Raw genomic sequence first — 121,896 nt, 5'->3', positions numbered from 1 at the left:
AAGGCCTTGGATTCAAAAAGATGTCAGATTATAAGCCATCTGAAGACCCAATTCGGAAAAAATGTGTGTAGCTAATGTTTATATTGTGGTCTCTCTTAAGACACATTGGCACTGTAGACTTCGATCAGTGCATTTGAAAATTCTGGAGTAGGTTACATATAGATTTTACATTTTTATTGTTTAATTTGTGCCCACATAAATAGATATTTCATCATGTAAGATTCCTGTTATTCTGGAAAAACCTATTGTTTTGATCTTGAATTATTTTCTGATTTGGAATTATCCTTTCAAAAAACTCTTAAGATGTCTAGGGCTAAAAAGCACTTCATGAGATGCTAAAGATGACCCACAGGTTGAAAATGTTACCCTATCCTGTTATTTAAATGTGAACATTTATTGTACATTCAGTGAGTTATAGTGTTAATAGTGTTGTGCTACTCAGCAGGTGTAAAAATTAATAAATATTTTTTTTAATAAACATCTTCCTTGTTAGTGTGTGTGAAGCTGCAAGAGTACTGAGATCGTTAATTTTTTTTTTTTTTTTTTTTTTTAATATTACAACAGCGCTTTGACTCTTTGGTTCACTCTGGTCTGGTCAGAAACCCAACGTAAGGTCCCCTGCCCTTTTCCTTGGTGGTTTCCAATTCAAGGATGTCCCAACCTGCTAACAGGAGCTGAGGGCAGGCGTGCACCGAGCGGGGGAGCGGAGATTGGGCCTTATTTGGAACCACCATTTTTCAACAAGGGAGGAACTTTAGTTTGGCCCGCCAGCTTCTCTGACTTATTTCCGTCCAGTTGAGAGAATGAGGATACTCTCTGCCCGACCTGTGGGAGTAGCGGTGAAACAGGTAGTCTGAAGCCGTTCTAAATAAAACCCGGAAAGGAGAAAGGGACCTAGATTCTTAACAAGAGGAACGTTAACGAGTTTCATTTAAAATGTATTGCTTCTATGTGTGTACTTCCCGGACGTCGAGGGCCCGGGGACGGGAGGGAGAAATGGGGACACGCCGGGCGCAGAGGCTCGGGCCCGCGTTCTCCTCACTGAAACTTGAAAAACCGCGGTTTCCCAAACTGTAGAATGGGAGCTAACAGTGCATGGCGCATACAGCTGTAGTACAAAGACAGTGGATACAAAGTGCTTAGCACAGGGTATGCTCTCTGCAGACTAGCTAATAAACTGCATTCACTTACTCCTGGGCTCTGGAGCCTCAATTCTTGGCCAGGCAAAGACTACTGACACCGTCTCCGCCTTGCGGAAGTTCCTAAACCAGGTGAGACCAACAAGCCAAGTGAACACGGCGTCCCAAGATCCAGCAGTGCAGGTTCCCGCCGCCCCAGGCCCCGCCCCCGAAGCCCCGCCCCGAAGCCCCGCCCCGAAGCCCCGCCCCGAAGCCCGCCCCCAGCACGCCCCGCGCAGCCCCGCCCCGCGCAGCCCCGCCCCGAAGCCCCGCCCCGCGCAGCCCCGCCCCGCGCAGCCCCGCCCCGCGCAGCCCCCCTCCCCGCCCTCCCCCGCGCAGCCCCCCCCCTCCCCGCCCCCCCCCCCCCCCCCGCGCAGCTCCGCCCCCGGCACGCTCCGGGCCCTGTCCTGCGCAGCCCCGCCCCCGGCACGCTCCAGGCTCCGCCCCGCGCAGCCCCGCCTCTTCCGCCGCCCTTAGGCTGGAGCGTGCACGCACCGAGACGCCTTGCGGGAGCGAGCGCGTGCCGGAGCCGGCGGGCCGAGGATAGCAGCTGGTTGGGAGACTCAGGCCAGTGGCTCAGGTTGGGGCGGCGAAAGGGTTAAAGTGTTGCCACAGAGTGGAGGGAGGGAGCGGCTGGGTCTCCGAGGGTCGTTGCTTCTCTGCGCATGGGGCAGGGGAGCGGGTGTCTTCGGAGCCGGGCAGCCCGGGTGGGTGGGGGTTAGGGTTAGGCAAGATGTGGGGGCGGGGCGTGGCGCCCCGGTGCAGTTTAGAGGGGCGGGAGCTGGGCCGTGGGCTTGGGCGAGGTTGACTGGGGAGGGGTTTGCAGCCGAGGTGACGGATTTGGAGCCAGCGGTTGCTCCGGAAGGAGCCAAGGGTTTAGCTTCTGCATTGGGAAGGGTCCAGGAGGGAGCGTTAGCCCAGGTGCAGAAGAAAGGCCTTCGGGAGAGGTCTTACTTGTCTAGGAAAGACGTCCAGGACGCCACAGACTTAGAAATCCTTGGCTTCCGGGGTTGCAAGCCTCTGGCAGCTGCTTGCTTTTTGTATTTTGAGATCCTTATTCAGAATAGTAGCAGGGCAAAGGTTGCCACTCGAATAGATTAAATTTAGCTACACATCCACCGTAATTGAAGAAACTTGTGAGCGAGTTGTGACATAGAGGTGATCCTCCTAAGAGTCAGGTAGAACACTGGCTCTGCAGCTGTTAACCTGTTCTATGTCAATCCTGTTAAGAGGACTTTATTCTAAGCTTCGGGTTGCTTCTACATATCTTCTTTTCCTATTTTAAAGTTTTGTTGAACGCATATGCCCTGTGCTTTCTCACCCGCTTCAGTTATTTAGGTGCCAAGAATGTTCAGGATGTTGTAATTCACCGTATGCTGAAAGGTGTTGGGGCACAGTTGCTTGGGGACGTCGCAGCTGCTTTGTCTGACACTAATCTTTCTGTAGTATCTTTACATAGATCTGAAATCTCTTCAAGATAACTTGAAATAATTTGTGGGAAGGTACTTATTTTAGTAGTAGTATTATAGGTCTGCTCTTTATCATGTGAGAGTTTTGGAATAAGTTGTTTATTACTACATTATATGACTATGTTAAGTCGTGTGAACTGTCATCCATCTGGAAATTATTCATTGCAGGATTCCAGGATTGGGAATAACAGTAGAGAGGACCTGGTCCAACTACCCTTCATTTTATAGATAAGGAAATTGATACCTGGTGAGGTAAGATTTACCTGAGGTTGCTAAGGTTAGGCTAGAAGGTTGATGTTTGGACTGTTAGCCCATTTGGTAGGAATAGGAGAGAGAGAATGGACTTAGCAGATGTTTGTAGAGTGAGTTGAGTTCAGTCTCCGTGTGGTCCTGTTAGCTTTGTTCACTCCTGTGGCCTTACCGTTACACCTCATTCCAGCCGTCAGCCTTGTGAGATGCTCTCTGAAAATGTTCTAGTATGTACTTCTCTAAAGGTGGCCAGCAGTGTTCAGTTATTACAGGAAGGAGAAAAATAGCATTACATTTCCATATTTATTAATGTCAGATGGACCAGCAAAAGGCAGATTGGCTGCTGACTTTACTGGCTGTCGTGGTCAGGTGCTTGGAGCCTCTGGAGTTTGTGTGGACTAATAAAGTCGTATTAAGATGCTCCCTTTCCATAATTTGAGTTGAGAGTTTATATAGGAGGTATTGTGTGTATAGTGTTGAGAATATGAGCTTGCAATGGGCAGACCTGAGTTTCAGTCCTCCCTCTGGGGTTGGGCAAGTTGCTCATCTACTTTGATCCTCCGTTTTAATATCTGTAGAATAGATATAATAACCCCATCTTGCACAGTTATAAGAGTTAAATGAGGTATATGAAAGGCCTGGCACTTGATAGGCCCCCATTAAATAACTTATTGCTACTCTCTGAGCTTTACTGGCCTGTGTGGATTTTCACTGAATTTTTTTTTGTCTGTGTGAAAGAACAACAAAGAATTGCTAAAGAAAAAAAAAAGTCAATTGTTAAAGAAATTATGTTGGAGAGATTATTGGCCTGAGAAGTCTAAATTATGGACTCTGATCTGTTTGTCATTTAATCTGGGTCTCATTTCGCTTGTGTATAATGAAGGTATAAGAAATTCTACAAATTTGAGAGTTACTGTAGAAGCATTCTGAGTAATAAGAAATCTACTAGATAAGATTTGAAAATTCAAATGGGATGCAGTGGTTGGAAGGGAAGGAGAAGAGCTGTTTAGCTGTAGTAAGGATGTAAGGATAAGGTAGAAAAATGGATTTGAGACAATATTTTCTGGGCCAGAATATTTTGTGAAGGAGTATTAGTGTCAATCAGATCCCTGCGATTTCTGCCTTCTTGAGGTATGACTGCATATATTTGTCTAGATTACCTGTGGAATATAAGCAATGGATTCCTTGGACCATATGCTGACGGATCCCCTGGAACTGGGTCCATGTGGAGATGGCCATGGCACACGTATTATGGAGGACTGCCTCCTGGGGGGCACCAGGGTTAGTCTGCCCGAGGACCTTCTGGAGGATGTAAGTAGTAATCTCATCACCATCGTTTCCTTTCTCTCAGGTTCCCCATAGCCACTATTCTAAACCTTTTGCACAGTGTGCAAGTTTTCAGTCTTTTGTGTTCCCTTCTGTTTCATTTTCTACATTGCAGCCAGAGTGATCGCTGTCTTTTTTTTTTTTTATAACTGTGAAGTCTGTTTAATGTTCTGATTAAGGAAGAAATTATAAGTGACATTCTGCATGTTTAATAACATGTCAAAATAACTTGATAATATGATAGAAACCCTGTTTTGAACAAGTTTAAACAATTAACAAGTTTTATATTTTAAGAGCAGAATTATGTATGTGTTTATGTTAAAATAGTTACCTCTCTTGTGAATCATGAAGCAAAACCCAAATGCATTGTCTGTCCATGAGGTAACCCTCTAGTCTATTAATAGGACAGGCTCTGGGATAAGATATCAGTGTGCTTACGACCACTTTCACAGGCAGGCGGGGTAATCAGCATCATCATTAAGGTGGCCACCATTTATTAAGTGCTTATTATGTGCAAGGCACAGGTATCCTTAGACATGTATTTATCATGTTTGTTTTGTCATATTTCAAACATCTAGACAGGTGTAGAATATCATATAGCAAACATCTGTGTATGATCTGCTTTTAGGAGGTAATCTCAGTTAGTTATATTTGGTTTACATTTTTCTTTCATATTATGCCACGCGTTGTAGGTAAAGGCACCAGTTTGCCCTTATCTTATTCCCTCTCCCACCTGAAGTAACAATACTGAAGTTGGTTTACAGTCAGGTGCTACGTGACAACATGTCGCTCAGCTATGGGCTGCATAGACGATGGTGGTCCCGTAAGATTATAATGGAGCTGGAAAATTCCTATTGCCTAGTGACGTCATGACCACATAACGCAGTGCATTCCCGTGTTTGTGGTGATGCTGGTGTAAACACACCTACTGTGCTGCCAGTCATAGGTGAGGCCGGCTCCAGTGTGTGATTGCCCCTGCACACCTTCCAGTGGGACAGGCTGTGGAGGGGAAGACAGAGATACTGATGATCCTGATGCTGTGTAGGCCCAGGCTAGGGTGTGTGTGTCTTAGTTTTTAACAAAAAAGTTTAAGAAGTCAAAAAACCCCAAACTTTTAAAAATAGAAAAAAGCTTATACAGTAAGGATATAAAGAAAGAAGATATTTTCGTACAGCCGTGCGGTGTGTTTATGTTTTAAGCTAAGTGTTATTACAAAAGTCAAAAAGCTGAAAAATTAAAAAGTTTATAAAGTAAAAAAATTACGGTAAGGTACGGTTTACTTATTATTAAAGAAAGAAAAATATTTTTTACAAATTTATTGTCGCCTAAATACACGGTGTTTATAAAGTCTACAGTAGTGTAATGTCCTAGGCCTTCACATTCTCTCACCACTCACTCGCTGACTCACCCAGAGCCGCTTTCACTCCTGCGAGTTCCATTCACGGTGAGTTCCATGTACAAGTGTACCATTTTTTATCTTTTATGCTGTATTTTTTCTGTATCTCTGTTTAGATACGTTTAGATACACAAATACCGTTGTGTTACAGTCAGCCTAAAGCATTCAGTACAGTACATGCTGTACGGGTTTGCAGCCTAAGAGCAATAAGGTATACAGTACAGCCTAGGTGTGTAGTAGGCTATACCATCTAGGTTTGTGTAAGTGCCCTCTGCGATGTTCGCGAAACAATGAAATTGCCTGACATTTCTCAGGATGTATTCCTGTTGTTAAGTGACGCATGACTTTATAGCCTTCCTATCCATGTTTTCTTTGCATACCCTTTCAAGTAAATCTCTGTATGTCAGCAGACGCTTGTTTATTGAGTAGCTACTTTATGCCAGACACTGAGATGTTAGGAATAAAGTGGTGTGCAAGAACAGGTTTTGCAGGGGAAAATCTTGGACGGTGAGCCTGAGGTGCTTTGGTACATGCATGCAGAGATGCTTAATAGGTGGCTGGATTTCTGGGTTGTCTCCTGCGTAAACCCTTTAGTTGGCTCTCCATTGTCCTTAGGATAAAGTCACAAGTTCTTAACATGTTTAGGTTTCTTGCTCCTCTCTCTACTGTCTACTGCTTCCTCTCTCCTTCCCTGTCCTTGTGCTAGCCAAACATTGCCTGCACATTTTTTTTAATTAAAAAAAGTGAAATGTATCACATATAAGAACAGTATATAAAATGCATATATATGCAATTTAAGCAGTAATAAAACACCCATGTGGCCACCACTTAGGTTAAGAAATGGATTGCTACGAATACCACTCACTCCCCTCCCCGCCATGTACCCCTCCCCATCTCATCCCTCTCCATTCCCCCCACAGGTAACTGCTGTCCTTTTCTTTTTTTAATTTTTCTTTTGTTTTTATGATTTTGCTCTGTGGATTTTTAACCCTCCTACCTCAACATCTTTTTTGCTTTCCTTATCCCCTTATGTCTTAAATGTCCCTTTCTCTGATAGGCATTCTCTGAAACCTTACGTCTGGGATGTGGGCTTCTCCTTTGTGCTTATACGTAAACTTCTTCAGTTGCTTGTTTCGTTGTCCCCCTCTGGATAATTTCTATACCAGTCTAGCTTAGTACCTAGCGTAGAGAAGCTGTCCAGTTTGCAGTTGTTGAGTTGAAATGAGCTCTGTCCTGCTGCTTCTCACTCTCACAGCTTCTCTCCTCTCGTGTTAACTTTCTTCTGCCACTTATTTTAAGCTGAATTCAGATGTCCACCATAATGTCCTTTGTGGGCAGAAACAGTTTCCAAATGCGATCCTCTCTCCTGAGATCGTTTTCCTCTAGACGGTTATTTACTGTCGGGTGTAAGATAGTGGTTTGTATATAGTCTTCACTCGTCTTGAAAATTGAGTAAAGATCAGTGAAATTTTAGGTTTGTTTAAAAAACTTAGAATTGGATGATAGTGGTGGTTGCACAACAATGTGAATGTACTTAATGCCACTGAACTGTACACTTAAAAATGGGTAAAGTGGTAAATTTTATGTTATGGATATTTTACCACTCACACACAAAAAACTTAAAAACTTATTTTCTCTTGTTTGCTCTTCTCCTGCTTTTCCTAATTCTCCTAGCCCGAGATATTCTTTGATGTAGTCAGCCTCTCCACATGGCGGGAAGTATTGAGTGACTCTCAGCGTGAACACCTCCAGCGGTTTCTGCCTCACTTTCCTGAAGACAGTATTGAGCAGCAAAGTCAGCTCATCCTGGCGCTGTTCAGTGGGGAGAACTTCCGCTTCGGGAACCCTCTTCACATCGCCCAGAAGCTTTTCCGAGGTGCGTGGCTCAGCGTTCTCTTTCTGAGAGCACTGAAGGGTGGCAACACATTTATGTGAATACTTTCTTTGTTTTATTCTACTTATTTTCATGTACAGATACTGACTCAGCAGAGAGTGGTTTTATGCAACATTTTGCTGCCTAGACCATTCTTTTTTTTAATAATTTTTTTTTTGCTGAGGAAAATTTGCCCTAAGCTAACATATGTGCCAGTCTTCCTCTACTTTGCGTGTGGGTCTCTGCCACAGCATGGCTGATGAGTGGTGTAGGTCTGCACCTGAGATATGAACCTGTGAACCCAGGCTGCTCAAGCAGAGTGTGTGGAACTTTACCCACAGGGCTGGCCCTTTAAATTTTTTGACTTACATAGAAAATATATAAATCATAAGTGTATTGCTCAGTAATTTATTATAATGTGAACTTAACCGTGTAACTGCCATCTAGATCAAGAAATAAAATGTTACTAGCATCCTTTATGAGTAATCTTTAAAAATTTTAGAACAGCTTGCCATTTGCTTTATCACATGTATGTATGTGTGTATGTATATGTGTGTCATATACATACATACACAGAAAAATATACACAAAAAATACACACAGACTCTTTTCTCAGAAAACATGACACTTCACTGCCAAGCATTTCACCATGTATGTATCTCTTAATAAAAATTTTCTCCCACATAATCACATCCAAGAAATTTTACATTGAGCAAATAATATAAAATATCCCATATTCAGATTTTCTCAATTGTTCCCAAAATGTCCTTTGTAGTTATCTTTGAAATCCAGGATCCTTCAAGGTTCACGCATTGTGTTTGGATCTCATGTTTCTTAGCTCCTTGCATCTAGGCCTCTCTGCCTTTTGGTTATTTTTTTTAAAGATTGGTACCTGAGCTAACATCTGTTGCCAGTCTTCTTTTTTTTCTTCTTCTTATTCTCCTCCCCAAAGCCCCCCAGTATGTAGTTGTATATTCTAGTTGTTGGTCCTTCTGATTGTGCTGTCTGGGACGCTGTCTCAGCATGGCCTGATGAGTGGTGTCATGTCCGCGCCCAGGATCCAAACCAGTGAAACCTCGGGCCGCTGAAGCGGAGCGCGCTAACTTAACCGCCTGGCCATGGGGCTGGCCCTGGCTCTCTGCCATTTTTTTCCACTTTGTCTTTCAAAACACTGACATTTTTGAACAGCCCAGGACACTTGAATTGTAAAATGTCCTGCTTTCTGGGGAATTCTCTTGTTTCCTCATGGTTAGATTTGGGTTAAACATTTTTACCAAGAATACTATCTGGGAAATGTTCTCTCTTTCTTTCTTGTTTTTTTTTTGAGGAAGATTAGCCCTGAGCTAACATTTGCTGCCAGTCCTCCTCTTTTTGCTGAGGAAGACTGGCCCTGAGCTAACATCTGTGCCCATCTTCCTCTACTTTATATGTGGGACGCCTGCCACAGCATGGCTTGCCAGGCAAGTGCCATGTCCGCACCTGGGATCCGAACCGGCGAATCCCAGGCTGCCAAAGTGGAACGTGCAAACTTAACCGCTGCGCCACCAGGCCAGCCCCAAAATGTTCTTTCTTTACCACCGTCACCTCAGGAGGCGCGTGGTAATGCCGTGTTTGATCACATGGTTGAGTGGTGTCTGCCAGGCCTCTTGATTGCAAGGGTACCTTTCTTCCTTCATAATGAAGAAGCAATCTGTGGAATCATACTTGGGAACCGTTGATTATCTTATTTCCCAAAAGCCTTTGTTTTACTCAGTGGTTTTAGCATCCATTGATGATCCTTGCCTGAACCTGTCATTACATTTGGGATTGTAAAATGGTTTGGGGCCACTCGTAAGTCACAGCTCCCTCTCTGTCCTATGAGAGGAGCAGAGGAAGCCTCTTCCCCTCGCCTTCTGAGGTGACTTTGCTTTGGCGGGAGGCCCTGAAAGGACAGCGCATCTCCTTCAGTTTTGTTAAACTGGACAGCTTGACAGCTGCAGAAAACTGGAGAGAACAGGCTTATAATTTCAAACATTGTCTTAAGGATTTAAAATTAGCATTCTCTCCTTTGGTGGATTATTAGTTTAAAGAGAAATTCCCCTTTGTGGTTGGCAAAGGTTTATGTCACTGAAGCTGGGGACCTCAGATGGAGTAAACTGGTAGAGTATGGTTGGTTTTAGAGGGGTTGTGTCAGGGATCTTATATAATGTTAGCACTGTCTGCTGTGCTGTGTTTCCCCCCAAAGCAATGTGATAGTCTGGTAAGAATACAAAGACTGTCAAGGCAGGAATTTCTGCATTTTTCACTCCGACCAGTGTCATATTTCAGTTCTAGGTGCTGAAGTCATTGCATTACCATGACTGTTGTCATCAGTCTTGACTCAGCTAAAATTGCTTTTCCGTATTCTTTTCCCTTTGGTTATCTTTCCTGGTTCTGTTTGAAATAGTCACCTTTTCCTTAAGTTTCGAATGCTTATCAAACTCCCTTGCCTCCTATTTCATAAAGGAAAGGGTCATCCATCATAAACTGCCAACTTCCCACTTCTGGCCTTCACCCCAGCTTACTGGATTCATTTACCTTCTGACCTACTTTACTTGTCTCAGGGGAAGAAGGGTTTTTTCCCTCCTGTTTAAGATTAGCCTCTGGTCTCGATCCTTTTCATCCTTCACCTCCGCTGGGACCTTGTTTCTCAGTTGACCGTCCTCTCTGTCCTGTGTATGCACTCCACTTGACTCTTTGTCAGTCTGTGGATGTGTTCAGGGATCTCATACTAAGAAAAGGCTTGAACCATCTGCCCCCTTTACTGTCCTCTGTCATTTTCCTGTATCTCCAGACTTCTTGAAAGGTGTCCATGGCTGTCTCTTTCAGTCATTCCACCCTGTTCACTGGGGCTATTCCCTTATTACCTCACGAGACTGCTCTCGCTAATGCCACTAGTGACTTTTTTTTCCCCTTCAATTTTATTTTAAATTTCAAACCTACAGAAAAGTTACTAGAATTTGTCATGGATGCCCATATACTCTTCACCAGGGTCACCAGCTATTAACATTTTGCCACATTTGCTCTCTCATCACTACTGTATTTATTATTACTATTATTATCCTTCTTTTTGATGAACCATTTGAGGTTATTGCAGGCAGAGCAAATTTTTCAGCGTTAATCTCTGAACAACAAGAACATTCTCTTACGTAACTACAAATGATCAAATACAGAAATATAGAAAAACAGAAGTTTTCTGTATTTAAATATAAAATGTAACATTGACACAGTGCTGTCTAATTTAAAGTCGATATTCTATCTCACCAGTCTTTTCCTGCTTCATGTCTCTTCACTGAGCATGTAATGTCCAAACCAGCAGGTGCTTTTTAGTTCTCTTCTTGACCCGTCTGCAGCGTGTCATGCCGTGACCACCTCCTCTTCCGGGAGCGTTTCCCCCTTGCCTCAGGGCCTCTTCCCTGTCCTGGCTGTCCTCCTGTCCCTGACACCCGCCCCCCCCGCCCCATTTCCTTTGTAACCCCTCTTGCACTCATTGCTCCCGTCCCGTGCCTGTCCTGTAGGTTCCACTCTTCCCTCTGCACTTATCTGCTTTCCCTCACCGTCTCTTTGCTGATGACTGTTGCCTGGGCTGCTGCAGCGGCAGCCTCCACATGCTACTGGAATGAGCGTCTTAAAACTTCACTTTTCAGAATGTTTACCAGTTGCCTTCACTTGGAATAAAATTCATTGCCTACAAGGCTCTCTGTGACCTGGCCCGTGCCCACTTACCACCTTCTCCTAGTACCGTTCTCTCCTGTTTCATTGCTGTCGAGCCCAGTGCTGGCCAACAGAAAGAGTACATGAACCACACGTTCAATTTTAAATTTTGCAGTAGCCGTATTAAGAATAGTAAAAGCAGTTAAATTACTTTTAATAATATATTTTAATTTATTAATAATTAATAACTTTAATATTTTCTTTAATTCGGTATACCCAAAATATTATTTTGACAGAGGTGTAGTAACAGTAATGGCTGTTAAAAAGTGGGGAAACTAAAGACAGAAGGAACATAACCTCAAAGGAGTACAGAGGCAGAGAAGCCGACTGTTAGTCCGGTTTCTGTGTATCAAACAACATCAGTGGCGTTAAACTCTTGGCTCATTTCTTGAAGGTCAAATTTCCTCTTTTCCTACAATAGGTGGTGTAACATCATGGTTAAAAGCTTGGACTCTGGAGCTGGACTCCAGACCTGATTTCCTCTTTTATTAGCTATGTGACCTTGGGCAAGTTAGTTAACTTCTCTGTGCCTCAGTGTCTTCATCTGAACAGAGAGGATTTAGTAGTACCTTCTTTATGGGGTTGTTGTGAAGATTAAATGAGTTAATATATGCAAGGATAGTGGCAGTTACATGTCAGGTACTGTTTTAAGTGTTTGCTGTTATTAGGGTGGTTGGGAAAAAAAGAGATACCCCTTGTACTTGGACCCTTATTTCAGCTTTCTGAGGTTAGCTTCTTGCTCTTCCCCTCTCGGTTCTCATCATAGCCTGCCTGCTCAGATCTAATATGGAGAAACAGACCTCTCCTAGACTGCTGCTCTCAGGCAGTGATACCAGTTGCTCCTGTCTGGTGACCTAGGGACCATGCTCAGTTGAGCTCTCCGTTGTTCCTCTTCTTGCCCCAGTAGCTGGATTGTCAGCAGGTCTCATCTTTCTCACCCAAAATATGTCTCGGGTCTCTCTACTTCCATTCATTTAACCTCTATTTACTAATCAGCTAATATGTGCCAGACGTTCGTCGAGGTTCTGGAGATGTGGTGGTGGTCTTACAGTCTCTCTTTCTTGCTCATTTTTTTTTTAAAGATTGGCACCTGAGCTAACAACTGTTGCCAATCTTTTTTTTTTTTTCTGCTTTTTCTCCCCGAATCCCCCCTGTACATAGTTGTATATTCTAGTTGTAGGTCCTTCTAGTTGTGGCATGTGGGATGCCACCTCAATGTGGCCTGATGAACGGTGCCACGTCCATGCCCAGGATCCAAACCAGTGAAACTCCGAGGGCTGCCGGAGTGGAGCGCCCGAACTTAACCATTCGGCCACGGGGCCGGCCCCTCTCTCTCGTTTTTTTTTTAATAGCATGATCCTGTTCCTTTTTTTTTTTAATTGAAGTATAGTTGACATATAATATTGTATTAGTTTCAGGTGTACAATATAGTGATTTGACGTTTATTTACATTCCAAGATGATCATCCTGATAAGACCTGTAACTGTCTGTCATCACGCAAAGTTGTTATAATACTGTGGACTGTGTTGCCTGTGCTGTGCATTACATCCCCGTGACTTATTTTTTGACTGGGAGTTTGTACCTCTTAATCCCCTTCACTTGTTTTGCCCTTCCACCCCCACTCCCCTTCCCTCTGGGAACCATTCATTTGTTCTTTGTATCTATGAGTCCATTTCTGTTTTGTTTTATTTGTTTTGTTTTTTAGATTCTACGTATAAGTGCAGTCTTACAGCATTTGTCTTTCTCTGTCTGACTTACTTCACTTAGCATAATACTCTCTATATCCATTCATGTTGTCACAAATGGGAGTACTTCATTCTTTTTTATGGCTGAGTAATATTCCATATCTTGGCTGCTGAAAATGGGGGTGCATATATCTTTTTGAATTAGTGTTTTCATTTTTTTTGGGTAAATACCCAGAAGTGAAATTACTGGATCATGTGATAGTTCTATTTTTAATTTTTTGAGGAACTTCCATAGTGTTTTCCACAGTGGTTGTGCCAATTTATACTCCTACCAACTGTGCACGAGAGTTCCCTTTTCTCCACATTCTTGCCAATACTTGTGATTTCTTGTCTTTTTGATAATAGGCATTCTGACAGTTGTGAAGTGAAATCTCATTTGGGTTTTGCATTTCCCTGATGGGTAGTGATGTTGAGAATCTTTTCATATACCTGTTGGCTATCTGTATGTCTTCTTTGGAAAAATGTGTGTTTAGAGCCTCTGCCCATTTTTAAATCAGATTATTTGTTTTTTTGATGCATGAGTTTTTTATATATTTTGGATATTAACCCTTTATTGGAGATATTGTTTGCAAATATATTTTGCCATTCTGTTAGATTGTCTTTTTGTTGATGGTTTCCTTCACTGTGCAAAAGCTTTTTAGTTTTATATAGTTCCATTTGTTTATTTTTGCTTTTGTTCCCTTTGCCTAAGGAGACGTATCCAAAAAAATAATGCTAAAACTGATGTCAGAGAGTTTACTGCCTATCTTTTCTTCTAGGAGTTTATAATTTCAGGTCTTACATTTAAGTGTTTAATCCATTTTGAGTTTATTTTTGTATATGGTGTAAGACAGTGGTCCAGTTTCATTCTTTTGCATGTATCTGTCCAGTTTTCCCAACACGATTTATAGACGAGACCATCTTTTCCCCATTGTGTATTCTTGCCTCCTTTGTTGTAGATTAATTCACCACGTACGTGTGAGTTTATTTCTGGGCTCTCTGTTCTATCCCATTGACTCACGTGTCTGTTTCTGTGCCAGCAACGTGCTGTTTTGATTACTTAGTTTTGTAGTCCAGTTTGAAATCAGGGAGTGTCACACTTCCAACTTTATTCTTCTGTCTCAAGATTCCTTTGGGCTATTCAGGGTCTTTTGTGGTTCCACGCAAATTTTAGGATTATTTGTTTTCTGTGAAAAATGCCATTAATATTATAATAGGGATTGCATTGAATCTGTAGGTTGCTTTGGTTAGTATGGACATTTTAACAGTATTAATTCTCGCAGTCCGTGAGCACAGTGTATCTTTTCGTTTATTTGTGTCGTCTTCAGTTTCTCTCGTCAGTGTCATGCAGGTGTCAGTACAGATCTTTCACCTCCTTGGTTAAATTTATTCCCAGGTCTTTTATTCTTTTTGCTGTAATTGTGAAAGGGATTGTTTTCTTAATTTCTTTTTCTGATAGTTGGTTTTAGTGTATAGAAACACAAGTGATTTCTGTATATTTATTTTGTATCCTGCAACTTCACTGAATTCATTTATTCTGATAGTTTTTTGGTGGAGATTTTAGGGTTTTCTGTATATAGCATCATGTCATCTGCAAATTGTGACAGTTTTACTCCTTCCTTTCCAACTGGATGCCTTTTATTTCTTTTTGTTTTCTGATTGCTGTAGCTAGAACTTCCAACACCCATTGAATAAGAGTGGCTAGAGTGGGAGTGGGCATCCTGATCTTAGAGGAAAAGCTTTCAGCGTTTCACCATTGAGTGTGGTGTTAGCTGTGGGTGTGTGATAAAAACCCTCAATAAAGTGGGTATGGAGGGACTATACCTCAATATAATAAGGGCCATGTATGATCTTACATTCTCATAGGGAAAAGCAGATGATAAACAACCAGGTATTTGTTGGTATTAAGTGTTACAAAAAACAAGGAAGGGTAATGGGACTAGAGAGTCTCTTAGATGTGGTAGTTGGGCAAGGCTTCTCTGATGAGGGGCCGTTGAACAGACACTAAATGAAGTAGGAAGAGCAAGCCATGAAATACTGGGTCCTAGCAAGCAAGCGTTGCAGGCAGAGGGAACTTTAAGTACAAAGGCCTCGAGAAAGGAGGGTGCGAGCCCTGCTTAGGAAACAGCATGGAGGCCAGTGGGGCTGGAGTAGAGTGAGCAGAAGGGAGACTGGCAGAAGATGAGGCCAGAGGTAGCATGGGACAGATCATGTGGGGCCTTGCAGGCTGTCTTTAGGGCCTCAGCTTTTTTTCTGAGTGTGGAGGAAGCCGTTGGATGGGGCCACTGTAGGAGTTTTCCTTGTTTCTCTCTTGTTCCTAGCCATGTCACTCTCCTGCGGACTGGGCCGCTGTAGGAGTTTTCCTTCTTTCTCTCTTGCTCCTAGCCATGTCGCTCTCCTGCTTTAAACCCTTCGAATTATTTCCGTTGCACTTAGGAGAAAATCCAAACTCTGTGCCATGACCTACACGTTTCTGCACGGTTTGATCTCCGCCTGCCTTCCCAGGTCGTGTCATGCCACTCATCAGCTACACCGCACTGCGCTTTAGTCATACGAATGTTTCTTCAAGTTTTGGAACATGCCAAGTTCTTTCTTGCTCAGGGATTATCTTGGTACATGTTGTTCCTTCTTCCTTTTCTGTATTTTTACTTCTTATTTTCTAAATTCCCATTTACTTTATTTTCCTCCCAGTTTTTCATTTTTAAAATTTAAAAACATACAGAAAAGTTGAAAAATAATACAATGACCATCCGTATAACTTTCCCCTCTGTTTATCACCTATAGAACAACTGCGGCAGTTGCCTCATTTCACGTATCATGCTTTAGAGATCTGTTTCCTGATTTAACTCTCCTTAGTCTTTACAGTTGTTTCGAGTTAATTTCCTTATAGTACTTTGGAGAGTTGAGTATTGTTTGTTTACCTGTTCATTTTCTGTCTTTCCCACTGGACTGTGGGCTCCACATAGACATAGGTTATCCCTCGCCCCTGTATTCCAGGTTAGTACAGAGTTCACCATGTTTGAAGCATGCATGAAATCTTTGTTGACTGATGTACACTTGGTTGTACCTCTGTTCTTTTAAGACGGACACTTTAACCCTGAGGTGGTCAAGTATCGGCAGCTCTGCTTCAAGTCCCAGTACAAGCGATACCTCAGCTCTCAGCAGCAGTATTTCCATCGGCTGCTGAAGCAGATTCTGGCTTCCCGGAGTGTAAGTAATGCTGGGAACTGGATGTGAAACATGAACTCACAGATTTCCTGACTTCAGGAAGTGGTTCAGGTACAAAATAGAAAAGATACCACTAAGGAAAAAATGCTACCAATTAAACCATGACAAGATTGAGCTATATCATCCTTTCTTATGATCCATTTTAAGATATTCTCTGATTTCAGAGATGTTAAAACATAAAAAAAAGATAACCTCTTTAAAATTGATTTAGCTTCAGCATTTACTCAGCATTTACTCAAATAGATAAAGAGCTTTCAGATCCATCCTGAGTTCTTAAGGAGAACTGGGTTCCTCTGGAGTTGATGTGTGAGAGCGCACAAGGCCTCCTGATGGATCTGTAGCGCACCAGACTTCATGGCTCCTGGGCCTGGACTAGCCTGGTAGCTCTTTGAGGCAAAGTTGTTCTGGCTCTAAGGGATCCTTTAAGCTTTGGTGTGGAAAAATTTGGGTGTCAAGTATAGTAACTATTCACTCTCAGTGGAGTGGTTCAACACTCAGATTCAGGATTTTTCACCAGGTAGCAATCAGTAGTGCCCCTTTTTATGTGGACATATGTGCGTCTTTCTCTGTGATCTGGAGGGAGGGAATCGAGCTTTTTAAACAATGAAGAGAAGAAAACATAGACTTGGAGAATGTACTAGAAGCCGCTTTGGATGGTGATGTGTACGCCCATCTGATCCCTTCCCAGGACCTGCTGGAGATGGCCCGCCGCAGTGGCCCGGCCCTTCCCTTCCGGCAGAAGCGCCCTTCCCCGTCCCGCACCCCTGAGGAGCGGGAGTGGCGGACGCAGCAGCGCTACTTGAAAGTCTTGAGGGAGGTGAAGGAGGAGTGTGGTGACACAGCCCTGTCATCTGATGAAGAGGGTGAGTGTCTTTGGGCACTTGGGTGGCTGCGGTGTTTACACCAGCGGCTTGTTGTTCATTTGGAGCCAGTGGTAGCCATTTATCTCACAGCAAAGAAGCCATCCCAGTTGTCTGTTGGGGGGTGGATGGTGGGACTCAGAACCCCTTGGTCCTCGGGCACTGAGATATTCCTGTTAGGTTACCCTGGGTTTAAGCGGCATTTGAGTTTAGGGGAGACGATTCCCTGTGCGACAGGGCTCTCCATAGTAGGCCTGTCTGGTCCTATTGTGCCACTTGAGAGAACTGCTTTTCCCCCTACAGGAGAGTAGTAGTGACTATTGGCCTGCTGCAGTGTGACCCCATCACTCTGTTGAAGTCTCTCTTCCTGGAAGAGCTGTTTAAATGACCTAAGTGTGCTCCAGTTCGTCTGGGGAAGGGTCAGAAAGGAATGGTGGAACCCTGGCCTCCATGTTGTTGGCTTAGCCTTGTTGAACCCAAATGGCCACTTACCCAATCTCCCCTATTGGAGTCCACAGCCACGTTGGATTTACAAGAAAAATTTTCTTTTGAAGATCTCAACTCATGGCTTCCGAGCTCTCCAGCGCGTTCTCCTAGCCCTGCGGTGCCCCTGAGGGTGGTGCCCACACTTTCAACCACGGATATGAAAACCGCAGGTGAGGGCTGAGCTGATGCTGTCGACGTTCTGGGAAATCAGGGTGTAGGCCTGAGACCTCCTTAGAGGGAGGTGGGTACTAGATTCCTACCTGCCAGGAAAACAAGGCAGTGTTCCTGAGAATTAGGAGATTTGGAGAAGTTTTTGTACGATTCCACTTATTTACAAGTAGGTAGGCCTTCCTTCGTTCCTTTGTTTTGAAAACTTTCCTTAGGAACTGATCAGCTGATATTTTGCGCTAAAGAAAGTAGAATCTTAAAACAAAATAGCAGTACTAAGGGACAGTTCAGTAATAGAACAAAAGAGGTAACCAGAGCCATAGCAATTTCTTAGGATGTCCATGAAATTAGAGAAAGAGTTTTAATTGAAACAGGAGTCAAGGAAGTATGTTAAGATCCTTTAGTGTGTTTCAGGAGCAGCTGAGTAACTGAGGTCATTGCTATTGACCAATGTATAGAAAAGCTGAAAGTTGATACTGTGACTCTTTCAAGATTGTTGGTGCTTGTAGTATACAGGAGTCAGAAGGGAAACTCAGAGAAATATCTTACTTTCAAATATCGCAAGTGATCAGAAAGATTTTAAATTTGAGCATCATGTTAGTGAATGACCTAGTCCATGTGGTTTGGTTCATTTTCTCTCAGATAAAATAGAACTGGGGGAAAGTGACCTGAAGATTATGTTAAAGAAGCACCATGAGAAGCGGAAACATCAACCAGTAAGATTGGCGGGTGGTGTGTGATCATTAGCAGTTTTCAGTCTATCGTCTCTGGATTGGCTACTGTAAGGAGGATGCAGATAATGACTACCTTATTTATGCTGCTTTTCCCATCATTTTTTGGGGGCAGGAGTGACCAAAGAGGCTAGTTAACATCAAAGATCTGGGAAGAAGACAAATGCTTTGACTTTGTAAGGCGTGCTTAACATAGTGTCTGATTAATCTTTACAACAAGGCTGGTATATGATTCATTATATCCACTTACCACTGTTCACAGAGGTTAAGGAGCTTGTCTTCGGCCCTACAGCTAGTAAGTGGCAGGACCAAGAGTCAGATCCTGTGCTCGTCCCACTTTTTACTGTTTCTGTTACACCACTCCACTGAAGCAAGGTAATGCTGGTGCAGCCAAGCCAGAGAGCACAGTGGGGGAAGAAAAGGCAGTCCATCTAAGGCACAGTAGTGAGATGAGAAGAGTCCCACACTGGAAGTCAGAACTGGGGTCCAGCTCTGTCTTTTCCACTTTACCATGGTTTTGGGCAAATCCCTTAACATCTGTGAACCCCATTTTCACACTGTAAAATAGCATGATATTTAACAAGACTGTTTGAAGAGCACATGAGATAAGGAATGCAAGAGCTTTATAAACTTTAAATGCCATACAGTAGAAAGGTGGGAACTGAGTTCTCCTGTGTCCCGAAAGAGACATTAGTTTTTTAGAAGAGCAGTAGTTTTTATCTCTGTATATGTTTAATTCACCATGATTTCCGCAAATGCACCTAACATCTAGTTGTGTCTGTTAGGTTAGTTGGCAAAATCAGGAGGAGTTTTGGCTCCTTTTTTGGGGCCTCCATAACAGATCTCTGAATATCACACTTAGGATCACCCGGACCTTTTGACAGGGGACCTGACTCTCAATGACATCATGACTCGAGTAAATGCTGGCAGGAAGGGCTCTCTAGCAGGTAAATGCCATCCTTTTTAGGTAGCCATTGTTTGACCATGGTGTTAAATTACATGAGCCAGTCTACATGTTGCAAAAATAAACGAAACCACAGCTTTGTTCTTGCTGAAAACATTTGTTTTGTTGTGTCTTATGGATTTATAGGTGGAAATGAGCATAAAATCAGTACAACAGATCATTGGCTCTTTAATAAGTTAAAATTAACCTGTAAATCACTCATTGGGTTTGGTAAAAAAACAACCAAACAAAATGTCCGATTACTGAGATCTTTCTTTTACTGGTGGGCCTTGGGAAAATAATATGCAGATAAGACCCCTCACTTCCTGGTGGAGAAAATGCATTTCTATGACTTGTCTTGCTTTTCCTTCCCAGCTCTATATGACTTGGCTGTCCTTAAAAAAAAGGTTAAGGAAAAAGAGGAAAAGAAGAAGAAGAAAATAAAAATGATCAAGTCAGAGGAGGATTTGGCTGAGCCCTTGAGCAGCACTGAGGGGGCCCCGCCTCTCTCCCGGGCTCCGTCTCCACTGGCAGCACCTGCCATTAAGGAGGAGTGAGTGAGCCACAGACTACGTCTCAAGGGGTCCCAGGGGTCCTGCCCGGGGAAGTGTGCAGCGGTCCTTTATTGAACTTTTTATGACTGCTGGGAGAGTCGGAGGGCCTCAACCAATATAGGGATATGTTCTTGGCAGTTTTGGTGGTTCTTATATTTTTCTTCCCTCATTAGGCCTCTGGAAGATCTCAAGCCTTGCCTTGGAATCAATGAAATATCTTCCAGCTTCTTCTCGCTTCTGTTAGAAATCTTATTGCTGGAGGGGCAGGCTAGCCTTCCTATGGTAAGAGTTTTGGAAAAGTCAGATGGCCATCAAATATTTCAAGTTGTAGAAACCTTTAGTGTCTTGAGAAGCAGAACTCTGGGTTCCTTTCGCAGCTCTGTAGCTAACTTGTTCTGTGACTTGGGTGAACTGGACAGATATACCCAGCTTGCTCTGGCACAGCCATGGAATTGCTGGTGTAGAAGGGAAATCTGACTGGGTTCTGCCTTTACTTTCCCTCAGCTGGAGGAGCGAGTTTTGGATTGGCAGTCGTCTCCCGCCAGCTCCCTCAATAGCTGGTTCTCTGTGGCCCCCAACTGGGCAGAGTTGGTGTTACCAGCCCTGCAGTATCTTGCTGGAGAAAGCCGTGGTAAGGTACTTTTTTTCTGTAGAATCAGTATTTATTTACCCCTTTGTAAAATTCATTCTCTTAGTAAACTGTAGCTTTACTGGTTAAATTCCTTCTGGGTTTGCATCATGCCGTGCCTTGGAGGTCTCTTCTGTCCTGATTCATAGTGACTGCATCGCTGTGAAACGTTCAAGTCATCTCAGCGCTCAGGGGTGCCAGTTACTCTGAGGTTAGCGCTCTCCCCCTGCGTGGCTGGTTTATGTGATCTCTTTCTTGCAGCTGTACCCTCTAGTTTCTCTCCATTTGTTGAATTCAAAGAGAAGACCCAGCAGTGGAAATTGCTTGGTAAGTAATTCATATTACCTACCCTGACTGTAGGTTTTCATTCTCTTGTTTCCTCCCCTAAGTTGCTTTTGCCTTCCATTCAGTACATTCCAGTAGAATGTTGAAAAAGGCAGTCTTAAACCTTACTTTGCTCAGTAAAAGAAGCCTTCAAGACCCCTTTGGTACTTTCAAGGTCTGAGTTTAATGCCCTCATTGGATTTTGCCCCTTCTGTTATGATGCGCTCTTGGGCTGGCCAGCTTTAAATCTGCAGGGGTCTTTTACAGTACCATCAGCATTTGTATTAACCATACTTATGCTTTTAGATTAGCTTGTGATAATATAATTATTTTTCTTTCCTAAAAATGGGCTTTGCTGTTGAGGGTGATGTGAACCAGATGTTGGATAGCCCCAAATAAGCTCTTTCTAAGGAACAGGATCCTTATTTTTGTTTTAAATTTGTAAATTCCTACTTACTGTGTAAGTTGTAGTAACATGCACCCGAAGTAACTTGGTTACCATTACTTGGTGATGGTGATAAGAGGAAAATTCAGTGTTGATTTCCTTTTGAAATTTACAAACCTGTCTCTTGACTCTCTCAAGTGGTCTGTGAAGAGATATATGGAGGGAAGGTTGTGAAAGCAGCAGAGTCATTCGTTCCTTCTAACATTTATTCAGCTTCTAGGTGTCAGGCACTATGTTAGGTGCTGGGGGATATAATGGTTTGCAACTTAGCTCCCCTCGTGGGGTGTAAGGTTTGTTTGGGGAACAAATATTCATTCAAATGAAATGACAAACTTATACATTCTGGAAGGGAAAAGTACCAGGAAGGATGGAAGTTTCTAATGAGGCATTGGTGTAGTCTGCAGAGTCAAGGAAGGCCTTCCTGAGGAAGGAACGTTTGAGCAGAGATATTAATGATGACTAGGAAGGAGTGAGGCAGATGGAAAGGAAGAGCGTTCTAGATGGATAAAGCTGTTTGGGTCAGTGGTGTCAAGGAAGATAGAATTTGAAAAGATCACAGAGATGATGATAATCTGGACCTGGGCAGAAAGAATGGAAGCCAAAGGCGTGGGGAGAAAGTATTAATTGAGGACAAAAGAGGGTCTAGGACTAGGCCTTGAGAAACTCCAAGGTTGAGGAGGCAGAGTGGCAGAGGAACCTGGAGAGGACAGGGCTACAGGGTTAGGAGGAACCATGAGTGGGTTGAATCTTGGAAGCCAAGGAATGAGAGAGTCAAGAAGTGGGGAGTGGTCATTAGCCTTGATTGATACTAAAAGGTTCGGTAAGATAAAATGACTCTGGGTTTGTGGATGTGGAAGAAATGAGTTTCTTGTAAGAGTGATTCCTTATTGGAGTTAAGGACAGTGGTGAGCTGAAGGCAACTCATAGCTGACTGTCTAGCTCTTTCGACTGTCAGGCTGGTGGCTTGAAATCAGCCATGGTGGGATACTTAGGCAAAACTTACAGAACCAGAGAACAAATATTCTAAGCTTGTGGGCCAGGTGATTTCTGTTGTAACTACTCAGCTCTGCCGTTGTGGTGCAAAACAGCGATAGACAGTATGTAAACTAATCGGCATGGCTGTGTTCCCAATGAAACTTTGTTTACAAAACAAGTGGCCAATTTGCTGACCCTTAATATACACCATGGAAATCTGCAAATGCTGCCAATCAGGGCCCCATTAAAGCCAGTTAAACATTTGCCTGTACACCACTGGTTGAAGAGACAGTGGATCTATACAACCCTTCCTAGAGATTTAGCAGGGGAGGGAAGGATGGTATGGGGGACTTGTGGCCAAGAGAGGAATTTTTTTAAATGAGAGCGACTTTGAGTTTGTGTTGTTGGAAAGGGTACAATGGAGAGAAGGAGCTTGAAAATATAGGAAAGAAGGAAGAATTCACCATGTACATTCCCAAGAAGAGGGGAAGGGATTGGCCTTGGATCGCAGGAGCAGCACCTTTCTTGTAGGAGGAAATAATGGATACACGGCAGCAGGCTTGTAGATTTTATTGTGGGACATTTGAAGGAGTTTAGTTGGATGGCTTTTCTGTGTCAAATAGGAGGTGAGAGAGGTGAGGTGTCTGTTGTGAGTGAGGAGGGAGGTTGAGAAGTGTGGGAAATAGTTATTATGGAGTGTGGGAAACCAGTTTGACCAGAGACGATGTTAGGTTGCCGGGCAGTGTTGAGGGTCAGCGGAGGCGCTTGTCTTTCATTTATAGTGGTATGCTTTGCCTTTTTGTGAGTTTTCTCTCTGGCAGCCCTCAGCTGTCTGAATTGAAGCATTGAGAACATGGATAGTTTAGAAGTTGAGTTCTGCTAGATTGGAATGATGCAAAGATAGAAGAGCAGAGCTATTAGGTATTCCTCTATCGGTCAGAGTGTTGTTGAAACGATGGACGTAGACTCTGAACTGAATAGGGAGAGAAGCATGAAGGAAGGGGGCCATTGGGGCTGGAGAAGCAGAGATGTCAGTGGACTAGCAGTCCTGCTGAGTCAAAGTAACGTTTTGGTGGGCATAGTTAAACAGGCAGGGAAGAATCTCGGTCATTGTGGTCATGGAGCAGAATGTGTGGATTAGTATAAAGGTTCTCAAACTTGGCTGTGTACTGCAGTCAGCTGGGGAACTTTAAAAACATACTGATACCTAGGCCTTACCTACAGAGGTTCTGGTTAGTTGTTTGGATGGGGCCTGAGCCCAGGTATTTTTGAAAGTTCCCAGGTGATGCTTATGTGTAGCCAGGGCTGAGAAACGTTGGATTAGGCATTTTGAAGATGGAGCAGTTTTAGGTAATGACAGAACCCAGTTGTGATTGTGGGAGTGAGTGGCTGGGGTAGAGTGGAGGGAGGAGGTCAATGAGGTCACAGAACTGAGGGTGGATGTTGGGTGGACCATCCATATGGATGTGGCAGTTAACCCAGCATGATGGCAGAAAGAGTGCTGGTGAGGAGCAAGGTGGCCAGCACTCCGTGAGGAGGGATGAGTTAAGTAGCTGCAAGGAGCGGGGAGCAAGGTGGGTGCAGGTGCATAGTAGGAGCCAAAGGGATCAGGCTTTCATTTTATTTTGATTTTTCGGAGGAGCTGGGGAGAGAGAGTCTGGCATCAGTTATAGGGGAGAAGGAGGAACTCAACTCTGAAGGACATGGTCATGAGAGACTAAATAGCCAACATACCACAAGGGAGAGGATCGTGGAGGACCAGATTTCAAACCAAACAAGGCGTGGACATGGTGTTGTAAAAGAGGATTAGGCTGTAGGAGAATTTACCGATTATCAAGAAGTGTTTCTAGAAGGCAGAGTGGAAGTAAGAGGAGTCGTCTAAGGACAAGAAAGTTGAGAGCTTTCTGAGGATGGTTGTGTTGTGCACTGACTAGTGAAAGCAGGTACGAGTCCTCGTAAGTGTCATCTCAGCAACCTTTGAGCAGGGTAGGCCCTGGAGGGCTGCGTTCTTCACACAAGCAGGCCTGGGTGATGGTCCCTGTGGCTTCTGGTCTGGGCAGGAGACATAGCACTTGTCACATCTTGTGACAAGTGCTGCGCTGGGAGTCTGAGCAAGGTGCTGGAGAGGAGGGCACAGAGGAAAAGTGCTCATCTCTTTCTAGGCGAGTTCAGAGGAGTCAGCTTGTCTCCTGTTTTGGGGCCTTCTTATTGCTGTGCCAGTGTGTAGAATGCCTTTGTGCCCCCACCAGCCAGAAGCAGCCTTTTCGGACCTCCCAAGGCTAGGCTAACTTTCCTAGGGTGAACTTTTATAACATCCTTTGTGACACCTACTATGTTTAGATTTTATCTGGGATGTGCTCTTTCCTTGCTTGGCCGTGGCTCTACCAGGGCAGAGCTGGATTCGCTGAGTAACCCTAGCCTAGCCTGCTGTGCCTGCACGTGGCGGCTCCTCGGCAGCTCCCTGTTGAATGAGTGATGTCATTAGGGGACATCCAGGAGTGGCGGTCCAGGCAGACAGTGAATGGATGGGTAGGACAGGCTGAGGGGACCGTATCTGCAAAGGACCATTGCTCCAGGTCCTGATAGCTTCTTTCTCTGCCATGGAAAGAGCAAGTAAGGAGAAAGTGGGATTCTGAGTAACACTTTAGATCGTTTTATTATTTTTTGCCTTTTTGTTCTTCTAATAGGCCAATCCCAAGATAATGAAAAGGAATTAGCTGCACTCTTTCAGCTGTGGCTAGAAACCAAAGACCAGGCCTTCTGTAAGGTATGGTTTTTAAGAAATACAGATCTTTCCTATTGGGTTTCCAGAGCCTTTAGGTTAGTCAGAATTCTTTAGTCCATTTACTTGTTAATGTTTTCCTTTTCTCCAGCAAGAAAATGAAGACAGCTCAGATGCCACAACACCTGTTCCTCGGGTGTGAGTATGACCCTCTAACGGTGGGTGGTGTCCATGAACCCGTAGTTGAAGGTATTGCTGTGGTTTTGCTGGCGTTGCTTATGTAAGTGCGTTAGCACTGGAATGGACTTCCGAGACCCTAGGGGTCCTCTGAGTCTTACCCGCCCCCACACACCTGAGGAGGGCCGCACCCGCCCATCAGCGAGTGGCCCCCTGAGGACAGGAGTCTGAACTGGGGAGGGGTGTGCTCTGCCTTGGAGGTGGATGTGCTTTATTCCCTGAATTTCCTGCCTTCGGCTTCCGTTTCAGAAGGATTCATTTAATCTGTCTTCCTCATTTTACCTGTAAAGAAATTGAGGTATGAAGTTAGGTGACTTGCTGAAAGTTAGTGACAGGACCCAGGCTAGATTGTAGGTCTCTGATCTCTAGTCCTGAGCTGTTTCTATCACATCATCTCATGTCACGGTTTCCAGTTTGGGGGAAAAACCCTTTTTCCCCTCAGCTTTGTTGCGATATAATTGATAGATTGTAGAAGTTTAAGGTGTACAGTATGTTGTTTTGATACACATATATATTGTGAAATGATTACCACAGTGAGGTTAGTTAACACATCCATCATCTCACATAATTACTGACTTTTTTGTTTATGATGAGAACATTTAAGATTTCTTAGCAACTTTCAAGGTCATAAAACAGTATTGGTAACTGTAGTCATTAGGCTGTACATTAGATCTCCAGAACTTAGTCATCTTATAATTGGAAGTTTGTATCCTATGACCAACATCTCCCCATTTCCACCATCCGCCAGCCCCTGGCAACTACCATTCTACTCTTTGTTTCTATGCGTTTGGCTTTTTTTAGATTGCATATATAAGTGAGACCATATAATATTTGTCATTCTTTGTCTGACTTATTTAACTTAGCATAATGCCCTTAAGGTCCATACATGTTCTTGCAAATGGTAGGATTTCCTTCTTTTTTATGGCTGAGTGATATTCTGTTGTATGTATATATGTACACCACGTTTTCTTTATCCATTCATCCATTGATGGACACTTCCGTTGTTTCCATGTCTTAGCTATTGTGAATATTGCTGTGATGAACAAGCAGTGCAGATATCTCCTGGAGATAGTGATTTCATTTGCTTTGGCAATATACTCAGAAGTAGGATTGCTGGATCGTGTGGTAGTTCTATTTTTAATTTTTTGAGGAATCCCCATATGCTTTCCATTCTGGCCGCACCAATTTACATTCTCACCAACAGTGGCCAAGGGTTCCCTTTTCTCTACATACTTGCTAGCACTTCTTGTCTTTTTGGTAATAGCTATTCTAACAGGTGTGAGGTGGTATTTCATTGTGGCTTTGATTTGCATTTCCTTGATGATTAGTGATGTTGAGCACCTTTTCATTTATATTTTGGCTATTTGAATGTCTTCTTTAGAAAAATGTTTATTCAGGTCCTTTTGCCCATTTTTAAATCGGATTTTTTTTGCTGTTGAGTTGTATGAGTTCCTTAAATATTTCAGATATTAACCCCTTATCAGTTTATGATTTGCCAGTATCTCCACCTGTTTGGTAGGTTGCCTTTTCGTTTTGTTGATGATTTCCTTTGCTGTGTGGAAGCTTTTGTTTGATGTTGTCTCACTTGTTTATATTTGCTTTTGTTGCTTGTTCTGTGGTGTCATAGCCAGTAAATCATTGCCAAAACCAACGTCGAAGAACTTTTTCGCTATGTTTTCTTCTAGGAGGTTAATAGTTTTGGGTCATACCTTTAAGTCTTTAATCCATTTGAAGTTCATTTTTGTGAGTGGTGTAAGATTGTGGGGAGGAGTCCAATTTCATTCTTTTGTAAGTGGATGTCCACTTTTCCCAAAACCGTTTATTGAAGAGACTGTCCTTTCCCTATTGGGTGTTCTTGGCTCCAGTTTCAAAATATTTGTTGACCATAATGAGGTGGTTTGTTTCTGGGCTTTCAGTTCTGTTCTGTTGGTTTATGTGTCTGTTTTTACGCCAGTACCATACTATTTTGATTGCTGTAACTTTGTAATAAAGTTTGAAATCAGCCATTGTGATACTTGCAGCTTTGTTCTTCTTTCTCAAGATTGTTTTGGGTATTTGGGGTCTTTTATGGTTCGTACAAATTTTAGGATTTTTTTTTTCTATTTCTCTGACAAATGCCATTGGGTTTTTGATAGAGAATACCATGAATCTCTAGGTGACTTTGTGTAATCATGGACATTTTAACAATATTTTTCCAATCCACGAATATAGAATATCTTTCCATTTATTTGTATCTTCAGAGTTTTTGGAGGGGGCGGGGAGAATGAGGAAGATTTGCCCTGAGCTAACGTCTGTGCCCATCTTCCTCTGTTTTGTATGTGGGACACCACCACGGCTTGCGTGTAACAAGCAGTGTATAGGTTTGCACCCGGGATCCAAACCTGCAAACCCTGGGCTGCCAAAGCTGAGTGCGCAGACTTGACCACCACGCCACCAGGGTGGCCCCACTGTGGTTCTTTAGATTCCTGAACACCAGCACAAAGGGGCCAACCTGAATGTGGTGAACTATTGCTTTATGTAATAGAGGGTAGAACTCAATGTTTTGGTACTTTGCTTGGGAAACAGAAAGACTAGCCTTGTCATCTTACAAATTTGAAGTCCTTTTTTCCTCTTAAGGCTGAATTTTTTGTTGCCATTAGATTGGGCTTACTTAGCAGCAGTACTGAAAACAGTCGGTAAAAATGTCAGTCTCTTTCCCACGTACCTAATACCTTTCTGGATTTCTAAGAATCGGTTAATTTTGGAAATACCAACAGGAGTTACTTGGTAGGACCTGGAAAGTGGACTGTTGATCTTTGCAAGGATAGAGTGCTAATGAAGGGCCATTTTTTCATCTTGCAAAGGGAGTGGTTCTGGGTGCTGGAGAAGGGGGGATGAATACAAAATTCTTTATGTTCCAGAAGAACTGACTACGTGGTGCGGCCCAGCACAGGGGAGGAGAAACGAGTTTTCCAGGAGCAGGTGAGAAATAGCTCGAACCCAGTGTAAATCTCTGCACCTGTGAGGCCGAAGACTCCTTGCATCCAGATTCTTGCAGGAAACTCATGCCCTTCACCACAGATAGTCTGTTAGTTGGCATTGTTTGTTGGGAGTGGAAATGGTGTGAGGAAAGGGAATGGGAAATGTTTTGATGACCTTTTCTTCTGACAGCAGAATACATTTATGTTTACCTCTTTGTCCCTTTGCTAGTGACTAAGGCTTCGGGGGCCATCTTTTTCCCACTGTGGTTGGCTCAGTATTCCTAGTGGAATAGCTGGTTCCTTCTTGTTTTAATCTCTCCAGGTCAATCCCTTATTGTATGGGAGCTCTAGAGAGAACCCCACTAATTCTGATTTATGAGCCATGTCCTTTTTCTCTTGGTAGGAGCGGTACAGATATAGCCAACCCCATAAGGCATTCACCTTTCGCATGCATGGCTTTGAGTCTGTAGTGGGGCCTGTGAAGGGCGTGTTTGACAAGGAGACCTCACTCAACAAGGCTCGGGAGCACTCCTTGCTGCGCTCTGACCGGCCTGCCTATGTCACCATCCTGTCGCTCGGTAGGTGCCGTTTATCTGTCAGGGATCCATGAATCTCTTTGGCAGTCTAGTGAAACTTCTGAACCCCTTATCAAAATTATGTCTTTAAATGCACAGAATAAAATGCAAAGAATTGCAAAAGAAAATAATCATATTGAAAGTTATCAAAATATTAAAACAAATTTATGCTATAGAAATACGTGGGGTTTTTTTTGTTTTTTTGCTGAGGAAGATTCACCCTGAGCTAGCATCCATTGCCAGTCCTCTTTTTTTGGCTTGAGAAAGATTAGCCCTGAGCTAATATCTGCCAATCCTCCTCTCTTTTTTTGTATGGGGGACACCACCACAGCATGGCTGGTGAGTGGAGTAGGTCTGCACCCCAGATTTGAACCCACGAACCGGGGCTTCTGAAGTGGGGCATGTGGAACTTAATGACTTTGCCACAGGGGGCGGGCCCAAAATATATGTTTTTATGATGATGTTAAGTGATGAGATTTAGCAGTGGGTCTTATAACTCCTGTAATTTCCAAATGGTGATGAGTGGAAATGATCTTTTGAGTTGTTTGCAGCAGCTGTAATGTGATATGAGAATTTCTGATTTCTAGTGCAACATCACAGCACTACCAGTGTATGGTTTGTTACCTTTGTTCATAATTGAAGGAAATTGCTTAAATTTCAGTTAAAGATGTAATATTTTTTCTACCCGAGTTCCTGGACCCACTGAATTCTAAGGTGTCATGGACTTTGAGTCTTCGCTAAGTGTTGAGTGTATAGGAAACTGCCGCCAGAGGGCAGTGTCCACTTGATGCTGAGTCTGGGTAAGGTAGAGAAGCCGCCAGAGGGCAGGGTCCACCTCATGCTGAGTCTGGGTCTGGGTAAGGTAGGGAAGCCTTCACCCACCAGGGCAGGTACAGGGCAGTGTTCCTCAGCTGAGGCCCTGCTTGACACTCACACTTTCCATTTTCTGATGTCCTCAGTCCGAGATGCCGCGGCCCGGCTGCCTAACGGAGAAGGCACTCGAGCAGAGATCTGTGAATTGCTCAAGGACTCCCAGTTTCTTGCACCAGATGTCACCAGCACTCAGGTAGGATGCAGAAGAGATTATTTTTGTTTTGTTCCAGAATGGATTTAAGAAAACTTACAAGGAAACATAAAATTTAATAACATAAATTTTTAAAAAATGGAATGAAGAAAAGAAGGATATCTTGAGAAATGCAAACAGTGATGACCTAAGACCCTTACTGTCAGTGAAGCACAGATTTGGCTCTGAGTTTTCCTTCAGCTTCTACTAGACATTCTTAGTTCACCATCTCCTTCAGGTGACAACGACTCAGTCGCTCAGGAATCTTACAGGTTTCTCATTTGGCCAAGTGAGAATAGATTGAATTATTGGGAGTGCCGCCACCTGGCTGAGATGTGATCTGTTTATTAACTGTGAACACCCGGTGATGTTTCTCTGCTGTCCAAGTCTGACCTGCCCCTTATCCACTTTGTTCTGGTCCTCAGGTGAATACAGTAGTGAGTGGTGCACTGGATCGGCTACATTATGAAAAAGACCCGTGTGTGAAATACGACATTGGACGAAAGCTGTGGATCTACCTGCATCGTGACCGGAGCGAGGAAGAGTTTGGTGTGTGAGGCTTCCGGGCCGTGTGCCCAGCTAGGCTAGGAATGCTTCCCACTTTCAGCCCCAATTCCACTGTTCTTTTCATTGGCATTCAAGCAGGACAGGATTGTAGAAGCAGGACTTAGCCCACTGGTGAGGCCTTGACTCTTAGTGAAACCACCATCCTTACTGTGCTGAGGTTACAACTCTTTTTTGCAGAGCGGATTCACCAAGCACAAGCAGCTGCAGCTAAAGCCAGAAAAGCCCTTCAGCAAAAACCCAAGCCCCCATCCAAGGTGGTAAGTGAGCTTCTGGAAACCCCTGCCTTCGTGGTTTTGGGAATGCGGCAACTAGGCTTTCCCTTACCTCAGAGCATCAGGAGCTGCAGGGGTCACGCCTGCCTCTGGTGACCTGTGTGAAATCCACCCCTGAATTTCCCTCTCTCTTCTCATAGAAGTCCAGTAGCAAGGAGAATTCACTGAAGATCCTCAGTGGCGGCCCTTCTGAGCAGAGCCAGATGAGTCTCAGTGACTCCAGCATGCCCCCCACCCCAGTGACCCCGGTGACCCCCACCACGCCAGCTTTGCCCACCACTCCCATCTCCCCTCCACCTGTGTCATCCGTGAACAAAAGTGGCTCTACTGCTATCTCAGAACCAGCTAAGTCCAGCTCAGGGTAAGCTCTTCCGTTTCTTCTCCAGCTGTCTCCCTCTACATTCCTTTTGTATGCATGTCTTCAGTCGTTTGCTTTTTGTTTCCCCTTGATTTTCCTCAGTGTTCTTCTGGTATCTTCACCAACCATGCCACAGCTAGGAACAATGCTTTCCCCTGCTTCCAGCCAGACTCCACCAAATTCTCAGGCTGCCCGTGTCGTGAGCCACTCTGGCTCGGCTGGACTGCCCCAAGTGCGGGTAGTGGCCCAGCCTAGCCTTCCTACTGTTACTCAGCAGTCAGCAGGGCCGACACAGACGCTGCCACAGATGCCGGCAGGACCACAGATTCGCGTTCCAGCCACTGTTGCACAGACCAAAGTTGTGCCCCAGGTAAACAGGGACAGTGGACCCAGAGGTGGTCTGGTGAGTCCAACAGGGAGTTGGGTAAGGACCAAGGAGCCTTAGATTATTGCTACTGCTGATGATATTTATCACAACAACACATTTAATGTTCAAAGCTGGGTAAGCATTTTTATAAGTTGTATTTTACATGTTGGGAATCAGAACTTCTGAGAAGTTTACTGATTTCCCCAGGATTGTAACCTCAGGGCCCTGGTAGAGGCGGGATGTAAATCCAGACCTGAGATTCCAAATCTCTGGCTCCTTCCGTTGTGCCTGTAGTCTTAGTTACGCACTAATCGGTTGTGTAATTTTAGAGAAGAGTCTTATCTTGTGCCTCAGTTTCCTTTACTGTAAAAGCGGTATAGTATTTGTCCTCAGTGTGTAGGAACAAAATGAGATGTGAAATGTGAAAGCATCCTGAAAATTAAGATGTTCTACACAAATATAAGAACTTCACCGTGTCCATCTTAGAGCATAGTGAGCCTTGGGCACTGTTAGATTAGAAGTCCTTTTAGAGGAACCCTTCCTGGGTGGTGACATGCTGGAGACTGCGTGGCGTGCTGGTCTGCCTCTTAGTGTCTAATTAAGCTCTTGGCCTCACGCTCTGAACTAGACAGTAATGGCCACCGTTCCAGTCAAAGCTCAGACCACAGCGGCCAGTGTGCAGCGGCCTGGATCCGGGCCGACAGGGCTCACGGTGGCGAGTCTTCCTGCCACAGCCAGCCCTGCAAACAAGCCGGCCACGAGTTCTCCTGGCAGCTCTGCCCCGAGTGCTTCCCCGGCTGCTGTCATTCAGAATGTCACGGGACAGAACATCATCAAGCAGGTAGGTGGACATCTCTCGGTGGATCTCACTCCTTTGTCCTACAGCAGAGGACGGTTCGCGATCTTGGTGATTTGTGATCTTGTGATCTGGATCTTAGTTCATAGGTATTTCAAGTGTGAGTTCCCACCAAGGGCAGTGCACGCTTTATAGATGCCGAAGTTTTCTTTGGTTTCTTTCCACATAGTTCAGCATGTAGTAGCTGAGTTTCTGGATTTGGAGTAGACTCTATGAATTTAGTTAAGATCCGAGTTTACCACTAGTAAATGTAGTATATATTTGTACTTTCTTGGTTGTAAATATGGAAGGATAACCATTGAACTTCAAAGAATTGTTAGGCAAAATAGCAACTAATTCTGATAGGAGTGCTTAATATGTGCCTGTACTCTACTGCTCAACATTTTATAGATATTAAATAATTCTCATAACATCAGGGGGTAGTCACTTTTGTTACCTCTGCTTACAGACGAAGAAATGGAACCAAGTAATGGTAAAGGAATGTTATTTTTTTCATGAAGCGGATATTTTCTGATTACCTTTTGTGGGCCAGGCACTGTCCAGAGCATTGGGGGTTTGGTGGTGTATTACACAGACGAAGTCGCTGCCCTTGAGCTCAGATTCTCCTAGAGCTGGGGACAAACAAGTACTGCAGGGTCGGGGCGGGAAGGGCTGTGAGGATCCTGCAGCGGAAGGGGGAGAGTGGTAGCGTGCTGTTTAGCTAGGGTGGTCAGAGAAGGCCTGCCTGAGGCGACGTTTGAGGGAGGTGTGAGTGAGTGAGAGTGCACCCTGTGCGATTGTCTGCAGGGAAAGCGCCCAGCATGGGAATAGCAGGCGGAAGTGCCTGGAGGCAGGAGTGTTTGAGGCGTAGCAGGGGGGCCACGGGGCTGATGCTTAATGGGCAAGTGTGAGAGCGTGGAAGGCACTTGGCTTCAGGGGTCGCCAGCGGTTAAATTGTGTCAACTCTGATTTTAAGTGTGACACAGGGAACTGTGGAAAGATTGTGGGCCAGAATGACTTGATGTAGTTCACAATAAGGAAACCCCTGGCTGCTGCCTTGAATAGACTCTGGGGAGAAGAGTGGAAGCAGGGAGGGGCTGGAGCAGGTGCAGCAGGGCGGGTGAGAGGCAGTGCGGCTTCGTGTGGCAGGCAGCCATCGAGGTGGGGAGAGGTGCGGGGATTCTGGATATAGGGTCGAAGGTAGGGCCAGTGGTTTGATTATGGGCTCTGAGAGGAGGGAGTTGAAAATGACCCCATGGCTTTTGGCTTGAGTGACTGGATAGACAGTGAAATCATTTACTGAGGTAGAAACACTGAGGTGTGGCGACTGTAAGACAGGCCAAGAGAGGAAAGTATGCTCAGAGTTAGCACCTGCATCAGGTGCATGAAAGTGTGAGTGATGTGAGGCCTAAGACTTGACCACTCATTGGATGCAGACAATGAGGGCACTTGACTGGGTCCAGTGGATTGCTGGCTTTTTGGGAATGAGTTCAAAAGAGAATGTAAGGGGAGAAAGTGGAGACAGTGGTTAAGGTAATTTTTAGAGCACTTTTGCTTTTGAAGAGAGCAGAGACCTGGGACTGGAGTGGAGATGTGGGGTGGAGTGGAGAGGGGGAGGGAGATGTGGGGTAGAGCAAGGATTTATTGTTTTTAGGGTGGGAAATGTCACAGCAAGTTTGCATTCTGATGGCAGTGGTCCAGTAGAGAGGGGAAAATTGAGAGAGAGAGAAAGTGCCTGAGGCTGGAGGGTTGCCTCTATTACACATGGGAGATTGGCCTTACATAGGGGTTGCTATATGAACTCAGGAAGTCTGGCCCCCACGCCCAAGCTCTTAGCCACCATGTAATGCTACCGCTCTCAGAATGAAGATTGTTGGCACAACCATCAATAGACAATTTTCAGACTGGGAGGTGTGAATATGTATTAGATAATATTTATAGGCGATTATTAGGTTTTAATAGGCGATTACTTTTTCAATTTAAAAAGTCCTTTCTAGATTAGAGATGTGTACAGAAGTATTGACCAGCAAAATGCTGTGTATTAGTTTACTTTAAAATATTCCAACCCCCTCCACCCCGCCCCAAGAAAGTGGGGTGAGATAGATAAAATAAGATTGGCAAAGTGATAGCTTTTGAAGCTGGGTGATGGGAACATGGGTTTGTTATGCTATTCTTTTCTTTTGTGAATGTTTACCCTTTTTCAAAATAAAGAGTTAGGAAAATATGTGAAACACTCATAAAGTGGAGGTTTGCCTAATTATACCATATAACCAGTTTAGCATTGTGAATCCCTTTGTCAGTGCTGTTTCTTCCCCATCCAGGTGGCAATCACTGGGCAGCTTGGTGTGAAGCCCCAGACAGGCAACAGCATTCCACTGACAGCCACTAACTTCCGTATCCAGGGTAAGGATGTATTGCGTCTGCCGCCCTCTTCCATCACCACAGATGCCAAAGGCCAGACGGTTCTGCGAATCACTCCGGACATGATGGCCACGTTGGCCAAGTCCCAGGTTACTACAGTCAAATTGACCCAGGACCTCTTCGGGACAGGAAGCGGCACTGCAGGCAAAGGCATCTCGGCCACCTTACACGTCACCTCCAATCCAGTCCATGCAGCTGACAGCCCTGCCAAGGCCAGTTCAGCCAGTGCCCCTTCATCCACTCCAACAGGTACCACCGTGGTCAAAGTGACTCCTGACCTCAAGCCAACAGAAGCCTCAAGTTCAGCTTTTCGCTTGATGCCAGCACTTGGTGTGAGTGTGGCAGACCAGAAGGGGAAGAACACAGTGGCCTCTTCAGAAGCGAAACCAGCTGCCACAATCCGCATCGTGCAGGGCTTGGGAGTGATGCCTCCCAAGGCAGGCCAGACCATCACAGTTGCAACCCACGCCAAGCAAGGGTCCTCAGTGGCCAGTGGGTCTGGAACTGTCCATACTTCAGCGGTGTCCTTGCCCAGTATGAATGCTGCCGTGTCCAAGACTGTGGCCGTGGCTTCTGGGGCTGCAAGCACCCCCATCAGCATCGGGACAGGAGCCCCCACTGTGCGGCAGGTCCCTGTCAGCACCGCAGTTGTTTCCACATCTCAGGCTGTGAGTAACCTTAGTGGTGAAGAATAACCCTTCTGTTTAGGAAACTTTGTAAGGCTCCCTAAGACCTAGGAAACTTCCCTTTTTAGAAGTAGAAATTAGAATCCCTGTCGATATCACCTCATTTGACCCAAACAGGCTTATTTACTAACAGACTTTAAATTTTGAAACAAATTTATCAAAGTGTAGTACATGCGTACATTCTTATAAAATAGTAAAATAGTACAGAAATTTATAGAGTAGAATATAAAATTTCTTTCACCACCCTGTAATTCTCCCTTTGTGAGGGCTAATTACTGTTGGTATTTTGGTATTTATTCTTCTAGTCCTTTTCCTGAGCATTTTCATACATATACACAGTTTTTAAAAATCCATATGAGAAACCTTATTCTATATATTGTTCTGTGATTTGCTTTATTTATTTAAAAATATGTTTTGGTGGGGCTGGCCCCGTGGCCGAGTGGTTAAGTTCGCGCGCTCCGCTGCAGGCGGTCCAGTGTTTCGTTGGTTCGAATCCTGGGCGCGGACATGGCACTGCTCATCACACCACGCTGAGGCAGCGTCCCACATACCACAACGAAGAATATACAACCATGTACCGGGGGGCTTTGGGGAGAAAAAGGAAAAAGATAAAAAATCTTAAAAAAAAAAAATATGTCTTGGGGATTGTTCTAGATCCTACAGAGGAATTGACTGCGTTTTTAATGCTACCGTGGCAGTTCATAGAAGGGTGTGCCTTACCCAGTCTTCTGTTAAAGGATGCCTTTTCACTGTTCAACCCTGTGCTACAGTGAATGTTTGTGGATGTATACACGAACACGTGTATCTCTGGAGCAGATGTTCCCGGGATGGGGCCCAGAGGTATACGTGTTGAAACTTCTAGTACTCCAGTTGTGCTACCATAAGGGCCATACCCAGCTTACATTCCCATCAGCAAGACTCCTGTTTCCCCCACACTCCAACCAGTGCTGGATAGCACATCTTTTTAGCTTTGTATACCTATCTTACTGGTAGAAAGACAGTCTTTTTCTGTTTCTTTTCCCTGGTCTTCAGTGAGGTTGAGCATCTGTTCATGTGGATGTTGGCATGTGCTCTCCAGTCCTGAATAAATCTTTGCTGGTGTTCTTGGGGTATTTGGCTTTTTCATACTGTTAGAGGTGGCCCTTTCTATCTTCTGGATGTTGAATTCTCTGTATGTGTAGAAACATTTTGTTCCAGTCTGTCATTTTTAACCTTGCACGTGGAACCTTTTGCTCTATAGGTATTTTATCTGATTAGATCTATCATCATTTTCTCTTATGGTTCCTAGGTTTTGTGTCTGTCCCTTTCTAACCTAGGGTTATAAAGATATTAGCTTTTATTTTCGTAAAATATTTTCAGAGTTTTAAAAAAAGTATAATTCATAATCCATTTGAAATATGTTTTTGTAAATGACATGTCAAGATCTCATTTTATATTTTTCAGATTATTCCAATATCATTGACTAGTTTATTCCTTACCCATTAACTGCAAAATATGACATTTATCATAAACCAAATTCCAATATCAAGATAAATGTGTTTCTGGGTGTGTGTGTGTTTATTCTTTAGCCTCTAGATAAGGAGCATAGTTCTGTATAATGGGGTGCATATGGACAGTAGAAAAGTTTTACTTTTCTAAGCAAGCTGTATGGTAAAACCTCAATAATCTCAATAAAAGCCAGAGTGATAAAGGAAGGAGGACACACATATTAGTAAAACCAAGGAACCGACAAACCCCAAAACAAAGTGTGACTTAAAAGGACTTATTTATATAGGTTCTCCTGTCACAGAAGTCAAAATAAGGAAGCAAGGAAATAGCGCTTACTTGATCCCTTTTTGTTTCTCTTGCATCCTCTGACACAGGAAGATAGCACCCAGTGGCATCTCCCTGTTACAGTCACTCTAGGTACATGCAGCTGGAGAGCATTTGGTGGGGCAGGATGTGCTGAGAGGTGCTTTTTCCCTGTCTGGTCAGCGAGTTAGGCTGGTTTGTGAAGGGACAGTTCTACTTGGTGTACTGGTGGTCTGAAATGTTTTAAGCAACTAAGGCATTCTTAAGGAGAAAGTAAAACCATAAGTCTACCTGGAGGCACCATCTCAAAGTATTAAATTGTTGATATATTTAAGTGCTTTCTAATGGGCTACAAATTGTAAGTAAACTCTGGGGACCTGCGAAGCAGTTTTGCACCAGGCTGCCTGGCTGATTTGGAACTAGCTTGCTTGCAGGCAGTGTCGATGCTTGTTTTCAGCATCCTGTCAACCACCCCTCTTGAATCATCTTTTTTTTAAATGCTTTCTTTTTAGCTGGGAAGGATTCGCCCTGAGCTAACATCTGTTGCCAATCTTCTGCTCTTTTTTTCCCTCTCCAAAGCCCCAGTACTTAGTTGTATATCCTAGTTGTAAGTCCTTCTGGTTCTTCCATGTGAGCCGCTGCCACAGCATGGCTGCTGACAGGAGTGTTGTGGTTCTGCAGCCGGGAACCAAACTCAGGCCACCAAAGTGGAGCGTGTCAGACTTTAACTGCTAGGCCATCAGGGCTGGCTCTTCAATCATCTTTTAACATCAGGTTTATAAAAGATTTTACTGTATATAAATTCTGTTACCACCCAAGGGTTAAAAACTAGGCAGCCTAAAAACAGGTGACGCAATGACCTAATCTTAACCATCCTGAAATCTCAAAGACTCCAGGCCTTTTTAACTTCCTTTTTGTTCCTCTGAGGCCTTGTTAGCTTTGGGGGTGGACTTTTCACTTGGTTGAGTTTATTATTAATGTCCCCTAACTAACCTCTCTTATCTCTGGCAAAAACGGAAAGCACCTGGAGAATGTGACCTGTCCCTAACCTAAAGTGCTTGCTGTATGCTCCCACCAGAGAGCCTGTGCTCCCGTGGAGCAGTAGTTATGCACTTGCTGTCTTAACTCTTGAGTGCCTCTGTCCTTCTTCACAGTATCACGGGACACACAGATGAGTAAGAGCTCACCCTCTAAGGAGCTCTGACTCTTACTGTGCTTAAGTGAACACGCACTTTCCTTTCTGATTTAGGTACACATTTTATCCTGATGAGAGCAGTTATATATGGTTGCTGCTAATTTAGATACCATGAAAGAGATTAGTAACAGATCAGATGACGTCTAAATATAGTATATGAGCAGTTAACTACAGTGTATGAGCAGTTTTATGAGGGCTCCCTGGGCCCACACCTCAGGAGTGTAGGGACGCTGCAGGGCACAGGGAGTGAGAGCATCCAGGTGCTGGTCTCAGCTCTTATAGCCCTGTAGGGGATGCTTGATGTCTCCTTATCTCCTTCCATCCCGTAAACCCGATTGCTTTTTCTCTTTAGGGGAAGCTGCCTACACGGATCACCGTTCCGCTTTCTGTGATCAGCCAGCCTATGAAGGGCAAGAGTGTGGTCACAGCCCCCATCATCAAAGGCAACCTTGGAGCCAAGTAAGTGCTGTACTGAGGGGTGAGCATGGCTTCTGGATGGTTCTTTGTCGCAGAATGGGAAGGCAGCTGGTTTCTCTGGGGCTCTCCTTTGATGTCTCTCTTGTTATGCTCATCCACAGTATTTAGTGAGCACCTAGTGTTGTTCAGGTGCTGCGGATACAGCAGTGTTTAAAATAGACAAAATTCCATGCTGTCTTCAAGCTTACATTGTAGAGTGAGGAGTGAGATAATAAAGGAAGATACTATATGGGGTGGTGACACATACCATGGAGAAAAAGCAAGGAAGGGAGGCAGGAAGTGCTGGGATGGGGTGTGGTGGTGACATGGCTCAGATGACAGTTTCCAGTGTGGGTGTTAGGGCAGGCCTCATCACTTCAACAGAGAGCCCTAGGTGTGATAGTTCAGAGCTGAGGGCTTCCTTGGGAGCCTGGGCTTCCTGTGGCCCTGACTTAGGGATAAAGGGCATGATGAAATCAGTCTGATGGTCTCAAGGCAGCTATTTTGCGTAAGTTTCTTACTGGGAGCACACACCTCCCTGGGGCCCTTTCGTTACTCCTCTGATCAAGGTATGGATGTCAGGGCCATTTTATCCAGAGCACCAGGAGCCTTCAGGCTTGCTCTTTTCTCTAGTCATGGGAAGCATCGAAGCTGGAAGAAAGGTGATCTCACCAGCTGGCTTCCATTTCAGTCCAGAATGCGGGAATTTTCACTAGACACCAGACCTCCCTGTTTTCCTTCAACATGAAGCCTAATTCTGGGCTGGAGATAATACTCTGTCCTATCGTTATACCTCACTCCTGCTTTCCCTCCACAGCCTCAGTGGGCTGGGCCGCAACATCATCCTTACCACCATGCCTGCAGGTACTAAACTCATTGCTGGCAATAAGCCTGTTAGTTTCCTCACTGCCCAGCAGTTGCAGCATCTTCAGCAACAAGGACAGGCCACACAGGTAAGGTCCAAGGCAAGCTGTTGGCCATACCAGTCTAGTCTCTCTTTCCTTTGCTGTTGGCTCTCAGCTGATGAGCCCACTGGCAATCTGCTGACCAGATACTCTCTTTGTAACAGGTGCGCATCCAGACTGTGCCTGCATCCCATCTTCAACAGGGAACAGCTTCTGGTTCCTCCAAAGCAGTGTCTACTGTTGTCGTGACCACAGCTCCATCTCCTAAACAGGCACCGGAACAACAGTGATTCAGAGGGAGAAAGATGGCTTCCACAAAAGCCCAGACCTGCTCTGCCCTTCTGGCTGAAGGGAAGGGAGCAGAGAGGTTGCATCATTTCTCTGAGCTTGTCCGTGTAAGGAAGGCCAGTAGTGGGATGATGGCAACAGTGGCTTGGATTCTGCTGCCACACTCCACAGTGGAGCACACTGAGAAAGGTTCACTCCATAGTTCCAAGGTCTGGTCTATACCGATCCGGGCGAAGCTTCTCTTAGAATCGTGTGAGGTCATAGTTGTGTCACACAAGCCAAAGTTCTCTCCTGAGAGCAAGACACCGAGGGAAGCCTCAGAGTTGAGGGGCAGCTGTTGTAAGCCTTTACAGTCGCAGAGTGTGCAGACAGTGAATAAGCCTCGTTCTGTATATGGATTGTATTTTTTAGCTTCTGGTCGTCTCCATGACTAGTGGTCTGGATAGGAGTTTTTTTAAGTTATTTTTTTAAAGTACCTCTTGTACATCTTTATCAAATAGAAACCTGGGCTTTCACCCGCTAAACTGAGTACTTATTCTTTTGAGCAGAATGAGAGAATAGCAAGATTTTTAGTAAGCTGGTGGCTGACTTGATAACTCCATGGTAATGGAGAGGCTGTAAGATGGGAAAGAAGCATGGGAAGTGAGATGGGTGGGCTCCCTGCAATGGGAGTAGTTTGGTACTCCCTCTTAAAGATGGGGTATCAGGATCATGATTGTGGTCCATATCTTCAGCTGCTGACTTTGTCCTCCTTATCAGGCCTGTTCACACGCAGTTCCAGAGTCAGAGGACAGAGTAGGTGAATGTCAGCAGAGATGCTGCTTTTGCAGCATAAGCTTTATTGCAGTTCAGAGATTATAGGTCCTCCTTTGCTCTAGGGCAAGAGTCAGCAAACCACGGCCCTTGGGCTGCCTACTCGTTTTTGTAAATAAAGTTTTATTGGAACACAACCCACACCCATTTGTTTATGTATTATCTGTGGCTGCTTTCAATTAGAAGGCAGAACTGAGTAGTTGCCCTAGAGACCATATGGCCCTCATGCCTAAAATATTTCTTATGTGGCCCTTTAAGTAAAACTTGCTGATTTCTGCTCTGGAGCAAAGATGGCAAGAAGCGAGTAGGTGTGCCTCCTAGGCAGCACCAACCATAGCAGAGGGCAGCCTGCCTGTCGGGTCATTTAATCTTGGTAATTTCACACATCTCAGCCTCCAACAAGCTGCAGGTGGAGCTCAGAACAATATTTTAAAATGTAATAAGTCATTAAAGCGCTGGGTGTTAACGATATATGCCTCTTTTGTATTGAGCAGGGGTTGGGTGATGGAGCTTTTCTACAGTGACAGGGCTTCCTTATCTCTCTTGAAAGTGTCCAGATTATTAAAAATGTATCTTTAATCCGTGGAAATTTAGTGGTGATCTTTTATGGGGTCTAGGTGAGGAAGTGGAGTTGGAGGGTAAAGAATTGGAATGGCCTAGTTCAGAGGGTGTTGCTGGGTGGAAAGTTGAGTAGGCAAGTTCCAGAGGAGCAGAGAAGGTTAGAGTGGCTTCTTGGTTACGTAGTCATTTTATGGACATCACATTTGATTCTGAAAGCAGTTCTGTAAAGTAGACATTATCGTCCTTGTTTTAACTGTGAGAAAATGTCAGTCTGAGTTGAAGTTGAGAAAACCAGGATGTAAATCCAGTCTTCTGATTCTGAGTTAGGCGCCCTTTCTGCTGCCTTGCTCAGGGTGGGGATGGCTGTGATGTGTCATGGTGAGACTTGGGGATGATTGAGTTAGGAGTGGTAAGCCTGGGTTACAAAGAGCAGAGGTGGACTGGCTGAGGTAAGCCTGAGCTCTTGGTGGGTAGTAGAGGTTGGCACAGAAGTAGGACTGGTGGTGGTGACAGGTGGGGACTGCAGTGAAGGGAAAAGTTGGTCTTTACCTGAGTAAAGGAGAGTGCATCTGTGTTTCCTGAGACTTTGATATTTGCCTGTCATTACTTCCTAGAGTCACATTTCACATGGACAGTCCATGTGACAGTTTCTAAATGAGAGAAGGGGAGAAATTTGAGGGATCCTGTCTCAGGTATTTACTGCTGGTTAAAACAAACCCCTTCTGAATTTACTTAACAAATGATTTCATAAGAGTAGCTCTGGCAGACAGCCCCAACTCTGCACTGCACTTTGATTTACTGAAGTCACCTGACTCCGCCTACCTCCTTAGTTCCTGCAGACATTTATGTCCGAGGAGAACAGGTCTGTTTTGGGATACCAGTGTCTGTTGACTCCCTGGTAGGTGTAGTTTGGTACTTCCTGGCCTGTCAGTGCAGTCGTGTAGAAAGGCAGCCCCCTATTGGAGTTGTTCAAATGACATCGCCAGCATTTGCACCAAATGTTCCACAAACGCAGACCTCAGGGGTCTTGTAGAGATGTGGTAGCTATGGTGGGTGTTTTGGGGGGAACAATTCCAGAAGAACTTGTGGCAGCCATTGAGCCTCTGAACCTCTGGTTCAGAGGTTGGTAAAATTATTCAGACCACATGTCCAAGACTGGATTTGGTGAATAGCGTTGTGATGGGTTTGTACTTTAATACCATATCTAAGAATGTTCATGCCAAGGTCGGTCACTTCCATGAAGGTATCCCAAACCATGCTGTGAAAGGGGCATCAAAATGAATTTTAACATTTGATATCTGATCTGCATACCTCAACCCCCCACTCAGGAGAAAATACCACATTTCCTTAAAAGTATTTTGCCCTCTTTTAAGTCTGACTTTACCGTGAAAGTACAGTTGGAAATAGGTTCCTTCTTCCCACCTCCGGTCCCTAAGGAAAGAGCATGTTTTACATTAATTGCCAATAATAAGTCATCCAGTACTTGATGAATGAACGTTTGGGTTCCTACTCGGCAGGCAAACCAGAGTGGATCATGAAAGGGGACCCACAGGTTCTCTTATAATTAAGTCAGTGTTTTCAGGTAGCTCATTCTTAATCCCTAAGATGTCACTTCAACTCTGAAATGCTGGCCAACCATGCGAGGCTACCTTTCACTTCAGGACAGTGTTTCTTTCACAGAGCACACAGTGCTTCACAGAAATGCTCTTTCCTGCGTTTGTGTGAAGGAGCAGAGGGGAAGAATTGGAAACAAGCTCACTTTTGAGTCCTGCTCAAGACGGGTTTTACGACTTAGTAGGTGTGTGACCTTAGGCTCATCGACTTCTCTGAAGAACCTAACGTACTTACATTAGAGGTGGTTGTGAGAATCAGGTGAGATACAATGCATTTGAGAGTCTGGAAAATGCTATACAAATGGATGATACTGTTCGGTTGATAAGGCCTTTCAAATTTGTCCTAACCGGCTTTTATCAGTTTATAGAACTGAGTTAACTCTGTTATTTGATCTTTCATTGCCTTTGTGCCTCCTCTCCTCTGTGCCTGGAATGTGCTTTTTCTGTGGCGCAGACCCCTCCTTTTTCCTGCCGCCTTGGTCTCTCCTGGTTGTGGCACTTCCCCTTGGTGGCACCAGTCATCCTGTGTGCATCTGCTTGCATATCTCTCCCATTAGACTGTGAAGTCCTTGCAGGACACACGTTTTGTTAATCTTTGCAACCATTTCAGTGCTATTGTAAAGTAGGTGTTTAATAAATATTTGTTGAAAGAAGTTTAAAGAGAAAAAAACAGATTCAGAACCAAGACTAGAGTATCGAGACTTTATATTCCTAGTTCAGGATTCAGATCTTTTGCAGGATTCTTATCATTTGCTCTCAGCTATATTTAAATTCGAGGCCTTCTGTAACCTGACATCTTTCTACCTCATTATGAAGATTTCCTGTCAGCGTCCTCTTACTAGGGTACTTTTGAGAAGTCAGAACATCTGAGTTCCAGCTCTCAGCGGGGCCACTAACTAGCTTCCTGATTAAAAAAAAAAAAGTCACCTTTGACCCAATTTTGTCACTTATCACCAGTGATACTGTTGATTAGTACATTAGTTCAATAACCCTGGAACATTAGGATTAGTTAGGAGATGTTCAACAAGTAATATTTAAAATAACCAAAGCTTGTGAATTATTTTACTCAAACACGTTAGAGTTGTATCTCGAAAATAAAGGCACTGTCATTTGCTTACTTTCTGATAACAAAGTAGCTGCTTTCTTGAGAGAAAAAGAAATACGTTATCAAAAGCAGAAGGTTCAGCTGGATTCATATCCTAGATTTATCCATGAGCCACTTCCTGTTCTGAAGCTTCAGAGTCTCTGAGTTGTCTTCACACTGAGACACAGGTGAAGGCTTGTTTCATTTTTCTTTATGAAGGGCACCACACTGACACGATGAGTCAGTTAGATGAGAGGTGGAAGCTTGAGAGCAGGTGGAAGCAAGCACTGACATGGGGGAGCTGAGCCACACCTTTCAGCACGCTGGCTGCTCATGCTCAAAGGGACGTGTCCACTCCTCATCGATGACTGAGGACCTCCTCTCATTCCTCATCTGAGCCACTCAAGAGGGCCTTCTGGTAGCTGTGATCTGACTTCAGCTTCTGAATCCCAATGATTTCTCCTTCTCCGTGCCTCTTTAACCGAGTCAAATAGCTGTAATAGAGAAACAGTAAGACAAATTAGCTCCCCCTCCCCCTACAATTCCCTTATTCCCTCACCCAAGGATGTTAAGGCAGCTACTGTTTCTTAAAGCATTTTTTAAACATCTCTATCAAATACTGTGATTACTTGTCTACATTTCTGCCTTCTTGGACAGTATTCATTGGTAGGTAAATGGACTCATGACTAATAATATTTAATAGTTAATGTCATAACTGAGATTAAACTTAGGTCTCATGCCTCCCTTACTGTTTCACTGACCAGGCAGCAGAACTAAAAGAAACTATGACCTTGAGTTCCCTTGTGTTTGGTCTGTGTGGAACTCTCCCTGGGGGAATTAGATCTGCTTTGGATAGGGAAATCAGGAACTAGGAAAAAAAAGGGAGCTACAGCAACAACAGAACTAGCAATACCACATGCTCAAAGTCACTCTCGCGCTGTGGTTCAAGACTGGGCTGGGTGACCTTGATCAAGTCCCTCAGTCTTTTGAAGCCTTGGTTTCCCCATCTGTAACATGTTAGATTATGTACTTCATAAAGTGATGACGATTAAATGGGGTAGCACACTTTAAGTGCTTACCACAGTAAGTGCACAGGAAGTACTGTCACGTGATAGTAAGTGCATAGCTGTCACAGTAACCTCTGAGGAGCACTTTAGAGAACACTGGCAGCTATGGTATCTGAATCTGATTGTCAGAGCTCTCCAGGAAGCAGTAAGGGCAAATCCAGGCATTAGTTGATGAGCTGAGAACGAACCAGGGACAGGTAGGTTTTGTAATCCAGCATCGATGCCTGATTCAGAGTTTTTCCTAACGTACCACAGGCTTAAAATCTGTCAGAACTGCATTTGAAACCCGGGTCTATCAGGTTACTGTGACCAGAGAAGTCCTTGAACTTCTCAAAAACTCATCACCATTTGCAGGTGTAGAGTACCTTGCACAGAACTTAGCATATAGTTGGCACTCTTTAAGTGGTGGAAGTTAGCACTAGTTATGAAGAGTGGGTCACTGTAAATAAAAATGGTGCAGTATAATTTCGGGAGCAGGGGTTGGTTAGGAGGAAAACCTTGATAAAAGTCTCTTCTCTTGGACATACCAGGAAACAAGACAGTAGCTGATGGCCACGATGCAGAGGGCAACCAAGTAATGCCAGCAGAAGCACATGGTGATGAACATGATGTTTGAATGATCGTTCTGGTCCCATTCGGGTGTTCCAAAAGGTGGAAACAGTACAAACCCAATCTGGTGGATTATAGAGAGAAGTTGGCCTTGTCATTAGTTGGTCCTGAGTAGCCATCTAGCCTGCTTCCTATACATACAGTCCCCCCACCTCACATTTCCCACACCTCCATTAGCACAGAAAGGCCTTGATGACAGAAAAGTTGTTCTAAGTTAATTCTGGTTTTAGGGTAGCCTTATTTAAAACAAAATTTCAGGGACCACACTTGAAGTGAACAGTTGAGCAAGAGGAACCTGTAAATGGTATCAGTACCTCCACTGGGGAGGGCAGATAGGGAAACATTTAATCTGCTTGCTGTGTGCTCCATAGATAATGCTCGTTAATGCAGCAGCAGGAGATTAGTGGATAAAATTACACAGGTCAGGGGTGGGCATCTAACGCATTCACGCGGTACGTTAGTGCTGTATCTTCAAGACTTCTCTTGACACTCTTGGGGGCTCCTGAATCCATTCAACGTGAGGAGCATTGTTTTGGATAATTACCTGCCAGAACCAGGTGCCCTGAAGAAGAACAAGGCTGGTTCGGAAAAGTTCCAGCACAATATTGTCCCGAAGGATCACCTCTAAGAAGATGCTGAGAGCCCCTCCAAACACAGCACACAGCAGGAGTGAGTGGATGTGCTGGTCCAGTGGTGGCCGGTTATGAACGTGGTAGTAGAAGAGAAAACCTGCTCCAAAGCGAATTACAGCCATCAGAGATTTGCTTGTTTCTACTTCAGAGGATTAATTCTGGACCTTTTCCTTTATTAGAATTTCCTTCTGCACCTGTCTCAAAGCTAGATTCTTCAGCACTTAGGAAGTCAGTTTATGTAACATTACAGGGCAACAAACAGATGCAGATTAAGTTTACTTCATGTGTGCTGTGGGTATAAACATTAAAGGATGCATCTTCCTAAATCTTTACCGAACTCATGGTGGGTTCAGTGCAGGATGGGTAGGTGAAACGTAGCTGATTTGTGACACATTGTGTGTGTGTATACTTGAAATTCAGTTTTGCCTTCAACCTTTTTTCAGCTCTTCCTGAGGTACAGAAGTAAGTGAGGTTGTTGGATTACAAAATGCTTTTTCATTACCCCAGTTAATGTGAATTTTATTGGGAGATCTGTCCTAGCTGCAGGGTGGATCTTCTGAGATTTGTGGAGTCCAGACAACAACGCTCCGGGGTGGGGAGTGGAGTGCAGAGTTTCTCTTAGCTGACCAAAGGGAGTTACCCTCCCGCATGATGGCATTCAGCCAGTCTTCAGACAGTTCTTGTATGTTTCCACGTGCACAGCCTCATGGAAAAGTACAAGTGTGGAGGGGGCTGGGGTGGTAGTAGGAGGGCAGGGTGAGTGTGTGCGCTACTAGCCTGAGGCTTTGGCTAAAAGCCTCAAGCTCCATGTGCTGCCTTATGGAATATGTCATCTGTACCATCCAGAGCATAGGACCAAGTCCTATTTAGGTTTTGAAGTTCAGGGATTTGGATTTTCTGGGTAAGGTTATTATCTTTGCAGTGGTTCTCGTCCCTCATAAACACAACTTGTCAGTCTCTGCATCCTCTTCTCTATCCTTACCACTCAGTTACCTTCAGTGAATGCTGCCACAGCCAGAACCAGTCTGTCCACCCCCAGGGGAATGTGGGCGATGAGACAGGTGAGTATATCGGTGATTCCTGAGACTGCGAAGAACAGATACATGGTACAGTGCTGCCAGTTCATTAGCTTGACCCAGTGGTTTTCATTGTACAGGTGGAGGTGGGGCCCATCCGGAACAAACTGCTCTGCCAGGATCCCTGCAGGGAAATGAGAGTGGAAATTGAGGAGGGACGAGCAGCTCCAAGACAAACAGGAGACAGTAAAAAAAAAACCCCAAGTCATAAGTGAGTGGAGATGTGGGTGAAGGTGGTCTCCGGTTCAGTGGACCTACTTTGCTGCCTCAGATGCAGCTATGTCAGTATAAAATAAGCTATTTGCTGAGGAACCTGTGTAGACATCTTGCCTTTGTTGGTCTTTTGTGGGGGAGGAGAAACAATACCAATGCCGTCACACAGGTCCCCAGGAAATCTGTCCAGTAGCTGAGATGAAAGCATTAAGTGAGGGTGGCTGATACGTGAATCTCTGCGCTCGCTCTGGCAAGTGAGCAGTGAAAGAAATCCCGGAAAGAAACAATTAGGTTGAAAATAATAGAATCCAAGCAGAGATACGCTGGTGGGGAAGACACTTGTGCATGCCTAAGCAGCCCAGGTGTGTTTCTGTCCGGGCGGACTTCAAGTGAGTGCTTTTCCTAGGCATGAGCGAGCTAAGTGAGCTGTGGGGCCTTGTCATAGCTTCAGGTCTCTGTTCTCAACACTGGGGAGCATGGTAAGGCCCCATCACCTTGGTGTTTCTGGCCCTCCTGTATCTCAGGAGAGGGAAGCTTTAGAGATTGGGGCCAGAAGACTGAAGCTGTGCCACAGTGCAGCTTTCAGTTCTTATCCCCTCTTCTTTTATCCATTTTGGAAGGCAAAAGATGTGCCTTTTGCCTGGTACCTGAAATGTTCTTGGGGCCTAGAATTAGCCCTCCGTGACAACATTCTGGACCCTGTTCCTCAAACATTTTTTTCTCACACTGGCCCCTTTCAGAATTTATGTGTAAAGGACCAAGGAGTTGGTGAAAACAACTCAGGAAGAAGTCCCAGTGACACTAGAATGGAAGCCCTGTGAGAGCAGAGACTGTTTGGTTCCCCTTTTTTATCCACAAAACCAAGGACGTGAGTTCCCAGCACGTGTAGGAGCTCAAGAGATAATTGTTGAACGAGTTATTTTCACCCAGCAAAGAGGCCAAATATAATTTTTCTAGCTTTATTTAGGCAAAGTTGAGGTTGTCCTTACCATTTAAGCCATATGCCCCATCACTTCTCAGCTTCAGAAAGATGAGAAAGCCTTTGGGAAGCCTGAATGACTGGTGAATGGGAAAATTCAGCTGGACTGGAAAAACAAAGCTATGTACCTTGGCGTACTCCAAGAGAAGCCAGTGTTATTCAGTTCCTCCCAATTGTTGAGAAACCGGAGGCCTAAGATGTGACAAGTGGCAGAATGCAATTGCAGAGTAAGATCCCTCATTACTCATGTGATGGACTGATCCTGAGGATGAATACTTTCTATTATTGGCCTTGCTCATTCCTTGAGGGCCACCAGTGGTGGAATGGATGGCAGGTAACAGTGGAAGTTGGTGGACTTTACTGGAAGGGGACACAGTAAAGGAAAATCCCTTCAAGTAGCCCTCTGTTGGCTTTTTTCAATCTCTTCTACTGCCTATCTTATTGGCCGCCTAGCATGAACTCCCCCTCTCTGTATTTGCTTGAGATTTGGGGATGGAGGTTATACCAAAGAGTTGGGTGTTAACTAACTCTTGAGATTCTAATGGAGAGACAATTGGAGGAAAAAAGATGACTTTTCTAAAGTTGAACCATTTAGTACTTTCTCATAACTCATGTACATGAGCTTATTTTACTCTCTTAATTTGTTCTTTTTTTTTCCTTCCTATTTTATGTTTCTCGTAAAGTATGTCTTCTCTTCCTACAACTTAGACCTGTGTCCTTTTAGGGCAAAGAATATAGTTTATTTGGTAGTTTTCATAGCGTTCTGTGGTGTAACAACTATGGTGCTGTTAACTGTTAATGTTAGAAAGCTTGGTACACAATAGATATTACGATAAAATATCTAGTGACCAACTGGAAACCCTCTTCTGTTATCTCTGCCAATGGAAACATCCATTTCACAGGGTCCAGCAAATGGGCTAAAAGTTCTGGGTGTGATGGGGAGATCCTCTGGACCTGATGACACCCACATTCTTACCGATGACTGAAAACAAAGTTCTGATCGCAGCTTCAGTGATTTCGAGACGCTGATAATGACGAATCAGTTGGCTGCTTTTCCCCTTTTGGTGAAAGTACTTCAGTGGGTACTTCACTGACCACCATAGCCCCACTATTAAGAAGAAACTCCCTGGGAGAGCGTGGCCCTTGAAGTTTGCCATCAGGGTTCTGGGACACCTGAAAAATTAGGGGACAGCTGTGAGGTGGCTGAATGAAGAAAACATAAATGGGTATTTTGACAAGAAACAATATGTGACTGAGGATTCCAAATCGTAAGCCATATTAAGAAGGATCCACTTGTAACCCTTTATGTTACATCACTGAAGTCTTGTCAGCTGAGTGAGTTACATGCCAAGAGAATACCACTGGCCCTGAGGCTTTAAAAACACGGTTAAAATAAAAGGGGGGAAGAAGGGAGGATAGGTAAATATTTACTGATCTCAGGGTAGAAAAGCCTTCCTAAACATAATCATAAACAAGGGAACTAGGAAAGAAAAATAGTCACCTATGTCAGCATTTTATATATCAACATCAGAAGGCCAACAACAAATCTGGAATGTTTGTAGCAGCTGTGATGGATGGCTATTCCATTTGAGAGCCTTTACAGATTAATAAGAAAAAGACCGTAGAAGAACGGGCAGGAGAAAAATAGCTGACGGCGATCTAGAAAATCCCACCTAGGAACATGAAGTGCCGGGGATCTGCACAGCCTATTCCAGCCCTGGTCACCAGGGAGTCCTGTCCCCCCGTGACTGGCTACGCTGTCGGGGCTCTTTCACATCTGACGCCTTTACTGGGGGTTTCCATCCTTCATTAAGAACTTCCACAAGCTTTTCAAAGAAGTTTATAGTTTAAAAAAGTCAAATAGCATTTAAAAGGCTTAGAATGAAAAGCAGCGGCCCCATGCCCGTCCCTCTCCTCCCTGCTGGTGAGCCCACCTCAGACTCTTCCCACTGTTTCTTCTGGCGTTTCCCTCCATACTTGTAGTTGATTTGTGCGTGCTGCCATTCGTTAATTTATCGTTGTTAGGCGTTACCTACCAGCTTCCTGGAGCACTCGTACGCCCTCTCCCTCCTCTTCACCCCTGCATTTTCACAGTAGTTACCTTAATCGCATTTGTTTAAATCATTCCTTTCACTATTACAGCTCTGTAGATCCAAAGTCCTCCCCAGGGCTCACAAGCCCTCCCTGATCCCGGGCTCTTGGATCTCTCCTCCCCTCCACCCCTGCAACACAGGGTCCCTTCTCTTGCTTGAAACAAGTGCAACCCACCCCTGCCTCGGAGCCTTCCTGTCTGTTCTTTTTAGAAGTTTTCCCACAGAGAGCCAGGAGTTCTCTGCTTCACTTTATTCAAGTCTCTGTTCAAATGTGACTTTATTCCCTACTTTACGTAAAATAACAGGCATGTCCCACTTTCCAAGCCACGTATACTTCTAAATTTTCTTCAAAGCTAAAATAACGATCTGATATTACGTACTGATTCTTTTTTTCAGCATCTGTGTCCATCCAGTAGAATGTAAACTCTGCGGAAGTGGGGATTTGGTCTGTTTCACTGCAGTTAGCCCCGTGCTTACACGGGGCCTGACCCATTCTCCACAGAGCCCAGGATTTTCCATCCCTAGTCACCACCCTGAGTTGAGTCTGTTTCCCTTTGTAGCAAAGCTGCTTGTTTTCATGGCCAACACCACTTAACAGTCATTGACTGAGTGAGGGGGAAAATGAGAACAACCCCAGGCAAAAAGCCACCATCTCCCACTATTCTTACCTGAAGATCTAGTAGTTTTTGAAGAATAAAAGCTTCTGTCGCGAGTCTAGCTGAGCTACCACAGTCTTGCTCCCTCCACATCCATTTTGTGTGGCCAAGCAGCCTGGGAGCATGCCCTAGGGAACGGCTGCAGAGTCACAAGTAGATGGAAGTTCCTGACTCCCCAAATGCCCTTGAGATAAACAGATCCCCACCTCCCAGAGCCTTCTTGCGCACCCCTTGGATAAGAGCCCCGAGAGGCTTACCAAAATCCTGTTCTTTTTAGTTTGAATTGACCAATCCAGCCTTAGCCTGGGAACTCTAAAGCACTCCACCTGCAGACTGGAATAACGGTGTGTGGCCCAGGTCCTCCACACCCTGCCCGCACCCTGCCCTGGCTTCCCCACGTGGCCCCGGAGGTGTGCCGTGCCCCCCTCCAGGACCTGGGAGTGATGAGATTCTCTGCTTCAATTCCCTAGTAGTCTGCTGTTGAACCGAGACTCTCCACCAAGCACCCCAGACTCTGCTCCACAAACCTGAATTTAACAAAGTCACAGCAGCTTCTCCATTTGTCACCTGACTTTGGTCAATCTCCAGTTCTCTGAAATGGTTGGTTTTGACAGTTTTTTCTAATTTTAAAATTTCTAATTTTGCACTACTTACTTTGTTTTTGTTTTTCATTTTGGTTTTTGCAGGAGGGAACTGCTTATCTCTTCATGTTGCCATAACTGGAAGGCACTCTTCTCATTCTTTTCTAACCCTCTATTGATCAACATAAAAAAAAAATCTCCATTTTCCTTTACTGTTGAACACAGGTCCCTTTCAAGATCAAGCTTGCCATACTCCTCTGTTTTCCTAGCCAGAAGTCCAGGAAAACCAGCTTTGCAAATCCTTCCTGCCCTTCCTCATTTTTCTGAGAAGCAGCACCCTAAATAAAGGCAGAGTCCTTGTCTGCCTGTCGTCCATACCAATTTGTCAAGCCCCACCCTCTCCTTTTACCTGGTTTAAAATCCACACCAGGAGATAGTAGGGCTTGTAGCATCGTGTCTGTAGAAGCTACCTGAAATTTATTTGTGCTACTTGGAGGACTAATTACCTTTATTTCATAGAGCAGAGGAGCAGGGCAGGTAGATTTCTTCCATTAACAAATTAATAGATTAGTTAATTAGCTTAGTTATGTTATAGAACATGTTATATAGGATGGGTCAGTTTTAAGAAGGAGGAACAAGGCAATAACTTCAAATAGAACAATAAAAATTTAGAGCGAGTCACATGAATTTTTGGGTTCCCCAATGCACATAAAAGTTATGTGTACACTATACTGTGTCTGTTAAGTGTGAAATAACATTATGTCTAAACAAACAATGTACATACCTTAATTAAAAAATGCTTTATTGCTAAAAAATGCTAACCATCATCTGAGCCTTCAGTGAGACTAATATTTTTGCTGGCGAAGGGTCTTGCCTCCATGTTGATGGCTGCTGACTGATCAGGGTGGTGGTTGCTGAAGGCTGGCGTGGCTGTGGCAACTTCTTAAAATAAGACAAGAATGAAGTTTGCCACATCAATTGACTCTTCCTTTCATGAAAATTTCTCTGTAGCATGTGATGCTCTTTGTTAGGATTTTATCCACAGTAGAACTTACTTCAAAATTGGAGTCAACAGTCTCAAACTCTGCTGCTGCTTTATCAACTGAGTTTATGTAAATTCTAAATCCTTTGGTCTCATTTCAACAATGTTCACAGCATCTTCACCAGGAGTAGATGCCATCTCAAGAAAGCACTTTCTTTGCACTTCCATAAGAAGCAACTCCTCATTTGTTAGTTTTATCATGAGATTACAACAATTGGGTCACATCTTCAGGCTCTCCTTCTAATTCTAGTTCTCTTGCTGTTTTCACCACATCTGCAGTAACTTCTTCCACTGAAGTTTTGAACCCCTCAAAGTCATCCATGAGGGTTGGAATCCAGTTCTTCCAAATTCCTGTTAATGTTGATATTTGACCTCTTCCCATGAATCATGAATGTTCTTAATGGCATCTAGAATGGTGAATACTTTCCATAACCTTTTCAATTTACTTTGCCAAGATCCATCAGAGGAATCACAATCTACGGCAGGTATAGCCTTACAAAATGTATTTCTTAAATAATAAGACTTGAAAGTCAAAATTACTACTTGATCCTTGGGCTGCAGAATGGATGATGTGTTAGCAGGCCTGAAAACAACATTAGTCTTGTTGCACATCTCTATCAGAGCTCTTGGGCGCATTGTCAGTGAGCAGTAGGTCTCAACAGTAGGCTTAAAATATTTAGTAAACCATATTGTAAACACATGCAATCCACACTTTATTGTTCCATTTATAGAGCACAGGCAGAGTACATTTAGCATAATTCTTGTTTGTTTGTTTTTAGATTGGCCCTGAGCTAACATCTGTTGCCAATCTTATTTTTTCCTCCTTCTCCCCAAAGCCCCCCAGTACATAGTTGTATATTCTAGTTGTAGGTTGTTCTAGTTCTGCCAGGTGGGACACCACCTCAGCATGGCTTGATGAGCGGTGCTAGGTCTGTGCCCAGGATCTGAACTGGCAAAGCCCTGGGCTGCTGAAGCGGAGAGCGTGAACCTGACCACTAGGCCATGGGGCTGGCTGTGAGCATAATTCTTAAGGGCCCTAGGATTTTTTGAATGGTAAATGAGCACTGGCTTCAACTTAAAGTCACAGCATTAGCTCCTAACAAGAGTCAGCCTGTCCTTTGAAGCTTTGAAGCCAGGCACTGATTCTCCTCTCTAGCCATGAAAGTCCTAGATGGCATCTTCTTCCAAAATAAGGCTGTTCCATCTACACTGAGAATCTGTTGTTTAGTGGAGCCACCTTCATCGATTATCTTAGCTAGATCTTCTGGATAACTTGCTGCAGCTTCCACATCTGCACTTGCTGCTTCCCCTTGCATTTCTATGTTAGGGAGACGGCCTCTTTCCTTAAACGTCGTGAACCAACCTCTGCTGGCTTCAGACTTTTCTTCTGCAGCTTCCTCACCTCCCTCAGCCTTCGCAGAACTGAAGACAGTTAGGGCCTTGCTCTGGATTAGGCTTTGGCTGGTTTGATCTTCCATCCAGACCACTAAAATTTGCTCCACATCAGCAATAAGGCTGTTTCACTTTCTTGTCATTCAGGTGTTCACTGGAGTAGCACTTTTAATTTCCTTCAAGAACTTTTCCTTTGCATTCACAGCTTGGCTAACTGGTTGGCATAAGAGGCCTAGCTTACAGTCCATCTCAGCTTTTGACATGCTTTCCTCACTAAGTTTACTCATTTCTAGCTTTTGACAAAGTGAGGCATGTGACTCTTCCTTTCACTTGAACACTTAGAGGCCACTGTAGGGATATTAATTGGCCTAATTTCAATATTGTTGCGTCTCAGGGATAGGAAAGCCCAAGCAGAGGGAGAGAGACGAGAGAACAGCCCGTCAGTGAAGCAGTCAGAACGCACACAACATTTATTGATTAAGTTCTCCATCTTGTATGGGCCTCACTGTGGCACCTCACCAAACAATTACAATAGAACATCAAAGATCACTGATCACAGATCACCGTAACAAATATATAATAATGAAAAATTTTGAAATACTACAAAAATTACCAAAATGTGACACAGAGAAACAAAGTGAGCTAATGCTGTTGGAAAAATGGTACCAACAGACTTGCTCGATGCCGGGTTGCCACAAACCTTCAATGTGTAAAAAATACAATATCTGAGAAGTGCAATAAAGCGAAGCACAATAAAAGCCTGTGTATGCACTGAGTTGTGCGACTGTCACCATGGTCAATTTTAGAACATTTTCATCACCCACAAAAGAAATCCCCTTACCCATTAAACACTCTCCATGTCCCCTAATCTTCTCCCACCCTGCCCCCCACAGCTATAGGCAACCACTAATCTACTTCATATCTCGATAGATTTGTCTATTCTGGGCATTTCACATAATTGAATCATATGATCTATGGTCTTTTGTGACTGGCTTCTTTATTCTGGCATAATGTTTTCAAGGTTCATCCATGTAGCATGCATCACTACTTACTCCTTTTTATGGCTGAATATTTCGTTGTGTGGACATACATTTATTGGCTTGCCAGGGCTGCTGTAACAAAGCACCCCATTCTAGGAGGCCTAAACAACAGACGTTTATTTTTCTCACAGTTCTGGAAGCTAGAAGTCTGAGATCTGGTGTTAGCAGGATTAGTTTCTCCTGAGGCCTCACTCCTTGGCTTGAAGATGGCTGTCTTCTCCCTGTGTCTTCACATCGTCTTCCCTCTGTGTGTGTGTGTCCTCCTCTTATAAGGACACCATCAGATTAGATTAGAACCTTCCCTAATAACCTAATTTAATTACCTCTTTAAAGGCCATATCTTCAAATACAGTCATATTCTGAGGTATTGGAGGTTAGGACTTCAACATAGGAATTTCGGGGAGGGGGGCATAATTCCACCCATAACACCACATTTTATTTATCCATTCATCAATTAATTGACATTTCCATATACTTTTATAGAGTTAATTACTAAATCACTACAGAAGACAACCGTCAAGAGTATCAAAAAAGATACTTGGAAGGTTTCAACAACTTCACTAAGTATTCCTACTTTTTATTCCTGGGACAGTTCTCCCTAATGAATCTGAAAGCCACCCTCAGATGGCTCTAGACTTTCAGTGCTTTCTTGCTATTTCTCTTTCATGTCTTCTTTTAATAAGAGTCTTATTGACATATAATTCACATACCATAACATTTACTCCTTTAAAGTTTACTTTTCTTTGGTTTCTGGTATATTCATAGTTGTGCAGCCATTATGTTTTGTTTATTTGTTCATGGACAAATATTTGAGTGGTTACAAATAGTGATGCTACGAACATTTGTGTACATATTTTTGTATGTATCTATGTTTTCATTTCTCTTGGGCATATACTTAGTAGTGGAATTGATTGGTCATATGTAACTCTATGTTTAACATTTGAGGAAACACCAGACTGTTTTCCAAAGTGCTTGAACCATTTTACAATCTCACCAGCAATGTATGAGGGTTCCAATTTCTCCACATCCTTGCCAACACTCATGTCCATCTTTTTTATTTTAGCCATCCTAGTGGGTGTGAACTGTATCTCATTGTTTTGTTTCCTTTTGCTTTCCTAGTGATTAGTGATGTGGAGCATATTTTCACGTGCTTCTTGGGCATTTGTTTATCTTCCTTGGAGAAATCCCTGTTCAGATCCATTGCTCATTTTAAATTAGGTATTTGTCTTTTTATTGTTGAGTTGTAAGAATTCTTTAGATATCATAGGTACAAGTCCTGTATTAGATATATGATTTGCAAATATTTTCTCCTTTTCTGTGGGTTGCTTTTTACTTTCTTGATTGTGGCCTTTGAAGCACAGAAGCTTTACATTTTGATGAAGTCCAGTTTATCTATTTTTTCTTCTGTTGTTTGTGCTTTCAGTGTCATATCTAAGAAACCACTGCTTAACTCAAGGTCATGAAGATTCACTCCTATGTCTTCTTCTAAGATTTTTACACTTTTAACTCTTATATTTATGTCTATAATCCATTTTGATTAACTTTTATATATGGTGTAAGGTAGGGATCCAACTTCATTCTTTTGCATATCAAGTTGTCCCAGCCATTTGTTGAAAAGATTCTTCCTTCCCCCATTGAATTGTCTTGGTGCCCTTCAACTCTTGAAAATGGATTTCATCAATCCCCAAAGAAGGGCCTTGCCTATAATAAGGTCAAACTGTGGTGAAGGAGGAGTAATTCAACTATTATGACATATGTATTAAATATTTTAATAGAGTGTACAGTGTTATGACAAGGGAAGACTCTGATTCAGCCTGGTGGAGATAGGAGAAAGATTATAGAGGGAAGTGTCACTAAAGCATCCTTGAAAAACAAGTAAACCTAGGTGAGGTGGGTGGAGTTCGAGGCAGAGCAATTAGCAAATGCAAAGTCTAAGAGGCAGTTGCAGCCAATCATCCACATGGTTGGAGCTGAGCTACAGAATGTTTCTTACTCTCCTTTCCCTGCCAATCCCACCTTGGTTTTTGTTTTTGTTTTTTTTAAAGATTGGCACCTTGAGCTAACAACTGTTGCCAGTCTTCCATTTATTTATTTATTTATTTTCTTCTCCCCAAAGCCCCCCAGTACATAGTTGTATATTCTAGTTGTGAGTGCTATGTGGGACGCAGCCTCAGCATGGCCTGATGAGCCAGCACCATGTCTGCACCCAGGATCTGAACCGGTGAAGCCTTGGGCCGCCGAAGCAGAGTGCATGAACTTAACTACTCGGCCATGAGGCCAGCCCCCATTCCCACCTTCTTTACCAAGAAAGACCATATGTCATTCTCTTCATGAGTGGAATGCATTAAACCTTGACACTGTCTTAGATTGGTAATGAACAAAACAATACTCTTAAAAGTCAAATCAACCAGACACTGTGGTCCTATCTACCCAGCAGTGTCTGGGAAAGAATATAAACCATCTCACAAATGGGCCTGAGGAAGGCTGAGTTAGAGAAGATGTCAGTCAGGTTTTATATTAGTTTGAATGCATTCTATTTTGTAGATTTCCCTAAAGGAAACTGGGTTTCTAAACTTTCCTTTAAGGGGAAATATAGTCACAGATTAGAACATGAACTATGGAATGTCAGACCTAAGTTCAATCCTGGTTTTGCCACTTCTACTGGTAAGACCCTGGGCAAGTGCCCTGACCCCTCTGCAGCTCAGTACTCCTCCTTCTAAAACAGGAGGGTGAGCACCTGCCTCGGAGGGATCTTGTGAGGGTCAATGGACAACGTCTAGCAGCTAACTAGAGTCAGTGTTCAGTTAATGTTAGTTTCCTCTCTTCTCTGGTGCTGTTATACCTATTTCCACAATTAATGGGGGAGAAACCTGGGCTTCTCTCTTGGGAAAAGTATAATTATTGAACTGAGGTGGCTGTCCTTTGCTTTTAGTGGCTGACCCAAAGGGCGGGGAGAATCACTGTTGAACCTTTGCGTAATCCTGGAGAGAGCAGTGGTTGACCGTGTCTTTTTAATAGAAACGGGATGTGTGTTTGGTCAGAAGGGAGGTAGGTTATGGGGAGAACATAGTATGTTATTTTACTGCAGAACATGCTTTTTATACTTTCTGAATCTGACCTTGCTAACAGAAACATTTGGATGGTTGGTTTCTGGTCTGAGTTTATTTTCAAAAACAACCAACCCTGCCTGTCTCAGCTTTCAGTTACTCTGCAAATAACAAGGTAAATGCCCCCCTCCCCGCCTTGCCTTTTTCTGTGAGCTGCTTAGTAACAGAATGCAGGAGAAGCACAAGGTGCAGCGTTGAAAGTCCTCTGTTGCCATAGGCTGATGTGACTGTGGCTTAGTCCTGAGCTTCAGGCAAGGTGTGCCCCTGCTCTGCAGGAGGCTGAGAGGCCTTAAGGAACTCTGGAGTCCCTCGCCCTCTTCAAAATTTGGCAACTACTACCGTCATTGCTATTTTCTCTATAGGTGGGTCTTTGGAACAACATGGTCAGAAGGAGTAAGACCAGAATAAGAGCCTGAACCTGTTCTGGCATGAGTTCATGATGCTATGAAACAAAATTACCATGAACAAGAGCTCAGTTACCTCCCAGCTCAGTTTGGTTCCTAAGCAAAAGATGGTCTCATGCCTGCTCTCTTTTTTTTTTTTCATGTGAGCCCATTAAATACAAGACCCTATGTTGGATGCTAAGGAAATAATAAAAAGAATAAGAAATGATCCCTATCTTCAAGGAGTTTATAATCTAGCGGGAGCTATAAACTTGTGAAAGATTGAGTGTCATGAGATAAACTGACAGCAATCCTTGGGGACACTGAATAGAGAGTGAATAACTCACCAGAGAATCTGAGAAGGCTTCGCAGAGGGGCTGGAATTTGAGCTGGGCCTTTCTTGATTGCCTCTTTCAAACTGTTAGGAAAATTAGGCAGTCTTACTGGAATCCTGAATTAAAGACTGAAGAACAAATCTGGGCTAAAGTCCATTATTTCTCAAGATCTAATAAAGAACACTGGCATCTGAGTCATAGAGCTGGGTTCTAGTCCAAGTTTTGCTATGAACTCAATCGGTGACCTTGAGCAAGACACGTAACAAACATCTCAGGATCATAATGTCTTTGTTTGTTAAAAGAGTAGTTTGGAAGAGGTAATCTCCACAGCCCTACCTACTTCTAAAATCCCTTTCTGTCTTTGTTCTTGATTAACACATCAAAAAAATGAAATGACAGATGAAAAGGAATGAGAGCAAGTTCAGTCCTGGTGAGGGCAGAATGGAACTAAGGTTATGGGCATCACCAACAAAAAAGCAGTTCCCAGTTGCCACGCCAGCATACATGGAGTGAAAGGGACGTGGACTTGGAAGGCTGGCTTATTTTTCAAGCAACAAGGAAAAAAATTTAATGTATTTTTCCTTCTCTACTATCAGTGAACTTGTTCAGCACCCATGTCAGTGAACAAGATGGATGCTGGACCTTCCACTTCACTCAACAGTCCTTCTTGTCATGTTCAGGCTCTTATTCCCATTCCCCATAGTTTTTGAAAACTCGTCGCTTCTCTCAAACCTGAGTTCCCTCAACTCTGGAAAAATCTTCCCTGTCGTCCCATTAATATCATTCAGACTAAGGCATCAGTCACCTCAGTTGCCTCTTCTTCACCTACAAATTCATTTACATCGCACCCATTCTTCTCTTCAGATCTCTCTTAAAGGCCAGTCCTCCATCTGTGCTTTGGATTGCATCCTCACCTGAGCCCTGTGGGCCCGAGTTCTATTAATCAGGAACTTCTCTCACCTTTTATTACCTTTTCCCCTTCAACTATAACCAGGCCCAAGACTTTTTCACACAAAATAAAAGAAAAAGGAAAAAGAAAAAAAAATCTGCTTTGACCCTGCATCTCCTAAGATCCATTGTGTATCTGTCTTCCTGTTTACTATTTCAAACATAGAAATAATATATCTAATGTATAAAAGGTATAAAGAATAATTTAACGTGTCCCATGACCCAGCTTATGAAATAGAAAATTACAGGGCTGGCCCCATGGCTGAGTGGTTAAGTTCATGTGCTCTGCTTTGGTGGCCTGGGGTTCACCGGTTCGGATCCTGGGCACAGACCTACACACTGCTCATCAGGCCATGTTGAGGCAGGCATCCCACACAGAAGAACTAGAAGGACCTACAACTAGGATATACAACTATGTACTGGGGCATGGGGGAGAAAAAAAAAAAGAGGAAGTTTGGCAATACTTGGTAGCTCAGGGCCAATCTTCCTCACCAAAAAACCAAACAAACAACTCAGCTCTTAAGAACCCAAATTGGGTTAGAGTTAAAAAAGAAATAGAACACTACTAATATCCTTGGAGCTTCCTGTTAACCCTTCCTTGGTAGTTTCCCTCCAGCCTCCCCCTGAGAAGTAACTATCATCCTAAATTGTGTGTTGAATAGTCACTGGCTTTTGTTTTACTATATACTATGTACTTTATCTCCAAACAACACATGCTTGCAAATTTTTAAACTTTATATGTACGTTGTCAAAACATGTGGATCTTTTCCTTGCCCTCCCCCCTAGTCAATAACCAGTAAACACCTTTGATAGTAGATTTACTTATAGATAATTAAAAACACTTTCTAGGGGCCAGCCCCATGGCCGAGTGGTTAAATTCGCACGCTCTGCCTTGGCGGCCCTAGGTTTTGCCAGTTTGGATCTTGGGTGCGGACATGGCACCGCTCATCAGGCCACGCTGAGGCGGCGTCCCACATGCCACAACTAGAAGGACTCACAACTGAAAATACACAACTATGTGCTGGGGGGCTTTGGGGAGAAGAAAGGAAAAATAAAATCTTAAAAAAAAACAAAAACACTTTCTAATATTAAAAATATTTGAAAAGTCATTAATTATTGAACTCAATTACCACTTAAATGAGGTTTCCTTTTGATAGAAAGGAATTTTGGTGATTTTGTGTAATGTAAACACTGTCACAATCAGTCAAGTTTCTTGAAAAAGCCTAGAAAGAGAACTGCTGTTTCCATTTAGTCCCCCCTCTTCACCACCACACTGAAACTGTATTCATACACGTCAGCAAATACCCTCCACACTCTTTCATCCAAGGGAAGTCTTGAAGATATTATCTTAATAGACCTCTCTTCTGTTCTTGATGCTACTCGGTAGTTGACACTGTCAACTAGTCAACTTATCTTTGAAATTATCTACTCCCTTTGGCTTTCATGATACTGTTCTCTCCTGGCTCTCTTCATCTTCCATAATCATCTTCCTCTCCTTTGTCCTCCTCTTTTGTCTGTCTCTTAAACACCAGCAGTCTTTGGTGCACTGTTCTTTTATGTATCTTCTTCTTGCAAGAACTTATACACACTCATAGTTTAATTACCACTTGCACACTGATGACTCCCATGACTTTATCTCTAGCCCTGACCTCTCTCCTAAGTTTCAGATTCATACCCAACAACCTAACTGACAGACATGCACATCAACACATAGATGCTTTTTAGACACCTCAAAGTCAACATGTCCCAAACTGAATTCATCACTTCCTTCCCCACCAAATTGGCTTCCTTTCCGTATCCCAAACTCAGGTAATGGCTTAACATCCAGTCGCTGTTAAAGCCAGAATCCTGGGAGTCATCCTAGACTCCTTCCCTCAGTCTGCCCTGCAGTGTCCCAATTCCCCAAGAAACTCAAAAATTATGCTTATTTTGCTTCCTCATATTTTCTGGTGTACTCTCTTTCCTTTCTATTTCTACAACAGTTATCTCATTTTGGCTCTCATTGTCTTTTACCTGGACTACTGCAATGCCTCTAGTCCTCCTGTCCATAAATCCTTCCACTCTGTAGCCAGAGTCATCTACGTATAATGTAAATCTGTTACACCATTATAGAATTTAAAATACAGTCATGCTCTGCATAAAGTTTCAATGACAGAGTGCATATACGATGCTGGTTCTGTAAGATTAGTACCATGTAGCCTAGGTGTGTAGTAGGCTATACCATCTAGGTTTGTGTAAGTACTATAAGGGAGGAAGAAATTTTCCTCTACCCTTCTAGGCGCTTCTGGCTGGTCTAAGAATTAAATTGACATGAGAAAGATTATTAGGAGAAAATCAAACAAAAGTTTATTAACATGTATATATGAGAGGAACCCAGGAAAACCGAGTAACTCACCAAAAGGGCCGAAGACCTCACCTTAAATACCATCATCAGCTAAAGACAGAAAAGATGTTGGGAAAGCGAAAAGACAACCCACCAACTGGGAGAAAATATTTGCAAGTCATATATCTGACAAGAGGTTAATTTCCAAAATATATAAAGAACTCATACAACTCACCAACAAAAAAATGAACAGCCAGATAAAAAAATGGGCAGAGGATATGGACAGACATTATTCCAAAGAAGATATACAGATGGCCAATAGGCACATGAAAAGATGTTCAACATCACTATTAGAAATAACAAGTGTTGGAGAGGATGTGGAGAAAAGGGAACCCTCATACACTGCTGGTGGGAATGCAAACTGGTGCAGCCACTATGGAAACTGATATGAAGATTTCTCAAAAAATTAAAAATAGAAATACCATATGATCCAACTATTCCACTATTATGTATTTATCCAAAGAACATGAAATCAATAATTCAAAAAGATATATGCACCCCTATGTTCATCACAGCATTATTTACAATAGCCAAGACATGGAAGGAATCTAAGTGCCCATCAACTGATGAGTGGACAAAGAAGATGTGGTGTATATATATATATATATATATATATGCACACACACAATGGAATACTAAGCCATAAAAGAAGACAAAATCATGCCATTTGTGACAACATGGATAGAGCTTGAGGGAATTATGCTAAGTGAAATAAATCAGAGAAAGCCAAATACCATATGATTTCACTCATATGTGGAAGATAAACACATAGATAAGGAGAACTGACTGGTGGTTACCAGAGGGGAAAGGGGTGAGGGGAGGGCAAAAGGGGTAAGGGGGTACATATGTATGGTGATGGATAAAAAGCAGACTATTGGTGGTGAGCATGATGCAGTCTATACAGAAACTGAAATATAATAATGTACACCTGAAATCAACACTGTTATAAAGCAATATGACCTCAATAAAATAATTAAAGTACCAAAAAAAAAAAAAGATGTTGGGGGTGGGGAAAATCAGGGACTTCAAAGGGAACGAAGGCAATTCACAGGTAGGTGAAAAGGAGAAAATGTTTGGAAAACAAGTGTTTGGCCACACAGAAACAGAAGAACACAATGGGGAGCCCAACAAACAGGCTTTTCTAAATTCCTAGCTGTCCACCACCTAGTTCATGTTATGCTAAGGTGATAGCTCACTTCCTGAGACAGGTTTTTTAAAATCTGAATTCTTTTACACAATTAAGAGAGAGGTAACAAGAAAAACTTTCTCAGTCTTTTGTTTCTTAAAAATAATGAGCCTAAAACAATCCTCATGTTAAAGGGACACATTTTGGGGTTGCAAATTTGTTCTCCTTCCATACACTCTATCATGTTCACACAATGACGAAATCGCCTAATGACACGTTTCTCAGGACATATGCCCATCATTAAGCAATGCGTGACTGTATCTCAGTGACTAACCATCAGATGTAGTCCACGCCCCTTTGCATTGCATATATCCAGGACTTGGGTCTTTGTCTCTCCAGCCTCATCTCCCATTTCTCCCCACCAGAAACCTTGTAGTGTATACTTTGCTCATGCTATTCCCTTCACCTAGTATGTCCTTTGCATTTTTCTTCAGCTGGCTTAGCTTTACTCTGTTTTCAATAGGTGGGCCTCATCTCCTCTAGGAAGCCTTCTGTGAGCCGCCAGGTTTGGCTACATGCCCCATGTAGTACAATTAGTACATCATTGTGCTACCGTCGTACCTTATACATATCTTGATTTTTATCACTTAGACGTTATATTAAAATATTTACATGTCTTACCAGATTATAGGCTCCTCAAGAGGAGAGACCTTATCTGCTTCATCTTAAACTTCCCATGGCTCAGCACAAAGCCTGATATATAACAGTAGTTCTTGATCTGAACTGAACTGATGCAATTTAGCCTTGATCCTGAATCACCAGGAAACTGCCTCCTAAATCCAGTCATTAGTAAAGTTGCTTGTACCATTACTCTTTCATATAATTTTGAGAGCTAGATGAATCTTTAAAAGATCATCTCACTGGGCCTCTTAGACTGGTATATGGATAAGCCCCTCGTCCCAAAGGAATATCTGAAATCACAGGACCAACATGGTATATCATCCTGGAGTATCAATTTTACCTAAAGATTTTGGGGAAAAGGATTTTCATATTAAAACAGATAGAGATGTATTTTGGGGTGGCACACATTTTTTAGCATTAAGAGAGACTTCAGTTTATGCCAGGCTGTTCTCAGGCAAGCCTCCAGGTCCTTGGGAGAACAAGTTCTATCATGAGTGGTAGAGTTTGAGAAACACTAACGTACAGATCATTGTTTTACACTGAAGTTCTTGTTCTAGAGCCTTCCATATAAAAACAGCCACCCCAGTGAGACCAAAGCATAGGAACAATCTGAGGAACAGCCAGAAGAGAGAGCGGTTTTATTCTGGGCCTGGGTTAGGTTTTAAAAGTTTCTGCCTTTTAAAGGTGTCCTGCCTGATAGGCAGGAGAGGTCTTCTGAAATTAGTACATCACTGTGCTTTGCACAAAATATACTCGATGGTAGATGAAGGCAGCAGAGAGGAGGCAGAGCAACAACGTTAGAACAGAACAAAGAGAACGTTTGGGTCAAAGTGGGGGCTAGATCAAAGAGTGTAAGGAAGTGAAGGACAGTACAGGGGAGGTGGGGAACGTGAGGAAAGAGGCATCCAAACAGAACTGTGGTTAAAGATGGGACTAGATGTAGGGTGTTTGGTGATAACCTACCTAGATGTAACAAAATTATTACATCTTTGGTAAGATGGCATGGGGAGTTTTCACCTCTGGAAATTCTACCTGGAGTCCTGGTAGTTTGAGATCCTCCAAGTCTGTTTTCTTTTTTTGAAAAGATTTTATTTTATGTTTTTCCTTTTTCTCCCCAAAGCCCCCCAAATCTGTTTTCTTACAGTTGTTCCACACATCAAATGTGAGAATGAGGTAGCATTCACAACTGGAATGTTAACATCTGTCCAGAGCTTGCCTTTGCCACGTAAAGTTCACTGGGTTCATTTCCGTCTTCCCAGTAACTGAAGACAACAGTTTCCATTCTTGTGGGACTATGCAGCACACATCTACACTTTTCCAGGTCCCCATATGGATTTTTCTAATGTTTGCTCACTGTTTACTTACTGCCTTTTCAGCTGCTACCCAGTGGCCTGTCCCAAAGCCAATCATTGCCACACATTTGGGTTTTGTTATTTCAGTAACCATTTCAACATGCCAATGTAAATATCAGTTGTACATTGCTGTTATTCAAACTACCTGAGAGTACTTCTGTATGGACTAAAGCTGTTCAAGGAAAAGGGGATATGATTGCCATCCACACTTGTGTATCTCCAGTACCTGCCAAGATCCCCGACATATGGTAATACCCAATTAATATTCTATGAATATTAAATGAGTGAACCGTTTATGGTTATAAACATTGAAATAAGCCTTGAGTAATGTTTGGAATCTGCATGATCCTATTAAACTCAGCAGGTTCCAAACTATAATCAGATTCACAAATGTTTTGTGAAATGAAAGTCAAAAGACACAAATAGTAGCTCTGAAAAAACAATTTTTTCTTCTAATATGCTTCACTGTTAACCTGTTTTGGGAAGAAAACAGACAGACTTGTGATCAAGTGTTTCCCAATAATTTGTCAAACCTCAAAAAAGGAAGAAACATTATTAACATGTTACCTCTGCCAATCCTGTTTTTTAAAAAAATAAAACTTCAAATAAATTACTGAGAAGGGGAAAAAAAATCTCTGAAAAGAGAATGAGGTAGTATCATTCAAGAGGAAGTGACTTAAAATGATGCAACAGAAACAGAGGAAACAGCAAGAGGATAAATAGAAAGGCTAATTTAAAGTAGATAATGGAGTCAATTTAATTCAAGCAACATTCATCCAGTGCCTGTCATGTATCAGGCACTGTTCTGGATGATGGAGGAACAGAGATAAGAAGACTGGGCCCCTGCCTTCAAGGAGTTTGCAGTATTCTTTAAAGGTGCCCAAGAAGGAAAAGCCAACAGTAGAAAATCCAGTACCTAATGCCCAGGCTTTCTAAGAGGTCTTTGAAAGATAAACCAGAGATCTTTTCTGTAACACATATAATCTGGTCCCTTCACATGATCTACCACTTTCCAGCAAAAAAAAAGAGTGATGAATCTGCCCTGAGTTTTGATTATCACTTGTCAGGCTGCACAAAGGAAAACATGGTATGGATTTGGAGAGCAACCTTCAAGGGCAGAACTTCTCTCCCAAATTTTATAAGCAAGATATTTTCTAGAGATATTAGAAAGACATTTTCCCAATAAAATGTCTTAAAGAAAAACACTAGACTAATTATACTTTTCCCTCTTAATTAAATCTCCTTAATGACCTGTTAAGACAAACACTGGCATGATATGGAGCTTCTCCAAAGGCCCTAATTTATTCTGGATTAGTAAGTATTTCATTGTAGGTGGGTAATGAGTATTTTGCAAATAGTTATCCCAAAACAACTAGTTGTACATGTATTCAAAGACTTTCATTACCCTAGGATCTTGGAGCGTTTTATTTTTTATTAGAGAAGAACTCAGTCTCCATGGAAGCCTTTAGATTGTCTCCATGCTGCTGGTGGAAGAAGATGCACAGAGGAGCAGAGAGGTGCACAGAAGCATCGGGACTGCAAAGTGGGGCAGAATCAAGAACAAAATTCCGTTTTGAATGTGAGACTACCACTTACACACCTCAAAACAAGAACCTGCACTATTAAACAAATTACATGAGAAATAAATCTAAGTTATGATTGGCCTTTTCTCAAACAGGAGTAAATGGCTAAAGATGGAGCCTTTCTGTTGAGAAACCGATTATACTAGAAAGCTGCTAGAGACATAATGATAAGCCAGCAAAAAACCTGCCCTGCCTAATTACCCTACAATGAAGCTCACCAGTCTACAAACTGCCTCACAGAGAGTTTTAATACACCATTCTTAAACATGGACATTTGAATAAAGCTTCCAACATGAAGGACAGAACCAAAAAACAACAGAAAATGGGACTTTTAAAATAAACACAGACATTGTAGGCAGTTGAAAACTTTTAAAATGTAGAAAAAAATGCGGAGTTAATATTCTCAGAGAAATATGAGAAGATACTGCTTCCATGAAATAAGAACAGGATGCTATTAAAAGAAAATGTTTGGAAGCCACCCTTGCCCCACTAAAAGCCCTTGGGACTTAAAAATATGATGGTAGAAATGTAAAAATTAAATAGAAGTGTTCGAAGATTTATTAGAATTAAAAGACAACAATCCAACATGAAAATATAACAGTTGTAAATATCTATGCACCCAACATAGGAGCATCTAAATATAGAAAGCAGTTATTGACAGACATAACAGGAGAAATAGACAGTAACACAATAATAGTAGGAGACTTTAACCTCCACTTACGCCAATGGATAGATCGTCCAAACAGAAGATCAATAAGGAAACACTGGCCTTAAATGACACATTAGACCAGATGGACTTAGTAGATATATATAGAACATTCCATGCAAAAACCACAGAATACACATTCTTTTCAAATGCACATGGAACATTCTCCAGGATTGGTCACATATTAGGCCACAAAACAAGTCTCAATAAATTTAAGATGAACGAAATAATACCATGCATCTTTTCTGACCACAAAGGTATGACACTAGAAATCAACTACAGGAAGAAAACCAGAAAAGCCACAAAAATGTGGAGATTAAACAAAATGCTACTGAACAACGATTGGCTCACTGAAGAAATCAAAGGAGAAATCAAAAAATTCCTGGAGACAAATGAAAATGAAAATACGACATGCCAAAATCCATGGGATACAGCAAAAGCAGTTCTACGAGGGAAGTTTATAGCAATTCAGGCCTGCCTCAACAAAGAAGCAAAATCCCAAATAAACAATCAAAAAGCACATCTAAAGGTAGTGGAAAAAGAAGAACAAACAAAGCCCAGAATCAGCAGAAAGAAGGAAATAATAAAAATCAGAGCAGAAATAAACAAAATAGAGACTAAAAAAACAATAGAAAAAGTTAATGAAACCAAGAGCTGGTTCTTTGAAAAGATAAGCAAAATTGACAAACCCTAGCTAGACTCACCAAGAAAAAAAGAGACAAGGCTCAAATAAATAAAATCAGAAATGAAAGAGGAGAGATTACAATGGACAACTCAGAAATGCAAAAGATAAGAGAATACTATGAAAAGCTATATGCTAACAAATTGGATAATCTAGAAGAAATGGATAAATTCTTAGAAACATACAACCTTCCAAAACTGGACCAAAAAGAAAAGAGAATTTGAATAGACCAATCACCAGTAAGGAGATCGAAACAGCAATCAAAAACCTCCCAAAAAGTAAAAGTCCAGGACCAGATGGCTTCCGTGGTGAATTCTACCAAACATTCAAAGAAGACTTAATACCTATCCTTCTCAAACTCTTCCAAAAACTTGAAGAGGAGGAGAGGCTTCCTAACTCCTTCTACGAAGCCAACATTATCCTGATACCAAAACCAGACAAGGACAACATATAAAAAGAAAATTACAGGCCAATATCACTGATGAATATCGGTGCAAAAATCCTCAACAAAATACTAGCAAATCGAATACAACAATACATTAAAAAGATCATACATCTTGATCAAGTGGGTTTCAATCCAGGGATGCAGGGATGGTTCAACATCTGCAATTCTATCAACGTGATACACCACATTAACAAAATGAAGAATAAAAATCACATGATCATCTCAATAGATTCAGAGAAAGCATTTGACAAGATATAGCATCCATTTATGATAAAAACTCTAAATAAAATGGGTATAGAAGGAAATCTCAACATAATAAAGGCCATATATGACAAACCCATAGCAAATGTCATTCTCAATGGAGGAAAACTGAAAGCTATCCCTCTAAGAACAGGAACCAGACAAGGATGACCACTGTCACCACTCTTATTTAACATAGTATTGGAAAGTCCTCACAAGAGCAGTCAGGCAAGAAAAAGAAATAAAAGGGATCCATATTGGAAAAGAAGAAGTGAAACTGTCACTCTTTGCAGACGACATGATTTTATATATAGAAAACCCTAAAGAGTCCACTAAAAAACTTTTAGAAACCATAAAGGAATACAGTCAAGTTGCAGGATACAAAATCAACATACAAAAATCAGTTGCATTTCTATACACTAACAACGAAGTAGCAGAAAGAGAAATTAAGAATACAATCCCATTTACAATTGCAAAAAAAAGAATAAAATACCTAGGAATAGACTTAATCAAAGAGGTGAAAGAAGATCTGTACACCAAAAACTATAAAACATTGTTGAAAGAAATCAAAGAAAACACAAAGAAATGGAAAGATATTCCGTGCTTTTGGATTGGAAAAATTAACATCATTAAAATGTCCATAATTCCTAAAGCAATCTATAGATTCAATGCAATCCCAATCAAAGTTCCAACAACATTTTTCACAGAAATAGAACAAAGAATCCTAAAATTTATATGGAACAACAAAAGACCCCAAATAGCCAAAGGATTCCTGAGAAAAAAGAACAAAGCTGGAGGTATCACACTTCCTGATTTCAAAATATACTACAAAGCCATCATAACCAAAACAGCATGGTAGCGGCACAAAATAGACACACAGATCAATGGAACAGAATCAAGAGCCCAGAAGTAAACCCACACATTTATGGACAGCTAATATTCGACAAGGGAGCCAGGAGCATACAATGGAGAAAGGAGTCTCTTCAATAAATGGTGTTGGGAAAACTGGACAACCACATGCAAAAGAATGAAAGTAGACCATTCCCTTACACCATGCACACAAATCAACTCAAAATGGATTAAAGACTTGAATGGAAGACCCGAAACCATGAAACTTGTAGAAGAAAAGATAGGCAGTACGCTCTTTGACATCAGTCTTAGCAGCATATTTTCGAGTACCATGTCTGACTGGGCAAGGGAAACAAAAGAAAAAATGAACAAATGGGACTACATCAAACTAAAAAGCTTCTGCACAGCAAAGGAAATCATCAACAAAACGAGAAGACAGCCTAACAATTGGGAGAAGATATTTGCAAACCATATATCACATAAGGGGTTAATATCCAAGATATACAAAGAACTCATACAGCTCAACAACAAAAAAACCCAGCAACCCAATTAAAAAATGGGCAAAAGATCTGAACAGAGATTTCTCCAAAGAAGATATACGGATGGCCAACAGGCATATGAAGATGCTCAACATCATTAGCTATCAAGGAAATGCCAATCAAAACTACAAAGAGGTATCACCTTACTCCAGTCAGAATGGCTATAGTTAACAAGACAGGAAACAACAAATGTTGGAGAGGATGTCGAGAGAAGGGAACGCTTGTACACTGCTGGTGGGAGTGCAAACTGGTGCAGCCATTATGGAAAGCAGTATGGAGTATCCTCAGAAAACTAAGAACAGATCTACCATATGATCCAGCTATTCCACTGCTGGGTATTTATCCAAAGAACTTGAAAACGCAAAGGCATAAAGATACTTGCAGCCCTATGTTCATTGCAGCATTATACACAATAGCCAAGACATGGAAGCAACCTAGGTGCCCATCAAGGGATGATTGGATAAAGAAGATGTGGTATTTATACACAATGGACTACTACTGAGCCATAAGAAATGATGAAATCCGGCCATTTGTGACAACATGGATGGACCTTGAGGATATTATGCTGAATGAAATTAGTCAGAGGGAGAAAGTCAAATACCATATGTAGAATACCATAAGTAGAATAAGTCAAATACCATAAGTAGAAGATAAAAACAATGACAAACAAACACATAGCAATGGAGATTGGATTGGTGGTTACCACAGGGGAAGGGAGGAGGGGGAGGGCAAAAGGGGTGATTAGGCTCACATGTGACGTGATGGACTATAATTAGTTTTTGGGTGGTGAACATGATGTAATCCACACAGAATCTGAAATTTATTACGATGTACATCATGAAGCTATATAATGTTATAATCCAATGTTACTGCAATTAAAAAAATTAAAAAGAAAAAACTAAAAGACAAGCTATTTTTTAAAATAGGAGAAAAGATAAGCAAATTAGAGGATGGATCCAAGAGATCCCACACCTAAGTAATCAATGTAAGTTTCAGAAAGAACAGAGAAAACAGAGGAAATTATATAACAGAATAAAACCACCCAGAACTGAAGAATATGATTTTTAGATTGAAAAGGCCGTTAAAATACCTAGAAGAATGACTGAAAAAGCCCCAATATCAACTAACAATATCATGAAATATCAGAACATGAGGAATAAAGAAAACCCTACAAAACTCCAGGGACGAAAACAAAATACTAGGGATCAGAAATCAGAATGACATCAACTTCTCATCAGCACTATCAGAAGGGAGAAGAAAATGGAGGGACACTTTCAAAATTCTGAGAGAAAATTATTTCCAATGAATATCCTATACCCAGTCAAACCATCAATTAAGTATGAATGAAGAAAAACATCTTAAATGTGCAAGGTCTCAAAAAGCAACCAGGTCTGTGGGACCTGGATCTTTTATAATTTGGGGAACACTCTTTAAGAAAAAGTCATGAAATTACAAATAAAATTGGGTGTGAAAATGAATGTTCATTTAGAGTGAGAAAAGAAATCACAACAAACTGGAGCCATGGAGGTTCAGGGCTCCTTCTTTTAAAATCTTTTTAGAAAATTTACCAAAATGCTTCTTGATGTCAACCTGGCCGCTCTCTGCTCAACCACTTGCAGCAATTTGCAGCCCTTACAGGGGCCTCCTGAGCTTCATCAGCTCCGGGATAGATGTGCCTATGCTTCCACACACCCTTTCTCAGGAAGCTATGCTCCAGCAAAACCAAGAAATGAGAAGGCACCGAATCCAAGAAACAGGAGTCCAGGACAATTCCAAGGGTGGTAGCGAGGGAGTTCTCAGTCTAATAAGGGGCTCAGAGAATAACCACTCCCAGAGGATGGAGGGCGGAACAGAGATGTTTCCCAGGAAAAGTGAAAAGAAAACTCTCTACTTACTTGATGTTTAACTCTATTGAGAGAAATTTTACCATCTAGTCAAAATTTGAGCAAGAATTGGTAGAGTACTCAAAAAACTAAGCAATTGAAGAAGACGTAACGCTAACTCTAGGGGACAGAAAAAGGTTGTACAAGAAAGGAAGTGTAAAAATCATGGTATATCACGTGGCTCAGTTGCGAATATTTTTTACATAGTCATAATAATGTAAACACTAAACATCACTATATCAAAAAATTAGGATATAACTATATTGGGACTTTGCAAGAAAGGGCAGTAAATGTGAGATAGAATAATGGGGGGAAGAGAGCTAACTTCTCATCCTCCAAGGCAGGATGTCGCTAGATATTATCTAGAACTAGAGTAAGAAAAAGAAATAGCCAGTATTAGCATGTTATTTGGGAATATGGTGGCGAATATGAGAAAGACATAGTCAAAAGCGCTGAAGGTCATTCCCTCAAGGGAGGACGCTCAGTATAGACTCAGTAAAAACCTTGAAGAACTTACGACTTCTATGCATTTATTTGTTGACCACAACAGAAAATTAAAGAAGAAAGTAATAGCTTCAATAGGAGCGAGACAGAAAGCTACTGGAAACAAAATGAAGGTGCCTCTGCTAAACTACCCCAAATTCAGTGTTTTTCAAGTTGTCCTGCAACCACCTGCATTTAAATTACCTGGAGTGCTAGTTTATCATTCAGATTTACAGACCCATCTGAGACCTAAACAATAAGCATTTCTTGGGGTGAGCCTTGGAATCTACAATTTAAAAAGGTTCCCCTAGACCCACTGCATTATCTATTGCTAAAGTAACCCAAAGAACAAAAAAATAATAAAATGAAAAACAACTTTTGTAGAAACAAAGAGTCAATGACCCAGAAAACATACCATGGCAGACACTGCCGGTTGCTTACTCAATATCCATTCTCCCTTTCTTCCTTATTAACAGAATCCCTATTTTGTTGTACTGGCAATATGTCCTACCAAAACACTGGATTTTCTCAGGCTCCCTTACAGTTAGGAGTAGCTATGTGACATAGTTCTTATATGAATGAGATATAAGAAGTCTACTGGGGAGAGCCTTCAGGAAAGATCTAATTATTATTAAAAAAAAAAAAAAAAAAAGGAGAGACTCCATTGGTACATGCCTGGCCATTCTCTCTAGTAAGCACAGAAGAGGTGCCTAGCTTTCAGTGAGGACGAAAGCAGTCCACTGAGGAGGGTGGTGCAGGAGCAGGAGACAGATGGAGCCTACCCCAGCCCTGGACTTCTCACCTCCAGACATCTGGTTGTCTCAGAAAAATTCCTTACTATTAAGCCACTGTAGTAGGGTTTTCTGTTACTTGTAGCTGAAGGAAGTCCTAAAGACATCTCGTACTTGTCACATGTGTATTTGATATATATTGAACACCTTTATCGAGTGCTTACTACAGGCGGGCACTGTGCTACGAATAACACAATGGGCCAAATAAGGCTCTTTCTCTCATGGAATGTGGATACAGTCAGAGTAGAAGAATCTACAGGTATTTGACTCCAGGATTCGGGGAGGCTAAGGTTTGCTGTCACAGATCCCAAGGCAAGAGAGTAAATCAAACTAAACCACTTGATTTATGTGTCTAGGAAATCCTCAGGGGACCACGTGCCAGAAAGAGCAACAGTGGGAACGCTGGGAGACTTAGGTTTTAGCTGTAATTCCGCAGCAAAGTAGGCTTGGGGAAGCAACATGGGGTACTTGCTTAATTTTTCCTGAATCCATTTTCTTCTTTAAAAAACAAGACGATTGAGCTTAATAATCTTTAAGGCTATCCTCAGCCCTAAAATATTTCTGTGATTACACTGAACACAGATGGGCATGAAATATACCAAATAGGAATGTTTCTAAATTTAGATTCTAAGAGTTCAAGTCAGAGAATATATTAAATGAATGTTCAGGAAAAACAAGTCACAAACAACTCCCCACCCCAAAATTAAACAAACAACCTGTGGAGTGAGCTGTGCTGTTATGGAAGAAGTTCTGCTTTGAGTCCTGGCCCTGCCACAAAATAGCTGGGTGACCGAGGCCAGATCCTCAGTCCCTCTCTCAGTTTCAGCTTCCTTGTTTATGAGTTTATGAATAGGCTATTACTCTTACCTCACAGTGCTGCTCATGGAAATCGCCTTGTACTGTGTAAAGCCCCATTATGATCTGATACCAGCAAGATAGTGATTAATGGCTTATAATATCTGAATACGGTGAGGGAAATATAGGAGTGTGCTCTGATATCTTGTTTCATTCCTCATCACATAAGGCTGCTAGATCCTTGGAGTTTCCATCTCCCTCCCATAGTGTACCTTGTGACCCATTTTATTTTTACACAAGAGAACAAACAAGAAAAACAAAAACAGCTAAAATTCAAATCATCTCTGTGTATTTGTAGCCCCAGTAAAGGTTTGTGGGAGAGAGCCAGCTGGTTAAAAGGGAAGCTGAGTTCAAATGAAGTGTAGAGATGATGCCCTTACCTTTGGCCTCTAATTGTTGATATTCAGTGTTGTATAGAACTGTGAGTAATCTAGTTTTTTATCTTATGACCTGGCTATGGAACCAAATATGGATCTGAAATCTGTCTACATAGGCAGCTATTAGTTGAAAACACAGACTGACTTCCATTCTTTTACCCACAATTATAAAACGTTTTGCGATAACAGGCACTTTGGCTATGGGAGTGGCTCCACATACAGTAAAACTGTCCTTATCCATTTTCAACAAGCAGATGCATTCGAGGAAAAGAGATAATCTTTTCATTACAACCAATGCAGGTAACATCTGTACTTTGACCAATTAGGCATGACAGCCGATGTGAACTTGAGGGTGGGAGAGAGACAAGAAAGCAGAAGTCTTTCTCTTTACCCCTTTTCTACCCCAGTCGTTGCCAAATCCTGACCATCTCAAAGTGCCATTTGCTAAGATTAGGCAAGAGACATAACCAAGGACATATTGGAGAAGACCCCAAATAGAATAACTGGTGGCAAATGTGAAATTCAATAGCTTCAGCCAGGCCACTGCAACCAGCACCCATCAGAAGGGCAAGGGAGGAATGCATAGAAGAGACGGAAAAATGTGCAATATGAGAGAAGTAGTTCACTGCTTCCACCTCAAATGGAAGAAGTGAGGGGAAATCAAGGCGCTTTAAAAAGGAAATCGAAGGAAAAAAAAAAAAAAAAAGGGAAATTGAATGCTTGGCTCCACAATACCAGAACAAATAATACACAACCAGAAATAATGCCTTGGTCTCTGCTTATGTCAGGCACCCTCCCCTTGTAAAACTAAAGGATCGTAGTCAATACATCCTTCATATCAATTCCATATCTCTTCCAGAAAATCTAAGAACAGAGGGTAACTACATCATTATTAAGCCATTGAACTCTGTCATGAAGAACTAAGTCTGAAGAGCCATCGCCCCCATACCGCAGTGTATTATGATTCTACCCTACCGTGTCTAACATGGTGCAAAACCCTGATTACAGTGAATCAAGGTTGCACATGTGGTTGAAAACAGTACGTGTTTCCTATGAAAAATAAGCCATACTACCCATTAAAGCGAATGTAAAAGTACAAGTAAAATTCTTATGCCACTTTATGAGCCAAACAGCCCGGTGGGTGGGGCGATGGGGCAAACGGCCTGCAATGAGGTGGAAAATGGCAGACACCGAGGGGAAACGCGGAAGAGACGGAAGGCAGCGGTCACTTCTGTGACTATTAGAAGAGTGTCTGGCTAAAATTTTTAAATGATCTATTTCATAAAGCCGTCAGTTTCCCTTCTTGAAACGCAAGTCTTTTTTACATCTAGGGCTAGATCCTATCTCCAGAGGTCATCCTTCTGGACCCAGACGGGGTCACCTAAAACTGTTTTTTAGGTCCAACGTAAACCTCCCCAACCACTGCTAATCTTACCCCTTTGCTCCTGAGATCCATTTCTACCCACTAGCCCATTAGCGGAAGCTAAATAATAGTTCAGGGGACTTTATCAATCAATCGCCTCTTATTATTAGAGTCCAGGCTTCCTGCCCAAAGGAAAGCATCCGGTCCGTGTATTTGGGGATTGGCGCTAACCGGGACAGACAGCAGGGGTGTGAGTGCCCACGGCTATGCGCGGACTGAAAACAGCTCTGGGTCTCTGGGCCAGAAAGGAGCCATCACCTGCAGGGTGTCCTGGGATCCTGGGGGCGCAATGGAAGGCAGGGGCTTCACTCTTCGAAGCTCCTCTCACCGGGCAACACAGTCGACCTGCCTGGCTGCGGACGCAGCAGTATTCACTCCGGGGCCGCCGGCGGTCGGACGGAGGGGCGAGGCGCGGTAGGAGCCGCGAGGTGCGCCCGCCCCCTGGCCCGCAGGGGGTTCCCGGGTCAGCTTTCCCAACCGCCGGCCCTCCCCCGCCAACCCCTCCCCGAGCTCTCCCACGCGGCCTGACACCCCTCTCTGGCCGAGCCCCCTCCCCGCCCGAGTTCCACCCCCCGGCCCAGCCCCCTCCGCATCCCAGCGTCTTGCTTACAGCCCACGTCTCGCCTGCGCCGAGCACCTCCGAGCCGTCCGCCGCCCGCCCTGCGCGCCGAGTGCCGCCGCCGCCAGCAGGTGCGAACGCCCCGCCCGGCCCTCCCCGCCCCTGACCGCCCCTCCCCTGCCTTGCCCGAGTGCTGGGCCTCCCGTCTCAATGCCCGCACTGCCCTCCACGCCCCTGACCTTTCCTCCCTGACCTGGCCCCGGGCACTCCTTAAGGTGTGTGCTCCAACAGGGGCCATTCCGGGCACCCAAGGTGGACTCCGACCAATCATGACCTCCTATGATGCAGAGCAATTACAGAGCCTGGGAGGCGGCGAGGATGAGGACTCAGAGCAGAGGCCGTCACAAGGAACACTGGTTATCAAGCCAAGCAATCACGGTGAACACACCGGAGAACTAGTCATGGATTAGCCTCCAGCAAAGGAAGGCCCAGGTGTCATATCCTGGACCAGGATCCAGTTTTCTAGTTTAAAGTTGGTATCACATGGATTCATTCATTCATTCACTCATTCATTCCATTCATTCATTCATTCATTCAAATCTACCACATGCTAAGTAGGCACAGTTCTAGGTGCTGGAAATAGAGCTGCGAAGGAGACAAAATCCCTGCCTTGAAGGAGCTGGCTTCTCCTAAGGAGCACATGATTATCTTTGTAGGTGTCGTGTGGTTTCAATACCCTCCTTTGTAAGTGAAGGGGTTGGCCTAGCCGAATAGTTCCCACCCTCTCTGCTGCTCATAATCGCCGTGGAAGTTAAAAGAATCAAGAGCTGAGGCTCCATCTCGGACCTCCTGGTCAGAATCTGGGGGAGGAGTGCTGGCAGAGGTACCTGCTAGAAGCTTCTCAGGGGACAGAGGAAGTGAGGGTTGAGAACCTGCCTCTAGATCTCTAAGATCCTTCCTTCCAGCTTATTCCGCTGTGGAGGTCCTGGAAACCAAGCAAGCCTTCGTGGAAAAGAGGCTGTATTTAGGTTTTAAAGAAAGGCCAAGGATATACACTAGCAGGGTGGAACGGAATGGAATCCCAAGTGCAGCTTCTTTTGATCAATTAGCTTTTCTTTTCTATAAAGTCAAAGGAAGGCACTTTTGAGGATAAGGCATAGACTTGCGCACATCTTTCCTCTATAAAAGAGGGACTGAGGCCCGGTGGAAGGAGATAATGGCGGAGAGGCACGGCTAGCAGTTAAGACGCTAATTGAACCATGCGCATGCGCTTCAGATGGTCGATGCGCGGGAGACAGGAGCTGGGAGAGCCCTTCAATAATTTCCCATCAACTTGGGAATTTATGTAACCACCAGGCCTCATTCTGTCGCTGGCTCACACCCATTATTTTGAAATGGATGATAAGGCGAGTCCCGGATGCCTAATACCCTGGGAAATGCCGTTTCCTGTCGCCAGAACCCTGCTGTGGTCATGATGTTTTCTTTTTCTCTAAGGCTATGATGATGAAACAAATGTGTGACCTCTTAGTTGTAGTTACTGGTGGGCGGAGACGCTTCTTAACATAAAAAAATCAGCACTAAGAAAATGATCTCTGCCTCAAATTATAATATCCAAGTGCCGGGACAAACTGGTTTTTACAAAATGTTTGACCATCTTTAACTTGATCTCTGTATAAATCAAATAGCTTAAATCAGTTAACAAAAGATAAACTACTAAAATCAAGAACTATAAATTAATACAAGAATAGCTAACAATTATTGTAAAGTTATTTTAATATAACAGTGGAACAGATTAGCATCTAGAAACAGATCCAATTACATGTGGGCCTTAATAAACACAAGAATGGCATTTTAATTCAATGGGAAATGGTTTATTTTATAAATATTGCTGACATTATTGACTGTTCTTTTGGAAGGTCTTATCACAGAGTTGCTTATTATCCAATCTCCCCTTGGCCATCCTGGTACTGAGTGGGCACATGGCCACCCCAATGAGTACTATTTTTCCTAGCCTCCTTTTTAGCTAGGATGGATCGTGTGACTAAGTTCAGGACAACAGGCTATGAGTGGAGGCGGTGCAGGCAACTTCTGGGTGGAGTCCTGAAAGGACCAGGATGCGCCCATCTTCTCCCCTGCCCTTCTCCTGCTGACAGGAACGTGGACATGGCAGTGAGCCATCTTGGATCAGGAAAATGAACGGTGGTGCAAGAGCATAAAAGGAGGCTGGATTCTTGGATGATCTCACACAGTGGTCCCCATACCAGTCCTGGAATGCCCATCTTCAGACTATGAGAGAGAAATAAATTATATCCTGTATAAGTCACAGCTATTGGAGGTTTTTGTCACGTGCAACCAAATCCATAACCCAACTAATGCAGAACATCTTCCCTCCTGCTTTACACCATAAACAGACAAAAATTGAAGATGGATCAAGAAAGATCTAAATGTACCATTTACTTTTCCCAATAATCACAGTTTGGAGACTCCATTGTTCAGAACTAATCTATCGTAAGAATCTTAAAGATTCTGACTGCAGCATTATTATGACAACAAATGTTTGTCAATACAGGAGTAGATAAATGTAGTCTTGCATGCTCTTTCTATGATTTATTGTGCAGTTATTAAGAAGGATGAATTAGATTTACATTTATTGACCAGGAAAATAGTCATGATGTATTGTTAAAGTTAAACAGTTTGAGGCGTGGTGAGGAATTTTTCCTTTTCTTGTTTTTTTTTTGTGTGTGGTAAAACATACATAACATAAAAATAACCATTTAAACCATTTTTGTTTTTTAAAGATTGGCACCTGAGCTAACAACTGTTGCCAAGCTACTTCTTTTTTTTTTTCCTGCTTTTTCTTCTGCCCCCCCCCCCCCCCCCCCCATATAGTTGTATATTTTCAGTTGTGGGTCCTTCTAGTTGTGGCATGTGGGATGCCGCCTCAGCATGGCTTTGTGAACGGTGCCATGTCCGTGTCCAGGATCCAAACTAGCGAAACCCTGGGAGGCCTGAAGCGGAGTGCGCGAACTTAACCACTCAGCAACAGGGCCAGCCCCCTAAACCATTTTTAATTGTATACTACAGTGCCTTTAAGCACATTCATATTGTTGTGCAACCATCACCGCTATTTATCACCAGAGCTTTTTTGTCATCCTGTACTGAAACTCTGTACCCAGTAAGCAGTAACTGCCCATTCCTTCCCCGTCCCTGGTAACCAGGGGTAAGCACTGTTCTACATTCTGTCTCTATGAATTTGACTACTCAAGGTATCTCATTTAAGGGCAATCATACAGTATTTGTTCTTTTGGGTCTGGCTTATTTCATTTGGCATAATGTCTTCAAGGTTCATCCATGTTGTAGCATGTGTCAGAATTTCCTTCCTTTTTAAGGCTAAGATTCCATTGTCTGGTTATGCTACATTTTGTTTGTCTATTCATCTGTTGATGGACATTGGGGTTGTTTCTACATTTGGCTATTGTGAACGATGCTGCCACGAACCTTGGTGTACAAGTATCTGTTCGGGTTCCTGCTTTTAATTCTTTGGTGTATATACCCAGAAGTGGAATTGCTGCATGAAAAGGTAATTCTATGTTTAACCTTTTGAGGAACTGTCATACTGTTTTCCGCAGCAGCTGCAGCATTATGCATTCCCACCAGCATTGCGCAAGGATTCCAGTTTTTTGATAATAGCCATCCTAATGGGTGTGTAGTATCTCACTGTGGTTTTGATTTTCATCTCCCTAATGATTAGTGCTGTCGAGCATTTTTGCAAGTGCTTATTGGCCAATTACATATCTTCTCTGGAGAAATGTCTATTAAGGGCTTTGCCCATTTTTTGAATTATGTATTTGGTTTCTTGTTGTTGAGTCTTAGGAGTTCTCTACATATTCTGGGTATATGTCTTATCAGATATTTGATTTGAAAATATTTTCTCACATTCTATGAGTTGCCTTTTTACTCTGTTAATTGTGTCCTTTGATGCAAAAAAGTTTTAATGTTGATAAAGTCCAATTTGCTATTTTTGCTTTTGTTGCCAGTGCTCTTGATGTCATATCCAAGAAATCATTGCCAAATGCAATGTCATGAAGATTACCCCTTCTTCTTCTAAGAGTTTTATAGTTTCAGCTCTTATGTTTAGATTCTTTTATCCATTGTGAGCTAATTTTTGTGTGTGGTATTAGGTAAGGATCCACTTCATTCTTTTGCATGTGGCTATCCAGTTTTCCCAGCATTATTTGTTGAGAAGACTGTCCTTTCTCTATTGAATGGTCTTGGCACCTTTGTCAAAAATCAGTTGACTGTACATGCAAGGGTTTATTTCTGGAATCTCTCCTCTATTATGTTGGTCTATATGTCTGTCTTTATGCCAGTACCACACCATTTTGATTATTGTAGCTTTGTAGTAAATTTTGAAATCAGAAAGTATGAGTCTTCCAAATTTGTTTTTATTTTTCAAGATTGTTTTGGCTATTTGGGATCCTTTGAGAGTCCATATGAATTTTAGGAGGGATTTTTTTCTATTTCTGCAAAAAATGTCTTTGGGGTTTCGATAGGGATTGCATTGACTCCGTGGATTGCTTTGGGTAGCATTAACATCTTAAAATTAAGTCTTCGAATCCAGAAACACAAGATGTCTTTCCATTTATGTTTTCTTTCATTTCTCTCAGCAATGTTTTGTGGTTTTCAGTGTACAAGTCTATCACCTCTTTGGTTAAGTTACTTCCTAAGTATTTTATTCTTTTCGGTGCTATTGTAAATGGAATTGTTTTCTTAATTTCCATTTCAGATTTTTGTTGTTAGTGCATAGAAATGCAAATGATTTTTGAGCATTGATTTTGTATTCTGTTACTTTGCTGAATTCATCTATTACTACTGTTTTTTTTAAATTATTTTATTTTATTTTTACTTTTTTCAGATGTACATCACATTTCAAATTCTGTGTACATTACATCGTGTTCACCACCCGAACACTAATTATAGTGCATCCCCTCACATGTGACCCTAATCACCCCTTTTGCCCTCACCCCTCCCCCCTTCCCTAATGGTAACCACCAGTCCAATGTCCAATGCTATGTGTTTTTTTGTTGTTGTTATTTTTATCTTCTACTTATGATTGAGATCATATGGTATTTGACTTTCTCCCTCTGACTTATTTCACTCAGCATAACACCCTCAAGGTCCGTCCATATTGTCACAAATGGCCGAATTTCATCATTTCTTATGGCTCAGTAGTAGTCCATAGTGTATAAATACCACATCTTCTTTATCCATTCATCCCTTGATGGGCACCTAGGTTGCTTCCATATCTTGGCTATTGTGTATAATGCTGCAATGAACATAGGGCTGCAAGTATCTTTATGCCTTTGCGTTTTCAAGTTCTTTGGATAAATACCCAACAGTGGAATAGCTGGATCATATGGTAGATCTGTTCTTAATTTTCTAAGGATACTCCATACTGCTTTCCATAGAGGCTGCATTAGTTTGCACTCCCACAGTAGTGAACAAGTGTTCCCTTCTCTCCACACCCTCTTCAACATTTGTTGTTTCCTATCTTGTTAATTATAGCCATTCTGACGAGAGTGAGGTGATACCTCATTGAAGTTTTGATTTGCATTTCCCTGATAGCTAATGATGTTGAGCATCTTTTCATGTGCCTGTTGGCCATCTGTATATCTTCTTTGGAGAAATCTCTGTTCAGATCTTTTGCCCATTTTCTAATTGGATTGTTGGTTTTTTTGTTGTTGAGCTGTATGAGTTCTTTGCATATCTTGGATATTAACGCCTTATGTGATATATGGTTTGCAAATATCTTCTCCCAATTGTTAGGTTGTCCTTTTGTTTTGTTGATGGTTTCCTTTGCTGTGCAGAAGCTTTTTAGTTTGATGTAGTCCCATTTGTTCATTTTTTCTTTTGTTTCCCTTGCCTGGTCAGACATGGGACTTGAAAATATGCTGCTCAGACCAATGTCATAGAACGTACTGCCTGTGTTTTCTTCTAGAAGTCTCATGGTTTCGGGTCTTCCATTCAAGTCTTTAATTCATTTTGAGTTGATTTTTGTGCATGGTGTAAGGGAACGGTCTACTTTCATTCTTTTGCATCTGGCTGTCCAATTTTCCCATCACCATTTATTGAAGAGACTCTCCATTCTCCATCGTATGCTCTTGGCTCCCTTGTGGAATATTAGCTGTCCATAAACCTGTGGGTTTACTTCTGGGCTCTCAACTTTGTTCCATTGATCTGTGTGTCTGTTTTCGTGCCAGTACCATGCTGTTTTGGTTATGATTGCTTTGTAGTATAATTTGAAATCAGGAAGTGTGATACCTCCAGCTTTGTTCTTTTTTCTCAGGAATCCTTTGGCTATTCGGGGTCTTTTGTTGTTCCATATAAATTTTAGGATTCTTTGTTCTATTTCTGTGAAAAATGTTGTTGGAACTTTGATCAGGATTGCGTTGAATCTATAGATTGCTTTAGGAAGTATGGACATTTTAATGATGTTAATTCTTCCAATCCAAAAGCACGGAATATCTTTCCATTTCTTTGTGTCTTCTTCAATTTTTTTCAACAGTGTTTTATAGTTTTCGGTGTACAGATCTTTCACCTCTTCGGTTAAGTTTATTCCTAGGTATTTTATTCTTTTTGTTGCGATTGTAATGGGATTGTATTCTTAATTTCTCTTTCTGCTACTTCGTTGTTAGTGTGTAGAAACGCAACCAATTTTTGTACATTGATTTTGTATCCCGCGACTTGACTGTATTCCTTTATTATTTCTAAAAGTTTTTTAGTGGACTCTTTAGGGTTTTCTCTATATAAAATCTTGTTGTCTGCAAAGAGTGACAGTTTCACTTCTTCTTTTCCAATATGGATCCCTTTTACTTCTTTTTCTTGCCTGACTGCTCTGGCGAGGACTTCCAATACTATGTTAAATAAGAGTGGTGACAGTGGTCATCCTTGTCTGGTTCCTGTTCTTAGAGGGATAGCTTTCAGTTTTCCTCCATTGAGAATGATATTTGCTGTGGGTTTGTCATATATGGCCTTTATTATGTTGAAGTATTTTCCTTCTATACCCATTTTATTTAGAGTTTTTATCATAAATGGATGCTATATCTTGTCAAATGCTTTCTCTGAATCTATTGAGATGATCATGTGATTTTTATTCTTCATTTTGTTAATGTGGTGTATCACGTTGATAGAATTGCAGATGTTGAACCATCCCTGCATCCCTGGATTGAAACCCACTTGATCAAGATGTATGATCTTTTCAATGTATTGTTGTATTTGATTTGCGAGTATTTTGTTGAGGATTTTTGCACCGTTGTTCCTCAGTGATATTGGCCTGTAATTTTCTTTTTATATGTTGTCCTTGTCTGGTTTTGGTATCAGGATAATGTTGGCTTCGTAGAAGGAGTTAGGAAGCCTCCCCTCCTCTTCAAGTTTTTGGAAGAGTTTGAGAAGGATAGGTATTAAGTCTTCTTTGAATGTTTGGTAGAATTCACCAGGGAAGCCATCTGGTCCTGGACTTTTGTTTTCTGGGAGGTTTTTGATTGCTGTTTCAATCTCCTTACTGATGATTGGTCTATTCAAATTTTCTACTTCTCTTTGTCCAGTTTTGGAAGGTTGTATGTTTCTAAGAATTTATCCATTTCTTCTAGATTATCCAATTTGTTGACATATAGCTTTTCGTAGTATTCTCTTATTATCTTTTGTATTTCTGAGGTGTCCGTTGCAATCTCTCCTCTTTCATTTCTGATTTTATTTATTTGAGCCTTCTCTCTTTTTTCTTGGTGAGTCTAGGTAAGGGTTTGTCTATTTTGTTTATCTTTTTGACGAACCAGCTCTTGGTTTCATTAATTTTTTCTATTTTTTTTTAGTCTCTATTTCGTTTATTTCTGCTCTGATTTTTATTATTACCTTCCTTCTGCTGATTCTGGGCTTTGTTTGTTGTTCTTTTTCCAGTAACTTTACATGCGCTTTTAGATTGTCTTTTTGGGATTTTTCTTCTTTGTTGAGGTAAGCCTGAATTGCTATGAACTTCCCTCGTAGAACTGCTTTTGCTGTATCCCACAGATTTTGGCATGTCGTATTTTCATTTTCACTTGTCTCCAGGAATTTTTTGATTTCTTCATTGACCCAATCATTGTTCAGTAGCATTTTGTTCAATCTCCACATTTTTTGTGGCTTTTCTGGTTTTCTTCTGTAGTTGATTTCCAGTTTCACACCTTTGTGGTCAGAAAAGATGCATGGTATTATTTTGATCTTCTTAAATTTATTGAGACTTGTTTTGTGGCCTAATATGTGATCAATCCTGGAGAATGTTCCATGTGCATTTGAAAAGAATGTGTGTTCTATGGTTTTTGGATGGAATGTTCTGTATATATCTACTAAGTCCATGTGGTGTAATGTGTCCTTTAAGGCCAGTGTTTCCTTATTGATCTTCTGTTTGGATGATCTATCCATTGGTGTAAGTGGAGTGTTAATGTCCCCTACTATTATTGTGTTACTGTCTATTTCTCCTCTTATGTCTGTTAATAATTGCTTTATATATTTAGGTGCTCCTATGTTGGGTGCATAGATATTTACAAGTATTAGATTTTCTTGTTGGATTGTTCCATTTATCATTATATAGTGCTCATCTTTGTCTCTTATTACAGTTTTTGATTTAGTCTATTTTGTATGATATAAGTATTGCTACCCTTGCTTTCTTTTCTTTGCCATTTGCATGGAATATCTTTTTCCATCCTTTCACTTTCAGTTTGTGAGAGTCTGTAGGTCTGAAGTGTGTCTTTTGTATGCAGCATATACATGGATCTTTTTTTTTATCCAATTGGCCACCCTGTGGCATTTGATTGGAGCAATTACTCCATTGATATTTAAAGTAGCTATTGATAAATATGTATTTGTTGCCATTTTGTCACTTTTTCTTTTTTCTGGGTGTTTTAGTAGTTTTTCTCTGTTCCTTTCTTTTTCTCTTGCTCTCTTCCCTTGTGGTTTGATGGCTATGTTTAGTAATATGTTTGATTTCTTTTGTCTTACTTTTTTTCCTGCTTGTTATAGGTTTTTGATTTGTGGTTACCATGAGGATCCTATTTAATACATTATGCATATAACAGTCTATATTGAGTAGATAGACTCTTTAGCTTGACCTCTTTCTAAAAGCTTTACTTTTTCACTCCCCTCTACTAACAGTTTTCTTGTGTGTGGAATAGTTTGGATTTTCTACATATAAGATCATGTCGTCTGTGAACAGAGATCATTTTATTTCTTCCTTTCTAACTTAGGTGCCTTTTATTTCTTTTTGTTGCCTAATTGCTCTGGCTAGAATTTTTAATACTCTGTTGAATAGAAGTGGAAAAAGTGAGCATCCTTATTTTCTTCCTGATCTTAGAGGAAGAGCTTTCAGTCTTTCACTACTGAGTATCATGTTAGCTGTGGGTTTTTCATATATAGCCTTGTTGAGGTAGTTTTCTTCCTTTTCTTAGTTTGTTGAGTATTATTTTCAGAAAGGGTGTTGAATTTTGTTAAATGCTTTTCCTGCTATGATTGAGATGATCATATGGGGTTCCCCCTCTTTTGTTCTGTTAATGTGGTGTATTACGTTGATTGATTTTTATATGTTGAACTATCCTTGCATTCCAGGAATAAATTCCATTTGGTCATAGTGCATACCTTTTGGTATGCTGTTGAATTCTATTTGATAGTATTTTGTTAAGGGATTTTTGAATCAATGTTCTTAAGGGATATTGGTCTATAGTTTTCTTTTCTTGTAGTATTTTTATCTGACTTTGATATCAGGGCAATTCTAGCCTTATAGAATGAGGTAGGAAGTATTCCTTTCTTTTCAATTTTTTGGAAGAGTTTGAGAAGGATTGGTGTTAGCTCTTTAAATGTTTGGTAGAATTAAACAGTGAAGCTATTAGGTCCATGGCTTTTCTTTGTTGGGAACTTTTTGACTGCTGATTCATTCTTCTTACTAGTTATAAGTTCTGCTCAGACTTTCTATTTATTAATGATTCAGTCTTGGTAGGTTGTGTGTTTCTAGGAATTTGTCCATTTCGTCTAGGTTATCTGATTTGTTGGCATCCAATTATTCATAGTACGCTTCTTCTCTTATAATCCTTTTTATTTCTATAGAATTGATGCCCCCACTTATATTTCAGATTTTAGTAATTTGACTCTTCTCTTTTTTTCTTAGTCAATCTAGCTAAAAATTTGTCAATTTTATTAATTTTTTTGAAGAACCAACTTTTGGTTTTATTGGTTTTCTCTGTTGTTTTCCTATTCTCTATTTTACTTGTCTCTGCTGTAATTTTTATTATTTCCTTCCTGCTGCTACCATTGGATTGAGTTTTTTCTTCTTTTTCTAGTTCCTTGAATTGTAAAGTTAGTTAATTTCAGGTTTCTGTTGATTTTAATTTAAGCATTCATAGCCATAAATTTCCCTCTTAGTACTGCCTTCGTTACAACTCAGAAGTTTTAATATGTTGTGTTTTCATTTCCATTCATCTCTAAGGAGTTTCTAAATTTCTCTTGTGTGACCCATTGAGTGTTTGAGTGTGTTGCCTAATTTTTTACAAATTTGTGCATTTTCAAGTTTTCCTTCTGTTATTGCTTTCTGATTTCATCTTGTTGTGGTCAGAGAAGATACTTTGTATGGTATCTATCTTTTTAAATCTATTGAGACTTGATTTGTGGACTAACATATGGTCTATCTTGGAGAATGTGCCATGTGCCCTTCAGAAGAATGTATATTCTGTTGTTGTTTTGTGGAGTGTTCTGTGTATGTCTGTTAGACCTAATTTATTTTTTCTTTACTTTTTGTTTGTTCTTTCATTTCACAATAATGGGTCATGCTACATACACACACACAAGTGTATGTGTGTGTGTGGGGTGTGTATGTGGTACATATATGAGCATAAAGGAAGGTATGGAAAGCTACCTTGGTTACCTCATGAGAATAACACTGGACAGGAGGGAGGCAGGGGAGAGACTGTTAACTTCTTTTCAGAAGTGTGTTCCAAGCTGAAGTGCTGGTGAGGGTGAGAGAATCTAGATTGGGTCATATATGATGACTATCCCAATCACAGACTCAGGGCCAGCTGAGCTGTGGGGATTGTAGTTTATTCCACTAATCCTTTTACATGGAGTCCTTGCAGAAATTGTGACTGGCCACTGCATGGAAGGAGGCTCTGTGATGGACTGGATTTAAGAGAGGTGTGAGTGGCTCAAGGTGAACAGCACTAGACACCTCTTGTGCGACGCTTCAAAATCCTCTCAGCCCCGCTTCTTATTTCAGTCATGGCTGTGGTGAACGGTTCAGGCAAGCTTTGACAGGCTTTGTGCACATGCAGTCGGAGAGTGTTTCCCTGTCTTCTTGTGCTATGATCTCTTGCTTCCTGCCCTGGAGCTTCTCTGAGGCGCACAGGGTGTAGAACCTTCGCAGGAATCTACATAGTGGTCATGCATGTGCAACTGGGAATTTGGGGGAATAAATGCCCACCAGGCACATTCCAGCATAGTAGCCAATGCATAAATGCTTCATCCTTTTGTCCCATGGGCAGATAGTCAGAAAAAAAGTCTCAGTGGGCCAACTTGTCCCTTCTTTCTGGTGACACTCCCCATGTCTTTCACTCCTGCTCTGTGGAATCACCTTCCCAAATATACTACCTGCACACGAACTCTTTTCTCAGGCTCTGACTTGGGGAAACCTAGGTAAAGGCAGGAGCTTTGTCAAAAGGACACAGGTGGGGCCAGCTCCATGGCCGAGTGGTTAAGTTCGTGCACTCTGCTGCGGCGGCCCAGGGTTCAGATCCTGGGCGTGGACATGGCACCGCTCGTCAGGCCACATTGAGGCGGCGTCCCACATCCCACAACTAGAAGGACCTGCAACTAAGATATACAACTGTGTACGGCGGGGTTTGGGGAGATAAAGCAGAAAAAAAAAAAAAGATTGGCAACAGTTGTTAGCCCAGGTGCCAATCTTTAAAAAAAAAAAAAAGGACACAGGTGCTGGCCTGATGGAATACTCTTAAGATGGGACAATTTGAAAACCCGACAGAATGCTAATAATTTATTTAAAAAATTGAATATATAAAAAACTATTAATTCATAATGATATTCAAAAGAGAAAGATAAGTAAAGCTGTTGAGTAGAACACAGTACATCAGTTATCAATCCTAGGGGAGGACTCCATCTCCATGGAGGATAGGAAAGCTGCTCACAATGCCAGCCTCCAGGAGCAGAAGTCCAAACACTCTGCCCACTGCATCTGGGTTTCAGAGTCACCAGGGAAAACACAGCACAGTAGAACACTAGATGGAACAATGCTTTACCCACATAGAGAAGAGACAGAACAAGATCAGCTCCAGTTGTGTGCGTTGGTCCCCCATGACAGGGAGGTCCTCCTCTGCCCCTGGCAGCACCACAGGGCAATGTCTACATGCTCCTCGCTCATGCAGGAGCAGAAGGACCCTGACACCTCCCCATGGAGTATGAAATTGAAAGCTGGGGATGTGCCTGAGGGCCGTTGATGCACATGTTTAAGCAGAGCAAATGAACCCTAACTGAGTCTGAAACAGGGAAAGATATTCCCACACAAGGCTATAAGCCCATCACAGCTGTGTGTGCTGTCAACCTCTTGGCATGGAAGTGTTCCAGGCCCACGGCCCATTCTTATGTGAGCAAATAGGGTTGAAAGGCTGTGTAAATGAGGCTGGCTTTCCCAACAAAAACAAAACTAATTAGATAGTTCTGGGGGTCGCTGGGGCACCAACTCATTAGTGTAAAAATTAGTAACTAAAGGGAAAGAATTAAGCATTTATTTTGCCTTTCTGGTATGAACTATGTATCGGAGAAATTAAATAGTTTTAGAGAATGAAGAAGAGTATTTGTAGAAAAATTCTAGCTAATAAATGTGTAATGAATGATACAATTAGAAAATCACATTTGGAAATTTCTAATGAAATAATTGATTCATGTAATGATCATTAATAAATAAATCTAACAAAATATGTCCAAGACGTCTACACTGAAACCTAAGAAACAATATTGAGAGAATTTAAAGAAAACCTATGTAAAGGAGGGATACACCACGTTCATATATTGCAAGATTCAGTATGGTAGTGATTTAATCCTCTCCAAATTGATCTATAGATTCAATGCAATCTCAGTCAATCACTGGAAGATAGTTCTTTTGTATGTGAAAAACAAACTGATTTTAACAAATACGGAAATGCAAAAGGGGTAAGAATAGCTAAGACAGGGGCTGGCCCGGCGGCACAGCGGTTAAGTCCGTACATTCCTCTTTGGCGTCCCGGGGTTTGCTGGTTTGGATCCCGGGTGTGGACATGGCACTGCTTGGCAAGCCATGCTGTGGCAGGCATCCCACATATAAAGTAGAGGAGGATGGGCATGGATGTCAGTTCAGGGCCAGTCTTTCTCGGGGGGAAAAAAAAAAGGAGGATTGGCAGCAGATGTTCACTCAGAGCTAATCTTTCTCAAAAAAAAAAGAATAGCTAGGACAAATCTGAGGAACAAAGCTGAAGGGCTTACATGACCCAATATCAAGACATCATGAAGTTGCAGTAAACAAGATAGTATGGAAATTGACACAAGAATAGACCAATTAACAAAAAGAGCAGAAAAAAGAGTCCAGAAACTGATCCACACATACATAGTCACTTGATTTATACAAGAGTTTGCAGTCTTTTAATAAGCAGAGCTGGGTCAATTGTACATCCATATAGAAATTTTTATATATAGACCTCTCCCTCTCACTGGTACACAAAATCAGTTATAGTGGGTTGTAGATCTAATTGTGAAAGGCAAAACAATAAATCTTTTTTTTTTTTTTTTTGAGGAAGATTAGCCCTGAGCTAACTACTGCCAATCCTCCTCTTTTTTGCTGGGGAAGACTGGCACTGAGCTAACATCCATGCCCATCTTCCTCCACTTTATATGTGGGACGCCTACTACAGCATGGCTTTTGCTAAGCGGTGCCATGTCCGCACCTGGCATCCGAACCAGTGAACCCTGGGCCTCCGAGAAGTGGAATGTGTGAACTGAGCCTCTGCGCCACGGAGCCAGCCCCAAAACAATAAATCTTTTAGAAGATAATATAGAAGAATATCTTTATAACCTGGGAAATAAGAAAATGTTTTCTACAATGGGCATAAAAAACCACCAACCACAAAAGTAAAGCTTGATAAATGAGTCTTCATTATAATTGACCAAAGGCATATTACTAACTTAGAGGTTGTTATTAATGAAACGCTGAAATTTGAGTGAAAACAGTAGGTTCTGTGGCTATTTTACCTGGGACTGCTCCCGTTTCTCTCACCCTCCATCTCAGTTTGTGGGAGGTCCTACCAGACTGTTCAAGCTGTGAAAACCAGCTTCCCTGCCAGAGGGTTCTCACTTGCTTTTGAACAGAGCATGGAAAACCCATGCCCAGCAGCATTGTAAGTAGTAGCTGTGATCTCAGTGGTGAACAAACGGGTAAAACCAGAGGCTCAGCCCAGCTGAGGATGCAGTCCTGGCTGGGACAAGCAATGAAGTGGAGGACTGGCCAAAGATGTGCCAGGGAGATCTAGCAGATGAGGCAGCTGTAGGGGCTGGATCAGTTTCCACACCTCTGCACGGGATAGACCGGAAAGGCCCCGAGTTATCCACACCAACAGCACAATCCATGAAAGAAAAATGGATACATTTGAACTCATCACAATTAAAACTCAAAACACACCTTGAGAAAATGAAAATTCAAGCCACAGACTGGGAGAAACGACTTCCAAGTTATACATCTGATAAAGGTCTTGTATCTAGAATATACAAAGAAGTCTTAAAACTCAACAATAAGGAGGTACAGTTAAAAACGGGCAAAATATGTGAATAGACGTTTCACCAACAAAGATATGTGAATATGTAAAAAAGCATGTGAAACGATGGTTAACAAAATTACTGTTAAGGAAATGCAAATGAAACCATAATGAGATACCACCAGTAGGTTGGCTATAACAAAATACAGAAAATAATGAGAATTGGGAGGGTATGGGTAAACTGGAACTCTCATATATTGTTTATGGAAATGTGCAGTGGTATAGCCACTCAATTACAATTTGGCAGTTTTCTTAAAAAGTTAAAAAAACTCATCATATGGCCCAGCAATTTCTCTCTGACGTATGTATCCAAGAGAAATGAAAACATGTCACACAAAGTCTTACATGCAGATGTTTATAGTAGCACTATACATAATATTCAAAACTGGAAACAATTCAAAGGTCCATCAATTGGTGAATGGATAATCAAAGTGTTGTATGTCTATAAAATGGAATAGTATTCAGCAATAGAAATGAACTAACTACTAATATGTGCTTCAACACATATGATTCTAAAAAATATTATGCTAAGTGAAAGAAGCCAGATGGAAAGGACTGCGTACTGTATGATTCCATTTATAAGAAATGTTCAGAGAAAACAAATATATAGGAGAACAAAAGCAGAGGAATGGTTGCCTGGGGCTGGAGTGGGAGCAGGGCGTAGGGTTTGACAACAAGTGGAATTGACAAGATGGAATATTTTGGGACAGTGCAAGTCTTCTAAAACTGAATTGTGGTGATGTTTGCACATCTTTGTAAATTTACTAAACATCACTGAATTGTGCACTTACAATGGGTGAATTTTTTGGAAAGTAAGTTATACCTCAATAAATATATTAAAAATCATAGCCAGCAATTGGTAAAGGGTGGAGAAGTACAGATGAAATGAGATTATGCAGTTCACTGTACTAGTCCTTCTACTCTTGCGTATGTTAAAAAAATTGCATAATAAAATCTTCTTAAAAAGTTGGGGCTAACCTTATTACATATGAATAAAGTTGGAGGATTTATACTGATTTTAAATTTTAATAAACTAGTCAAGACAGTGTGGAACTGGTGTAAGGATAGGCATACAGATCAGTGGAACAGAACTGAGACTCCATAAATGAACACTTACTCTCAGGCTCAATTGATTTTAGACAAAGGCAATTAAAAAAGTAACAAATAGCCTAATGGAACAGAATAGAGAATTGACAGATAGGCCCACCTGTTTATATAAACTTGATACATGATAAAGGCGGTGCCACAAATCAATCCTTGCAAAAATTGGCCCATAACTAGAAAAATAAAACAGGATCCCTATCTTATCCTTACCTTATTTATAGAGGTGAGCTTCAGATGGATTAAAAGTCTAAAGATACATTTTTTAAAAAGCTTACTAAAAATATCTTTGTAACTTCTTAAGACCACAAAAGCACAAGCATAAGGCAAAAAAAAAATTTAGTGGATTTCATGGCATCAAAATTATAGATTTCTGTTAAATGGAAAACCCTGTAGACAAGGTCAACACACCGATGATAGATTGGGAGAATATATATACATTTTATTGAGTTCATAACAGTTTACATCATTGTGAAATTTCAGTTGTACATTATTCCTTGTCTGTCATCCTATAAGTGTTGCTCTTCACCCCTGGTGCCCACCCGCTACCCCTCTTCCCCTGGTAACCACTGAACTGTTTCCTCTGTCCTTGTGTTTGTTTATATTCCACGTATGAGTGAAATCATATGGTGTTTGTCTTTCTCAGTTTGGCTTATTTCGCGTAGCATAATACCCTCCAGGTCCATCCATGTTGTTGCAAATGGGATGATTTTGTCTTTTTTTATGGCTGAGTATTATTCCATTGTATATATATACCACATCTTCTTTATCCAATCATCAGTCAATGGGCACTTAGATTACTTCCATGTCCTGGCTATTGTGAATACCGCTAATGTAATGAACATAGGGGTACACATGTTACTTTAGATTGTTGATTTCAAGTTGTCTGGGTAGATACCCCAGTGAGATGCCTGAGTCATATTGTATTTCTATTTTTGGTTTTTTGAGGAATCTCCATGCTGTTTTCCATAGTGGCTGCATCAGTTTGCATTCCCACCAACAGTGTAAGAGGGTTCCCTTTTCTCCACACTCTCTCCAACACTTGTTATTTTTAGTCTTAGTGATTATAGCCATCTTAAGAGGTGTAAGGTGGTATTTTCGTGTAGTTTCGATTTGCATCTCCCTGGTTATTAGTGATGTTGAACATCTTTTCATGTACTTATTTGCGATCTGTATATCTTCTTTGGAAAAACATCTGTTCATATCTTCTGCCCATTTTTTGATCAGGCTGTTTGGTTTTTTTGTTGTTCAGTTGTGTGAATCCTTATATATTATGGAGATTAACCCCTTGTCAGATATATGATTTTCAAATATTTTCTCCCAATTGGTGGGCTGTCTTTTTGTTTTGATCCTAGTTTCTTTTGCCTTGCAGAAGCTCTTTAGTCTGATGAAGTCCCACTTGTTTATTTTTTCTTTTGTTTCCCTTGTCTGAGAAGACATGGTATTTGAAAAGATCCTTCTAAGTTTGATGTCAAAGAGTGTACTATCTATGGTATCTTCCAGGAGTTTTATAGTTTCAGGATGTATCTTCAAGTCTTTGATCAGTTTTGAGTTCATTATTCTATATGGCGTGAGATAATGGTCTACTTTCATTCTTTTGCAAGTTGTCCAGATTTCCAAACATCATTTATTGAAGAGATTGTCTTTTCTCCATTGTTTGTTCTTCGCACCTTTGTTGAAGATTAGCTGTCCATAGATGTGTAGTTTTGTTTCTGGGCTTTCAGTTCTGTTCCATTGATCTGTGTGTCAGTTTTTGTACCACTACCATGCTGTTTTGATTACTATAGCTTCGTAGTACATTTTGAAGTCAGGGATTGTGATGCCTCCAGCTTTGTTCTTTTTTCTCAGGATGGCTTTAGCAATTTGGGGTCTTTGGTTGCCCCACATGAATTTTAGGATTCTTTGTTCTATTTCCATGAAGAATGTCATGGCGAGTCTGTAGAATCTGTAGATTGCTTTGGGTAGTATGGACATTTTAACTATGTTTATTCTTCTGATGCATGTGCATAGAATCTCTTTCCATTTCTTTTATGTCATCATCTATTTCTTTCAATAATGTCTTATAGTTTTCATTGTATATGTCCTTCACCTCCTTGGTTAAATTTATTCCTTGATATTTTATTCTTTTTGTTGTGATTGTAAATAGAATTGTATTCTTGAGTTCTCTTTCTGTAAGTTCTTTATTAAAGTATATTAATGCAACTGATTTTTGTAGGTTGATTTTGTACCCTGCACTTTACGGTAGTTGTTAATTATTTCTAATAGTTTTCTGATGGATTCTTTAGGGTTTTCTATATGTGAGATCATGTTGTCTGCAAACAGGAAGAGTTTCACTTTTTCTTTCCCTGTTTGGATTCCTTTTATTCCTTTCTCTTCCCTAATTGCTCTGGTCAAGACCTCCAGTACTATGTTAAGTAAGAGTGGTGAGAGTGGGCATCCTTGTCTTGTTCCTGTTCTCAGAGGGATGGCATTCAGTTTTTCCCCATTGAGTATGATGTTGGCTGTGGGTTTGTCATATATGGTCTTTATTATCTTGAGGTAGTTTCCTTCTATCCCCATTGTGTTAAGAGTTTTTATCATAAATGGCTGTTGGATCTTGCCAAATGCTTTCTCTGCATCTATTGAGATGATCATGTGGTTTTTATTCCTCATTTTGTTAATGTGGTGTATCACATTGATTGCTTTGCGGATGTTGAACCATCCCTGTGTCCCTGATATAAATCCCACTTGATCATGATGTATGATCTTTTTGATGTCTTGCTGTATTCGGGTTGCCAATATTTTGTTGAGGATTTTTGCTTCTATGTTCATCAGCAATATTGGCCTGTACCTTTCTTTTTTCATGTTGTCCTTGTCAGGCTTCGGTATCAGAGTGATGTTGGCCTCATAGAATGTGTTAGGAAGTGTTCCATCTTCCCTAATTTTTTGGAATAGCTTGAGAAGGATATGTATTAAATCCTCTCTGAGAGTTTGGTAGAATTCTCCAGGGAAGCTGTCTGGTCCTGGGCTTTTATTTTGTGGGATGCTTTGGATTACTGTTTCAATCTCTTTACTTGTGATTGGGCTATTCAGATGATCTATTTCTTCTTGATTCAGCTTTGGGAGATTGTAAGAGTCTAAGAATTTATCCATTTCTTCTTGATTGTCCATTTTGTTGGCATATAGCTTTTTGTAGTATTCTCTTATAATCCTTTGTATTTCTGTGGTATTCATTGTTATTTCTCCTCTTTCATTTCTAATTTTATTTATCGGAGCTTTCTCTCTTTTTTTCTTTGTAAGTCTGGCTACGGGTTTGTCAATTTTGTTTATCTTCTCAAAGAACCAGCTCTTTGTTTCATTGATCCTTTCTACTGCCTTTTTTGTTTCAATTGCACTTATTTCTGATCTGATTTTTATTATTTCTCTCCTTCTGTTGACTTTGGGCTTTATTTGTTCAACTTTTTCTAATTAAGTTAGGTGTAGTTTGAGATTGCTTATTTGGGATTTTTCTTGTTTGTTAAGGTGAGCCTGTATTGCGATGAATTTCCTATTAGTATGGCTTTTGCTGCATCCCATATGAGTTGGTGTGGTATATTTTCATTTTCATTTCTTTCAAGATATTTTTGACTTCTCCTTTAATTTATTCAGTGATCCATTGGCTGTTCAACAGCCTGCACATCTTTGTCCCTTTCTCAGCTTTTTTCTTGTAATTAATTTCTAGCTTCAGAGCGTTGTGATTGGGAAAGATGCTTGTTATTATTTCAATCTTCTTAAATTTATTGAGGCTTGCCTTGTTTCCCAACATATGGTCTATTCTTGAGAATGTTCTGTGTGCACTTGAGAAGAATGTGTATCCTGCTCTTTTTGGCTAGAGTGTTCTATATATGTGCATTAAGTTCATCTGGTCTAGCTTTTCATTTATTTGTTTATTAAAGATTTAAAATGTTTTTTTCCTTTTTCTCCCCAAAACCCCTGGTACATAGTTGTATATTTTTAGTTGTGAGTCCTTCTAGTTGTGGCATGTGGGATGCCGCCTCAGCAGGGCTTGATTAATGGTGCCATGTCTGCACCCAGGATCCAAACTGGCAAAACCCTGGGCTGCTGAAGCAGAGTGTGCGAACTTAACCACTCGGCCATGGGGCTGGCCCATAGCTTTTCATTTATAATTCCACTGTTTCCTTGTTGATTTTCTGTCTGGATGATCTATCCATTGATGTGAGTGGAGTGTTGAGGTCCCCTACTATTATTGTGTTATTATTAATATCTTCTTTTAGATTTGTTAATAGTTGCTTTATGTACCTTGGTGCTCCTGTGTCGGGTGCATAGATATTTATAAGTGTTATGTCTTCTTGGTGGACTGTCCCTTTGATCATTATATACTGCCCCTCTTTGTCTCTCTTTACCTGTCTCATCTTGAAGTCTACTTTGTCTAAGTATTGTGACACCTGCTTTCTTTTGTTTGCCATTAGCTTGGAGTATTGTCTTCCATTCCTTCACTCTGAGCCTGTGTTTGTCATGGGAGCTGAGATGTGTTTCCTGCAGGCAGCATATTTTTGGATCTTGTTCTTTAATCTTCTCACCACTCTGTGTCTTTTTATTGGAGAATTCAATCCATTTATGTTTAGGGTGATTATCAATATATGAGGACTTAAGACTGCCATTTTATCACTCGTTTTCCGGTTCTCCTGCATTTCCTTTGTTTCTCGTCCCGTGTGTTTTGGTCTACCAATTGAGTTATGTAGCTTTTTATGTTGTGTTTATTTGTTTTCTCCTTATTTATTATTTGTGTCTCTGCTCTGCTTTTTTGTTTAGGGGTTACCATGAGGTTTGTATGTAAAATCTTGTAGATAAGATAGTTCATTTTCTGATGGCCTCTTATTTCTTTAGACTAAACTGGTTCAGCCTCCTTCCTTTTCCCCTCCTATGTTGTTTTTGTCACATCTTACTCCATCTTGTGTTGGGAGTCTGTGGTCAAAATGACAAGATTATCTTTGTTTTTGGTGTTTTCCTTCCCTTTATCCTTAATGTTATATGTGAATATTTGCTAACCTGTTCTGATGTATAGCTACAATTTTCTGTCTTTGTCTACCTATTTTATCTCCTAACTCTGTGCTTTGTAACCCCTTTCTCTCTCTTTTTTATTTCAGGTAAGAGGGCCATCTTGAGGATTTCTTGTGTGTGTGTGTGTGGGGCGGGGGGGGGGGGGCGGTCTTGTGGCTATGAACTCCCTTAACTTTTATTTATCTAGGAAAGTTTTTATTTCTTCATCATATCTGAAGGATATTTTCTCTTGATAGAGTATTCTTGGCTGAACATTTTTGTCCTTCAAAGATTTGAATATGTCATTCCAGTCTCTCCTGGCCTAGTATGTTTTAGTCTCCTGGTAAGTTTTCTGCAGAGAAATCTGCTGAAAGCCTGATAGGGTTCCTTTGTAGGTTATTTTCTTCTGCCTTGCTGCCCTTAGTGTTTTTCTTTGCCATTCACTTTTTCCAGTTTCACTACTAACTGCCTTGCAGTAGGTCTTTTTACGCTGACATATTTAGGAGATCTGATAGCTTCTTTCACATGGATTTTCATCTCCTTCCCCAGGTTTGGGAAGTTCTCTGCTATTATTTCTTAGTATAAACTTTCTGCTCCATTCTCTTTCTCTTCTCCCTGTGGAATATCTATAATTCTTATGTTGCATTTCCTAATTGAGTTGGATATTTCTTGGATACTTTCTTCTTTTCTTTTTAGTCTTAGTTCTCTCTCCTCCTCTATCTGGAGCATTTCAATATGTCTATCCTTGATTATGCTGATTCACTCCTCTATGATGTCTGCTCGAGCATTCAGGGAATCCATATTTTGTTGTCTCTTTTCCATTGTGTCTTTCATCTCCAATATTTCTGATTGGTTCTTCTTTATAGTTTCAATCTCTTTTGTGATATAGCTCCTGAACTGGTTGCATTGTTTCTCTACATTCTCTTTTAACTCGTTTTTTGATGATAGCTATTTTGAATTCTCTGTGATTTAGATTACATATTTCTGTGTCTTCAGGACTGATTTCTGGGTACTTGTCATTTTCTCTCTGTTCTGGAGATTTAGTATAATTTTTGATACTACTAGAGGACATGGTTCTGTTCTTCTGCATCCTGGTATTACTGATCACCGTTACCACCTATCACCACTGGGTGGGTGGGGTCAAGAGCTGCGTATTCTGAGCCCTCTGCATTCTGCTGGGATCCCAGGTGCTGGAGCTGGCGCTGGGTGGGTGGGGGGGAAGGGGCACTGTCTTCTCTGTGCTCTCATGGGCTTACTCGCTCTGCTCTTGCTATCTGCTCTCCTGGGGTGTTGGCTTGATGAGGTCACCCCTGAGATAGCTTTCACCTCGGTAGGGGCTTTCCCTTAGGCTGCAAAGGACCTTGGAGATCTTTGATGTTCCTACAAACGGGCATACCCTCCTCTGTTCCTTCCCTCTTGGAGGCCGTGCAGTCCTGGATCACAGTCTTTTGGGGAGGGAGTGAAGTTTTCTCTTACCCTGTTCCACCTCCTCCGAGGGGGTTCCAGCCTCTCCACCCTCCAATGTGTGGCTGCGTGGGTCTCTCAGACATCTTTTGTGTTGCGTGGATGTCCTCTGTTGGAGTGTGAGTGTCTTTTTCATTGTATCGTGGAGGGGAGAGATCACCAGGAGAGCTCACTCTGCCAAGATGCTGACATCACTTGGGAGAATATATTTTTAATATCTAAAACTGACAAGAGACTGTCTCTAGCTATTAGCTAGAATATACAAGTAACTCTTGTGAATCAACAAGGAGAAACTCCACAGAAAACTGGGAAAATGATATAAATAGAAATTTCCAAATGTAGAAACCCAAAAGAAAAGCATACAAAGAGATACTCCAACTCATTAGCAACTATAAAATGTACAGTCTATGAAAATACTGGACATCTGATTTGCAAAAATTAGAAATTGGAGGACCAGCCCTGGTTACCTAGCAGTTAAGGTCGGCATGCTCCACTTTGGTGGCCTGGGTTTGGTTCCCGGGCGTGGACCTACACCACTCATCTGTCAGTGGCCGTGCTGTTGCAGCGGCTCATATGTGAAAAGAAGGAGATTGGCTGTGGATGTTAGCTCAGGGTGAATATTCCTCAGCAATAAATAAGTAAGTAAGTAAATAAATAAGAAATTGGATAATGCCAAATGATGTAGGGATGTGGGAAAAATTGGGAACTTTCTCTATTGCTGGGGGAGTGTTGACTGGTACAGTTTTCTTTAGAGAGTGTGTTTTAAGTATTTGGTTAAATTAAGCATTCGTATGCTACAGAGAGATTCCACACAGCCTCATGGTGGGACATGTGCACAAATGGCCATTGCAGTTCTGTCTGCAGGGAGGAGGAGCCCAGGAGGCAGGTGCAGCTGAAAGAGTACTGTGCGGTGCTAAACACAACAGGGGAAAGTACACCACAGCATGGATATGTGGTAGAAACAGTGCTGAGTAAAAGTAATAAGAAATAATAATAATAAAAAGGTCTATATAGTAAGATGACTTTATATAAATTTAAAATACACACATACTGCCACCACCACCAATAAGGGTTTTACAAATAAACATGGAAATTCAAAAATACATACAAAGCACATTAGATGGGTTAACTATGGAGGTGAAGGATGTGGAAATGAGGGAATGGGCACGGAGACTGGGAATAGAAAGGTATGCATAAATTCATTTACAAAAAACACCAGAGTAGTCTTGTGTGGACCAATGAGGACTGCATGCTAAAAACTGGGTACCCTGTGGCCTAGTGGTTAAGTTCAGTGCACTCTGCTTTGGCGGCCCAGGTTTGGTTCTTGGGCGCAGACCTATATCACTCGTCAGTGGCCATGCTGCAGTGGCAGCTCACATATGAAATAGAAAAAGTTTGGCACAGATGTTAGCTTATGGCCAATCTTCCTCACACACAAAAAAGGAAGATTGGCAATAGATGTTAGCTGAGAATGAATCTTCCTCAGAAAAAAGAGGAAGATTGGTAACAGATGTTAGCTCAGAGTGAATCTTCCTCAGCAAAAAACAAAACAAAAGCAAAAAACCCCTCGATGATATGATTCACTCAGTCATCTTCATCTGAGCTCCAAAGGTGGGGAGACGTGAGGGTGAAAAATCATGTATGAGAACTATCTCCATCTTCAGATTAGTGGTTACTGTGGGGGATGTAGGGCGGAAGCTGCATGAGTTACATCCGTACAGTTTTATTTTTTTAAATAGAAAATCTATTCTACAGCCTCTGTGTCAGCCGGAGGCAGTATACAGAGGCTAAAATATGGGCTCTGGTGGTAGGTTACCTGAGTTCAAACCGAAATCTGCCAGCTATCAACTTTGTGACTTAGTGCAAGCTTCTGAACCCCTCATGCCTCAATTTCTTCATCTGTAAAATGGAACTGATGATTCCACAGAGGGCTGATGTGATAACCAAAATATATGTATTTTACACGAGAATATATATATATTTATGGCACTTACTGGGCATGGCACATAGCAGCATATTATAAGTGTTTTCTATGACTACAGAGATCTAAAGCAAAAATGACCAAACAGAAGCATCCGTCCAATAGTGGACATGCATAAATTGGTGTATATATACATAGATATTTACAAACATAATTTGAATTTTTGTTTTTGAAATGTTTTATTAACAATAAAAGCAGTACTATCCGTACCAAAGAGAAGGAAGGAATAAACTGAATGCAGGAAGAATGGAAAGCAGTCAAGAGTGAGCAGGTTCAAAATTTTGAAGATCAGAGAATTCTGCAGAAATAATCTATGTCAGTCGGGCTTTTGTTTTCTTTCTTCTTAATAACTTTTTGGTTTATTAGCACTACAAATTGGTGAAAAGAAATCTGACAATTCTGTAGTTTTTGAGTCAGTATCTGCTGCTAAAAGCTTTGATGAGGCAAGAGTGTGGAATCTTGGCTAAGACACAGTTAATGGGTGTTCCTGTGCTCTTTGGAATTGATTCTCTGGGATCAATGCATTGATTTTTTTCTTGGTTATAGGTCACTGCTCCCGGTTATTTGCATACCTGGGAATGCGTGATTGGCTGCCAGACATTGTACATTTCACTTTATCGGCTGCTGGATATTTTGAATTCCTTTGGGTTTTTATCGGCTTGGTTTACAATGCAGTTCACCTGGAGTCGGTTTGGGTCTTCTGAGGCTTGCTTCTAAACTTTGACACAACAGGTCTAACACAGCTCTTCACTGAGGGCTAATTCGGCCCCAGCGAGGCCATGTTTCTGAGAACTGGGCCCAGCGTCCCAGGTACGCGGCAGCCTTTCCACCCTAGCTGGCGGGGGCACAGCCCTGGCCCCGCGTGAGCTCCTGGGGCTGACCCGCCTCCCAGTCTGGTGTTCCTTCCCCGGGCTTGGAAGTTCCCTCTCTCATGCGCGTCGCAGCTCTCAGCCCGGCTTGAGGCCCTGCAGGTCACCGGAGCCCTCTCCTGCTGGTCCCTCTCTGATACTTTGCCTCTCAAATTTTTCATGACTTTGTGCGGCTTGAGCTCAAACCTTGTCTCCTTCACGCAGCAAGTATGTCGAGCGGTTTTGGTCCCCCCTTTCTGTGTTCTGCCTGGAAACTGTCCCCAGGCACTGAACTGGGCCACTTTCCGGGCTCACCTCATTTGTTTCCCTCTCTCAGGCAGGCTGTCCTGCACTGCCTTTTGTGCAATGCCTGAATACTTCTGTTTCCTGTATTTTGTTCAGCAGTTAGTTGTTTAAGGAGGGAAGGTAAATCTAGTCTTTGTTATTCCATCATGATTGAAAGCAGAAGTCTAATGATGGTTTTTGGTAAACAGTTTTCATCATGTTTAAGCAGTTTCTTTATATTCCCCCCCTTTTTTTTTGTGGTGAGGAAGATGGGCCCTCAGCTAACATCTTTTGCCAATTTTCCTCTTTTTGCTTGAGGAAGATTCTTGCTGAGCTAACATCTGTGCCAATCTTCCTTTATTTTGTTTGTGGGACACTACCACAGCGTGGTTTGATGAGCCATGTATAGGTCTGTGCCCAGAATCTGAACCTGTGAACCTTGGGCTGCCGAAGTGGAGTGTGCAAACTTAACCACTATGCCACCAGGCCGGCCCTTTTATATTCCTATTTTAATTAGTGTTTTTATTAGAAATGCTATTAAACATTAAGAGAAAACTTTCTTTGCATTTATCATGAAATCATGTGGGTTTTCTTCTTTAGTTTATAAATGCAATGATTTATGTTAATAGTATTCCCATTGTTGAACAACTTTTGCATTCCTGGAATGAACCCTTCTTGGCCATGTATTATTTTATTATTTTTATTGTGTTTAAAAAGTGTTAACAAATGAACAATGTGATGGTCAGTCCTGGGTGAGAGCTGTGTCAGCTTAAGAGTAGACTGTCCACATTGGCGATACCCTGAGAGACTGCATCACAAGCTTTACCTGTCAGAGTCTTGGGCATCAAAAGAGTTTCTTTCACAGTAAAGCTATTTAAAAATTCTGATGGATTCTCTGGAATTTTAGACGATCCCTTTTACATCTGGAAGCTTTTTTAGTGTCTTTCTTTTCATGTGTTACACTGCTTGAGGTTATCCCACAGTGCACTGATGCCCTTTTCATTTTTTTTCTGGTATCTTTTCTCTCTGTATTTCACTGTGGATGATCTACATTGCTATGTCTTCAAGTTCACAAATCTCTTCTTTCTCAGTGTCTAACCTGCTGTTAATCTCATCCAGTGTATTTTCATCTCAGACGTTGTGGTTTTGGTCTCAGAAGTTTAATTTGGGTATTTTTTATATCTTCTACATCTCTACCAACATGCTCAGTCTCTCCTCTAACTTCTTGAACATATAGGATACAGTTATAATAACTGTTTTAATGTCTTTGTCCGCCAATTCTGTAACTTGTATCATTTCTGGGTTGGTTTCATGTTTGCTTTTTCTCTTCATTATGGATGGTATTTTTCTGGTTTTTATTTTTTTGCACACCTGGTAATTTTTGGTTAGATGGAAGACATTGTAAATTTTGCCTTAATGGGTGCTGCACCTAAAAGAGAGTAGAAGAGGAAGTTTCTTGGTGGCTACCACTCTGGCTTGAGAAGCTGACATGAGGCTCTCTCTCTTGTGGATGCAGCAAGGAAAGAAAGAAAATTGGCTGTCCTCTCCTGGAGCCACAGCCTCGGGCCCCACTCTGACTGAGGCACCCACTCTCATGTCATGGCTTAGCTGGTCTGCAGCTCAGGCCAGAAGCAGTAGTCGTGACTAGAAAAGAAGAGTCCTATGGGAATGGTAGTGGTCCAGCCTCACGACACAGCAGAGCTCAAGTGGGGGTGAGGGGTGAGACTTAGTGTCAGAAAAGAGAGCCAAAGAGAGAGAGGAAAGCAGCTTTAGCAAAGAGAGGAAGAACCAACTAGCCAGAGTAGGGGAGCTGCTTGCAAATAACATTCCTGGTAGTGTCAGAGGCTGCAGGGATCACTCTTGAACCGCCCAGGAATTCTGACAATAGGCAAGATTGGGAGGAAACTGGAATCCCACTGTCTTTGCTGGGGTGAGCTTAGACAAAGGCTATGCTATTTTTCTTTAATGCCATTATTCTTGTCAACCATATTCTTTGACATTAATCCTCTGAGGTTAATCAATTTAGAGAATATCTGCTATAGATGAAACAAAATTCTGAAATGCTAATATGTATATGATATATTAATATATTACTGTGTAGCAACTAAGGCTTCAGAACTATAGCTTGGAACCTTAATGATGCTGGATTACTTACTGCCTGTGCCTGAAAGTTCTTCGGACACTCAGGAGGGCCCTTATTGTTATTTTAGTATGTACTTATTTTTTGTCTAAGATCAAAGAAGTTTTACTGAATAATGCCTAACGGTCGCATGTAAGAGCAATATTAGCTTTGATGCTTGTCTACATGGACGAAATATCCATGGAAAAGTTTCCTGTTTCTATTTCGTTATTTATCGTGTGTTTTACGTGTTCCATTTACATGTCTGTCTCCCCGACAAGAATGTCAGCTTTTCAAGGGATCGTGCTTTGTAGTTACCATGTGTGCAGTGAATACTAGGTTGATAAACATTTTATACGCCTTGTGTTGCTTAACTTATATACTGCTCTGAGAAACTGTGTGAGTTTTTTACTCTCGTCTCCATTTCAGGTTTATGCACAGTGAAGTAAAGTAAGTTGCCCAAAGCCATATGGCAATTAAAACATGAACTCTAAGCCTGTCTAACTCATCTCTGACCGCCCTGCGCCTAAGTAATGAGTGAGGCACAGTACTCAATGCTGAAAACGTCGTGTTGCTGGAATAGACATAAAAAATGTAGCTGCCTCACTGTGAACACTAGATGGCACTGTAAGCTCAGCCACGCTGGCCTGTCGGAGAGGCAAGGTGAGCCGGGCCAGGTCAGGACGCAACTTCCAGCATGGTTGACTGAAAGTGAAGTGAGAAAATGCAGATTTCTTTGGGGCTTTGTTTTTCTATTTTAAAATGGGAAGGTTAATTCTGTAACTTACTTTCAAAGATGTAATGGGAACGAAGTTGGGAATAAAATTCTTCATGAAGATTTTGCATGTCTCAGTGAGTGGATCTGATAGCAATAATGAAATTATTTCGGTCACGCACAGTAGGAGGGCCCAGGGCAGAGAACGATGACATGGAATCTTCTTTCCTTAAGATAACAGACTCTCACCTGCCTCCTTACCTCCATCCAGGATTATAAAAAAACTTCCAAAGTAGGCTTTTTAGCGTCCACGTGCACAATTGTAGCCTCTCCCACTCCGATTTGTTTCCTTTTCCAGTAACCCACAGCTCTCACTGTCAAAGGTCTGCATGTAAGAATGGAGAATAACTGTGTGATCTTACAAAGACCTCTGAAGATAGTCATCGGCCCCACCCCTGAGCCTTATTTGTCTGAATGGTTCTGTGATCTCTTGTCAGAGCTCTTTCCCATGATTTTCAATAAATCTGGTGCTTCTCTGAACAGTCTCCTCGAGCTCTGTGTGTGTCTCCCAGTACTACAGCAGTCCTTTAACAAGCACGTGCTGTCCACTGCTCATGGCCAGCTTGGGTCTGCTACAGTCACGGAATCCATTTCTTGAACAATAAAGTCTATATTAAACTTGAATTTGTTTTCTTTCTTTGAAATCTATTTCTGAGAACTGTGATCCCACTCCAAGGTTATACCCAACAGAGCTACAAGCATATCTTTGCCAAAAAACATGTTCTAGAATGTTCACAACACTTCTATTACTAATGCCTCCAAACTGGAAACTATCCGAATGCCCAACAGTAGAGTGGATGAGTAAACTGTGGTATATTCATTCGGTGAAAAACTGTGTAACAGTGAGAACGAATTAGTAGAGCTACACACAAGAAGGACGCATCTCACAAACTTATGTTGGGTGAAAAAAGCCAGTCATAAAAGTGTACATACTCTATGACTTTGCTACAGAAAGTTCAAAAACTGCGTCTACAAATCTACAATGTCAGGAGTTCGGATAGTGGTTGCCCTCGGGCTGGGGGTGCACTAGTGACTGGAAGCGGGGTTGGGGGCTTCTGGGGTTTTCTCAATATTCTGTTTCTTGATCTGGGTGCTGGTCTCACAGGTGTGTTCATTTGGTGAAAATTCATTGAGCTGTAAACTTAATGACCTAGGTAGATTTCTGTATGTATGTTGTATAAAACGTGCAAAAAATGAAGAGGAAATACATTGCTATGTGTAATTGGACTCCGTTCTGGACCATTTTGGAAACTGCAGTTTGAAGAGTTCTGGTGGTTAGAATAGGCCCTGCCCTATTGTAAGCCAGGTCCTGGATTTTAGTCATCTCACGAGAATAATAAAGCCGATTCTAAAGGAAGCTGTTTCTATGTCTTAATAGTCCTGTGTATTTAAGGGATGAGGAGTTGTAGGGACCTGGTTTCAGTTTTATCCTTAATACTCATCCATTCTCTGGTTGTCCTTTAGGAGAAGTACAGGCTTTTGAACTCGTCTGCACAGACAGAGCTGGCCAGGCCGCCCGTGCACTGCTCACCACTCTATTGTCTTTTCTGCATTGTTCAGGGTCTTGGTCACGCAGACCTTCCAAAATAACCCTGCAGTTGTCATCGTTGTTCGGAAGACTATTTTGGAACAATGGCTTAGCTTGGTGCTGTGAGGGGTCCAGGAAGGGCCCAGCTGTCGGGAGGGCCAGGGACGTCAGGGAGCTGGGGGTGGATAGGAAGTGGGGGGATTGCAAGAGGTTGTGAGGGGCCCAGAGGGAACACGGCTTCTGACAGGTGTTCCGTCTTGGTGTGGGGAATTGGGAAAGAGGAAGGAGAGAGGATGGGGTGGATTGGCTGTAGGTTGGAGGGGAGCTAAGGAAGATTACTGGAGCTGGAGAAACAGAGGCAGGAGAGAAAAGTGGTTAACAGAGGAAGGGTGGGGAAGTGGTGCCACGTGCTGAGAGGCACTAATGGTGTTTTGACATATTGCTTAAAGAGTAATTTCTAGAGTCTGGGAGACCTTGGGGACAGCTGTTAGGGACCTTCTATGGGATGATAGGAAAGTAAGTGGGAGGAGAGGGCGTGATGATTAACAGGCAGCCTAATGCTGAGTCTGATGACATCCTGCCATCTTTAGCAACTTAATAGGTGGTCAGACAACTTCACAGCCTCCAGTTCTGTGGAAATGGCAAAAACAGATCTCAAAGGTGTTGCAATGGAGGAAAGGGGGAGATGAGTTCTAAGAGGACAAAGGTGAAATTCCCCATTCTATTTAAAATTTTCTCTCGACTTCACAGGCCTGTAGGAACAGCATAGAATCAGTTAAAAACTCTAATTCCACTGATTCTTACACCCCCACGATCTCCCAGGATCTCCAGCCCCTTCAAAATCTGCACCAAGTGTCTGTGGTCCTGTGATACTGTGACTTACAGTAAGAAATATATATGTGATCTTCATCCCCATTTCTGGCACAGAGCTCCCAAAACTCTTGGATGGGGGCTGGTTGCCCGGGGAACCAACCATGTGATTAGAGGGTTGGAACTTTCAGTCTCTCCCCACTCCCACCCTCACCTCTAGGGTGGGGAGAGGAGCTGGAGACTAAGATCAGTCCCCAATGGCCAATGATTTAATCAACCAGGCCTATGCAATGAAGCCTCCATTAAGACCCCGAAGGACAGGGTTTGGAGAGCTTCTGCGTTGGTGAACACATGGAGGTGCTGAGAGAGAATGGAAGCTCCTCATCCCTTCCCACATCCCTGCCCTTGCAGCTCTTCCATCTGGCTGTTCCTGAGTCGTATCCTTTTATAATAAATCTGTAATCTAGTGGTTAAAATGTTTCTCTGAGTTCTATAAGTCACTCTAGCAAATTAATCAAACCCAAGTAGGGGTTCGTGGGAACCTCTGATTTATAGCCAGTTGGTCAGAAGCACAGGTGACTACCTGCACTTATGATGGGCATCTGAAGTGGAGGTGTGGTGGGGGGCAGTCCTGAAGGACCCTTAACCTGTGAGATCTGACACTATCTCTGGGTACACAGAGTTAGAATTGAGTTGAATTGTAGGATACCCGGCTGGTGTCCAAGAATTGCCTTGTGGTATGGGAGCCCTCCCACCTCCCATTAGAGTTGGGTGCACAATCAGAACTGGAATTGGAGACCAGAATCTTGGGTCCATGTGGGAGCATTTCATGTGCTCGTGTACAAATTAGCTCCCAAAGGACAGCAGCTGCATCTGCTCGACTGGGCACATCCCTGCCCATTAAGCATGAGTTTTGCAGAGTTGCTCCATCATTGCTCTGGGTGCTGCTGCCAATATGCTTTTTTGGTCTGTGGAGAACCTCCTTCTACCTGGAGTTACAGTTTAAGAGAAGAGTTCCCAAGAAGATGCTAATATCCCAGAATTTTATAGACTTTAAGTGAAATTTTTCCTGTTGTGCTCAGAAGGCTCTGTTCCTGGATAAGCTTGCAGGGCCTAGTTTCTTCTTTTCCTATAATGAGTTCTAGCCCAGAAAACTTCTTAGCGACCACCACCCTCTACCACCCTACAAAGACTTCCATTGGGCATCCTCCAATATGCCAGCCTTACTCGGAGGCCTGCGATGGAGCCAGCCTCGGTTTAAACTCAGATTGCTGCTTCATCGAAAACCCTGGCCTATTGAGCAACAGGCTAAGAGAGTCTTTGGATTTTGTTCTTCTACTTGCCTCCTGCCCCCCTGTCTGGGCCTGTCCTTTCTAATCAAGAGTTTGAATCCCGCCTACTTACCACTTCAGAGCTGAGAAAGCTCTTGTTCTCTGATGGTTTCTCTTAGAATTTTCATACTTTTCAAAAGGACCAGGGACATTCACTGTTCTCATAAACTAAGGAAATCTAAAGAGGATGCTGCCATCCTGTCCTGTATAAAATGGCTCCTATTTATACTTGAGCCAACCCTGCGGTCTGTGACTAAAATTCGGTGCTCTCACCATTACGGCCCGGCTCACTTCTAGACAGGGAACCACACCTCTGTCTGTCGGTTGTCGTACTGTGGCGGCTGCGTGTTGCTTATAGTGGCAGAAAGTGAGAGGATGGCGCGGAAAGACTGGGCAGGGGTCTGCTCTGCTGAAAACGGGGTTGCCAGGAGTGAGAATTGACTCAATGGCGCTAACAACAAATTCGTAGTTGATATAACTGTGTATGTAGGAAGTCCCAAGGAGTCTGCAAAAAAGCTTCCTAGAACTAGCATGTGAGTTTAACAAGGTTCTGAGATATAAAATCAATGCACAAAAAAATGAAATTATATTTCTATATACCAGTAAGTTGGTCTCTATTAAAACAGAATTAATAGGATGTGTGTGTTTGTATATATATATAGAGAGAGAGAGAGAGAATAGATATAGAGTGTGTGTACATACACATATAAAGAGAGAGACTGAAATGATGATAGATTTATTTTAAGGAATTGGTTCCTGCAACTGTGGGCACTGGCGAGTCAGAAATCTGCAGGACAGGCCGGCAGGCCAGATACCCCGAGAAGAGTGGATGCTGCAGCTTAGGTCCGAAGGTCATCTGAGGGCAGAATTCCTCTTTCCTTGGGGTACCTAAGTCTTTTACTGCCCTTAACTGATCAGATGAGGCTCACCCACACTATGGGGGGTAATCTGATTTACTCAAGGTTTACTGATTTAAATGTTGATCGCATATAAAAAATACCTTCACAGCAACTTCTAGACTGGTGTTTGACCCAAAACTAGGTACCATGGTCTAGCCAAGTTGACATAAAATTAACTCACAAAGAGAAACATATGAAAGTTTGGGAAGTACATGATATGATTGGGAAGTAAAATGAAAACAACAATATTACTTAAAAAGTTCCTAAAATGGAATGCTTAGGTAAAAATCTCACTGAAAACTGCAATTGTGGTGAAAGAGCTCAAAGAAGACCTAATAAATAAACAAATACTGTGTTCACGAATTGGAGGACTTTACATAAAAAAGTTGTCAATTCTGCCAACAGTCATCTGTAGATTTAACACAATTCCAGTCAAAATCTCACTAGGACATTTTGTTTACGTAGATAAGATGGTCCTAAAATTTAGATAGAAAGGCAAAGGATTAGGAGAGCTAAAACAACTTTGAAAATAAGAAGAATGTTGCAGGAATCACACTACCCGATTTTAAGACACACTTTGAAGCTATCGTAATCGAGACAGCGTGGTGTTGCCGGGGGTACACGCTGGTTGATGGAACAGAACAGAGTCCAGAAATTGATCCATGCAGACATGGCCAATTGATTTTTGTGCAAGTCAGGTTAGTAGAGAAAGGATTGTCTTTTCAACAAGTGATGTTACAACAACTGGACATCCAGATGTAAAATAAATAAATGAATCAAAAAGAACACTGACCTCATAGCTTATACAAAAATCAACTCAACATGGATAATAGATCTAAATTTAAAATGTAAAACTCTAACTTTCAGGAGAAAACCTGTGTGACCTGAGGTTAGGAAAATAGTTTTTAGATAGGATACCAAAAGCATGGTTCATAAAAAAAAATTGATAAATTGGTCTTCATGAAAATGAAAATCTTTTACTCTGTGAAAGATGCAGCTAAGAGGATGAAAACACTAGATACAGCCTGGGAGAAGATATGTGCAAACCACACATCTGTCACAGGTCTTGTACGCAGGATATACGAATACAGATAAGCACACAAAAAAATGTTCACTATCATTAGGCATTAGAGAATTGTAAATCAAAACCACAAATAAGACACCACTACACACTTACTAGAACAGCTAAAATAAAAATTGCTGGTGATACCAAGTGCTGGCGAGATCATGGAGCATCTGCAATCCTCGTTCACTGCTGGTGGGAATGAAAAATGGTGCAGTCAGTCTGGAAACCAGTTTGGCAGTTTCTTATGAAGTTAACACACGCCTGCCATATACCCTACTCCCTAGAGAAATGAAAACTTACGTTCACATAAACACCTGTATATAAATGTTTACTAATGCTCTATTCGTAATTGTCCCAAGCTGGACACATCCAAATGTCCTTCACGGGTGAATGGGTAAACACATTGTGGTACATTCATACAATGGAATACTACTCAGTAATAAAAGGGAATGAGCTATTTATACACGCAACAACCGATGACGCTCAGAGGCATTATGCTGTGTGGAAGAAGTCTCAAAAGTTTACATGCTGTAGTTTTCATTCATCTCTTATTTATACGACATTTTTGAAAAGCAAGTGGTGGCAGAGAACAGATGAGTGGTTGCCAGGAGTGAGGGGGGTTCTTGGAAATACCGTTCTTGGAAATACTTGAGAGGCTGTGAAAGCAGGAGGTTCTAATATTCTTGGCAAACAGTTTTCTGGTGGGAACAAGGGATGGTTCTTGAAGCTTTAGACTTTATTGGTGATAATAAAAGAGCATCTCTGAAAGGGTCTAGCATGTGGCCAACATTCAACAAATGTTAGTGGACGCTCGATTTGGTATAATTCTGTTTCTACGCCCTGTGACCAGAAACAGATGTCTTTTGGAGAAGGGTCAGAATTAACCATACTACAGAAAGGAAAATCTAGACTATGAAAAAAAACACTCAGAGATTCCATCTTTTCATTTGATAGATCCATTTCAGGAATATTTCACCATTCTCACAATTAGGGGAAAATTTCTATGTTAAATTTTTTATGTTATACTTTTAAAGCCTGTTTATTATACATATTAGCTGATTTGCTTTATATGCATTTCATTCTTTTTTTAAAGATTGGCACCTGAGCTAACATCTGTTGACAATCTTCTTCTTCTTCCTCTCCCCTAGTAGATGGTTGTATATTCTAGTTGTAGGTCCTTCTGGTTGTGCTATGTGGGACGCTGCCTCAGCATGGCCTGAGGAGTGGTTCTATGTCTGCATCTTGGATCCGAACCATTGGAAACCTGGGGTCGCCTAAGCGGAGCATGCGAGCTTAACCACTTGCCACGGGGCTGGCCCTTAGACATTTCATTTTTAATTTATATACATTAACTCATTTAACTTTTGCTGTAATACTGCAAAGTAAACCCCCGCCCCCACACTTAAAGATAAGGAAAACTGAAGCTCAGAGATGTTAAGTAACTTTCCCAAATTCACAAAGCTAGTGGGAATTTGATTTCAGTTGTCTGACTCCAAAATTCAGGCTTTTTTCACTGCAACATACTGCCTTATCATGTTGACACATATTATTGAAATAATTGCTGTCCATTTTTCTTTGATTCCGATTGTTCCAGAAAGAAAACCATCTTGCATTTTCACTTTCTCTTTTCTTTTCACAACTGGGCCCTATACTGCCTAACGTAGGAAGCAAACTGAAGTTTGAGTTGGCAAATCAGCGTGCTACAGAGTGTTCAGCAGGCGGCGCTGTTTCCATGCTGTTGCAGTGATAGCCACAGCATTCGGTCACCAGGGGGCGCTGTGTTGCTCCTGGAGACTATTCCTGCTAAGAGAGCTCCCTCTCGCTTGAACTCCTTAGAGCTGGCGCCAGAGCCAATCAATCTCAGCGTATTCTTTTCCTCCGCGTGGGACCCTGCAGTCCCGTTTCCCCGTGTCTCCATCCAAGAGCTCCATCCAGAGCTCTTATGGTAATAGGCTCCTGGACTGAGTTTAATCCATGAGACAGGTTTGTGTTCAGCTCTCCTAGAAAAATACAAAACTGTGGAGCTCCCCACACCAGCCGCTGGGCGAAAGTCCATCGCCTCTCTTCTTTTCCTCTTATCTCCCAAGATATATTTTTGATCCTGCACACCTAGGTCCAAGACAGTTTCACCACAGTGTTCTCTCTTGGCTTCTTAGGCTCTGATCACTCTGAAAGGCGAGAGGATGCCAGGTTTTGAAAAAGTCAAGGCGTGAAAGCATATTCTGAACAAGCCAGACTTAACGAAGAATGGAGGTGTCCCAGCTCCACCTTGCAGCAGAAGCCTGTCACTGAGATGCAAACTGGACTCTATTAATATGCTATCACAACACAAATATGAATTTCTTTGGCAAATCTTGCTTTTCCAGGGCAAAAGGAGCACACCTCCTTTTCCCTGTTCTTGCCAGGGTGGCCCCCAGAGGCCTCATCAGAGGGAGGTAGGAACTTGAGACCAGGGAGGCTGTGTGGCCTGTTTGATGAGTTTTGACAGAGGAGAATGTTGCAAGCCCGGGTCACCCTCTCCAAAGCCGACTTCTCCGACTGGCCCTGGGCAGAGCAAAGAATGCCACAGGCTTCGAAGCACCTTCCTTCTCGGTTATTCTACCTGGGAAGTCAGCAATTTCATGGCATCCAAGAGGTCTTTTATTTACCTTGGCAGATTTTTGACTTCTAGGAAGTTCATCTCTCTCAGGTAGGGGCAGGAGGGAAGAGGGAAAGTCCAACATTGAAAACGAAAGGGTGAAAATCTGGTAGGGTTTGGGCCCATCTGGATGTGTGAGGAGTGGAGGAAATTTGGGATTGAGAGGAACCTAGGAAAATGGCGTATCACTTGAACCTTTGCCCCGTTTCCAGGGGTGATATAAGAGGGCAAGAGGGCAGTATTCACTGAACTCACTTCTCAGACACTTGACTGAAACCCCTGTGCCCTGTGTGGGTCCTGGTGCCAGCCTCGGCTGTAGGTGATGGAGTAGAAAGAGCCCAGGGCAGGCAGACCTGAGTCTGAACCCCTGATCTGCCACTTGCAGGTCATTTGACTACAGACTGAGCCTGGGTTTCTTATCTGTGGACTATGGACAGCAGTGCTACCTTATAAGTTTGCTGTGAATATTAAATGAGATAAGTAGATATAAAAGCCATTAGTACTGAGCAGTTAGCTGACACTCGATAAATAGCCTGGCAGTTAGCTGGCACTCGATAAATAGTGGGGATCATTATCAGTTCAGTCTCTTTGCTCAACTAACTCAGAGAAAGCACACGTCCTACTATCCAAAAGCGATCATGTGAAAAATCTTCAAACTTTGGGGCAGTTAATATTTATGGTGTGAAATGTATTGGGCTAAGCACTGTGGGGAGAAATGAAGGAAGGAAATCCTTGAACTTTTGGCAAAATTGGGTGCGTGAGGCAGCAAGGACTGCCAGTCTGCTCTGTACATCCCCCGAGGGTGAGGAGCGATGATGCCAGTCACGTGCTCCTTCCTGTGCTGGTCACTTGCTCCTTCCTGCTCCCACCCTGGCCAGTCTCTGAGGGCCTGGGTTCCCCATGGCCAGCCATTCCCTTAGTGAGAGTGGAAGGCTTGTTTCTTCCCTTGAAGGATCCGGATACTTTAGACCAAAGAAAGGACTTTGGATCAAGTCCTCAGCTACTTGAGATGGAAGTGCTTACAGGAGCCTAGTTAACAGAATTTCTTTACATCCATGATCTGACCCCTGTCCACTGCTCCAGTATTAATTTTCACCGCATTTTCCCCATCTTTACCCTTGCTACATGACTCGCAGTCCCCTGAATCTATGCTTGGTGTGGACACCTACATAATCCTCCAGATGTCCGAAAGCATTCTCCGCTCCATGATGCTCTGGTCCTGGCCCTGCGACCAGGCGGCATCTACCACCTCACGAGAAGGACCTCGCCATGTGGAGCCTGAGAAGAAACTTTCAATGAGGTTGGGGGAAGTCTTTCCTTTGAAGGTAGCGACTATTTCAAGGATTTAATATGTGATGTAAAAGTGGACTTCTTGCTCTGGTAATAATTTTAAAGGGTAAATATATTCAGGAATATGTATAGCAACAATGAACAAAGTGTCAGACCAACCACCCAAGGTACACAATATCAGTATGGTTCAGACGCCGGCTTGGTTTGGTGCCCCTGCAAATGTCTACATTATGTAAATTCTTTCTAAATGCCCAGTGAGGCATGCTTTTATCCTTTCATTCATTCACTCAACAAACACCCACTGAGTGTCTGCCACATGCTGCCTGTTCCACGGGCTGTATACTGGAGACAAGGCGAATATCCCTTAAGGAGACGAGAGCCTGGAAGACACAGATAAGTAAATAATCAAGAGCTATGAAAGTTTTGGGTTTCTGGGACAGACTTCTGTAAAGGGAGGCAGTTGTGAAGGCGTCAAGGACGGAAGAGTTAGATGAACCAAGGGGCTCAGGAAGGGCATCATGAGGCGGAGAGTGCTTGCACTTGGGCCCCTGGGATTGGGCTGTAAGGGTGGGACTCAGGGACATCAAACAATCCCCCCTGACTTAGCATTTAGGATGTGAAGGAAAGTCTGGGCAGGGACAGGAGGTGGGGGAGGGGTTGTTTTAATTTGGGGGGTGCTTTTCTAGGGCACTGAGAGATCTCTTGCCAGTGGTAGTTTGGTGCAGCCAGGTTGGGAGTCATCCTCAGCAGGCGACTCCAAGACTCCAGCTGGGGCTACTGTCCGCTGACACAGGGCTCCCCACACCCCCAGTCCATGCGGAGGCAGGAAGGATCTCTGCGAGGTGGGAGGGAGGAGGGGCTGCGGTTGGGGGCGTAGCAGAGGGAAAGGCCACACTCTGGGGAGACTGGCACATGATCAATGCTTGGTAAACATGAGCTCTTATTATGATCCTCTCCTTTTCCCAACCCTCTCCCTCTGATGTGGTCCCTTTGTTCAACAGGTACTCATTGACGCTCATGTGCAAAACACTGTGACAGACACTGAGGGGGTTATCGAGAAGATGAGATGTGGTCTCTGTGCTCAAGGGGCTTATGATGTGGAGACAAAAGCAAAATACTAAAAATGAAGACCATGTTTGTGCTAAAACACGTGCCATTGATGCATAAGTGTTAGGAGTTCAGAAGACAGAGTGGTATGTGTTGAAGAAGGCTTCATGAAAGAAACAGAACTTGATTGGGGTCTAGAAGAGGGCAGAATATGGAGAATTGGTTTTATGACTTCACTCTCTGCCATTTACAGCCCTTTGAATTATTCTTGCTTCTATGTCAATGAGGCAAAACCAACTTTCACCACTTGGCTCAGGGAAGTTCCCATGATGCCAGTGTGCCAGGTAGACTAGGTGTAGGCTTAGGCCACTGCTGTCTTTTTAAGTGTGGGAAAATGCAGAAGGTTCAGGGGCTCTCTCACCACTGAATGCCCCAGGAGCAAACGGTCCAACTCTGAGGTTCAGCCTCCCCCTCGGTCCACTGCACCGTGGCTGCCGATGACTGAGTTCCAGGTCGGTAAATTCCATTCCTGCGAGCTGCCCTTGTTCCCCTTCAGAGGTCTGCAAAGCATTAGTCACTATATTTAAAGAAAAATGCCTGCCACTGTGCATCCAGACCGGAGAAAGAGGATTGTCACCTCAGAGGACACCAAGTTATTGTTCACCTCGGAGCCATGGACACACAGTCCTGGAATTTTCATCTCCTCCTGGCTCTATCTTTAGCTTTTGGGTAGCTCAAATGAAGCTGAGTCAATTTTGGTGACCTGGGTAGTTAAGGTCCAGCTGGTGGGAGTCAGCTGGCTGAGTGTGGCACCATGGCAGAGCCCTGTGGTAGATCCTAAACTCAAGGGCACATGAGAATCACATGAGGAGCTTGCTGAAGTTGCATGTGATGGGACCTCATACCCAGTGATTCTGAGTCAGTAGGTCTGGGATGATGCCCAGGAATCTGCATCTTTAACAAGCAAACCAGGTAATTCTCATGAGGATGGTTCTTGGACCACACCTAGTGAAAAACATATGGAGGCTACAGCCAATGAGGACTTTGTCAAAGGAGGGAAAGGGAGTAAAATAGCCAAAGATGGAACCTGGGCAGAGGGGGTTATTTTGAATGGTTCATGAGCTGAATGAAGAGGATATTAATTAAGGAGAGCTGTCAGATCACAGGCTCAAGAATACCCAATGTGTGGATCTCCGACTGTGCCTCTGGAATCAGCAACGTGGGGCTGCTGAGGTTGCGGTCCATGAGGGGATGGTGGCTTGGGATCAACCCTACTTCACCCAGAGCATCTTCACTTTGATCTCTTTTTATGTATGCGGGTTCCATGTAAGATTTCATTTGAAAAGTGGGCACTGCTGAAAGAAGTTGAAAATCACTAACCTAGAGACAAAGTTTCAGTCCTTGGAAATAGCTTAATCTCCTGGTGTAGCTTTTGGAGCGGTACTCCATTAGGTCTAGATTTTTCTATCTGCAAAAGCAGGACCACTTTGGACAGTATGCTTCTGTAGTCCCTTGTTTTCTTTCTCCCTTTAAGCCACATGTTCTGTAACTTTTGTGTATCTCAGATGCATTGGAGAATCATATGAAAGCTTTGGATCTTTCCTTAGAAAAATGTGCACATACGCACATGCCTATGAAATTTAGCATTCAGTTTCCTGGGGTTCTTGGGCTCCACGAAGCCTAGCCAGGCCCTTGGTGATCACTCCGCCCTCTAAACTTTTATTTTATATTTTTTCACAGACCTTCCAGTGTTACTTTTTTCAAGACTTCTCAGCTAGACCATAAGTCTCTTGAATGTAGAAACTGTGTGTCCTGTCCGACGGTGGTCTCTAAAGTGGAAGGGCAAGATGATCTATTGCAGTAATAGGCCTTCTACTTATTTTTAATCTTACCCCTTTCAATTTCTACTTTTCTGTATGTTCTATAATGCTCATTATATTATTAGAAAAGGTCATATTATTTAAATAGACACACCTCTGTTGGGGATGCCTGTTAAAAGCTTACTGATAAGGATAAATGATTTAAAAAGTTTGGAGTACCCTGCCTTACAGAACTCTCATGTTCTTTTGGTGTTCTCTCTGAGCATTCTGCCAGGCATTGGAGATACACAAAATATTTGTGTGGTTCCTGCTGTCGGGGAGCTTAGAGTTTAATCTCATCAATGGTAGGCGTGTAGTTGTGAATGGAGGAGCTGAGATTATGTCTGGTTTATCTGACTCCAAGTCAGTAACTATATGATGAGTTCCTCATTTCAGGAAGGGTCTCTTGAGGAGTATTTAGAAAGTACCTCTTCGTACCCTTTGCTCATATTGCTGAGATTCCTGGCCACTGCTTCTAGGAACGGTATCCCATAGGAATGCCTAAGTGGGTGTGACGTGGGAGAGAGAGTGTCACATCTTATGATCGTATTAGGTGGAGAGGCACTGTGAGCAGTAGTTCTAGAATTTTTATATAGAAAGTGCTTAGGAGGGGCATTCTCTGTGGAAGTAGGAGCACAAGGACTTACACAGCGATTCCATTCCTGTTATTTAGATTTTGTTTGGCTTGGTCTTAGGGAAATGAGGGAGATTATGGGGTGGAGATGAGTGTACAGGTATCCCAAGCTGCCTCTTAGTGCTGCCTCAGGATCTTCTGAGACACTGAAACAAGGTTTTGAGGAAGAGTGAAGAAACTGGAGAGACAGGAGCAGAAGAGTCGAGATGAGACCTTAGCTGAAGAGAGAACATATCAGCCCTGCTGAGGACTTGTAGCAGCGTGGGGATCAAACCCAAAGGGAGAATATTTCTCATAGCAACTGCCAGACTGGACCCATCTCTCAACAGCTGTCAACCATTTATTAGTGTGACTCTACTGAAGCCAAGGAAGGGGGAGGGAGAGCAGACAAATGCAGAAAATAAAATTGTGTTAATTACCAGTCCATTTCCATGATACAAAGGTGACCAGTCTGTCATCTCCTTCCCCGTGGCTGGTGTTTTGTTGGGTCTGACATTTGCAGCCAGAGCTCCCAGCCGGGCATCTGTTGCCCCCATTGCCATGGAGACAGCAGCTGCAGAGACATCTCCTTTGAGAATGTGCCGCCCGAGATTTCGGGAACCATTTTGGAAGCATTTGTCCCAACAGTGCCTGCTAATCTCCCTTTCATTTGTAATTATTTTATCGCCTTGATTCTCTGCTTTGGCATCGTTCCCAAAGCTAACTCTGCTCCCCGACACTGGGGTCCGTTGGGAGGTGTCAGCCGCCTCAGCCCGTCTGGGTGGAGATGAAAAAGGAGTGCAAAGGGAAGATTCACTGGGAGCACCACTGTCTTCAAACAGGCCCTGTCTCCTGTAGGCATCCCTGGGAGAGCCTTGGCTGATTGAAGTAGCCCGAATTATGAAGCCCAAAGCCTTTGAGGCAAGCCGCCCCATCGAGGCCAAGAATAATTGAACAAATAGTTTATCTGGCTGACCAACAGCTGTAGAGCCTAGGCGATTTGGAGGGGATTAGGGGAGAACAGTGAAAGGATACTCCCACAGCGTCCTTCAAATCCTCATCCTGAATTCTACCAACGAAGAACACATGTTGAAACCCTGGAATTGCTTTTCAAGTCCATTTTTTCTCCTTTCCAAGAGACTCTGTTCAGTGCTTCCAAGAATTTTAAGTGGCTGAGGCAACTGATGTTGGGATCCCTGCTATTGGGTTCCTTTCAGTTTCCTCCTTCAGCTCCCCCAAACCTTGTTTCATCCCAGACGGCTCAGATTCACGTGGATATTCTGATCACTCTGGGAGGTGCCTGAGGGTTGCTGCCTTTCCCTAAAGTCTACATTACTGGCAGCTGTTGTAATGTCTAAGCAAAGTGCCAGGGCCAAGTTCAGGTTAGGATGAAAGTGGAGTCACGAGGGTGGCTGATGGAGAGAGAGGGCAGAAGGAAGCCCTTCCCTGTGTGAGAAAAACTTGAAGAAAAAAAGAAAAAGCTCCAAATGGACCAAAGATTTAAATGTTAAACAAAAATCCATATAAGGACTAGCTGAAAATTGCGAGACTTTTCTTTGTTAAAACCTTTATAATCTTGAGGTGAGTAATGTATTTCTATGATTCAAGATCCAGAAATCACAAAGGCCATAGAATATTGATAAATTAAAAACAATACAAAAAGTTCTGCATGGCAAAAACCATTTGCAAATGTGATAAACTGGGAAAAAATATTTGCAAATCATGTCATAGAAAATGATTTAATCTTCCTAATAGATAAATAACTCAGACACTAATCAGCAAAAGACCAAAAACTCAAAAGAAAAATGAGCGAAGGATGTGAACAGACAGTTAAGACAATAGAAAAGAGAAATGGCCCCTAAATATATAAAAATGATGTTCAACCTCACTCATAAGAGGAGCAATACAAATTAAAACTACTCTCAGATACCATTTTTCACCCATCAGACTGGAAAAAGTCCAAAAGTTTGACAATACACTGAGTTAGTATATCTATGAAGAAATAGAACTCTCTTACATTAATTTTGGCAGGTAAAATTGAAGAGTAATTTAGCAATATCTATCAAAATGACAAATGCATGTAACCTTTGATATAGCAATATTTGCCTTATAGAATATTGTACACTTGCATAATGACATGCAAAATTTATCAGCTGCTGATGGTTTTTAATAGCAAAAGATGGGGATCAATGCACATATCCATCAAGAGGGGAACGGTTACATAAATTATGGTACTTCCCTACAATGGAATGCTACACAGCTGTAAAAAAAAGAATGAAGAAAGTATCTAGGAACTGATTTCCAAGGTATATTAAATGAAAAAAGTCAAGGTACAGTAGACTGTGTATACAATATACTATCCTTCCTATAAATAATGGAGAAAATAATAAAACCTCTGCGTTTGTATTACCTTACAGAGGCTCTGGGGAAGGACACCCAGGTGTTAGTAAAATGAATTAGCTGTGGAGGGGGAGGGGATAGTCTCTGGCTGGGAGTGAGACTTCCCTGTAGACCTTTTTGTTGAATTGATTTTGGACCAATGTAATATGTATTCCCAAACAAAATAAAACTACTTCAAATAAAAGACACAAACAAAACAAAATGAAAACATAACCCCCAACCCGATGATGACGTCATTGTCCCAATGACTGCGTTTGGGCGGAGCGCAGCCGAGACCGTTCCCCCAGCCTCTTTGCAAGTGTGGCGCTCGCCGTGGGCCCCGATGGGCCAGTAAGTGGAGCGGTGCAGCTGCCAGCTCTTACGCGGTGCACACCCTCCTGTCCTAATGGGCCTGCGAAGAGGGGGGAACCCGTGAACTCGAGCCTCAGCCGCGTGGTGTCAGCCTGGGTAATTTATACCTCTAAATTTTCTTGCGTGGTTTCTTCAGAGCTCCCAGATTTTCCTTTTCTTCGCAGGAATCTCACAAGTCCTTAAAAGCAAGGCTCTGCCACAAAGAGTCCCATAGTCTAAGGCATTTGAGAATTTGCGTCCCCGGTTGGAAGCTTTTGGTCTGTCCATTGCATGAGACTCGTTAAAAGAGGAGACGTAAAGTTTGGGGAAGCACCCAGGAGAGCTGTCAGCCCCTCCTCTGCGCCGGCTCCCCACAGAGGCCATCCTGGGAGCCAAGGGCTGCTGACGTGGAGGGGACCGCTCAGGGTCTGAGCAGCCTGCTTAGGGCCGCCTGTGGG

General features: G+C 42.4%; 2 protein-coding genes and 2 long non-coding RNA genes across 18 annotated transcripts; 3 read left to right on the top strand and 1 right to left on the bottom strand.

Annotated features, from left to right (window-relative positions):
* Positions 1-1,625: 1,625 nt before the first annotated feature.
* Positions 1,626-41,389, top strand: NFRKB (nuclear factor related to kappaB binding protein). 10 transcript variants are annotated; one of them, XM_023645131.2, is made up of 27 exons: positions 1,626-1,758; positions 2,816-2,899; positions 4,052-4,207; positions 7,293-7,494; positions 16,030-16,157; positions 16,864-17,038; positions 17,554-17,691; positions 18,332-18,405; positions 19,283-19,367; positions 19,739-19,916; positions 20,091-20,199; positions 20,422-20,548; positions 20,807-20,872; positions 24,977-25,056; positions 25,163-25,209; positions 28,149-28,209; positions 28,612-28,786; positions 29,743-29,849; positions 30,272-30,395; positions 30,591-30,670; positions 30,826-31,046; positions 31,146-31,413; positions 32,039-32,251; positions 34,567-35,334; positions 38,691-38,797; positions 39,612-39,747; positions 39,864-41,389. In XM_023645131.2, the coding sequence occupies exons 3-27, from the start codon at positions 4,073-4,075 to the stop codon at positions 39,987-39,989; spliced, it is 3,930 nt and encodes a 1,309-aa protein (XP_023500899.1). In that variant the 5' UTR covers positions 1,626-1,758; positions 2,816-2,899; positions 4,052-4,072; the 3' UTR covers positions 39,990-41,389. The 10 variants fall into 10 exon arrangements, with proteins under 10 accessions (XP_023500899.1, XP_070129061.1, XP_070129059.1 ...); XM_070272961.1 differs by having other exon boundaries at positions 1,645-1,758; positions 17,590-17,691; positions 28,152-28,209; XM_023645134.2 differs by having other exon boundaries at positions 1,645-1,758; positions 17,590-17,691.
* A 2,273-nt stretch (positions 41,390-43,662) lies between these two features.
* Positions 43,663-77,324, bottom strand: TMEM45B (transmembrane protein 45B). Of its 6 annotated transcripts, none has more exons than XM_070272962.1 (7): positions 77,220-77,324; positions 76,868-77,050; positions 49,611-49,807; positions 47,360-47,566; positions 46,279-46,463; positions 45,653-45,798; positions 43,663-44,552 (listed from the first exon to the last, which is right to left on the bottom strand). In XM_070272962.1, exons 3-7 carry the CDS (start codon positions 49,789-49,791, stop codon positions 44,441-44,443), a joined length of 831 nt encoding a protein of 276 aa, XP_070129063.1. In that variant the 5' UTR covers positions 49,792-49,807; positions 76,868-77,050; positions 77,220-77,324; the 3' UTR covers positions 43,663-44,440. The 6 variants fall into 6 exon arrangements, with proteins under 6 accessions (XP_070129063.1, XP_070129064.1, XP_070129066.1 ...); XM_070272963.1 differs by having other exon boundaries at positions 76,868-76,962; positions 77,220-77,282; XM_070272965.1 differs by lacking the exon at positions 76,868-77,050 and adding an exon at positions 59,276-59,346 and having other exon boundaries at positions 77,220-77,269.
* Positions 77,051-79,491, top strand: LOC138924997 (uncharacterized). The gene is made up of 3 exons (XR_011440563.1): positions 77,051-77,299; positions 77,460-77,700; positions 79,322-79,491. It is a non-coding gene; the product is annotated as an uncharacterized lncRNA (long non-coding RNA).
* Positions 79,492-102,433: 22,942 nt separating this feature from the next.
* LOC138924998 (uncharacterized) lies at positions 102,434-105,690 on the top strand. The gene is made up of 2 exons (XR_011440564.1): positions 102,434-102,676; positions 105,282-105,690. It is a non-coding gene; the product is annotated as an uncharacterized lncRNA (long non-coding RNA).
* The last annotated feature ends 16,206 nt before the right edge of the window (positions 105,691-121,896 follow it).

This window comes from Equus caballus, chromosome 7 (genome assembly GCF_041296265.1).
Source record: "Equus caballus isolate H_3958 breed thoroughbred chromosome 7, TB-T2T, whole genome shotgun sequence".
Taxonomy (NCBI): domain Eukaryota; kingdom Metazoa; phylum Chordata; class Mammalia; order Perissodactyla; family Equidae; genus Equus; species Equus caballus.
This window is presented reverse-complemented; position numbering and strand designations above follow the sequence as displayed.

Coding starts and splice junctions, on each gene's coding strand:
- NFRKB (XM_023645131.2), top strand. CDS start 4,073: ATGGATTCCTTGGACCATATGCTGACGGATCCCCTGGAACTGGGTCCA. Junction 7,495..16,029: donor CGCCCAGAAGCTTTTCCGAG/GTGCGTGGCTCA, acceptor TGTTCTTTTAAG/ACGGACACTTTAACCCTGAG. Junction 25,210..28,148: donor ACAACACCTGTTCCTCGGGT/GTGAGTATGACC, acceptor TTTATGTTCCAG/AAGAACTGACTACGTGGTGC.
- TMEM45B (XM_070272962.1), bottom strand. CDS start 49,791: ATGGCAAACTTCAAGGGCCACGCTCTCCCAGGGAGTTTCTTCTTAATA. Junction 45,799..46,278: donor AGGGCACCTGGTTCTGGCAG/GTAATTATCCAA, acceptor ATAATCCACCAG/ATTGGGTTTGTACTGTTTCC. Junction 44,553..45,652: donor AGCTACTGTCTTGTTTCCTG/GTATGTCCAAGA, acceptor TCTCTATTACAG/CTATTTGACTCGGTTAAAGA.